General features: G+C 43.8%; 5 protein-coding genes and 1 pseudogene across 8 annotated transcripts; 5 read left to right on the top strand and 1 right to left on the bottom strand.

Annotated features, from left to right (window-relative positions):
• Positions 1-15,819: 15,819 nt before the first annotated feature.
• LOC114196492 (malignant T-cell-amplified sequence 1-like) lies at positions 15,820-16,348 on the top strand (annotated as a pseudogene).
• Positions 16,349-27,735: 11,387 nt separating this feature from the next.
• Positions 27,736-40,566, top strand: ZNF502 (zinc finger protein 502). The gene is made up of 2 exons (XM_028087127.2): positions 27,736-27,794; positions 37,466-40,566. The coding sequence occupies exon 2, from the start codon at positions 37,471-37,473 to the stop codon at positions 39,037-39,039; it is 1,569 nt and encodes a 522-aa protein (XP_027942928.2). The 5' UTR covers positions 27,736-27,794; positions 37,466-37,470; the 3' UTR covers positions 39,040-40,566.
• A 6,264-nt stretch (positions 40,567-46,830) lies between these two features.
• ZNF501 (zinc finger protein 501) lies at positions 46,831-51,610 on the top strand. Its single transcript, XM_088028813.1, has 3 exons — positions 46,831-46,981; positions 49,016-49,126; positions 49,953-51,610. Exon 3 carries the CDS (start codon positions 50,374-50,376, stop codon positions 51,187-51,189), a length of 816 nt encoding a protein of 271 aa, XP_087884939.1. The 5' UTR covers positions 46,831-46,981; positions 49,016-49,126; positions 49,953-50,373; the 3' UTR covers positions 51,190-51,610.
• Positions 51,611-52,473: 863 nt separating this feature from the next.
• KIAA1143 (KIAA1143 ortholog) lies at positions 52,474-59,118 on the bottom strand. The gene is made up of 3 exons (XM_028087129.2): positions 58,955-59,118; positions 54,366-54,510; positions 52,474-53,701 (listed from the first exon to the last, which is right to left on the bottom strand). The coding sequence occupies exons 1-3, from the start codon at positions 59,060-59,062 to the stop codon at positions 53,487-53,489; spliced, it is 468 nt and encodes a 155-aa protein (XP_027942930.1). The 5' UTR covers positions 59,063-59,118; the 3' UTR covers positions 52,474-53,486.
• Positions 59,119-59,252: 134 nt separating this feature from the next.
• KIF15 (kinesin family member 15) lies at positions 59,253-129,546 on the top strand. 2 transcript variants are annotated; one of them, XM_028087222.2, is made up of 36 exons: positions 59,253-59,341; positions 70,460-70,502; positions 71,004-71,187; positions 73,244-73,320; positions 78,437-78,474; positions 81,238-81,335; positions 82,621-82,800; positions 84,663-84,872; positions 86,698-86,823; positions 86,990-87,112; positions 89,918-90,041; positions 93,411-93,487; positions 93,720-93,929; positions 95,017-95,194; positions 97,274-97,415; positions 98,258-98,399; positions 103,612-103,809; positions 104,658-104,765; positions 105,400-105,505; positions 106,645-106,810; positions 109,388-109,538; positions 109,735-109,820; positions 110,804-110,873; positions 111,252-111,338; positions 112,358-112,462; positions 113,556-113,678; positions 117,465-117,611; positions 118,470-118,571; positions 118,676-118,720; positions 118,875-119,039; positions 120,598-120,707; positions 123,348-123,420; positions 123,886-123,923; positions 128,057-128,222; positions 128,473-128,604; positions 128,939-129,546. In XM_028087222.2, exons 1-36 carry the CDS (start codon positions 59,323-59,325, stop codon positions 128,999-129,001), a joined length of 4,212 nt encoding a protein of 1,403 aa, XP_027943023.1. In that variant the 5' UTR covers positions 59,253-59,322; the 3' UTR covers positions 129,002-129,546. The 2 variants fall into 2 exon arrangements, with proteins under 2 accessions (XP_027943023.1, XP_027943024.1); XM_028087223.2 differs by lacking the exon at positions 118,676-118,720.
• Positions 129,547-132,367: 2,821 nt separating this feature from the next.
• TMEM42 (transmembrane protein 42) lies at positions 132,368-141,007 on the top strand. 3 transcript variants are annotated; one of them, XM_028087206.2, is made up of 3 exons: positions 132,368-132,583; positions 135,073-135,219; positions 139,960-141,007. In XM_028087206.2, exons 1-3 carry the CDS (start codon positions 132,392-132,394, stop codon positions 140,215-140,217), a joined length of 597 nt encoding a protein of 198 aa, XP_027943007.1. In that variant the 5' UTR covers positions 132,368-132,391; the 3' UTR covers positions 140,218-141,007. The 3 variants fall into 3 exon arrangements, with proteins under 3 accessions (XP_027943007.1, XP_027943008.1, XP_027943009.1); XM_028087207.1 differs by lacking the exon at positions 139,960-141,007 and adding an exon at positions 136,013-136,553; XM_028087208.2 differs by lacking the exon at positions 139,960-141,007 and adding an exon at positions 135,930-136,154.
• The last annotated feature ends 775 nt before the right edge of the window (positions 141,008-141,782 follow it).

Below are 141,782 nucleotides of genomic sequence, written 5' to 3'. Positions count from 1 at the left end.
AGGAATAGAAAGATTCTAGTTAAACAGACCTGGCAGGATTCTTGCTGAAGGCAGGCCAGGGTGGTCAGATGCTGTACAAAGGAAAAGCCACGGTCGTTCCACCCCTGAGTCTTTCTCCTGTGAGTCTCCCTTACTACTCACACAAAACACTTCACTTCTGGTCACCAAAAGTGTGGGGTGTCCTACAATTCAACACAGTTCTGACACTATCTGTCCAGAGATAGCATCAGGTTCCACAGGTTAAGGTTCAGACCCACAAAGCAGCCCCCCCTCCCCCACTGCAGATGCCAATCCAAGTCCAGGTTATTACCTGTGCTTCTGACTGATCAGCTCTAGAGTGGAAGTTCCAACAACCCCTTCCTTAGGTTCAATTCATTTGCTAGAGTGGCTCACAGGGCTCAGGAAACACTTCCGTTTACCATTTTATTAAAGGATGTGATAAAGGATACGTGACCTGTTAGATGAAGAGATACACTGGGCGAGGTCTGGGAGGGTCCTGAACATAGGAGCTTCTGTCCCTATGGAGTTGGGGTGCATTACCCTCCCAATGTGGATGCGTTCATCCATGTGGAGAGTCTCTGAACCCCGTTAATATTGGGATTTTTATGGAGGCTTCCTCATGTAGATCATTAACTCCATTTCCAGCCCCTTTCCCCTCTCTTGAGGATTGGTGGGGGGCAGTGGTATGGACATGAATATTCCAGCTCTAATCATGGTTTGGCCTTTCTGATGACAGTCTCTGTCCAGGAGTCATCCAGGAGCCCCTCCAGAGTTGCCTCATTAGAACAAGACATTCTTACCACCCAGGAAATTCCAAGGGATTTAGGAGTCCTGTGTCAGGAGCTGGGGTTGAAGATGAAATATTAGAACAAGAGATGCTCCTAGTGCTCTGAACACTTGGGAAATTTAAGGGTTTCAGGAGCCTGTGCCAGGAACCGGGGGCAGACACCAATATATATGTTTTATTTTCTCACAGATACCAAAGGGGGGAGATGAAGAATATTATCAGATGTTGAGGGTGGGGAGTTCTCTCTAAACCGACTTGACAAGATTCTTGCTACAACTGGGTGGTGCAGGATAGCCAAGGACAGACTACAAGGTCCAGGCCTAGAGGAGAATGACTAAAGTTTAGTCAAGGAGAGTCTTTGTCAATGGCTATTGTGGAGCCAGTTAAACTGTGGTATCATGTTGACACAGATCAGCCAGAGTTTTAAGAGAAAGGAACTGAATTATTTGAAGTATAGACATCATGGCTTTCTTTAAACACCAAAAATTATTACAGATTTCCAAACTAGACATGAAAAGGCCACCAAAGCATCCTTAATTTTTAGTAAGGTAAATATCAATCACTATGAGCCACATAAACAAAAAGGCCTTTGGGGGTGTTCCCCTCCCCCTTTATTTAGAGTAAAGGGTTCCTGAGACCCAAGTGAGAAGACCATTGTGAATTATCCCCGGTCTTAACAGGTCCATTTCTTGCACCGACTTCAAGAAGAGCCATCAAGAGAGAATCCTAAGTACCTCTCTGTATAAGCCCTTGGCCAGGCCTACATTTTTTAGTTCTTTTAGGCCAGTGAGCTGGTGTTTGGTGAGCTGAGGGACTTTGGACCACAGTTAGCTTTTTTCCTCTCTGTTCTCTTTCTGTTTCTTTTTTTCTCATCTTTATGCAGTTTGTTAGTACTGTTAGGGGGCACTCCTAGTTAGTATTGCTAGCTGTAAGTTGCTGAGCTGCGGGACCTCACAGCCATGCCTGCGACCAGGAGATCCACATTGACAACCACTGGCTCCTCAAGACCTTTGGCCAGGGCAGCTTTGCCGAAGTGAGGTCGGTCTGGCACAACCTAAGTGCGACAGAAGCGTCCATGAAGGTCATTAACAAGAGCCAGCAGAGCTCCTCCAGCCTCCACAGACTATTCCTTGAAGTCCAGAGCCCGGAGGCCCTGAATCACGACCCTCGAGTCATGAAACCACTCGAGGTGACTGACACCACGGAAACACTCTACCTGGTCACAGAGTACACTATAGGCACTTGATCACCCACTGGACCATGTGGACCATGCCTGCATGAGAAAGGAGCAGCCCCGGAGGCAGATTCTGCCAGATAGTGTTGACTGTGTAGTACCACCACCAGGAGGGTATCGTCCCCAGGGACCTAAAGCCAGAGAACCTACTTTTGGAAGCTGACCTGAACATCAAGGTTGTAGACTTTGGCTTCAGCAATGAGTTCACTGTCGGCCATAAGCTAAACACCTTCTGTGGTAGTTCCCCTTATGCCAAAAGTACAACAGCCTCGCAGTGGCCGTGTGGAGCCTGGGGCCATCCTCTATACAATGACTGTCCAGTGACCAGCAGATGCCTGCCTTTACAGGACTTCGGGAGCTGTGGGAGTGGGTACTGAGCGGAATATACTGCATTCCCCTTTATATGTCTGTGGAGTGTGAAAACCTACTAGAGAAATTCCTGACCCTCAATCCCAGTGAGAGAAGCGCTTTAGAGGAAACCATGAAGGACCCCTGGATGAACATGGTCCATGAAGAGGAACTAAAGCCCTACATCCAGCCACCCCCTGGGCTACAAGGACCCCTGGCAGAACTGGGGTGATATTATCCATGGGCTACGGGTGGCACCAGATCCAGGACCTGCCGATGGGCTGGAGTTATGACGACGTGATGGCCAACTACCTGATCCTAGGCTGCAAGAGCCCCAAGGTGGAGGGGTGGACCACTGCTGTGAAGCCCCTGCCTTCAGCTGATCCTACCAACAGCTGCTGTCCTTCCCCATCCTGCACGCTTCAGCCCAGGGTCTCTGCCAACGCAAAGAAATGCGGTTTTGGTGAGCCCATCATTCCCACCTTTGCTGTATTCTGTAACTCAGAAAGTCGGTGGCCTGGGGCGGCCTGGGAGTCAGTGGAAGGCCAGCAGCCCAGCCAAAGTGTCTGCCAGTCGCCCACCAACCCTGGAGACAAGGACCCCCCCATTCCCCAGCATAGTCCCCAACGTGGCCCTGGGGCCTCCCCTCTACCCACAGCATCTACCATCCATGTGGTAGAGCCCCACATGGAACCATCTGCCCTCGGGGTTTATCCTACAACGGAAACTCCCTCCATCCTGGGTGGCCCGGTGATGGGACCCCAGCCTCTCCCTTTGGCAACAGCCAGGGCTGACAGGGGACTGTCCGGAGCTTCTTCAACTTCCTACTCAGATGGATACCCGTGTTTCAGGCTGCCCAGAAAGAACTGGTGTGGCCCTTCAAACACAGTGAAGCCAGCGAAAGCTCACATGGTGGATAGCTGAGGCAGGGAGAAAACCAAAGACTGCTTTTAAAGAGGGAGCAAGAAGATCCTGAGTTCCACAGAGCCCAGCGACAGGTGTGGGAGCCGAGCCAGGGCTGAGGCGACAGCTGCGGGTACGGCAGTGGTGCAAGGAGCTTACGGCGCGTGCGCAGGGGAGCCGCGGCCTGCGCGCAGGGGAGCCGAGGCCTGCGTGCAGGGGAGGATAGCAGGTGCGGACTGCCAAGGTGCTCTGCATGGGATTCAAATCAAGGGAGTACCTGCACTTCCACAGCATTCAAACGCATTGAATCCAAAATGCTGGTGAGCTTAAAGGCTGGTTGGGAGCCAACGGAGAGATAAGTAGAGAGGCTGGCCCTTTGTCCCAAGCTGGATGAATCTTCAGAGACTGGACTGTTGTCCTGGGGCACTTCTTCCCTCCTGCTCTTCTGTCTCTTCCTCCATGTTTGTCAGGGAGGGGAGATACTGCTGTAGAAATAAACATAATAAAGGAACATTTAATGGGGAGGCATTTAACATCCATTTTCTGAGTTGCTTTTTTTTTTTTTTTTAAGATTTTTATTTATTCATTTGCGAGAGAGACAGAGAGAGAACAAGCAGGGGGAGAGGCAGAGGGAGAGGGAGAAGCAGACTCCCTGCTGAGCAAGGAGCCCGATGCGGGACTCACTCCCAGGACCCTGGGATCAGGACCCGAGCCGAAGGCAGACGCTTAACCGACTGAGCCACCCAGGCGCCCTTCTGAGTTGCTTTTAAAGCTGGATTGTGGGAGGTGATTATTGATTCAACTGGTTGTCACTCATGTTTGTCTTAGAGAACACAGGGTTGTCAGTCCCTTGGGCAGGTTTGATAGTAGTGATACTAACACCAACAAATAACAAGCCCCAGAATTTCTAGACCATTTCAATTCCTTTTAGGTACAAGTGCCCATTGAACACACTAGGAAATGAATGTTGAGTGGGGTTAAGCACTTTGTCCAATCACGGTGCTGGTGAGTGGCAAAGCTTGTATCAGGAGCTTGTGCTTTGAACCCCGGCTCTATGGCCTCCCGTGACTCAGGCCTGGGGCCTCCGCAGTCCTGGTTTTGACATCCTTTCAAGGTTGTTACACTGTGTCTCTGAATTAAAGGATAAGAGATGAGACAACCAACCACTTGTGAAGTAATCTTCAGAGCTCTGGGTGAATTAACCTGTCTGCAGTTCCCCAAATCCTTCTCTGCATTAGTCCTGAGTACAAACTCTACCTCAAAAAATGTTAGGAAAAAAGATGAAGCTGTCCAGAGTGCTGGAAACACTAAGGTTTTCTGGAGCCCTGTTTAGCTGCAGGGATAGTGCCTTGGAGGTCCTTTAGCACACAAGTGGGCCCCCCTGGTGTTAGAGACTGATCCAAATCTAAACAGATCTAGGGTGGTGCCTAGCAGGGTGGCCTTCACTCTCTTCTGCCTCATGTCGAAGAGCCTCGTGTCTTATGAGCTAGAGAGCAAATGTAGGGTGATGGCTTCCAGATGAATTCTTGTATACTTAAAATTCACTTACTAGACTCAAGAGCCCCTTTCCCTATCCCATCCTTTTTATTCAGGTACGAGTTAATTAGAACTTGCCCGAGGACACCCACTCACCCCTGAACGGCTGGGTCATACCTCTGCCCAGGGGATCTGCCACAAGTGTGCTCTGGGCCTCTGTCCTCTCAGGCACTGGGAATAGGCATCTCATTTAGGGTGAGATTTGAGCTTTTTCCAGAGTCACACTGCTTGGTGAGGTCACTGAAGAGTTTTGGAAGGGTTCTTGATTGAAAGCTCTTTTTTGGCATGTCCTCTAGGTTGAGGTGCAAACCTTTGGCATAGGCTTTCTTGATTATCATAGTGCTTGGCACTTGACCGTTCCCCACAAATAGCATTTTCCCTTTTTCCTGCAAGGGAGTTACAAAGAAAGAATTGCAGGGGTATTTTGGAAGAGGGGGAGAGACACTAGGTACAGCTAGGGTGAGGATCAGGAATTTTTTTTGTTTTTTAAAAACTTTATTTATTTATCTGACAGAGAGAGCCAGAGAGCACAAGCGGAGGGAATAGCAGAGGGAGAGGGAGAAGCAGACTTCCCACTCAGCAGGGAGCCTGATGCAGGGCTCAATCCCAGACCCCTGGGATCATGACCTGAGCTGAAGGCAGATGCTCAACCATCTGAGCCACCCAGGTGTCCCAAGGATCAGGAATGTTTTGGGGATGAGGCAGATTTGAAGTTGAGGCCCGACCAGAACTCATGGGACCCTGAGTCCTCATGCGAGGCGGGTCACGTATTCTTCTGAGGGCCATCATTTCTTTTCCATGGCAGCTGCTGGTGCCAGTTTCCAGGCTGCCTGCTGTTGGAGGGCAGTTTTGAGTTTGTACACAACACAGACCCATTGGTGGTCGTTGCCTGGAGCCTTGGCTGGAAAGGATCCTGAAGTCAAGGTCAGGCTCAGCAGGAGGGAGTCCTACTTTTCAGGTACCTGTAATAGTTATAGTTCCTAGTACTGCCTTCACTGTGGCTCCCACTTGTAATGAGATGATGTTAAATGACTCCAGGGCAGAGTTAGGAGGATGAACATAACCTGGTTACTACAGGAGCTTCTGGGTCAGAGAGCTCTCTGATCGCCACTGCATCTATCCAGGCATGCTATATTTGCAAGCGCGTGTATTTATAGGCACTGCAGTTGTGTTTTGGATTTGCACCCTGATCCAGGCATTAATTCATTTAAAAGAATATTTTAACATTTTCAAAGAGTTGAGCATCTTTAAATTCCCTATTTCTGTTATTTCTAATTTTATTGCATTATGGCCCAGAACTGTAAGATGTTAAAATTTTTGTCCTTTTATATTTACTAAATATATCTTTTTGTTTTCAAAATATAATGAAAGGTATTTCTATTTCTTTGTAAGTTGTCTTGGTTTGTTAAAAAAAATTCACTTTGTTATTTGTTACTACATTCTTTTGGGTAGATACAGATCAGTAATACTTTTATTGTTTTGCATATTTTGGGGTTTTTTTGAATCATTTAAACCTTCATTCTCTCTTAAGACTTTTCCTTTCGTGCCTCCCATGCTCTAGATTCTATGATTTAATATTTCTCAGTTAAGACGGCTTTCAGCTCTAGATACCAGAAAATCTGACACACAGTAGTACGAACAAGCAAGGATAGGAGATGAGGCCAAAAAAGTAGGCAGGGGCCAGGTTATCTGGCTATCTAAGCACTTACTTTATTTTATTTTCTCCCCGCCCCTCTAAGCTTTTATTTTGTTGCAACAAGAAGCCAGCGGGAGGGAGTGAAGGGGGAGTTGGGGGGGGTGTGGGGTTAATATATATCATGTCTTTCATGTTTTCTATGGAGCATTCTGGATGCTGACTGGAGAATGGACTGTAGGAGAGTAAGAGGGGAAGCAGGGAGCTGGGTTAGGAGGCAGTCTTTGCAGAAGACCAGTAAGAGAGGAGGGTGACTGAAACTGGTGTAGAAATGGAGACAGTGAGGAGCGGCCGCAATCAGGATGCATGGCAACAGGACTTGCTGGAGGACTGCATGTGGCATGAGAAGGGAAGAAGAGCCAATGATGACTCCTGAGTGCTCCCCTCAGAAAAGAGGACCCAGGCCTGGGGGTGCTCAGCAGGTAGATGGCATTCAAAGCTGGGAGCCTCTGTAGATTCACTCTAAGAAGAGAGGGCCCATAGGAAAAAGAAGGGGGCTGAGGGTCCCGGAGAACTCGTGGAGGAGGAGCAATAAGAGGAAGACAGAGTAAGGCGGGAGTGAATCTGGAGGGAGGCAAATCCAGAGAAAAGTGTTTTAAGATGGAAGAAGTGCTCAATCGTGTTTCAGCTAAAAGACTGAGAAAACAAAAACTTAAACCTGAATTCAGTAAAATGGCCATCATTGGTGACCCCCATGAAAGCCATTTCGGTGAAGTGGTGTGGAGCGAAGCTGGACTGGAATGGGTTTAGGAGAGAAGATGAGGAGAGGTAGCTTGAATGGAGCACAGAAGAATGGGAAATGGAGAGGACCCGGGGGTCAAAGGAGGTCTGTGTTTAATATACAACATTAGGGTACATTTGTATGCCGAGGTTGGCAAGGGATCACTACTGACACAGGACTGCAGAACTCTGGGGTCAGAATCTGAAAGGCCTTCTCAGCCCCAACTTTACTAAATTATAACTTTAATCTTTAAAAGCAATGGGATTTGGGGTGCCTGGGTGGCTCAGTTGGTTAAGTGACTGCCTTCGGCTCAGGTCATGATCCTGGAGTCCTAGGATCGAGTCCCGCATCGGACTCCCCGCTCGGCCGGGGGTCTACTTCTCCCTCTGACCCTCCCCCCTCTCATGCTCTCTCTGTCTCATTCTTTCTCTCTCAAATAAAGAAAGAAAATCTTAAAAAAAAAATCAATGGGATTTTTGCCATCTATTTCATGATACAGGCATGCCCACAGAATATATCCCCAATTAATGTTTTCCTGGAGGAAGATTTTAATTTTTAATACCTGAAATGCATAGCAGTCATTTCTCTCTCTAGTTTAAATTGAGTCTTCAAAAAATATACTTTAAACAAGGAAAAGTTTCATGTTGCTTTCAAATACATTCAGCAGACCATCAATCACACTAGTCACTTTGCAAATCTGTGGAGTGTCGTCAAGATGTACAGTATCTGATGCCGCTGGTCTGTCAACGCGGCACTGCTACTGCACAAAAAGCAACTGTAGGCTAACAACTGTATTTTTTTTTATTTAATTTTTTAAATATGATGTGGAGAACAAAGGCAAAAGAAATAAGGAAAAAAAAATAAATTTCCTTACAACTTACAGCCCACTGGCAAGTCCTTGAGGCAGGCAGAGTGACCTTCTTCTAAGAACTCAACTCAATACTTGCTAGAAGCAAAAGGCAATCTTAGCTTAACATTAGCCCGACGTCCAGGATCTTGTAAGTCTTCTTTAATATATAAAAATTCCTTTGGAAACTGCCTATATCTCTACTACCACCTCCTTCCACCTTGCCAAGATATGTTAGCAATCATCCTCCAAGCATATGGCCCACTGATATACATCTGATGGGTCTCATGACTAAGGTTTTCCTAGACAGTAGTAAATGCCCTTTTCCTAATGACAGCTAACCCCTCAAGGTCCTGAAAACCTGGCTTCCAAATTTCTTAGACTTACACTATCCCTAACTCCCTTCCAACTTGAAGTCTATAACCAGCCACTCCTCACGAACCCAGTGCAGATCTGTCCAAGGGTCCTATCCCCTGTGCTTTAATAAAACCACCCTTTTTGCACTGAAGAAACCTCAAGAATTCTGACTGTTCACTCCAAACCCCAACATTTTCACAGCAAGTAAACTCTCACCCCAACATGGGGCTCGAACTCACGACCCAGAAGTCAAGAATTGCAAGCTCTTGTGACTGAGCCAGCCAGACACCGAAAAATTGGCAGGGGTTTTTGATGGACTTGCTATGCCTTATAATTTTTTGTTTAAAATAATGGGAAATAAGGCCTCCTTAGAATTTGTTCTCAGAGAAAGTCCTGACATTTCAAGCATAGACTATTAACAATCACTTAATGGCATATGACTTTCCAGCTTTGTCTTAGTTTCAAGTTTTTAATTACTTACCTTGGAAATTACTTAACTTCATTTCTTCCAAATCTGGCAGTAGGATTGATGCTCCAGAAAGTTGTACCATGGATATTTTGCTCTTTTTGCATCCTTCTTGCACAGAATTGGAGCTTTGCTTAAGTGAGTTTGAGACGTGGGTAGTGATGGAGTAACTGGAGTTAATCAGAAAAACTAAATGGAAAGACGACTTAAAAAAATTACCACTATAACCCCCAACAGCAACAAATTGTTTAATTATTTTGTGGTTCTGAAGGGATATTTAAAAAGTTATATTTAAAGGGGTTCCAAAGGAGCCGGGCAGTAGGGCAGAATCTGCTGTACTACCTTCCTCCACAAACTTCCCTGATCTTTTGGGAAGGACTAACGGGAGCTTGTGGTCCTGCTGCCCTGTATGAATGAGGCCAAGGGGGCCAGGATAGGTCAGGGGAGTCAGAGAAGTGGCTTGGGCGTGGTCCCCCAAGGGGATTAGGCGCTTACTGACCTGCCCGCCTGACTTTCCCATCTGTACTATGCAGAATTGGGCCTGTCCACTGTCATGTTTCTCCTTTTCCAAAACACCGCATTGGGCAGTCAGTTCCTCTAAGAAGCTGTTCAGCCAGCCCAGGGGTCCAGGGGCACTCTGCGGGGAGCCACACCACCGAGGGTCCATGGGGACGATTATGGCAGCCCCGAGTGGCAGAGGTGACGGCGAGAAAGGTGGCTTTGAAAAGGCAAGTCCCAGGTTTCCAGGTCAGTATTTCCATCGTAGCCGGTGAGTTTACGTTTCAAATACCGGCTTAAGAGCTTCCGCACGGGTTCCAAGAAGCGTCACCAACCGCCAGGTCCGCGCGAGTCCCTAAGCCCCAAACCCACCGAGGACCGCCTCAACGAGCGCGGCCTGGAGGCACCGCGCGTGTCCGAGGGGGCGTGGCTCGGAGGGCGAGGCTAGTAGAGGCGGGGAGTGAGGCGGTGGGAAGGGCGGGGTCTGCTGGGTCGTGGAGGTTGGGCTGTACCGATGGCCAACTCCCCTCAAGCTGTCAGATGGGCCGGCCTGCGAGAAATCCGGCTTCGACCACAACAAGTGGCGCCATCGGCAATTCGTAAGGATGCTCTATCACGATTACAGCGCGAGTCAGGCTGTCCGGGGCCCGCTGGGCCGCGCTGTGTCCCTGTGGGCGGGGCTTGGGGAAGATCCACGCTCCTCCGGGCGTGGCGGGACCGCCCCTGGGAGGCGGAGGGGCGGGGCGAGGTGAAAGGCCTCTCCCTGGGCATGCTGGGAGCTGTAGTCTCTCAGTCGCTCCCAGCCGGCTGCTTTCAGGGCTGCAGGACTACAACTCCCAGAATGTGCTAGGGGCTGGGTGTTCATTGGGGTTTAGCGTCTTCTGCTTAGATTTTGTGGCTCTGACACTTTGCTTACCCCATTCCCATTCCTAGTTGCTGCACTGATTGCTTCGTTGTTATTTCCTAGGAGCCATTTGGTTGTTTCTGTATCTTGCAGTGTTTTTAGGGAGTTCACCCTCACTACATAAAGCCACTGCGCAGTAAGTACGATAGCTACCTATTTGTAGTTCTCATGTTTGTCCTCTCCAATGAAGCTGTGAAGAATCTTAGTTATTTGTAGCTCCCCTCATTCTCATGCGAATGGGGCCACTTACCAGGCTGGGCACCTCATCTTTGGTCTCATTGATATAATCTTTTTCATCTATTTTGAAATATACTCTGCTGGTAACATGGACACTGACAGACATTTTTACATATCTAACATCTCCATGAAGTAGGCCTATGATCCCCATTTTACAGGTGTGGAAACTGAGGCTCAGAGGGTTGAGTAGCTTCCTAAACCTCACACAATTTCTCTGCACCTTTTGAATCTTAACCTGGAACTCTGCCTCCCAGGTATATACACTTTGTGTGAAAGAAGATAAATGTTTACAGAATTTTGGCACAAGGAGCTGAAAGCAACTTAAATGATTTTAATTAGAATACAGCTTTGCACAACTTCTTTCTTGCTTGCTTCAATCTCCCAGATTCCTGTAACTCACAAATATGCATTGGGTAGTTTCAGGGATTCACAAAACTTTTCTTTTTCCCAATATTCAAGTGGCCTTACTTGGTGTGTTTTAAGATGCAGGAGAATCAGCAGTGATGTTATACTTTCCCAATGATCAAATTCAGGAACATCAGCCAACTTAGCACTGAGCAGCTGGACAGATCTGCAGTGCCTGGTGCTGCTGAGCAGTGAGCTCTGGGAAAGGGAGCGCTGGCAGCTCCTACTCTGGCTGGGCGCTGTCTTCGGTAACACTGGCCTGTGAGGATGTGAGCTCCTGGATCTTGTATGGCTCTGGCTGGCTTCTTGATTTTTTGTTTGTTTGTTTTTTATAAGGGAAGTGAAGTTTAGAGATTTATTCATTTATTTATTTATTTGAGAGAGAGAGAAAACACAGAGGGAGAGGAAGAAGCAGACTCCCTTGCTGAGCAGCGAGCCCGATGTGGGACTCAATCCCAGAACCCTGAGGACCGTGATCTGAGCCAAAGGCAGATGCTTAACTGACTGAGCCACTCAGGCACCTCGGCTTCTTGTTTTTAATAACAGTTCAATAGTTTGGGGTGCCTGGGTGGCTCAGTCAGTTAAGCGTCTGCCTTCGGCTCAGGTCATGATCCCAGGGTCCTGGGATCGAGCCCCACATCAGGCTCCCTGCTCAGCGGGAAGCCTGCTTCTCCCTCTCCCACTCCCCCTGCTTGTGTTCCCTCTCTCACTGTGTCTCTCTATCAAATAAATAAATAAAATCTTAAAAAAAAACAAAATTAAGAGGACAAAACTTTCTATAGATTACTGCCAGTTTCAGAACAAAGATTACTTAGAAAGGGGCAAAAATGGGTGGTTTGGAACAAGGATGAAGAGAAGTATTTTCTTTATATTTTTTAGAGTTTTACAAAATATTCAGCTGTATTCTAAGAAAACAAAATTAAAATTGGAAAAAAAATAAAAGCAAAAGTGACTCTTTACTGTCCCTTCAGGCCCAGTCCTGTAGAAGTGTGTCTCTTTCTCCTGTTCCCTCAATCCTGCACAGACTTCATGCCAGCACACGGAACCCTGGGCTGACTGAACTCACCTGCTGACATACCTGCCTCCCCAACTACACCTTGAGTATCTGCTCTGACTCATCCTTCCCACCTGTGTCTAAAACATGGCCTAGCTCACTGCAGTCACATATGTGGTTAAGGAGTCCATCACTTCTATATCAAGGCCATGGTCTCGTTAGAGAAATATAACCTCTCATATTCCCTCTTTGCAAGCATAGCCTTCATGGAGACTGGGACATATTAGTACAAATGTTGGAAAGGAACTGATTTTCCCATCAGTCCCTGACCCAGTGCAATCATCACAGAGACATGCGATGATGACTGTAGCTCCGAGCCTTGGACACCTTCCAGATGCACTTAGAAGATGCACTCGATCCAAGTGGAGACACCTTCCTATTTACTGGAAACAAGCTTTCAATTCAGGAGAAAGAGAAAGCCCCTACTGACCTGTATGTCACAAGATATTTCATGGATAGAAGTAGAACCACAGATGAGTTGACGAGAGAGACATCCCAGGGACAAGGGCTCTATCAGCTCAGTCTGTCACTGCCCTCAGGAAGCTCAGTCTCATCTTTTCTCTCGCTCATTGAGTCCATCTAGTGAAATCTCTGTTACTGTTACTGACCTCTCTTCCCATACACAGCTTTCTCCGGTCCAAGCCCTTCTTGTCCTAAAGGCCACTTGGGCTTCTGAGACTCTCTTGCCTTATTAACCCCAGATTTGTGCCCCAGAAAAGGTGTGTGGGAAAGTATTTTTGAGCAGAGATTTTTCAAATGGCCTCTAGGACAAGCCAGGTTAACCCTGCTTCAGAGGGAGAGCCTCGGAGCAGGTGACAGCAATCCTTTGAGGGCTTTAGGCCTCAGGATAAAGCCCAGAACTTGACAGTGGAGCAGATCTCTGACACTGAATGCGCCCATTTAACTTTATGTATGAGGAAACTGAGCCCAGAGAGGTCAGATGACCTCTCATCTGACCACAGCCTATACATGACCTTGCCTATACATGACCTTGCACCCAGGAGTAAAGTGCCCTTCACACTCCATTGGCCTGTCTTCTTCCACACCTTTACCTGCTAAAATTAGATTGAGTTGAAAACTGGCAAAGGTCTGGCATACAGCAGTGGTCCGTAAACTTTGTTGCATATTAGAATCACTTGGAGAGCTTAAAATAATACTGATGTTTGGCTGCATACAAGATCAACGGAATCACAATTTCTGGGCTGAGTCCCAGGTGGCTGGGGTACCGGAATCAATGCAAACAGCTTGACTTGTCTGTGCCTGGGAGTGGGGAAGGGTGGAAGGGGACAAGTGGCCTGGAGGGTCCAGTCCCCTTCTGACATCCTGTGGGCCTATGATTCCGGTAGGGGGAAGCTGTGGGGCAGGGGGATTGCTTGGGTCTGCTGGGATTTAGGACTGTTTTCAAGTGGGGCCTGCACCTCCCAGAGAATTTTGATGGTCTACAAATTATTTCTACATCCAGAGGAGCTGGACCAGTCCACCAAGCTCTCTCAATGCTGCCATTTAGAAATAAACTCAGTGCTTGGGAACAGGGGAAGGGTTGACTGTGTTCCAGGAAATTTCTACCTCGCCTCTGGGGAATATTCTGACAGTGTCTCTGAAGATGGAGACAAATGTCTTCTTTGGTTAAGAAGTCTTTGGATGATTTGAACCTAGGTTTACAAGTTACTGTTTTGGTAAGGTAGAAAACTATAGTATTAAAAATTAAGAGCCAATTTTACAATTTTAGAGCCAAATATACTTAGATTGACTGATAAATTGTTTAATGCGGACACTGGTAAGAATAAAAGCTAAGGCATAAGGAGCTTTAACATTAATTTCTATTTTCATAAATTTTACATCCATTATAGTCTAAAACTGGGGTCTAACTATGTCTATATATTTCTATGTATCTCTATATAGCTTTGAGATGTGTGTCACTATTTGGTAGGTGCCAGTTCTCCTGCAGCACCCATACTTTCTTCCCTTTGGAGAAGTTGTAACACTTGTTCATACTAGTGTAAGTAAAGAAAAAATGTTTGGGTGGCTAGGGCCTCTGTAATGTGGTCGAAGAAGAGAGGGAGTTGGCTAAGAAGGCTGGTCCCTGGCTCTCTGGGCTTCTGCTTGGACATCTGGGAAACCCTCATTCATTCTTGACCAAGTAACAGGGGGCCTAGAGGAGTGGGGTAAGCAGCCCTAGCCAGATGCCCTCCATGCAATTCTCTCAGCTTATATCATAAGTATGGATTACCCTCAAAGATCTTCAAAGTTCTGGGTTCTTCTGATTTCTTTAGTTTTCCTAGGAGTCTTGCCAGGGATGTCACAAACTAAATCAGTCTACCAAAAGATTTTGTAGAGTGATTATATATTTTTACGTCTGCCATGATCTTCCATCTTCTCAGTCCCTGAGATAGCTATCTGTTTTTGGTGAGAAAATATTTTAAAGAATGGTTATATATTATTTTACAATATACAATTTTATATAGTGATTATTTTATAGTTGCGTTATTAATCTCATAGAGCAGTTATGTACATATATATTTTTGATAGAGCACGAGCACATGAGTGCTTGCTGGGGGCGGGGGAGAAGGGGCAGAGGTGGAGAGGGAGAGAGACAATCTGGGTGGGCCTCGATCCCATGACCCTGGGATCATGATCTGAGTCGAAATCAAGAGTGGGAGGCTTAAACTGACTGAGCCACCCAGGCACCCCAATTATATATTTTAATATTACAGACTTTGCTATAGGCCTCCTGTGAGGTCAGCTTTTACCCACAGGGCAGCTCTACCCATGGATGGGCCTTCCCAGGGGCTGCTGAATCCAATGGCCCAGTGCGGTGCAACAATGGACCAGTTGCAACAACTGTCAACTGTGATGGCCACATATGACTCAGACGGAGCCTTCCATAGGCTGCACCACAGTTCAACTTCAACCTCTGATCAATCCTGCTTCCTCCCTACCCTGCCACAGAGGTTGACAGCTAATCTATATCCTGCTTGCCGAAATCAATCTCAACACCTGCTCCCAGAGAAACTAACTCAAGACAGATGGGAGTGGGAAGGAAGGCACTTTGGAGAGGGATTTTGGAACTAGATTGCTCCCTGGTTGGCTGGCAATGAGATCCCCCTCACGGACTAGATGGAACACCCATGCACCTGTACATGCACCTATATACCCATACAAGATACAGCTGGCAGTCTAAGCATTAACACTCTCACAGGTCATGGGATAGTAGTTGCTGGTTGCCACTGAAGCAAACAGAGATGCTTTGTGTAGCAAGAAAGCTGAGACCCAGACCCAGGACTAATTAGAGTGGCCAAGCTCTTGGTAAGGTTAGTCAGCTACCCACAGTAGATCTGTTAGGCTGTGCGGTGTGTATGTGTTTGTGTGTGTGTGTGTGTGTGTGAGAGAGAGAGAGAGACCCTAAAACTTGGTTTTGGGGGCTTTGGGTGGATGCCCCCAAACTTTCAACCAGACTCCTTGGAGCCTGCAGAAATGGCCCACCCCATCCCTATTAAAAACAAGTGCTGTCTCTCCATTCTCTTTCTACAACTAGAACAATTGTTCTAGCTCTTCTTTCTTCCCAACTCCCGCCTTTTCAGCTACCAGTGGGAGGGAAATTGGTAGCCCCAAATAAGCAGGTAAAATGGGCGCCAGATTCGGAGGAGCAGAAGTAGTCCGTTTTCGTTAGAGCCCTAAAGTGCGGCTGGCTGTCTCCTTTTCCAGATGACGACAAAAGTTCTGACTGTCACTGAGGGCTTTCCGGGGTCAGGGAAGCTGCCGGACTCTTGCTAATTCAATTTTTTCCATTCCAGTCTCTTCCCTATCATCTCCCCCTTCACCCTGGAACATGTTCAAGAAATTTGATGAAAAAGAAAATGTGTCTAACTGCATCCATTTGAAAACCTCAATTATTAAGTGTATTAAGAACCAAGTGATAGAGTAATTTCTAGGTGTGGAACTATGGCTTAATCATATAATGCCTAAGAAAGAGCCTGTCAAAATATGCGGTGCCATGAACATATAGAAATCCTTACAGTGAATGGAAAGTTACTATTTTTTAGACAAAGAGAAGGGCCTTTTTATCCAACCCTAAGTTTACTTCACAAATATCCTTTTATTCTGTTGCACCAGCAGGTTGATAAAGGAGCCATCAAATATGTACTCAGCGGAGTAAATATCATGTGTCCAGGCTTAACTCTTCTCCTGGAGCAGTCGATAGGATCGTTGCAATCATGGCAGAAGGAAAACAGCATGCTCTGTGTGTTGTAGTCATGAAGATGTCTGCAGAAGATATTGAGAAAGTCAACAAAGGAGTTGACATTGAAAATGTCCATTATTTAAATGATGGTCTGTGCCATATGAAAATATATAAATGAGCCTCAAAACAAATACACTTGGGCAAAATATGGATATAGTGCATTATCTGTGTTTTTGTCTGCGTGTGACAGCATGAAGACAATACTTCTGTGGCTATGCTAAATACAGGATGCTAAAAAAGAAAAAAAAATGAAAAGAAAGAAGCACTTGTTATCATCTTGCTTGGAGACAATGCAGACATCTCTCTGCAAGACTGCATCACTTCCCATAAAACCTGTACCTGTCTTCTCTCCTAGTCATCAGGCTATAACTCCCCCAGAAGAGCTGCATGACCCAGCTGGGAGAAGACATGTGGGGCTGAATTCTCAGGGTGTTTGACCCATGGCCAGACCACAAAGATGGGGAGCTCTCCTGAAATACAAGATTTAACACCCTGGCAAATGCTCCAGGAGATAATGTGACCCCAATACTGGGACAGCTCTTAGAAGCATGGAGAAAGTTATGGCCTGGGCTAAGTGAAGTTGAAATGCCAGAATGGCTGACAGCGGAGGGGGTGGGACAAGATGTCATATGGAGCTGTGGCACTTGCCAGAGCAAGGATCATAATGCATGCCCCTGGGGCTCTGGATTGAGGCTGTGCTGTCCACAGTGGAGGGGTATGTACCTTTATAAAGCTTCTGGAATTCTTACTGGGCCCTTGTAGAGACAGAATACTGATCCATGGGAAACCAAATGGCCACATGCTGATATGTTCGTCATGAGCTGAGTTTTATGGGATGCACCAAGGCTTAAGGCCAGGCAGGGCCAGTGCCATGTTTACTGCTGGGATCAGGCACAAATGTCAGAGGGCACAGGTGATCTGCATGAGAAAGTGGCCCAGAACCTGTGTCACCCACCACTGCTGCACCAACACTCTACTTCAGCTCACACCTATGGCTATATGGCGGATTCCCTATGTCCAAGCTTGGTTGTGTGTGGGTGTGCAAACTGAAATGCAGACAGCAACCTCACTGGAACCTCACCCAGCAGTGGCTCAAAAAGACAGTGGTGAGGGAAAATACCTCTAAATGGGGAATATGCCTGGTCATCCACCTGGGGTAGGAGAAGTGGATCAAGGTTAGAATTCATACTGACCTATGGCAGTGGGGAATGACCTGCTGGCTGCTGAGGGGCCTGGAAGATTGGGGATGAGGAGGTGTAAAGTGGAGGCATGTGGGTGGATGACTGGGAAATTGTACACATTTTTGTGTCATGTTAATGCCCATCGGAGAGCATCCAGCACAGAAGAAGAACTAAAGAACTAAGACAGCTGATGTTGGCCAGTCTTGGTCATTGGCCACTCCAGTACTGGCACACCTGACACATGAATTAGAGTGGCCACAGTATGAGAGATGGAGCTCATTAGCATGGAATGAAACTTGTTAAGGCTGATTTAACTGTTGTCATCACTGAATGCCCAGCTTGCCTGCAAGACACCAGCACTGAGCCACCTGCAAGGCATCATTCCCAAGGACACCAGCCAGTTAGCCACTTAGCAGCAAGTTGACGGTTTTCATAGGAATGGACATTCTGGGTCTGAGTTTGCTTTCCTGCTTGTAGGTCCTCAGGCAGCATCACTCTCTGAGGCTCATGGAGCATCTGGCCCATTGGTATGGGGTGCCTCAGAGCACAGCACCAGACCAGAAGACACTCCCCCTCCCCCTTTCCCCCCCCCCACACACTGAAGGAAGTGCAGGAATGGGCCCATGACTGTGGGATCCTCTGGCTGAGTCACAAATGGTACCTCCAGAGGCTGCCTGCTTGATGGACTGTTGGGGCGGTCTGTGGTGTGGGTGAAGTGCCAGTTTGGAGGTACACGCCATGAAGATGGGTACTGTCTTCTGATTCGGTAGTGAATCAGTGCTGAAGATAGCAATCTGGATGCTCTCTACAATTCAGCAATGTAATAGCTAGAGCAATCTGGTCAGTTTTCTCTGAAAATCATAGCAGCATTTAAAGGGTCTCCCTCGGGTACCTGGGTGTCTGAGTCGGTTGGGCGTCTGCCTTCAGCTCAAGTCATGATCCTGGAGTCCTGGGATTGAGTCCCACATCGGGCTCTCTGCTCGGTGGGGAGTCTGCTTCTCCCTCTGGCCCTGCCCCATCTCATGCTCTCTCTCTCTCAAATAAATGAATAAAATCTTTAAAAAAAATAATAAAGGGTCTCCCTCGTCCCAAATACTGATGCAATGGATCATGTATTGTTTTGGAGGGATGCCTGCTGGGGAGGCATGGAGGTGTGTGTATGTGTGAAAAGCAAGGAAGAGGAGGGGTTGTAGGTTTCAGAATTTAGCAGCTAGAAAGTCTAGTTCCAGCTACTGTTCTGAAAGACTGCACAGTTGGTGCTGCTGACCTCAGCACAGGGCCCCCTCAAGTCTCAAGGTTTCGGGGATGAGAGTTAACAGATTTAAATGAATAAATTGCACCAAGACTTTCTAAATAAGAGAGCCTGAGCCTGAGGCACTGTTAGAAATATCACAGTGAGTTTAAATGATACAGAGTCAAACAACTCTTTACAAGACTCTTTAAAAAAAAAAAAAGATTTGGGTGCCTGGGTGACTCAGTCGTTAAGCGTCTGCCTTCGGCTCAGGTCATGATCCCAGGGTCCTGGGATCGAGTCCCACATCGGGCTCCTTGCTCAGCGGGAAGCCTGCTTCTCCCTCTCCCACTCCCCCTGCTTGTGTTCCTGCTCTCACTGTCTCTCTCTGTCAAATAAATAAATAAAATCTTAAAAAAAAGATTTATTTATTTATTAGAGAGCACAGCATGGGGGGAGGGACAGAAGGAGAGGGAGAAGGAGTGGAGCAGACTTCCCACTGAGTGGGGAGCCTGGCACGGGGCTCGATCTCACGACCCTGAGATCATGACCTGAGTTGAAATCAAGAGTCAGGCGCTCAACTAAGGACCGAGGTGGTCAACGGGCTCTTGAAAGAAGTGGAGACAAAATACATGAAGCTACTTCAGTTCTGATACCTTTTGAGGATTTGGGGGCAATGATACATGATGGAAACACACTTTCTATGTTCAGTTACTGACCACTCTTAGGAACATTACTGCTGAATTGTCTTGATAGAGCAGATGTTTTCAAAATATGTCTTCTTGGGTGATCCAGAATAGCTTCACTTTCATCTGCTTCCTATGAAACGGTGGCGGGGTGGGGGAGTAGTAATTGTTCCAGGGCTGACAACATCTAGAGGCCATGGAGGGAGCGATGAATGAACATGAAAGAAATGATCAAATCCAGTGTAATAGTAAAATGATTCTATAGAGAAATGGTAAAAGGAATTAATTGCTCCATGTAGCAATGCTCCCTCTTCCCATGTTATATGTTTATATAAAAGAAAAGAAATCTTCTTGAATAGATATTGTAAATCAAAACTTGGATTTGAACAGGCTGGAGAATTTTTTTGGAAAGGATTTTCTCCCTAAAAAGATTATTATATGTATTTTTAAAGATTTATTTATTAAAAATCTTTATTAAAAAGTTATATTTATTGGGGTGCCTGGGTGGCTCAGTCATTAAGCATCTGCTCAGCAGGAAGCCTGCTTCTCCCTCTCCCACTCCACCTGCTTGTGTTCCCTCTCTCGCTGTCTCTCTCTCTCTGTCAAATAAATTAAAATCTTTTAAAAATGTTATATTTATTTAAATATTCTCTACACCCAACATGGGGCTCAAACTCATCCTCTTCTGACTGAGCCAGCCAGGCACCCCTTTATAGGATAAAGTTCTAAAGGATTTGTAACTTGGAGTATTTCTAACTGAAAGAGTATTTGATGCTACCAGTAAGATAGGGTGTTGCTGAATCCTACTGAGGCTTCTAGCAACAATCCTTTCTGTCTTAAAGGTCAACCTCTCCTCTACCAGATCTTTCCCCAGTCTGTGTTTAGAAACATTGTCTAATCTCCTCTACCCTCAGAAGCCCTCTGTAATCTGCCCTTCTTCTCAGCTACTGCCTTTGTTCTCATGCCCATCACAGACTCACTGGGTCTATGTTTGCTATCTCTACTTTTCCCTCTACCCATCACTCCTCAACCCACTCCATTTAGAGCTAGAGTCAACATGGCCAGATAACTTCTTGAATCTAGAAAAATGGATCATAGATGATTCTGAACAATTGAGCCTGGGTACCCAGGAAAGAGGGGACATCCACAGGGAAGTTTGAAGTAGCTGGTGGAGGAGGAGAGGGAGAGAAGTGTGGTTTTATCCATGATAACCATTCATGTGAAGACGCTACAGAGCCCAGATGTGAGGGCAGGAGAAATCAGGGCTGGAGATGAGTACTTGGGAGTCAGAATAATGGTTGAACTGAGAGGTAGGAGCTCCACAGGTACCAATGCTTCTCTGTCCTCCGGAATATTCTGCTTCTAGGTCAGTCGGAACTCCCACACTCATTCCGTGTGTGACATTGGGCCTGAAGCCTGGCCTCTGTGAGCCTGTTTCTTCATCTGCGAAGTGTGAAAACTCCACCCGTCTTACAAGGTCTCTGAGGACTCAGTGTCATACTACTATCATCATGTTATCGCCCTCACCTCTCCAGGTAGAGCAGAGCAGAAAACTCAGCACATTTCTTTCCTCTCTTCAGCCTCATCTCCATTCTGTGAGGTCTGGTCCATAGACAATTATCCCTCTATTTCCCAGATGAGGAGACAGAGGCCCAAAGAGGTACTGTCTTGCTCAGGAGCCCACAGTGGAAAGGCCACTTTCCCCTCCCTGCCAGAGGCCAGGCCCCAGGTGCCTTTACCCTTACTCTCAGCCCTACCACTGACAAGAGTCCTGTTCATCGAGCTCTTTATGTGTGTCCTGGGCCAAGCTGCGGATGGAGTGGCATGAGGTGTCTTGGCAGCCTGGTTGAGTGGCACCTGCCTACCCCATCCCCACTGGAGTCTCTGGCCCCCAGGCTGGAACTGAGGCCATGTCAAAGGCTTCACCTCCCTGGAGAACCCCTTAGGCCATGCTCTGCCCTGCAGAGTGCCTCAATTCACTGTCTGAAGATGTGAGAGAAAGTTTCCAGGTGAGTAGGTCTCTCTCTGTAGAAGGATCAGGGTGAATGAGGGAGAACATCTTGAGGATTTGGTACTCCTGAGTATGGGAAGAGAATGAGCTGTGCAGTGGGGAGCTGGAGCCTTATTTGCTCTAGCTTCAGTCCCCCTCAATTTAAATCATCTCTCCTGGATGCCCAGGGAGCCCCAGAAGGGCCTATTCAGGACCCAAAGGGTAACAATCCCAGGTAGAAGGGTTTTAGCTCACCCTAAAGAAGGAGCCAGGTAGGAAGTGAGCATCCCACCACCGGGACATGCAAATCAAGGTCAGAATACCCGTGGAAGGAAGAGCCTAGGAATAGTGCAGGGGCTTAGACCAGAGACTTACATCTTGAGAGTTGATAAAGGAGAAGAGGAAGTTCCCAAGGCTCAGGAAAGCAACTCAGCTAGGTCTTCCATAGCACACACTGGCCACCTCTATCCAGTGCTCCATCACCTTGGCTCTGTCCCAGGGCATCATGCTTGGGTTGCCAAGGGAGTTGTCCACACTGTTGAACTGGGTTATGGTGACATATACTATGGGTTCCAGGTGTTCATTGCCAGGCTTATTCTTGTGGGACCAGATGGGGCCCGGCACTGAAGTGGGCACCACCTTGAACAGATCCTGGGAAACAAGGGGAATGTCACTCAGCTCTGCAATACCCCAGCTTAGTGTCCCAGGCAGGGGTCACAGGTCAGAGCTGGAGCTCAGGAAGCTGAGGGTGTGGCCAGAGCCTTGTGGGAGTCCCTGGGTTTAGCTCTCTTTTCATGGTAGGCACCCACTACAGGATGATCCAGGACCCATAACGGGCAGGGAAGGGAGAAAGACATTTGTACCCTGACCATTCTCACTAATGTCAAACTCTAGAAGGTGGCTCAAGTCAGCTCCTCCCAAAGGGGCATCTTCCACCCATCCTGATCACCTCTCTGGTCCTACCCCCATTCAGATTCATATTCCACTGTGGCAGCTACAATTGTGGGTTTGTTTGCTTGTCTTCCTTATAGTTAGGTACACATCAGATGCCTAATAAGTGCTGAGGCTGCTGGGTGGGCAGATGGGTGAGTGACCCTATGGACCTGGCTGCACACAGTGATTTCCCCTCCCCCACCTTTTTCTCTGTTCTGCGTCATTTAATCTGCACAGCCACTCTGTATAGTATGTTCTACTAGTGTCCACCCACAAGTGGACAGTAAAGGCTTCAGGGTTAAAAATGTTGCCCAGGTCACACGGTTGGTAAATAGTGGACCTGAGATTTGGACTCAGATCATAAGAGTCTGAATCAAGGAAAGGCAGGTCTGGGGCAGCTTAGGGCAGAAGGAAATCCTGCCCCAGCCCCTCCCTGAGAGCCCAGCTGTTTGCTGCATCCATCAGAGTCAACTGCTTTGCCACCAGCTTGGGAGGGAAGTCCATGAGGTCAGGCTTCCCCTTTAGCTGGTTCTTCCTGGTCACAAGCCAGGGGCAGGAAGACTCTAAGACTGCAGATGGCTCTGTCTCTATTTTTGGAGCTAGAGATGGAATTCCCACTACAGCTGATATTTGAGCTGATGCCATCTCAGGACCTGACACATATATGCTGAAGAAGATGTTAGCACTTGCTCTGGTTCTGGAGAAGCTGATGGAGGTGACACTAGCTCTCACTTGGGAGTCATTGTAGAAACAGGTCTCGAGCTACGTCTAACTCCATAGTAGACCCCTTTTCTCGCTCTACATCTGGAATGAACCCTGAAGCTGGTGCTGGAGCAGAATAAAGAGAAAGGTTTACTTACATAACTGACTTACCATGTGCCCTTCCACAAACAGGAATGATCCTACGTCCTTGAAAGGAATACCCAGCCCATGAACCCCACCCCAGGTAGTCTCTCCAGATCACAATCCCCTTTGCCCTGTGACTCTGCCTCAGTAGGCTCTAGAGGTTCCATAAGGCAAGTACAGTTCTTCAGGTCTTAGTTATGCAAATTGACATGCACAGGGACCAACTTTAGCTTGAAACATGGATGGTGAGTGACTGCTAGGTATCCTACAAATTCTGGTCAGGTCAGGTACTCAAAATGGGAGGGAGGGCCCTGAGGAGAGTCATGTGTGGGGCAGAGTCAGAGGCCTGGCTTGTCCCTCCTTACTAGGCTCCTACAGCACGTTTTTATCAGTATGGGTCCCAGAGGACAGAGTCAGTGCACTTCCAACTCCTCTCAGCCTGTCCTTGCAGTGGAAGGCTTGGTTATTCATCAGGCCTGACAGAGAACCTGTGGACATCTGGTCTTCCCAGTGACATTCTTCTCCCCACGGTCGTGGCAGAAACTACTCCATCCTCCATGCACACAGACATCAAGACTAAGGTTTAAGGTAGATCTGTGAGCAGACTGCTCACCTTACCTTCTGTTCTGGGCTCCAGTTGCGGAGGTTAGGAGATGGAGGGGGGTGGCCCGAGCAAGATGGGACTATGGAAGGGATGGATCTCTCAGGAACAAACTCAGCCCAGCCTGCACTGTGCTTCCTGGGGTGGGGGGTTGGAACCACATTCATAGTTCCCTTTGATTCATTTCCTCATGCAGGGAAAGGCCCCAGACCTCAGCCCTCCCATGGAAATCAAAAGACCCATGAGATCCAGGGTTCTGCCAGTCCCTCCCCAACTACAGCCCCTATATTCTCCCTCCCTGCTCTGTGGAGACAGGAGGTCTCCTCCTGTTTTAATTGGTCCTGTCGTCCATGATCGTGGTCAGAATATGAGAGGATTCACCCATGTCTAAGGAGGCCTCAAGGGTGTCACATCTAATGTATTGTGGACACGACTACTTATAATGTCTAGAGTAATTGTCTGACTCAGACTGGAACCGAGTCCCAGGGATTGTGTCTCCTTCATTCATTGAATTATCTTAGTGTCTAGAAAAGTGTCTTCATGTATTAGGTGCTGATTGCCCCCTTTGTATGAGAGAAGCAACATGTGATGCTGTAGTGATTATGCTGTGCATTATATCCCTAGTACTGATTTAACTTATAACTGAAAATTTGTACCTTTTGACTATTCCTCCAATGTCCAATTCCTCCTCCTCCAGCCATGGTTATTACTTTTAAAATGTGTGTTGAGATTGGGGGCATCTCACCATATCTTTTAAAACTTAGTGCCTCAGAAGATCTTCTAAAATCTAGCACTGACTGTATATCCTGTGTTGTCCTCTTGGGAAGGAGACTTGAGTTACTAGCAAGGGTATATGTGTATGTGTGTGTGTGTGTGTGTGTGTGTGTGTGTGATTTAAGCTCAAGGAGAGCTTAAATCAAGGAGTCATTGGCTCCTTCTTTAGGGTGAGCTAAAACCCTTCTACCTGGGAGTGTTACCCTTTGGGTCCTGAATAGGCCCTTCTGGGGCTCCCTGGGCATCCAGGAGAGATGATTTAAATTGAGGGGGACTGAAGCTAGAGCAAATAAGGCTCCAGCTCCCCACTGCACAGCTCATTCTCTTCATATATACATATATATATATATATATATATGGTATGGTGGTGTGTGTGTGTGTGTGTGTGTGTGTGTGTGTTCTTCATATTACTTGCTTTGGTGAAAACAAAAAACAAAAACCCCTGAGTTTTCAGTCATTGTATCCCACAGAGAAAGGAAATTCATCTCTGTAGACTACATGTTTCCTGTAACCTGGTTGGATTGAAAAGCTGAATTACTAGCAGTTTTATCTTTCCTAGAGAAAAAACTTTTAGGTGCGTAGACCATACCTTTTCATATAGTCTCCTTGCAGAAGTGAATCAGTTGGGAAAGCATTTGGCTGCATAAAAAGAAAACTCAACTAGGGCAGATGGTCCAGAAGAGGTTAATTTTTTATCACTCAGTAAGGTGTCCAGGAGAGGCAGTCTGTGGCTGGTGTAGTAACTAAAAAGCCATGCTCCTCTTTTCCTTTAGTCATGCCATTCTTACATGTGATTAGCATCTTCATACTTGCACCTTATGGTTATAAGATGGCTGCTGCATCATCAGCCTCAAAACTGTGTTCTAAGAAGGGAGAAGTGCAAAAGAAAAACAAATTTTCCAACCCAGTCCGTTCTTTTTAGTTAGGAAAACAGTGGTGTTCTGAAAGCTCCAGCAATAAGCCCTGTATATTTATCTCTTAGGCCAGAACTGTGTCATATGGCTAGCTCTAGCTGAGAAGAAACTTGAGAAATCTGGGCACAGTGCTACCCTGAATAAAAATTTGGGTTGATTAGTAAGAAACAGTATGAGAATGGATACTTTATGGGCAACATGTAGTGTTTGCCATACTATCCTCACTAAAATGGTGGTCGTTGGATCTACAATTTGGGTATATAGTTCTGGTCCCTTTAGAGATGGTATAAGGAAAAAGGAGAGCTTAAATCATGGAAAGGGAAGGGGAATTGTCTACTGTAACCTGCAAAGGGCACTGGGTTTGGAGTTTGAAGTTCTAACCTTCTGGTCTGATTCTTTAACTTACAATCTGGGTGATATTGGTTGTATCAACCTCTCTTAGCCTTTTTTCCTTGATGGTAAATTGGGACAGAGTGTTAGGGGGAAAGGGAGAAATAGATATTGGGTAAGCAACTGTGAATGGTACTGGTCGTTGCATCTTGCATAGAGAAACAAGACATCTTTATGGCATATTCTTCATGTAATCTCTTTTGAAGGGTGGTTAAATATGATTTACCAGGAGTTTCCATTTCCCAAAGGGAAGTAACATTTATCTATTTAGAGTATGTGCCTTAGGTAATCTGGGGGAAGAAAGAGGGTTTTCCAGCAGTTTTCTCTCTCATATAGAAGAAATATACATCTACTTGGAGTAACAAATTCATGTAACGTGTTGGAACATAAACTGTAACCAGCTATCATATCTCCTATGAATCTGGTAATGATGAATTTGAAACGCTCTTGAATTGGTGTTCCTCAAAAATTTCATGATTTTAGTGATCTATTTATGTTTGGGGATGAAACTCTAGATGGATCAGATCAGTAATGACAGTGTAATTGCTCAGCTCAAGAAAGAATTCTGATTCTGGTGGTTTAGTCAGTCATTCACAAGATATCTCTTGAGTGCCTACTATATGTCAGCCACTGTTCTAGATGTTAGTGTAAGAGAGAGAAGGTCCTCATCTTCATAAAGCTTATATTCTACTGAAGGAGACAGCAGATATATAAACAGGTGAGTAGATGGGAATATGCCAGCTAGAGGTCCTTCCTTCTTGATGTTCAGAGCCTTGTTTACTGGATGTAATTTATGACATTTACATTTTTCAATTCCTCAAGAATGCAAATATCTGAACTTTACTTTTTTATTTGATTAGTGGATTCAATACATATTTATTGAATACCTTCTCTGCCAGACAGTGCTAAACACTGGGATATGATGGTAAGTAATAGCTCCATGTGCCTGCGTAGAGTTGTATAGAGATGAATTGGGTCCTTCATAGTTGCCCTTGGGAGGAATATTACGTGTATATCTCTCTAATAATGTTTGAAAGTGGACAAGTGTGTGTATTTAGGAGGCCAGCTAATGAAGGGTGATAGTGGAGTGTAAACACTGGTGAAGGTCAAGTAAATATTGGCAATGAGTCTTGAAGAACCAGTATGACCTGAACGGCCAGGGTGGCAGATAGTAGGTAGAGGGGAGGAAGAATATTCCAGAAGGGCAAATCCTGGAAAAAAGATCCAGTGTCAAGAACAGACAAGAGGGGCGCCTGGGAGGCTCAGTCGTTAAGCGTCTGCCTTCGGCCCAGGTCATGATCCCAGGGTCCTGGGATCAAGCCCGGCATGGGGCTCCCTTCTCAGCGGAGAGCCTTCTTCTCCCTCTTGTGTTCCCCTCTCTCGCTGTATCTCTCTCTGTCAAATAAATAAATAAAATCTAAAAAAAAAAAAAAAAAAAGACAAGATTTCAGGGGACCAATGGGAATTCACGTATGACAGAGAATGTGAATAATAGCAGAATAACGGATATTGCCGGGTGAGGTCAGTGTGTGGGGGCCTAAAACGGAAATTTGCCCATTATTCCCACTAAATAGTGGATCATTGAAGATTCTTAATCAGGGGCTATTTTTTAGCAGATGGAATACACTAGTGCCTTGCTGGGGCAGCCCATTCCGACTCCTACCCAGCAGTCTCTCCAACCCTAACGACCCCATCTACAGTCTTCCTGAGGGATAAGGCGGTCCCTCTGTTCCGGGCAAAGGTTATGGGACCTCAGGCACTTGGCTGGGTTCGGAGGGAAGCCAGGCCCCCCGGATCGCCTTCTTTGAGGACCCCATCGAGACTCTCCTCCCGCTTCCTAGAGAAGCGGCGGAAGGATGCGCAAGACGAGGGGCGAGGAGCCGCTGGTGACGCACTACCGGCCGCGCCACTGCTTTTCCGGCCTGGGGGTGTGGGTCGGGGGGTAAGCCTGTGCCCTGTGCTCGCGCGCACCTGTGGGACCGTAGCCGCCACCCCGCGGGGCGTCCCCCGACCTTCCGGTGAGCGGGCGGGGCCTCAGGGAGGGGAAAGGGGTGGCTCCGGGCGCCTTCGGCTGGGACGTTGGGCAGGAGGCTTGTATAGGAAGCCTGTCCCGGCCTCGCTCTCCCTCGGACTGCTGTCTGCGCGTGCGGCCCAGAACTCCCAGCGGCCTCAGCACAGGGCCCGGCACAGAGCAGGCGTCTAAGAAGATGGTGGAGTGAATGAACGAATGAGTGATGACTGCGTGATGGATAGATGGATAGATGATCCAGAGCTAGGACCCGTGTTCGGAAACGAAGTCCCGGGGCTGAGAGTTCTCGGTTTGGATACCAGCTGCTCCCCCGCAATTAATCCTGCAGCTCAGAAACTTTTTTAGGGACCGTCGTACGAGGAACCGGCAGTGTGTAAAGCTCACTAGGTGGCGAGTCTCGAGTGTCTGAGTTATAATTCCTGAGGATACAGAGGCTGTTGCTTGATCTCTAAAGTTGGACTGTCTGGTGGTCCCTGCCTTCCTTTCTTTACAAGGTTCAGTTGACAGCATGTATGTGATAGCACGTATAGAAACGTTAATGTCTTGCAACAAAATTTTACTATGCGTAACCTGCCAAATACTACACAGAACTCAGGGGCGGGGCTACAGAATGAGTGACGTTGGAGCCTGCCAAAGGGAGATGCTTCCAGTGTAGTGATGGAAGATAATACATGTGAGCAGATTTTTTGTGATAATTTAAACTATACTTAGTGCTAAATAGCACTGTTAGAAGCAGTTGGGCTAATGTATTTAACCCTCACAACAACGTATTTGTAGTTTTTAATGAGGATATTGAGGTATGGAGAGAATAGATGACTAAGGACACATTGCTACTTAGTGACCCAAGGCTGCAGAAGAGAGAGACCCAGTGTGTCCTCCAGCCTGGATGAGTATGTTACTTTTGGCCAACTGACAAGCCCAAGAAGGGCTTCAGAGAGGAGTACATTTGAGTATGGTCTTATTGAAGGAATTGTGGTTTCAAATTCGTGAAATATACCACCTGGCTTTCCCGTAATCCTTTAGCTAATTATTGAGAGGTAAGGAGGTGGCAGGGAAGAGAAAGCTTACAAGGTAAGAGGAGAGAGCTAGCTCCTTGTTATTCTTAACAGGATTAAGCTGTTAAAAGCTTCTTTCCTTTTTCCTTTTACCCTTCACCATAATGCCTATCTCTCCCGCAAACCTGGATTCATACAACTCCTTTAATCATTTTAAGGTCACTGACAATCAGATTATTCTACACTAGGCATTGGTGGAAAAACCTGTACCTTCCTCTCTGGGGAATTTATAGACTAGGGGTCAGTACACTATGGCCCACAGGCCAAATTTGGTCTAGCACCTGTTTTTGTAAAAAAAGAAAAAAAAAAAGGTCTTACTGAAACACAACCAAGCTCATTTGTTTACATATTGTCTAGTTGTCTTCAAACTACAAAGGCAAAGTTGAATAGTTGTGACAGAGAGAGACCATATAGCCCATGAAACCTAAATTATTGATTTTCTAGCCCATTACAGAAAAAGTTTGCAGTTTGACATTAAACTGCTGACAGCTCAGATGATCCACAGTTGGAGGAGAGGGTTGTCACCAATATGTCCTTTCTTCTCCATAGATTTTAGTATCAAACATAATAATGCCTGACCCCTGTGGAATGCCTGCCATGGGGCAGATACCTTTATAAATACTTTACATAAATTAACTCGTTTAGTTAAGGATTCACAGAATGTTAAAGCTGAAAGGACTCATGGATATTATCTTTTTCTCCCCCCCATGGGTATTATCTAATTTGTCAGCTTTTTCAGATAAATAGCTGGTCATGTAGGCCCATTCACAAAGGCTGTGACAGAGCAATTTCCTGATTCCCATTTCAGTCCACTTTAATCTTACTCGAATGAGAAGCCAATACCATATTTATTGGATCTGGCATTTTTGTTGTTGTTGTTGCTTTTGTTTCTGGTTTTTTGGTTGTTGAAACCAGTGAGCAAGGACTGTCATTTTTTACATGATTATTTCTCTAACTATAAAAGTAATACATGGTTATTGTAGGGAAAGTGAAATATATAGATAAGTATGAAGGACAAAGGAAAGTAACCCATTAAATCACCTAGGGATCAATGTGTTAACATTTTGGTGGATTTCTTCTGTTCTTTGTGTGTGTTTTGTATATATCCATGTATTAATAATAGTTCCTGTTTATTGAATGTTTACTTAGTGCTGGTATATGTATGCATATTTTTTATTTTTGTGTTTTGTATTCTGTTTTAACATATTGTATTTTCTCATGGATATTCTTTGAAAACAAAGGGTAAGGAACTCTTAAGTCCTGAGAAGGAAAAGGTGTAATTCATTCATAAAAAGGACGTTTAAAGAAGCAAATCCTCCCACAAAACTACCTCTTGTATTAAGAATGTGAAAGACCCAAATATATACATTCATCCTGTTGCCTCACGCTGCAAGGCTTAGGGTTAGTTGTGCAGCTCACCAAAATGATCTTTTTAAAGTCTGTTCTTCCAGAGTATAGTTCTTATATTAGAAGCCATTACATCTACATATCAAGCCAGATTGTTCCAATTAGCCAGTGAGATCCAGGATTTTGGGAGCTGTTAATATGTACATGAGCCTTTACTGTAGCAGAGTTAAAAGATGTGCCTTTGGGAATTTTAGATTATTAGTTTCATTCGTGAGCTAAGGCAGGAGCCCTGAGAATTACGTGCTTCATTTCTCTGCAGATTCATTGACTAGAAAGTTCTCCAGTGCCCATACACAAAAGTTTGTGAAGTTGCCAGATTCCTCTCCTCTGCCCCAGGCTCACCCCATCCCAGAGCAGTAATCATCTTCCTCTGTAATCATTGAGAACCAGACATTGTGATAGCATTGGGAATTTTGTGAACAAGACAGATAAGCTCCTTCACTTCATGGTACCTAGGAGACCAGCAGAGTGAATCTTAACCAGAATTTACATCAAAATCGAGCAGGCATTTAAATAATTTTTCCAAAATCAAATTTATGTAATTTTCACTTGTTCCTTTTTTAAAAGCTTTTAATTTTAATTCCAGTATTGTTAACATACAGTGTTATATTAGTTTCAGGTGTACAATATAGTGACAACAATTCTGTACATGACTCAGTGCTCGTCACAAGTGAACACTCTAATCCCCATCACCTATTTCACCCATCCCCCCTCCTCCCTCCCCCCTCCCCTCTGGTAACCATCAGTTTGTTCTCTGTAGTTAAGAGTCTGTTTCTTGCTTTATCTCTTTTTTGTTTTTGCTTGTTTGTTTTGTTTCTTAAATCCCACATATGAGTGAAACCATATGGTGTTTGTCTCTCTCTGACTTACTTCACTTAACATTATACTTTCTAGCTCCATCCATGCTTTTGCAAATGGCAAGATTTCATTCTTTTTTATGGCTGAATAATATTTCATTGTGTATATATACCACATGTACTTTATCCATTTATCTGTTGATGGACACAGGCTGTTTCCATAATTTGATTATTGTAAATAATGCTACAATAAACATAGGGGTGCATGTATCCCTTTGAATTAGTGTTTTTGTATTTTTTGGTAAATACCCAGGAATGTGATTATTGGGTGGTAGGATAGTTCTATTTTTAACAGTTTGAGGAACCTCCATACTGTTTTCACACTGCTTTCCACAGTGACTGCATCAGTTTGCCTTCCCACCAACAGTGCACAAGTGTTCCTTTTCCTCCACATCATCTTCAACACTTGTTGTTTCTTGTGTTTTTGATTTTGTATTCTATTTTAACATTCTGTATTTTCTAATGAATGTCTTTTGAAAATATGATTTTTAATAGTTACAAAATCTATCATACTGATTTGCCATCAATGTTTATTTGCTTGTTTTACAATTATAGTAACAGCGTGATCTTTGTACATACATTTCTGTGCCCATCTCTGATCGTATTTTTTCATTTTTTTCCCTCTGATTACAGAAGCTATTTATTCCTACAGGAAAACTTTGAAGCATTACACAAAGATAGGCCCTAACACAAAAGTTTACCATAATCCTATTCTCCAGAGATGGTCATGGCTAACAACTTGATACATATTCTTAAGATTAGAGTTAGTTTTTAAAAAAGAAAGCATGTTTTAACATACATACACGATGTTATGATGTACTTGAAATTTTAATATCCTCCATTTTTTTTCGTTTACATTGAGTATAAGTATTTTTCCAAATGATTACATATTTTCCTTTTTAATTATCTTAACGTCTTTATAATTTCCACCAAGAGGAAGTACCATAATTTGCTAAGCCTCAGTGTCCATTGGTAGAAAGATTGTGTTTCCCAGCAACATTGCAGGGTATTTTTTTTACAGGTAACAAAAGAGTTCAGCTTTTTTCTTCTTTGGGAAGTTACTTTTTTTTTTTTTTTTTTTTAAGTAGGCTCCACACCCAGCATGGAGCCCAATTCGGGGCTTGTACTCACGACCCTGAGATCAAGATCTGAACTGAGATCAAAAGCCAGGTGCTTAACCGACTGAGCCACCCAGGTGCCCTGAGATGTTATTTATTTATGAGAAAGTTCTAATAGTAGAATTACTAGATCAAAGAATATAGGCATTTTATAGGCATCCTGATGCCTTTGAGAATCTTCTGAGATACATTGTAAGTGTTGTATATACTTAGTATTCTTTTCTGAGTTCCTGTACTTACAAAATGATGACCCCAGTATTCCAATTGCAACTCAACCTACAACTTTAAAACCTGATGTATATTGCCAAATTATCTCTAGAAGGATGATACTAGTTTACATTCCCACTGCTTGTGTGAGAAGCCATCTTTCCCCATACCTTTGCCAGTCTTGACTTTTAACACTTAAAAGAAAATCTCCAGTTTGTTTTTTTGGGTTTTTTTTTTTTAAGATTTTATTTATTTAGGGGCACCTGGATGGCCCAGTCGTTAAGCGAGTGCCTTCGGCTCAGGTCATGATCCCAGCGCCCTGGGATCGAGCCCCACATCGGGCTTTCTGCTCTGGGGGAAGCCTGCTTCCCTCTCTCCCACTCCCCCTGCTTGTGTTCCTGCTTTCACTGTCTCTCTGTCAAATAAATAAATAAAATCTTAAAAAAAAGAAAAAGAGGGGCGCCTGGGTGGCTCAGTTGTTAAGAGTCTGCCTTCGGCTCGGGTCATGATCTCAGGGTCCTGGGATCTAGCCCCCCCTAGGGCTCCCTGCTCGGCGGGAAGCCTGTTTCTCCCTCTTGCACTCCCCCTGCTTGTGTTCCCTCTCTCGCTGTGTCTCTCTGTGCTGAATAAATAATAAATAAAATCTTAAAAACAAAAAGAAAAGAAAAAGACTTTAATTATTTATTTAACTGACCTAGAGAGACAGCTAGAGAAAGAACACAAGCAGGGGGCGTGGGAGAGGGAGAAGAAGGCTTCCGCCAAGCAGGGAGCCCGATGTGGGACTCCATCCCAGGACCCTGGGATCATGACCTGAGCTGAAGGCAGACGCTTAACGACTGAGCCACCCAGGTGCCCCTTTCTCATTTTTTTATGAGTTCATCTTTTTTCCTTACTCTTTAATAAGAAGTCTTTGATCCATTAGGTTCATATACTTACTCCTTGATGTATAAATAAAAAATACTTTATTTTTAAAATTTTTATTTATTTGACAGAGAGAGACACAGCGAGAGAGGGAACACAAGCAGGGGAAGCAGGAGAGGGAGAAGCGGGCTTCCCACTGAGCAGGGAGCCTGATGCGGGGCCCAGTCCCAGGACCCTGGGATCATGACCCAAGCTGAAGGCAGACGTTTAACGACTAAGCCATCCAGGCGTCCCAATAAAAAATACTTTTCTTAGATTGTTTGTCATTTAATTTTATTTGTATTTTGGTTAGAGAGATTGTTGCTTTTCTGTGATCAGAACTTTTATCCAGTTTTCTCCTTTGTGGTTTGTGTTTTTTGCATATTGCTTAGAAAAGCCAATCCTAACCCTAAAGTCAATCATTTCTTAATATTTTATTTTGTGGTTTCATTTTTTAAAAAAACATTTTATTTATCTGACAGAAAGAGACACAGCGAGAGAAGGAACACAAGCAGGGGGAGTGGGAGAGAGAGAAGCAGGCTTCCTGCTGAGCAGGGAGCCCGACGCGGGGCTCGATCCCCGGCCCCTGAGATCATGACCTGAGCCAAAGGCAGACACCCAACGACTGAGCCACCCAGGCGCCCCTGTGGTTTCATTTTTTATATTTAACCCTTTAACCAGTTTAGGTTTATTTTGGTATATGGTGTGAGGTAGGAATCTCACTACGTGTTTTTTCCAGGTAGTTAAGCAACAGTTCCAACGTAATTTATAAATAATTTTTTATGACTTTAGAAATGCCAATTTTATCACATTAAATTCTTTTATTTATTTCTCTCAGGGGATTAGGAATCTCTAAAATCAGAAGCCAGAGTTAAACTTCCTTTTAATATGTAAAGTAGTTGTTGAGGTTTTCCTAGCCACACTCCTTTGATGTTTTTATCTGTTACTCCCAGGATGTTAATTACTCTCTTCATGACACCTCTCTCCTCTCTTCCAGATATGTATGCCTACTTTCTGTTTGGATATTTGAAAACTAAATGTATCTTCTTTCTCCCCAAACCAGTGTTCCCATTCTCTCTAAAGGTCGCTGTCATCACTCAACCCCAAACCAGCAAATTATCTTGATTTCTCCTTCTCCCTCACACCTCTCCCCCAATATTTATCCAATCCTGTGGATTCTGTCTCTTAGTTTGGTCCAGTCTCCTTATTGGACTGCAGAAACAGCCTCCCAGGGGGTCTTCCAGCCTTCACCTTGCCTCCCCACCTTCCACCGTTCATATAGTTTCCCTCTTTGCTACGGGCAGAAGGATTTTTTTTTTTTAAACAGCAGATATACTTATGTCACTACCCCCCCCCAAACCTTTATCGTATTCTTGTTGTGGTTTTCTACTCACTTTAAGGTAAATTCCTTAAAATAGTTCTCAGGGTTGTATTTGATCTGGATTTTGCTTGCCTCCCTTCATGTCTTATTTTTGGTGCTTAATACTTTGTCTTACTGGATCTAATTTTTCCAAAATACTAAGCTTGTTTCCTTTTGTATGTTCTGGTTCATATCTGGTATATTCTTTTCTGTCTTCACCTGTTTCATTCCTATTTACCTCTTTTTCAGGGAGGCTTTCTTCCTCAGACTACATTAGGTTCCCTCTGCTCTACATTCCTGTATCCCATATTTCCTATTTTGTAATTCCCATAATTGTAACTGCACTTTAATGTCTTTGTTCAGCTGTAATGTAAGTTCTAGGCAGGTGGGGGCATGTCTGACTTTTTGTGCACTGTCTAACTCTGACTATACTGAAACCCCACTCTACTTCATGGTTTTCTGTAGGATTGTGTGGTGGATTCTTTGTATGCTTATAGGTGGGGGAGGGGCACAGGAAGAGGGAGAGAGAGAAAATTCTTAAGCAGCCTCCATGCGGGTGGGGCTCCATGCGGGTGGGGCTCGATGCGGGGCTCGATCTCACAACCCTGAGATCATGACTTGAGTTGAAATCAAGTCAGATGCTTAACCCACTGAGTCAACCAGGAGCCTCCCAGATAGGATCCTCCTAAACCTTTAAAACTCAACACAGAGCCGCAGACTTTGATGAGAAGCGCATAGTACCAGCCTTACTGCGTACTTCAGCAGACTCATGCCATTCTTATATGCCTTCTGAGCTCTTGCTATGGTAAAATCATCTTTCCGTCTTCCTTTTTCCTTGAAATAATGCTGCTGATTCTACTTCTCACTTCAGGGTTATGTGGAGAGACATTTTTGGATGAACAGTTGTGATTTAACATTCCAGACACCAGAAACTCTGTACTGTTTTTTGTAACTTTCTTGTAAGTCAAAAATTATTTCACAATATCAGCATTTTTTGTTTTGTTGTGGTTTTTTTTTTTTTTTCAGTAGGTTCCACACCCAGCATGGAGCCCAATGCAGGGCTTGAACTCATGAGATCAAGAGTTGGACGTTTAACCAACTGAGACACCCAGGCGCCCCTTTTCTTTCTTTTTTAAACTGCAGCCTACACTCTTTTTTTTTTTTTTAAAGGTTTTATTTATTTATTTGACAGAGAGAAACATAGCTAGAGAGAGAACACAAGCAGGGGGAGTGGGAGAGGGAGAAGCAGGCTCCCCACGGAGCAGGGAGCCCGATGTGGGGCTTGATCCCAGGACCCTGGGATCATGACCTGAGCCGAGGACAGACGCTTAATGACTGAGCCACCCAGGTGCCCCTGCAGCCTACACTCTTAATGTTGAGCTCTGTCTGAAGAAAAACTGTTTAGTTGATCTGACACCTAGAAGAAAGGGCAATCAGTGTATCTCTAAGTTGTACAAATAGAGTTCCCTAACTACTGTCCAGCTCCTTGGCATATAGTGGAGATGGGTGGATCAAACTTAATGCATTAGCCTTGCTATGAGGCCATTTCCCTATGCAACTTTTTTAAAAAAGATTTTGTTTATTTGAGAGAGAGGGAGTATGTGCATGCAAATAGGGAAGGAGCAGAGGGAGAGGGAGAGGGAGAAGCAGACTCCCCACTGAGCATGGAGCCTGATGCAGTGTTTGATCCCAGGACCCCAGGATCATGACCTGAGCCAAAACCAAGAGTTGGATGCTTAACCAGCTGAGCCACCCAGGCGTCTCTCCCTATGCAACTTTTGATTATGTTAATTGACCTTTCATATAGATTGTTGTATAAAAACATGAATACTTCTGTCCACTTCATAGGTATCTTTATCATTATAAATAACATTCTGGTTTATCCATCCAGCGCTTGAGTGTTTGCTAGTATATCAGTCTGGCTATCACTTTTTACACAGCTGACAAATGGAATTTGTGAAGCTAGAAGGCTGGAAGCCAACCATGATTTTTGCTGATGCAGTCACATTGCTATCCGGACAGATTTTGTTTGAATTATTAGATAGTATCCCTAGGCAACAGTTCTTTCTCATTTTCCTATTTACTGGGACAGTGATATCCCCTTCCCCACCTTTTTCCCCCTATGAGCAGGGTTCCCAGTTTTCCAACTCTGAAGTGTTTTCCAATCAAAACAAAGAAAAGATTTGTGGATGTTGAATATACAAGGAGCTGAAGAGAGAGAGCTTGGAAGAAAGGTTTGTCCAGGTGCGTGAGCAAGGGAAAACCAATGGGAGAAACAGCGGGGCTTTGGAAATTTTACAAGAGAAAATGATTGAAGTTCAGGAAATAAAATTACCCTTTTAGGGATGTTGGGGGCAGATGTGGGTGAACATCTCCTGGGGCCAACTTTCCCCCAGTATTCATTTTGTCTCATTTCCAGCATTTACTTTTACATTCTCCCACTGTCCATGTTTTCTTCTTTTGACCTAATCTTAGCTTGCTCTTGTTTGTTACTTTCCCTTTATTTCTATTGTCTCTGCTTCTCTGGCTTCCTAAGTGTCTGTAGATGCCCATTCCATGGGGTTCCTTATTAATGGTGAACCTTACCCTGATACAGATCTCTTCCACCACTTATAATTGAATTACTTGCTCCACTAGGTTTTATTGGCCCTTGTTTATATGCCATTATTGAGATATGTCAGAATTAGGCCCCTATAGCCTCGGGGACTTCCCCTCTGTCCTGCACAAGAGATACTCATTCTGATGTTTTCTTTCAGATTTGATGGACAGGTCTGTTCCAGAGCAGGATGTCTCTGAAATTAATTCACCAGGGATAGTAGCAAAGAGATTACCAGAGGATGTGAACCAGGATTCTATATTTGAAAAAAAATATGCATGTGAGAGCATGAAGGAAAACCCTTCTGGAGAGGTTCCTGGACCATGCCTTTTTCAAGAACGAGGTTTGGGGGAAATAACTTTTATCCACAAGGAAGCATCTCCTGAAACAATTAGCCAAGAATATAATTTTGAGCAGAGCTTGCTCTTGACCTCCAACTTTGTTACACATCTCAGGGTTTCTACAGAAGAGAGCCGACATCAGTGGGAGACAAGTAGCATACACACTAATGAGATTTCAGACCAAAGTAAATGCCCAACTCTCTCTACACAGAAAAAGTCTTGGGAATGTAATGAATGTGGAAAAACTTTTACTCAGAGCTCATCCCTTACCCAACATCAGAGGACTCATACTGGAGAGAGACCTTATGCATGTGAGGAATGTGGAAAAGCCTTTAGTCGAAGTTCCTTCCTTATTCAGCATCAAAGAATTCACACCGGAGTAAAACCATATGGATGTGAGCAGTGTGGGAAAACATTTCGATGTCGATCATTTCTTACTCAGCATCAGAGAATCCATACTGGAGAGAAACCTTATAAATGTAATGAATGTGGGAATTCCTTCCGCAATCATTCACATCTCACTGAACATCGGAGAATTCACACTGGAGAGAAACCTTACAAATGTAATAGATGTGGGAAGGCATTCAATCAGAACACACACCTCATTCATCATCAGAGGATTCACACTGGTGAGAAACCTTATTTATGCAATGAATGTGGCTCTTCTTTTCGCAAACACTCAAATCTCATACAACATCAGAGAATTCACACTGGGGAAAAACCCCATAAATGCGATGAATGTGGGAAAACTTTCCAAACAAAGGCAAACCTCTCTCAGCATCAGAGAATTCATACTGGAGAGAAACCGTATAAATGTAAGGAATGTGGCAAGGCCTTTTGTCAGAGCCCATCCCTTATTAAACACCAGAGAATTCATACTGGAGAAAAACCCTATAAATGTAAGGAATGTGGCAAAGCTTTTACTCAGAGTACCCCACTTACTAAGCACCAGAGAATTCACACAGGGGAGAGACCCTACAAATGCAGTGAATGTGGTAAAGCCTTCATTCAGAGCATTTGCCTCATTCGGCATCAGAGAAGTCACACTGGAGAAAAACCCTATAAATGCAGTGAATGTGGGAAGGGCTTTAATCAGAATACCTGCCTCACTCAGCATATGAGAATTCATACTGGAGAGAAGCCCTATAAATGTAAAGAATGTGGGAAAGCCTTTGCTCATAGCTCATCTCTTACTGAACATCACAGAACTCACACTGGTGAGAAGCTCTATAAATGTAGTGAATGTGAGAAAACTTTCCGCAAGTATGCACACCTTAGTGAACATTACAGAATTCACACTGGTGAGAAGCCTTATGAATGCTTTGAATGTGGAAAATTCTTCAGACATAGTTCAGTCCTTTTCAGACATCAGAAACTTCACAATGGTGAATAACCCTGGCATTCAGGTTATGGCAGCTTCTCTAGAAACAGTGACTAGGAATCTGGCGGGAGGCGGTGGGGCAGGTAGAGTTCCTGGAGGGAAGGATGAAGGAACACCGAGTATTATACTCAGAAGAGTATTTCCACTTATGGAGGCGGGAGCTTGGAGAATGCAGAGCCTACTCCAGCTGGGCGTCTGGGAAGACAGGGTAGAAAGGAAGTTCTTGCTCTTCGCATAAATCTTCGCTGCCTGCCACTCCTCCTTCCCCTTGTGACTCTCATGCCTTGAGGTGCCATTTGTTAAGTTAGCACTTGCGTTTCCCTTACTGCAGCCCTGCTCCCGCGTTCCACCTTGTGACCTGCGTTCTCTGGCCAGGAGGCTGAGGTGCTTTCCCAGACATTCAGCGTGAAAGTGCTAGCAGTGCTGAGGTGGTGCTAAGTAGCCTCCTGATACCTGAGGCTGCTCTGAACATGCCATCTGTTAGAAGTGGTCTCGTGAAGGGGAGATGGAAACAAGGGAAAACAAAGAATCCTTATTCGTTCATTCATTCAATAAATAAAGGGATAGGTGGCAAGAACTGGGCTGATGTCTACAGATAGAAGAAGGCTTTCTCAGGGTAAGGGAGATCTTTCCTGATCCTTTCAAGCTGGAAGGCAATTTGGGGCCAAAAAGGAAGTAGGAGGTCAAGAGAAATTTATCTTGAATGATGCCAGTTTGTGGGAAGGGAGTCAGATCTGCTCAGAGGGCCAGGAAGAAGAAGGGCCAACCTTTGTCCCAGAGGAACACTGACTCACCCAGGAGGAAAATGGTTTGCGCTAGACTGCTGGTGCTGAGGCCCAGAGCAGGAAGCCTGTGTTTGACTGAGCAGGTCACCTACATATCCCAGCCTGGACTGAGGTGTACACTTAGTCCAGTTTGCTTGGGCCACTGGTTTGTAGGGTCCAGGGGAGAGAGACCCACCAGGATTAACTATGTCCAAACAACGGTTAATTGACGTTTAGGGAGGAGAAACCATTAATGAAGAGAGAAGACAGCCTTTTAGGTTGGCTGGAGTTGGGGCTCTGGACCAGTCCTCAAGAGAGTGTTGGTCATTGTATCAGGGAGGCCTAGGTTTCATGTAATTATGTCATTGGTGGCTTTAAGCAGGTGTGTTAGATTTCAGATACTTCTATTTTTATTGGGACTATCTTATTCTTGGATATTTACCCTTCCCTGCAGGTTAGGAGTAGCTAGGGAGACACTTTCATGGAATAAATTTGGAAAGTGTTCTAGAGAGAACTACCTCTTTTTGAAGTCCCTGAGTATTGAGATAGTACAGTTTGCTACCATGATGGTATTTTATTCTTTTAAGAGAAAGGGCATGGTTTTTCCTTTATTTCTTTACTCCTTTTCATGTTGTTTACTGCTACTCAGAGCTTGAACTCTGAGAGATGAGGTGGGGATTGCCTTTGACTGCTATTTGTAATAGTTTCTATGCCCTGAAGCTTATATAATTTTTAAAATAATGACTGTTAAAAAACAAAGTCCGTTGATTCTGGAATGGTTGGTTACCTAGAACTCAGCATTAATTTTTTTTTCCCAGAACAGCTATCTTGTAAGCATTGGTTTGAACTGTTAATCACCATTAATAGGAATGTGGCAGAAACATCACTGTCTTCCTCTGCAGCTGTGAAGGTTATATTCTCAAAACCTGCCACAGGGCAATTCATAATTGAGTAAGTTAATATCTTTTGGACAAAAATAACCCTTAAAACTTGATGTTCATGAAAAAATTATAGTACTCAAAGGAAATACTGATGTATTTGTACTTTCTAAGTGAAAATAACACTATAGAATTCATTGCTGGCACACAGTAAATGTCCAATAAATATTTGTTGAATTAGTATATTTTAATCAACCTGTGCCCACCAGAAACTTTCACAACTTCCTGATATGTAGGTATTTAGAGTAATATTTGTACACACTACTGTCTTTAGATTTCTTGAGTTGAGATTAGAATTGGGAGGGTTTTCTAAAGGAGCAAATGGGAACTCTAAGGATGAAAGATATTTCCAAGTTCTTGTTAGAAAGATTTTCCAAAAATCCAAAAATGTTTTAATCCTCAGGCTAAGAGTCTGATACCATTTTCACTTCCTGGGAAAACAGGATTAGGCAAGGAATTTGTCATCTTGCTACTCTCCTCATCCCATAGTCTCATACTTGCAAATATTTGCTCCCAGTTGTTGGCCAGCCAAGTGCCCAGTCAGGCCAGCCCCAAATCTTGGAACTGCTTTTGGTCAGTCTTTTACTCAGTCTTCATATCCTAGCAACCACTGTATCCTGCTTACATCTCCGAAATATGGAAGCCATCTTCACTGCTTTTGCTTTAGTCCACTCCCCAGTTTATTTCCTAGACCATTTTCCTATTTTCCCAATCAGTCTTCCAGTTGCTTGCCCCGTGAGGCCGTCTTTCACATTTCTTCTGGATGGTCTTTGCAATACACAACTGGCAGCTCTATTATCTCAGACTATCCGAGCCCCTTAGAAGGCATCTAAAGCTCCTCCACAAAAATTAGATGGATAGATAGATAGATAGAGCTCCTCCACTGGCCCATGCCTCCATCATCACTCTCCGCTGCCTTCCCTGCATTGCACACTGTTCCATAGTGTAAATTCCTGTGATTCCATATCATTGCTGGACTCTGGCACCTTTTGCATAGATTGTTCCTATTGCCTCAATTGCCTGCCTGCCTTCTGCTTGCCTGGAAAGCTCCCATGTGTCACTTAATGAATGTGCTCAGGCAACATCTTTGAAGCTGTCTCTGACCTCACATGTTTTTTATTTCTGTATTTTCTTATCTTCTTATTTATGTTACATTGTAATGGCTAGTTTCCAAATCTTTCTCTTCCCACTGAACTATCAGCTCTGTCAAAGCAGGGGCCATGTGATATTTATTCATCTTTGTATCCACAGTCCCTGGCACTTCGAATGTGCTCAGTAAATATTTACTGAGCTCAACTAAAATACTGAGTCAGACATTTCTCCACGCCTACATGCAGGTTGTGACTTAGGTCCACAGTTGCCAGCAGAAAGGAGGTTTGGAGAGGATATGAGTGTGTCCATGAAGTGTTCGCCAGGTGCCAGGTGCAAGCATTCTGAACGTTTCCTCAAGACACAGATTGTATGGTTGTCTTAAGCAGAGGGCCCCTTAAGGAAAAGTAATATTTTGTAGCAAAATAATCCCTTGTTTTGTTACAAATTAGCCATTTAAAATGTCCCATCACAGTTTAACAAAGTACTTTCAGATATGTTGATGGCAGGGTCGACAGGAAGAGGCAAATGCTTGCCGCTGTAGCAGCACAACTATGTCAGCTGGAATATCCCTGAAGTAAGAAGCAGGAGCTGGATCCTGATGCTGGTCTGTCAGGAGAGAGATTGAGTTTAGCAATCCCAATGTGGAAGCACTTCCTGAGCTCATGGCCCCAGATAATCAAGAACTGGAATGTGTTGCTTATTCTCAGCGTGCTGAAATTTAATTTGTGACTTCACAAGGACATGGGATGAGGCCACATCAGATCCTCAAAACAACAGTAGAGAAAACAGGTGGTTGGACTTGCCCAAGGTCACACAGCTAGTAAGTGTCATGTGAAATTTAAACTCCTGTGTCCTTTCCCGCTTTTCCTTAAGATTTCTCGTTATTGGTCGTATCTCTGTTCCATGATGCCTCTTTAGCTGTTTTTTGTTATAGAGTTGACCACATAGGACTCCAGGCTTGCCCTGCTTGTGAGGATGGGAGGAGCTCATTTTAAGACTTTATTTTTAAGTAATCTCTACACTCAACATGGTGCTCGAACTCACGACCCCGAAATCCAGAGTCACATGCTCTACCAACTGAGCCAGCCAGGTGCCCCTGGGAGCTAATTTTAGGCCAAAAAGCTTTTTTGCCCTCAGACCTTCCTGTGTGTGAGTGTGAGAAATAAATTGGTTTTTGCATTTTGATTTCACCTTTCTTCCTATATAATGCAGAAGTCTAGCTCTGACCCCAGGTGGCTTCAGTTTCACTCCCCTTCAGCTACTGGCCACTGCAGGGCTAAGGTCACCTTAGTTTTGTGGAATGTTTTTGGTGTCCACTGTCACCCTCGTCCCCCATCCTTTTTCTCCCTCATTGAAAGAAGCTCAGCCCAAATTGTGTTAAGCCCCAGCTTCATGTTTCTAGTAAATTGCTCTTCCTAGGGATCCCCACTCTAGAGTTAGTTCCTACACAGCAGAGCCTGCTGATTTAGATTTTTTTTTGAAGCTTAAAAGGGAAAAAACGATTAGGCCTAGGCTCTCTGGCCTGTGGGATGTTAGGGAGTGGGGGTGGGGTAGAACTTGCTCTCCGATTCCAAACAAGTGCTGAGAATATGACACTTGGTAAAAAGCAAGGTGAGCTCAACATTATTGTTCCCTGGCATGTCAGCTGACAGTTCTACAAAGGGTCCCCTTTTAGCTGAACAGGATTAGTGATGGCCTTAGTCTGGGGCATCTCCACTCCTAATTTCAGCCTCCTCAAGGGACTTCATTTTGGTTAAGTTGCCAGTCTGGAAGTTTGAGCAGATAACTTCTCTGCTGCATCTCATTCATTTTTTCAAGTATTTCCTGAGGGTCCCTTATGGATTGTACACTAGGGATACGGTAAGCAGACAACTCTATTTCCCAGAGCTTGCACATCAGTAAGAATGCCTGGAAGTGGATCAGGTACCCTGCTACCCACGCCTTCATCTCGGGAATACACTGTCAAAGAGGAGCCTGTATGTGCAAGTATTCTCTGAGTGAGTCTCAGCAAGATCTGAAGTTTTGCTGCAGTGGAGATGAGGGCCTTGAGGGCTGGCAAGGTCCCTTGAAGCCAATGCAGAACAAAGAGGACTGGAGCTGGAATTTGCGGAGCATGATAGGACAAACATTTACTGAACTTTTTTTAAGTGCTGGAAGGTCTTAGTAATTACATATATTAATCTCATTTAATCTTCATGATAACCTTCTGAAATTCGGTGCCATTATTTATTTCTGTTCTGTAAGTCGGCAAACAGGTACAGAGAAGTAAGTAACTTGCCCAAGTTTACACGCTGATAATCTGGGACTTAAGTTGAAAACAGAGCTCTTTACGTTCTTAGGGCCAGTTGTTGAACAAAGAACCTAAAGCAGAGGGTGTTTGGGGTTCCTGTGAAGAGGCCAATTTTCTGGCAGGTGAGACTGTAAGGAAGGTTGAAGCCAGCTTTGTGAAACCCTTGGGAAGACCTCCAAAAGGCAGTGACGTGGAAGAGTTTTTAGGAAGATAAATGTGGCCAGGTTGCAGAATGAATAGTAAGAGCGCCTTGTGGTCGGCCACCAGTCTCCCTCCAGTTCGGTTTCCTTACTCTGGGAAGGAGCGCGGTGAGGTGGGTTTGCGGGCTGTTTCTGCAGGGGCGGCCCCGGTGTCGGGCTGAACCCCCGGAGCTCTGGGCCGGGGAGGAAGCACAGAGATGAAGCCGCTCACTCCTTCCTAGAGAGGAGACCACAGTGTTCTGACCGTGGCGCGGGCTGCTGACGTCACGCCGGCGCGGCAGGGACTGGCTGCGAGCTGCCCGGGGGCGCTCCGACGCCCGAGTGCCGCCAGGTGCAGCCGGAGGCCCTCGGGAAACGCCGCGTGTGTCGAGCGGGCGTGCTGGACTGCGACGGCCTGTTCTCGGAGCCGGGGCCGGCCGGCCGCAACGCCTCTTCCCGGAGCGCGGGAAACTGGAGCGAGGGGTCGGAGCCAGCTGGCCCTGAAGAGGGAAGGGAGAAGCTTGTTCGAGAGCTCTGTTTTGGGAGTCGGGAGACCTGGGTTCCATTTGTATGTACTTAAGGGAGGAAGTGAACTTCTGATTGCTTCAGTTCTCCGATTTCGAGAAGCACATGCTGTTCCTTGCTTTGCCACTTGACAAAGTTGCGCGGGCGGAATGACTATATGTGAGAGTTATCAACTTCCTTTAAGCTTTTATTCTCCTCTAATAGTAACAGTACTTTTAACAGCTGATACTATTTATTGAAGGCATTTTTCTAAATACTTCCCATGTATTACTCATGCATCATCACAATCCTATGAAGTAGTTATTATCTACGCCATATAACATTTGAAAAACGACCTCAGAAAGGTTAAACAGCTTACCCAAGATCACTTGGCTAATAAATCTAGAACAGGGATTCAGACCCAGGGAGTCCTGGCCCCAGAGCCCATGCCGTAAGACAAAAATGTAATCAGAGCATCAAAACAATGGGAAGTGCTACAGTAGAGCCACGTAAAATTCTTCGAGAATGTTGAGGAGAAAGGGCCTTGCAAGTCAAGAAAAATTAGCCATCTGTAGTGGTTCACATTTGAGCTGAATATTAAAGTTGAGTAAGTTTGAAAATAAGTAGTTTGTTCAGTGTCAAATAGGGGGTGCCAGTGGATTGGGATGGATTATACTGGTTGCCAGCCTTTTAATAATGTTCTTTCCTTTCCGTTCAGAGGGAGTTCTTAAAAGCTTTCCTCCTAAGAGGGGTCCTTAACATCTTCCAAAAGACTCCCCCTGTCCTTTCTTGGAGATTCTGCTTCACATAGATGCGGTTTTATTTTCCTGAAATTCCTCTGCCTCTGTTGTAAGATAACTGGAAAGGAGTTTCCTTGATGTTGACTCAGCCTGTTCTCAGAAGAGCTGACCTCATTTTTGACATAGTACCTGCGCAGTTAGTATTTTCAAATAAATGAATAACCATCCTCAATCAAAGATGGACTGGACTTAAGGCTTTTGCTCTTTTCCCATGTGTTTTTAGAATCAAAGGATCACAGAATGTTGGTACTAGTTTTCCACTTTCATTTCACAGATAGAAAACAAATCACAGAGAAGACTGAGTGACTAGCTTTAGGTCGAACACGTTAATGGCAAAGCCCAAACTCGAATCCAGACTTCTTGACTCAGGCCAGTGTTTGTTCTAATGTCCTCTACTGTAGCCCCAGTTTTTGACTTTTGAAGTCAATGGCTTTTCCAGTCGGTTTGGGGAGGCCTTTGGCTCCAACTTTTTTTTTTTCTTTTAAAGATTTTATTTATCTGACAGAGACAGCGAGAGAGGGAACACAAGCAGGGGGAGTGGGAGAGGGAGAAGCAGGCCCCCCACGGAGCAGGGAGCCTGATGTGGGGCTCAATCTCAGGACCCTGGGATCATGACCTGAGCCGAAGGCAGATGCTCAAGGACTGAGCCACCCAGGCACCCCTCCAACTTATCACTTGTGGAGGAAATTTCACCTCAGGATAGTCCTTAGGAGCACCTGCCCCCTTTGTGCATTGTCAGATCTCTTGGAAGACAAGCCACTTACTGATTTTTGTCATTGGTGATACTTTTTTTTCAGATTTATTTATTTGAGAGAGTGCATGTGGGAGGGGCAGAGGGAGAAGGATTGAGTTTTTTTTTTTAAGATTTTATTTATTTATTTGGCAGAGAGAGAGAGAGAGAGATAGTGAGAGCAGGAATACAAGCAAGGGGAGTGGGAGAAGGAGAGGCAGGCTTCCCGCTGAGCAGGGAGCCCGATGCGGGGCTCAATCCCAGGACCCTGGGATCACAACCTGAGCCGAAGGCAGACGCTTAACGACTGAGCCACCCAGGCGCCCCAGAAGGATTGAGCCTTAAGCAGCCTCTGGGCTGAGCTTGGAGCCCAACGTGGGGCTTGATCTCACCACTCTGAGATCACAACCACCCAGGCGCCCCATGGGTGATACTCTTTTAAGAAAATAATGATATTCTTCATTCAGACTTAAAATAGCTATTTGGTTAGGGATTGGCTATTTCTGAGTTCCTCTGAATTCAGAATAGGAAGTAGGCTGACAATTTATGGGTGCTTTTTTTTCTCCTCCCTCCATGCCTCAGATTCCTGCCCTTCCTCGAGAGAAGCCCCCAGGAGACAAACCAGTGTCGCTTGTGTTCCTCACAGCTTATCTCTGGGTAAGTGTAAATCTAACTAGAGCGCCTAGGATGGGTTCTTACGGGGGTGCTCATTCTGAAGTGGTGGCAGACTTACAGTGGGACCCACCAGTGACCACTACACCTAAACCCTGCAGACTGAAAACACAGAACCACCCAAAAATAGTCCCACCTTATTAAAATCAGAGTGAGTGTGGCCCATTGTGGAAGCAGGCAACAGAATAATTGGCTATAGGACAGATCAGAGAATGTACTAATTTTATATCACAAGTACTTAAACTGTAGCAAGAATAGCTACCCCCTGTGCGGTTACCTGGTAGCTGGTCACTGAACTGCTAACTCTAATGCCTAATGATGTAGCCGTCAGGTGTGGAAAACTGGTAGGAAATTACTGGACAACCCATGGCAAAAGTGATTTCAGTGTTTCCTCAGAGAATATGAATGCACTCCTGGCTCTGTTTGGAACAAGAGCCTAAGTAAGAGCAACTTCACTGTTCCTGGGCATCAGAAGGCAACATGGAGCTTGGGGATCTGTTAAATTCAGTAAGAACAGTACTGTATGAACTGGATTTTTAGGCTATGGAAACTCTATGAATAGATTGTGACCATTTATGGCCTGAAGAATTCAGTCTAGTTTAATATGTATGCATAATACATGTACGTGTGTGTCTGTGTATGTGTATATGCATTGAGAGATGCCTAGAAAAAAAGGTCATCAAAAAACCAACTGTATTTTCACTGGGTGGTAGGATTTCAAGTAATTTCCTTTGTGGACTAACTGACTGTTTTTTAGAATGAGTATGCATTCTTTGTATGGTTAAAAAAAAAACTTTTTGAGACAATAAAAATGAAGGAAATAAAAGCGTGGTTAGAGTTTTGGTTTTATGTTTAGCTATTTAAACCACCTGGCGTTAATTTTTGTTTTTTTTTGTTTTTTAAAGATTGTATTTATTTATTTGGCAGAGAGAGACACAGAGAGAGAAGGAACACAAGCAGGGGGAGTGGGAGAGGGAGAAGCAGGCTCCCCGCAGAGCAGGGAGCCCAATGCAGGGCTCGATCCCAGGACCCCGGGATCATGACCTGAGCCGAAGGTAGACGCTTAACGACTGAGCCACCCAGGCGCTCCTGGCGTTAATTTTTGTAGACATATCTATCCTGGAAGTTTATACATTAGATAGATGCATTCGGGAAAAATATTCAATATATTTAACAACCAGTGCAGTACAGTGCTGTCCAATCAGATCAGTCTCTGACTATACATAATTTGTGCAGAGATACCAGTGTATACCAACTAACTCTTAGCCAGGGTAGATCCATATGTACCAATAAGAAATGATCTTGAAGACACATTCTTTAGTGAAACACAGAACCTATAGAACAATTTTATGTAGAGAGAATCAAATGGTCTATGTATAAAAATATGTGGAAAAAAGACTGAGTGAATATACTCCAAACTTAATGATAATCTCTGGGAAGGAAATGGGCTTGTATGGGTAGGGTGGGATGGTGATAAAAAAATGACTAATTTATCCTATGTCCTTCTGTATTATCTAAATATTATAATGTGAGGATCTATTCATGTGTAATGTGTCAGTGTCTCCAGCACCATCCAGGGAAGATGTTGCTGATGTGTGGCACCTGAATATCTGTTCTCAGATTCTCTGTGCCCTTATTCAGAGCATCAGGGTTTCAAAGTCTGATGCCACCAAGATCATCTAAGTATTTCTCTTTCTCCAGTTCTAAGCAGTGTCCTGATGACAATGATTACGGTTCCCATATAGTTTTTCTGTAGTGGAGAGAATGTGTCAACCCGCCGGACATTGAGCATATAAATTTTTCATTGTAGATCAGGAAAGGTGACTGTTTTGTACATTGTTTTGTGAATTTGATAGTGTACATCAGATTCTGAAGCACTTCATTAGTGTCAAAGGTGAGGGCCAGATTCTGGACCATGGTGCTATAGTCAAGTTACTGTCCAACGGGAATCTCTTCCCCAAGGACCACCCCATCCTATTTTTCCTCTAAACAAAACAATGATATCTTACTTTCTTTCAGTAAGCAGGGCTCTAGTTTTCAAACCTAAAGGTCTTCCAGATGGACGCAGAGGGGAGAGCTACAGATGCTGAATGTTTTGGAGAGAGAAGTCCAAAAAGACACTTAACCAAGGTAAGTGAATAGGAAGGATTGGTGTGATGGACCTAGTAAAAATTACAGCCTGGATAACCTTTTTTTTTAATTATTTATTTTTAGAGACAGGGGGAGGGGCAGAGGGAGAGAGAGAATCTGAAGCAGACTCCCTCTATGGGGTCTGGGAGGGAGCCCAACATGGGGCTTGATCCCAGGACCCTTAGATCATGACCTGAGTTAAAACCAAGAGTCAGGGTGCCTGGGTGGCTCAGTTGGTTGGGTGACTGCCTTTGGCTCGGGTCATGGTTCCGGGGTCCTGGGATCGAGCCCTGCATCAGGCTCCCTGCTCAGCGAGAAGCCTGCTTCTCCCTCTCCCACTCCCCCTGCTTGTGTTCCCTCTCTCGCCGTCTCTTTCTGTCAATTAAATAAATAAAATCTTCAAAAAAATAATAAAAAATAAAACCAAGAGTTGGACACTTAACCTACTGAGCCACCCAGGCGCCCCTCCTTTGAAATCCTAAAGAGAAACTCTAATTTCTAAAGAATGATAGAAGCTTGTACTTTCTCAAGCAGCACGAGCAATATATTGCTTACAGGCAACCTAAGGAAATATACTCTTCACCTAGTTTTTGAGTAGTAGAGACTGTAGGTAAGTAGGTAGTTTTCCCTAACACTAATTTGCCCAAGATTGGTATACTTATCCCTTTCACATTCTACTATTTATCACTCTGGATGATCCTAAATTACCTGGATTCGTTTTTAGTATTTAAGTGTTCCAGAATCAATCACGATAGGGAATTTTATAGATTTCCCAATATGTGTCACTACTTAATCTCTTCTCCCTATTATCTAATCTTTTCTCCAGGTCATTGTGATCTATCTCAATTACTGAGAAGAGGATAAAAATCAAGATTCCACAATGCACGTCCCCTGTTCTGCACAGAGGACATTTTCCCTTTTGATTTTTTTTTCCCCCCAGACAAGATGACCAAGCCTGATGCAACAGTGTTAAATGACTTGTGGAAGATGTGCAGGGTCAGAGAACCTGGTCATCTGGGTTTGCGTTTGGAGAAGGTAAAGACGCATGCTGAAGAAGGAAGAGAAGGGGTATCCTGCAGGAATGCCCAAGGGAACAGTGCATGCACACATATACCCAAAGCTTTCCTAGGACAGAGTTACTGTAACCATAATCATCTTTGAGAACGTTCATTGTTAAGTGTCATGAATTTGAGAGTTTCCTCTAAACCTGAACCTACTGGACAGACATTCCTTGTGTTACAGGCAGCATGAGTTCCAGCCAGATTTCACTGCAAATGAACCCTCAGAGACTTAACATGCAGAAGAAATCTTCAAAGTGTAGTGAATGTGGGAAATTCTTTACTCAGAGATCATCTCTTACCCAGCATCAGAGGATTCACACAGGAGAGAAGCCCTATGTATGTAGTGAATGTGGAACTTGTTTCCGTAAACAGTCAAATCTTACTCAGCATTTGAGGATTCACACAGGAGAGAAACCTTATAAATGTAATGAATGCGAGAAAGCCTTTCAAACGAAAGCAATCCTTGTCCAGCATCTGAGAATTCATACTGGAGAGAAACCCTATAAGTGCACTGAATGTGGCAAAGCCTTTTGTCAGAGTCCATCCCTTATCAAACACCTGCGAATTCATACTGGAGAGAAACCATATAAATGCGCTGAATGTGGCAAAGCCTTTAGTCAAAGCATTTGCCTTACCCGTCACCAGAGAAGTCACTCTGGAGATAAACCTTATAAGTGTAATGAATGTGGGAAAGCCTTTAATCAGAGCGCATGCCTCATGCAGCATCAGAGAATTCATTCAGGAGAGAAGCCTTACACATGTACTGAATGTGGTAAAGCCTTCACTCAGAACTCCTCCCTTGTTGAACATGAGAGAACTCACACTGGAGAGAAACTTTACAAGTGTAGTGAGTGTGAAAAAACTTTCCGCAAACAAGCACACCTTAGTGAACATTACAGAATTCATACCGGAGAAAAACCTTATGAATGTGTTGAATGTGGGAAATCCTTCAGGCACAGCTCAGCACTTGTTCGACATCAGAGGCTTCATGCTGGAGAATAAAACTTGGGATATAACCAGCGTGGAAAGATTTGTATGAAAGTGCCATTTCCCCCCCTCTCCAAAATTCTTAGGAGTTTAAGACTCAGTCTTCAGCTGGGACAAATGTTCTGTATGTTGAGCAAGATGCAATGTGTCCTGAAAGTTAAGAAAATCGACTCAGAACTAGATAGTCTTGAGTTTGGGGACTTCTCTGCCACTTAATGGGAGTAAGACCGGATCCTCTCTCAGCCTGTTTTCCCCATCCTCCTCTGAAGAATAATGAGGATACTTACTAGGGTTGTCTTGAAAATAAAGTAAGTTGTATGTAATAAATAACTGCCATTAATTGGTTTTGAGTTATAGATATTCCAAACGTATATAAATCTAGCTACTGAAAACAAGCTAAGTTCAGCATTAGTTTTTGGTTCTCAATGTGTTTTTTAGGAACTTTTTTTTAAACATTCTTGAAATTGGGCTGATTTCATGCTTAATCTACAGAAAGTAAATGTCTGAAAGACATTACATCAGAAAGTAGATTTAAATAGAACACAATTTAAGACCAGTTTATCCTTGAGAAAATTCAGATTTAATCAGAGAAAAAAGAAATTATTGGGATTTGAGTGGACATTGTGAAGTGTACTTCTGGGTACCCTGAAGAGCTTTTTTAGATTTTGATACCTCCCACTGTTGGATCTTCACTTCAAGCTCTAGACCTCTCTTTTCCATGAAAAGGGAGCCTTGCTGACACTAAATAAAAACTTGTGTTGTAGGACTTTTGTGTGTTTGTGTTGTGGGGAGAAGCGGGGAGGGGGTTGGTGAGGAGAAGTTACATGAGAATAAAGAGGGGTGGAAATAGAAGAGAACATAAGTACGTTGATTAGTATGTGGCTGTACTTGTTTGGAATTTGTAACTAAATAAAGAAAATTTCACTTAAAATAGAGTTGGGAGGCCAGAGGGAGGAGCTCACACATACGACACCTTGCAGCCCTTTGCAGAACCAACAGAAAGAGCCATACCTTGCATTCCTAACAAGAAGCCTACTTTACTAACCTCCAGCAGGAAGAAGGAAGATTGTCTCCTTGCCTGGCAATAGCCCGGCCAATGAGCCCGTCACAACTCAGCCAATGAAAAGCCATTACGTTTCAAACTCTCAGTGTACTCCAATGGACATTTAGTTTATAACAACAACTCCACAAATTCCCCCTTTCCTCTGTAAAAGAGCAGTCCCCTCCTGACTTGTCTACGGTTTTGTAGTAGGTTGTATGTCCTGAATTGCAATTGTCTACTATTCTCAAATATACTCATTATACTGGTAAAATAATTGACTTTTATTTTTAAGGTTGACAAATTCTAGAGCACAACACTAACGGGGGCCTCTGAAGGGAAAAGGAGGGCAGGAGACATTGAATTCTCAAGTGTCAGCAAGTGGTACTACTGACAAACAACTTTTGGTTTATTCTCGTGTAACAAGTCCAGAGGTTGGCAGCCCGTGGCTGGTGCAGCAGCTCCTCGAGGCATGCTATTAGGATCCAAGTGCCTTGAATCTTTCCACTATACCACCCAGAGAAAGGATCTGCCTTCCTTAGGCCAAAAAATGGCTCCAATACTCCTAGGTTTCATGTATGTGCTCCTGGATGTAGCAGGATGTAGCGAGAAGGACAAAGGTTCGTGCTTGCCAGATCTGCTTTCTTGTATCAAACGCCTGGTAGCTTTATTAAGCAGACTTCTACTTGTATCTCTCTTTTTTTATAGTGTTATTAACTACAGTCTCCATGTTATACATTAGATCCTCTCTTCTATTAAGATCCCTTTTATTAGAAGCTCACTTGTACAAGATCCACTTTTATCTCTAAAATTGCCAGAATTGTTATATGGCTACCTTTAGCAGGAGCTGGGGAACTATTCTTAAATAGGCACATTATCAGCTTCCTCCAAAGTGGGCTTCTGCTAATGAAGATCTGTTTAATGACAAAATTCTCTGTAGCAATTATGTTAAATTTTTGAATTTTACTGATCTGGAAAAATGCTCAGAATATAATGTCATGTGAAAAGCAGGACAGAAAACACATGCAATATAATCTCAATTTTGTTTAAAAAATACCCCACACGTGGGAGTTCCAAAATGTTAACAGTAGTTAATATCTACAGAGTTAGCCTCATGTCAAAGGGGTATTGGTAGATACAATTTTTATCATACTAAATTTTTTCTGAATTTTCTATAATGAACTTGTATTATCTTTAAATAGGAAAAAAAAAGTGTCACTGTAAAAAACATCCCACATACTCATAAGCATGACTAAGTCCAAAATATTTACACTTACTCAGTTTCATCTTCATTGTCAAAAGAAAGGAGGCAACTGTTTTTGATTTGCTTTTGTGAGTTCTTTTTAACTGAGTCCTGCTTATTTATTTCATCTTCATTTGCCTTCCTCTTTTTTGAGCTTGCTGTTAAACCGGAATATTTTTCATCCGAGGAACGTTTGACTGGTTTTCGATACATGATTCTTCCATCAACTATAGCTGGTTCTTCATCTGCAGCAAAAACAAAGTTAAAGAACTTTTTCTCATTATTTTGTTTTTATTAGAGACTCAAATGGCAAGAACATCTCAGATGATAATGAACAATGTTCTAAGTCAATTCAGTCTGGTCTTCTCCACTGTTTCTAGCTACACCCACAGGACATGTAGTCCCTTAAAAAACACTCACTTCCTGAAGTACTCCATCATATTGCCAGTCCCCAAATAATTACAGTCACGCTGTATTTTTAAGTATTATGAAAAGTGATTGTTTGGAACTCCAGGATTTTTCCTCAAAGCAATGTAATAAATGTTCAGGAAAAATGAAAACTATACCATGTAGCATGTCACGTTTCAGGTACTGATTAAATACACTCTGTTGACTAATTTGTAAAACTAACCACCTATTTTTTTTTTAACAGGATGTTTTTATTTAAATTTGCACTTAATCCTCATAACAACCAGGTAAGGTAGGTACCATTATAGTCCCCACTGACTGATGAGGTAGCTGAGGCTGGGATGTGAAATGACTTGTTCAAGATCACGTATCTGGTGCGTGTTAAAACCAAAGTTTGAACCTAGGATTGTCTCCTTCAAACATACCATACTATTACATAAGACAATTTCATATTCCAGGCTCCCTACACTGTTAGAAAAACCAGATTACTTTCAGACACACCTGCTTTGGCAGCCTTTATTTCTGCTTTAATTTTCATGACTTCTTCAACTGACAGGTCTCCCTTTTTTAAAACCACCACTTGGGGCTGTTCATCTTCTTTGTCACTGTGATCACCATCTTCATCTGGGAGCTGAGGCTGGATTCTCTGGGAGAAAACACAAACACAATATGGAGGCTGCTGACCTTGAACCAAATACAACTGCTGTCTCTGTGAGACACTGTGATGACTAAGTGACAAGGGTAACTTGATTCACTAAATATATTTGGCAAAGAATTTTCAAGTAACTCTTAAGGGCCTAACCTTGCCACACCCGGTAAGAGGTCTACCTGCCAGTTACCCTGCAGTGCAGACCCAAAAGGATTAATATCCTTCTCAGTAGGACCGCAGTCTGCAGTTCCCAGGGTCAGGGGCCTCTGCTTCATGGACTGCCAGCATGCCCAGCCTCCTCAGGGCGTGCTGAACCGCATCCGTTCTCTCTGCTCTTCATCGACTGTTTTCACTTCCATCGCCTCTCAAAGCCTGACAAAAAAAAATAATCAACCCCAAAGTACAGAAAGCAGCAAGTAAAAGGTAGTCTTTCTCCCACTTCTGATGATCTCTCCTCCCTTCCAACGGCTTCAGTTTTGTGGGCATCCTATCAGCTGTTTTCTAAGTGTATAAAAACATGGAAGTATAGAAACCATTCTGTATACAAACAGGATACTGTACATCGTACTATGTGACTTGCTTTCTTTTCTTTACGAAAGTTCCCAAACATAAAAAAGTACAGAGAACACCAACACAAACCATGTATTCAGCATATACATGTAACAAGTGGTAGCCCTTGGCCAGTTGATTCAGAGTTTCAAAAAATGTTAGATACCATAAAAGTCCCTCTCCAACTTTTTTACTCAAAAAATATCTTTGTATAATACCTTGGAATTATCTATTAATATGGAATTATCTATTTTAAAGATTTTGTTTAAGGATTTTATTTGTCAGAGAGAGAGAGAGAGACAGCACACAAGCAGGGGGAGCGGCAGGCAGAGGGAGAAGCAGACTCCCTCCTGAGCACGGAGCCCGACACAGGACTCGATCCCAGGACCTTGGGATCATGACCTGAGCCGAAGGCAGATGCTTAATCCCGACTGAGCCACACAGTCGTCCCTGGAATTATCTATTTTAAAAATCACTGCCTAGTATTTAAGTATATATGTGGTCATCTCATGGTTTATTTGGCCAATACCCTGTAAAAAATTCTGGTTGTTTCTAGTTTTTTTTTCCACTATGCACATATTTTTGTTTACCTTTTTCTACTACGTACTTGTTTTTGTTCACTTTTGTGAACTCATATGTAAGATAAATTCCTGGAAGTGGAATTGTTGGGTTGAAAGGCAGTATACCCACCACACATTATTCAAATAACTTGTTATTCCACCTCTCACAGAGCCTTCCTTGTCTCCCAAACACGGCAACAGAGCACTCCAGGATCTGGCCCATGAACACAGCTTTATCCTATACCATACTCATGACCTCTGGACTCCACCCAGGTTGGAGGATTGCATATCCATGAACATATTAGCTCCTTCACCTCCCTTGTCTCTGAACAAGTTCCCAGTGCCTAGAAAGCTCCACTGCCCCCCGTCCACACCTACTCTAGCTGCCTTCTAAGACTTAGATTCTTCAGAAGTACTTTCCTAATGTAGCCTCATCTTCTTTCTCACACCGTGCATAGCTCATAGGGAGCATGCGCCATACTGAGTTATCCATATTTTTCTATCTGGTTCCACTAGGTAGCTCCTTTGAGGTACTATGTGTTTCATCTTCTGTATCTAGAGGCACAGAGCTTGGCAAACATCAGGGATTCAAGGAGTATCTGTTGATCCACTCATGAATGACTAATAGGATGAAAAATGAACTACCTAAAGCCCTGGCTGGCAAGTCACTCACAGGCACATTCATTCATTTTGTCTTAATCACTTGACACAAGTGCATGCTCTTTAATAATATCCATGTTAGTTCACTGACTACTCATTAGTTTTGCCTATTTTTTTCCCAGTAAGACAAAGATTCCAGTAAGTGACCACAAACTAGTAGGTAATTATTTTTCACCAAGGATATGGGAAAGTGAAATAAAATAAAATAATTCCTGGGGCGCCTGGCTGGCTCAGTTGGTTGTAGAGCATGTGACTCTTTTTTTTTTTTTAAGATTTTATTTATTTATTTGACACACACAGAGAGATAGCGAGAGAGAGAGAGAGAGAGAGAGAGAGAGAGAGAGAGAGAGAGGGAGAGAACACAAGCAGGGGGAGTGGCAGGCAGAGGGAGAAGCAGGCTTCCTGCATGAGCAGGGAGCCCGATGTGGGGCTCGATCCCAGGACCCTGGGATCATGACCTGAGCTGAAGGTAGCGGTTTAACCAACTGAGCCACCCAGGCACCCCGAGCATGTGACTCTTGATTGTTGAGTTCAAGCCCCACAATGGGTGTAGAGACTACTTAAAAATAAAATCTTAAAAAAAAAAAATTCCTGGTGCTCAATAGCTTGAGAATCATTAATTCTGATTCTTTTTGTTTAGACAACTGCCTGGAAAATAAGAAACAGTCAAAGAAACAGTGGCTGCTCAAAGCCACTCCTGAATTAACTCTCAAGAAGGTGAATAAGGTAATGTAGCTCAATTATATAATGATTTCCCATGAAACACTTCTTTTTGTTAATACATCACTAGAATGATGGTTATACTGCCAACCTGATTAAGAGTGCAGTTGGTTTCTCAAACACAGAAACATGGGGTATCCCTCTGTGGAAGTCTCTTAATTAAGTCAGTCAGTCTAAATCATTGGTATGAACTGGGAAAGCAGCTGTCCCCACCCCAAGTTCTCCTAAAACAGCATTCCATGCTAGAATCCTCAAGGTGTTAATTATGTACACATGATCATCACAAGGACCTCAAGCAAACTATAAAATTGGGTCTCATATTCTCATTACTAAATCCATGTCTCTTTCCTCAAATCTCATCCTCTTTGTCATTATCATTGTTTTTGGTCCTGGGGGAATCCGTCACTCCCTGATCATGTTATCTCTAACCAAAAATGGCTCCTTGTTGCCTACTGAACGGGCCATGTGGCCTCCCCTCCCACAATTCCTCAATCACCTCTACACACAGTCCATGACTCATCATCTTTTTTTTTTTCTTTTTAAGATTTTGTTTTTAAGCAATCTCTAACACCCGATGTGGAGCTCGAACCTACAACCCTGCGATGAAGAGTCACGTGTTCCACTGACTGAGCCAGCCAGGCGCCCCGTTGACTCACCATCTTTACACCTTTATCCACCTTTCTTTCCATCTCTACCTGCTGTCCTACCCATGCTCAAGATTCTAAGTATCCCTTTGTCCATGAAGCCTTGCCTGATAAGCACAGTCAATACAAATGGGTCACCTTACTAGCTGGTGCCAGGCACTGTGCCAGGTGCTGGGAAAATACAGAAAGATTAAGATAATAACTTAGAGAGTTTGATTTAGTGCTGGTGATACACAGGAGAGCAAGTAGTTGCAATGCAAAATGATGAATATCTCAGATATGGACAAAGTGAATAGAAAAACAGAGGAAAAGTCATTGGAGGAGTTTTGAAGAGGTTCACAGAGGTGTAACCTGTGAAGGCAGAGATCAGGTAGGCAGGAAGGTTATAAAAGAATATGGTATTTTGGAGATCCATCTCTTTGTCCTTTAACAGCCTGGCACAATGCCTGGATTTAGCACATACACACTGGATTCAGTAATTTCACCCAAGTCAATCTTGTTTCTTTTCCTAAACTCTAAGTGACTTGAGGAGTGGGTATTAGTGAAAGTACTAGACATAGAGTGCTAAATGAAGTCTTTATTTCTCCACACAATCCCTAAGCATAACAGTCTCTTCCTATTGAAAGAAGTAGGGCAGGTCTCTCTCTTGCATTCCCAGCAGTCCAGCGATCTGGAGCATGAATTGGGGAACTCACTCAGTGCCCCAGTTAGCCCCTGGGAGGGCTTAGACTGATTCCCACTGATTCTCATCCCTAAACTATTCAGGTGTTGTTCCTTCCCGAAGCTCCTCTTCTATTTAGATCCAGGATATTCTTAAACATGCTTTTTTTGCGGGGGGGGGGGGAGCGGTAAACAACAAAGCATAAAAATAGATCTAGGGCATTCTTCCAAAAATGCTCCAGACTCCAGGCCTAGGACATCAGGCCATTTGATCAAGTGGCCTCAGTTTCTTAATCTGGAAAACGGGGCTAAGCTACCACTCATCCTGCTAACTATAGGTTTTGGGATAAGCAAATAAAACGAGAGAGGAAAGTGATCTTTCTTAACCATCTACCAAAGACGAAGCGCTTTATCGGCGTCAAGTCATTTTCAAGAACACAACAGCACTACGAAAAACGACAAATAGCTTCCTGGGCATACGCAGCTGTAGTTGTTTGAAGAGGACCAGCCTGGGGGCTGAGGCCCATCCAGATTCCCGACTGGGCGCAGGTGAGAGAGGGGACCTGTCAGTGCCTGCCCTCCAAGGCAGAAGCCGGAAGTGTTAGGGTAGCCCGCGTTTCTGAGGTAACGCGACTGGCCTGGGCTCACCTTGGTTTCCACGGTAGGCCCTTCCCTGTAGCCGACCTGTTCCTTGAAGCGAGCCAGGAACGCCGGTTCGGCTGGCCGCACGTACGAAACCTGGTTTCGCTTGCTCATAGCTGCTCCGGGGAAAAACAAGTTACCGGGGCCGCCTGGAGATGGTACATTGGCGACGGCGCCTACTCGTGACGTCACGTAGCCCCGCCCCCTAGCCAGAGGCCGGGCAACATGGCGGCCTCCCTGCTGACGTCAACGTCCGACCCGAGCGCCAAATTCAAATTTGCGGCCATCTTGAGCGTCTGGAATCCCGGCGCGTCGCGCGGCTGGAGGTGGGGGTATCCTCTGCGTTGGTTTTGGGATCCAGGGGTGAGGGCGCCATGGCGCCCGGCTGCAAAAGTAAGTAAGGAGCCCCGGCTTCGTGACCCTGTCCCCGCCCCCAAATACAGCAGTGAAGGACGGCCCCCCGCCTAGGGTTCCCGGCTGGGCGTGAAGGGCAGGAGTGGACTGAGCGGCGCCGGGCGTTTGGGACCTCTCTGTCCCTCAAACAGACAATACGCGGCTGGAACAGCTGTCTTCCCTTCTATCTGTGTATTGGGCCTGCGCCACGAGCCAGGCACAGTTCTAGGCGCTTGGGCTGAGCAGTGAACCGGAGAGCCCAATCCTCCAGGAGCTTGGCGCCCAGCCACCTGCTGGTTTCTTCCTTCCGGTTCTCTGTTCTGCGACTGGGGCTGCCTCTACGTACCCTTACCTGAGGTTCTCACCTCCTTCTGACTCTCACCACCTTCTGCATATTTTCACATCACTATCCTGAAGGGGAGAACTTACTCATGTTCCAAGCACGTTTTTCTCTTCTGGAGGGCCTGCTGTAGAATCTCTTTAGATAAGCCCTGGGTTATCACAAATACCTATTTTCGTCTCAAGGGGACCCGTTCGGTTTCTTCCTGTTTTCTTGGAGAGGAGCACTGCCAGTTTTTGCTTTTGTTAAACCCTCCAATTTTCACTAATTTCTTGGTCCTTTGCCGTTCTTGTGTACGTGCCCCATCTCTTAACATTGCCTAATCCTTTAAGGAGTCTTGTTTTTTAAAGCTGATTTTGAGCTAATTCGATAGATCTCGGTGAATGGTATAAATGGCAATGAGGAGAGGCCTATGTTAGAAGACTGGTGAAACTGAAGTTTTGGGCTTTGACGAGACTTCCAACAACGTTAATCCTTCAAGCTGTCAATTGTAATTGTCTTCTGATGTCTTTGTTGTTTCCTGAACTTTCTAGGTCATCACACCCTTCACTGCCTACTCTTTGTGCTCTTTTTCCGTCTAAAATGTTTCTCTTCTCTCGCCATTTTTTCGGGATTCAGGGAATAGTAGCACACAAATTGGTACGTTTTTGGACTGAAATGTTCGTTGGGCTTCCTGCACAACCACAGTATTTGTTCTGTAAATCTGGACTCAAACAAGACAGTTGATACCTGTGATATAATTAGAGCATCTGCTTACATAATGGAAAGTGACGTATGTCTATTAAAGGACTCTGTCCTGTCTATGTACATCACTTTCTAGAAGTGATGGGAACAAGGATATTGACAACTCCCCTGTGTGAAAATGGTGATTTCCATGGGGAACTCTTCTGTTCCTTGTAGTCTGTTAGCAACCTTGAGGTTGATGACATCCCAGGTAAGTAAGTGCTCCTTGCATTCCCAGCAGTCCAGCGATCTGGAGCATGAATTGGGGAACTCACTCAGTGCCGTCCACAACTTTTGTGCCGATGAAGGTTATTTTTTGTGACACCATTAGTAACATGGGTTGCTGACTGAAATCAGAGAAATGAGAATGTGAAGTACAGTCCCAATGAAACTGAGTTCAAGATTCCCTTTCTGAACTTAATCATATTTGGTCAAATGATCCATAGGTATTTATTTGGACTGCAGAATAAAGTATCTTATGGGTTTGTTTGTTTGTTTGTTTTACAGCAGGAAGACCCTTTTAAAAAAGATGTACTGTTTTGTTGAGGATTAATATATACACAGCAAAGGACACAAATCTTAAGACTACTATGCGATAAATTTTTACATAAGAATACACTTGTCGGGCGCCTGGGTGGCTCAGATGGTTAAGCGTCTGCCTTCGGCTCAGGTCATGATCCCAGGGTCCTGGGATCGAGTCCCGCATCAGGCTTCCTGCTCAGCAGGGAGCCTGCTTCTCCCTCTGCTTCTCTCTCTCTCTCTCATGAATAAATAAATAAAATCTTAAAAGAATACACTTGTCACTGCCACCAAGATCAAGAAAGAATGGTTCCTATGCCCCAGAAAGTTCCCTGTGATCCTTCCTAGTTAACAGCTACACTGATTTCTATCACCATTGACTAGTTTTGCCTATCTTTGAACTTCATGTAAATGGTACAATATTTATTCTTTTTGTTCTGGCTGTTTAGTGAACATTATGTCTGAGCACTGTTTATCTGTTGTCTGTGGCAGCAGTTAATTCTTTTACATTGCCATTTAGTGTTCCATCCTGTCAGTATGCCACAATTTGTTTATTCTTTTGATGTACATTTGGGTTTCTAGGTGGGCTATTATGAATAAAGCTGCTGTAAATATTCTTCAACATATTTTAAGATAGATGCCTTGAGGACCTCAGAGCTAAAAGAATTTTAGTGAGTGCCTATGAAGGACCCTTGTTGTGTCAACCTTTGATGGCAGCCATGTGATAAATTTTTATATTCTGTTTATTTATTTATTTTAAAAGATTTTATTTGAGAGAGAGGAGAGACAGAGATCGCCACAGAGATAATGAGAGAGAGAGAGCATGAGCGGGGAGGAAAAGGAGAAGCAGGCTTCCCGCTGATCAGGGAGCCCGGCGTGGGACTTGATCCCAGGACTCTGGGATCATGACCTGAGCCGAAGGCAGATGCTTAACTGACTGAGCCACCCAGACGCCCCCAAATTTTTATATTCTGTTTAAACGTTGCTTAAGATATAGCGCACTGAGGTGGTTAAGAATGTGCGCTCTGGATCCTGAATGCCTGGGTTCACATGGCAGCATTTCTCAGTGACAGCGTTGCCTCAGAACTGAATTAGGCTTAATGCCAGAACTATCTACCTGTGTAATTTTTTGTTTCACTTTATCTCACTATTGGCTTACTAACTTGGCTTTTTTCTTTTTCTTTTTTTTTTAAAGATTTTATTTGACAGAGAGAGACACAGCGAAAGAGGGAACACAAGCAGGGGGAATGGGAGAGGGAGAAGCAGGCCTCCCACCGAGCAGAGAGCCCGGTGCGGGGCTTGATCCCAGGACCCTGGGACCATGACCTGAGCTGAAGGCAGACGCTTAACGACTGAGCCACCCAGGCGCTCCGGCTTTTTTCTTTTCTTTAGTAAACATTTCATTTTGGAGTAATTTTAGGTGTACAGAAAAGTTGTAACAGCTGTTCATCCAGCATCTTCTCTACTCGACTGGGCCACCAGAGGCTATATGGACTCCCCTCCCTACACTTCAGACTTGAAACTCTAGGCAGTTGAGCTGGGGCAATTAAAGGGCTCACTGCCTTTGTTTCCTGCTCTCAGGGTCACTTTACTGTGCTGTCTCTTGTCCAGTGTCTGAAACTTGTTGCGTGTTTTTTCCCAGTTTCCTGGTTACGTAAGATGACAGTAAATCCAGTCTCTGTCTGGGCCTATTTCTGGTTCCATCTTTACACATAGGGAGTGGCCTTTCAGCCTCCCATTTGAAAGCGTGGACATTCAATAGGGCACTGAACCCCAAATTTTGCTCCTCTAATCTGTGAGTCTATTCAAAACTCTGCTCAAAATCTCAGCCTCTTAGCTGCAGCTTGCAGAATCAGTAATCTCCTCCTAGGAAAGAGCAGCCTCAGATGCTGTGCTCACACCTCTGGACTTCCGTCCTCTCTTGGGTTTTGGCTCCGTATTTGCTCACCGCCTTGGCAGGTCTCCAGTGCCTCCAAGTAGATGTTTTTTATACTTTTTCTGCTTTTCTAGTTGCTTTCAGGCAGGAGGGTTGGTCTGAAGTAAATTAGTCCTTTAGTTCTAGACTGTCCTAGTAAGGAAAGCCTTACTGTAATAAATTCAGTTTTATTCCAGGACAGAAAAAAGAAAAAATCTGTATCTGAGGAAGCACAAAAAGAAACAAGTTTAAAATCAGTCTGTTGGCATGAGGAAGGGCCAAAACTACAATTTAGGGTAGGGTCATTTTTTTCCCCACTATGCTCCTGCCTAGCACCTCAAATCCTGATTGTATTACTAACGTTAACATGTATGGTGGCTTGAACCTTTCAATTTTAAGTGGTTAAAAAAAAAACTGATGTAAAAATGTGTCTTCTGCTGTCATCTTGAGGATTCATGGTTGTTGTAGATGATAGTTGTCTTAGTCTGGGCTGCTCTGACAAAAATAACAAACTGGTGACTTTTAAACAGTGGACATTTATTTCTCACAGTTCTGGAATCTGGAAAGTCTAATATCATGGTGTCTGCATATTTGGTGTCTGGTGAGGGCCCACTTCCTCACTGAGGCTCTCTTTTTGCTACAAACTCACATGGTGGAAGGGAAGAGCTGCCTAGGGTGTCTTTTATAAGGACACCAGTGTCAATCACGAGGGCCCTGACTTCAATACCTAATCACTTACCAGGGGCCCCCACCCTGGGGGTTTGGATTTCACCATATGAATTCTGGGGAGACAAAAACATTCATACCATAGTAGTGATAAAGAGATGACTTATTCATCATTTGTATAGAATTAAAGGTTGCCTGCTTTTAGTGTGGTACACTGCCTTTATTTTTTTTTTTAACTTCTAAGGATCTTTTCGTTTATTTCTGAGAGAGAGAGAGAGAGCGAACACGAGCTGGGGGAAGGGGCAGAGGCAGAAGGAGAAGCAGACTCCCCGCTGAGCAGGGAGCCTGACTCAGGGCTCCATCCAGGACCTGAGACCACCTGAGCCAAAAGCAGACGCTTAACCGACCGAGCCACCCAGGCGCCCCATAGCATGGTACACTGCCTTTAGATTTCTGAGGTGCGGCTGCCTGTTTTGAACTGCCTCCCCCTACAACCTCCCAAACTGTCTGAATACTTGCCTGACCTATGCCTTTGTATCTTTTGCTTACCTTTTCTGCTGTCCGGGTATGTGACTCCTGCTCACATCACCTATTCTAGTCTTCGTTTTCCTCTTTCCCCCGTTCTTCATAAGGATCAGACTTCAGCTTTCCTAACGTGAAAGCCTTCCTTTCGTATTATGGCATTCTCATTTTTTTTTTTTTTCTTTTTGATAAAGGTACAGAGGGACTGTTTCTTTGCTGCCAACTCTTGTAGAAACTGTGAAGGGCAGGTGGGGAACTGGGTAGTCTGGTCTATTTTCCACTTCACAGACGTTCATTTGCTTGAGGGTATGGAAAGGGTAGTTTCCAGAACAGTTGTTCTGTGGTGAAAATTTACTTTGAGTTTCTGTGCTATGAAATGAAGAATAGAAATAAACAATAGAAAGAATAGAAATCAAGTTTTTTTTTTTTTTACTGATGTCTTAGTTCATTCAAAGATATTTACTGAGTGTTCACTGTCAGGCACTGCTCTAGACAATGCTTTACAGTTAATTTGGAAGAGAAAGAGAGTAAATTAATATATATTATGATGGCAGTAAGTCTTTTGAGGGAAAGGCCAAGGAAAGGAGTTAGAGTGATAGACAGGTGGGTGGGTGGGGAGATAAGCTGGTGTTTCCCATAATGTGACGTCATGGAATGCCTTATTGAGAAGACAATACTTAAGTGAATGCCCGAAGAAGTGTTCTAGGCAGAAGGTATAGCATGCGTAAAGGTCCCGAAGTGTGACTTGTTCTAGAAATAACAGGGAATCTAGTTTGGTTGTAGTGGAACAAGGAGTGTAATAGGAAATTACTCCACACTCCAAGGAGTTGTGGAGGTGGTCACAGGGGGAGGCAGGGGCACTAGATCCTGTAGTTTCCTGTAGGGTGTTGTAAGAACTTTACCTTTTACTCTGATTGAGATGGACAACCACTGCAGAGTTTTGAAGAGAGAAGTGACTTGCTATGATACACACATATCCTTATTTTAATAGCTTTTAATTTTGCTATAATTTAAAGTGATAGAAAAATTGTGAGAGTAGTACAAAGAATTCTTGCATAATACCCTTTACCCATATTAACCACTCTCCATTTTGCCACATCTGCTTTATCATTCTCTCTCCCTCTTCCCTTATCCTCCCGATTGTGTGTGTGTATACATAGTATTTTTTATGAGCCATTTGAGAGTAAAATGGGTACCTTTACCACGAAATACTTCAGTGAGTAATTTCTATGAATAGGTGTATTCTGTTGGTTAATCACATTGCAGTGATCAAAGTCAAGAAATTTTATATTGAGGGGCGCCTGGGTGGCTCAGTCGTTAAGTGTCTGCCTTCGGCTCAGGTCATGGTCCCAGGGTCCTGGGATCGAGCCCCGCATCGGGCTCCCTGCTCAGCGGGAAGCCTGCTTCTCCCTCTCCCACTCCCCCTGCTTGTGTTCCCTCTCTCACTGTGTCTCTCTCTGTCAAATAAATAAATAAAATCTTTAAAAAAAAAAAGAAATTTTATATTGATATAATACTGTTATCTAATCCACGGTCCATATTTTACTTTTATCCAGTGTCCCAATAATCTATTTTATAGTTGTTCTTCTCTAGAACCAGATCTCTCATTGCATTTAGTACTGATATCTGACATTTTTTTAACAGCTTGATTGAGATGTAAGTCAGATACCGTACAATTCACCTATATAAAGTGTGAAATGGTTTTTAGTATATTCACAGATATGTGCAACTATCAGCATTGTCCATTAGAACATTTTCATCACCTCAAAAGAAATGTCATACCTTCAGCCCTCCTCCTTCCCACCTCTCTATCTCCCACCAGTCCTAAGTAACAACTACAATCTCTTCGTTACTCAAAGTGGCATAGTAAAGTCTCCAGCTGTTATTGTTGAATTGTCTGTTTCTCCCTACTTTTCTGTTTTCGCTTCGTGTATTTTGGTGACCTGGAATTAGGTGAATATATTTTTATATCTGTATTATCATCCTGAAGGATTGACCTTTGTATCATTATAAAATGTCCCTCTTTATCTCATTTATCTCTTTATCAATGTTTTTTGGTCGTTTTTAAAAATCTGTATTGTCTAAGACCAGTGTAGCTACTCCAGCCTTCTTGTGGTTGCTGTTTGAGTAAGATATCTTTTTTTCATCGTTTACTTCCAGTGTATTTTTATCTTTGAATCTAAAGTGTGTTTCCTGTAGGTACTGTATAGTTGGAGCATGTTTTCTCAGGTAGTCTGTCAGTCTCTGCCTTTTAATTGAGTTATTTAATCCATTCACATGTTATTGGTATAGTTGGATTTACATGTGCCATTTTACTTTTTGTTTTCTATGTGTCTCTCATCTTTTGTGTTCCCCTGTTCCTCCTTTTCTGCTTTCTTTTTTGGATTTTTTTTTTTTTTTATTAGTGGTTGCTCTAGGGTTTAACATGCTCATCTTATCAGAATCAGCTTCAGATTTATACTGGTTTAATTCCAGTGATATAAACATTACTCCTATGTAGTTCTATTCCTTCTCATCCCCTTTTTTTGATATATTGTTAAACATATTACATTTAATAATGTTATAAACCCAAAAATACACTGCTATATTACTTTACCAACTTTAGTCACTTCCTCAGGCCAGTACAGCTTTGCTCCTTACCACCTTGTATGTATATTACATTCCTATATATTGTAGACCCAACAATACATTATGTACATTTTATTTTATTTGCTTTTTTTAAGATTTTATTTTTTAAGTAATCTCTGTAACCAATCTGGGGCTCAAACTCAAAACTCTGAGATCATGAGTCACGTGCTGTATCGACTGAGGCAGCCAGCCATCCCCCGTTATGTACATTTTAAAGAAACAATACATTATGTACATTCTAAAGCTTTAAAAATTAAGAGAAGAAAGGAAAACATAAGCATTTCTACTATCTTTTATAATTACATAATCACCTCTCCCTGGTGCTCTTTGATTTCTCATATGGATTCAGATTACCAACTGGGGTCACCTACTTTGAACCAGAAGGACTTCCTTTACCACCTTCTTGAAAGGTGGGTGGGCAAGCAGCAAATTCTCTCTTATTCCTCTGGCCTCCATTGTTTATGCTGAGAAGTCAGCTGTTGATGTAATTGGGTTCTCTTGTAAATAACAAGTTGTTTTTCTCTTGCTGCTTTCATGATTTTCTCCTTCTCTTGGGGCACCGGGGTGGCTCAGTCGGTTAAGTGTCTGCCATTGGCTCAGGTCATGATCGCAGAGTCCTGGAATCGAGCCCCTCGTTGGCTTCCTGCTCAGCAGGGAGTCTGCTTCTCCCTCTCCCTCTGCCCCTCCCCCACTCGTGCTCACTCTCAAATAGATAAAATCTTTAATTAAAAAAAATGTTTTCCTTCTCTTTGATCTTCACCATTTTTACCATGATGTGTCTCTTTGTGGATTTCTATGTTTATCCTCTGTGGAATTCATTGAACTTCCTGGAGTGTACATTATTTTTCAGTGAATTTGGAAAGTTTTTGGCAATTATATCTTTGAAATTTTTTCTGCTGTTTGTCTTTTATCTTCTTCTGGTGCTCCCCATCACATGCATATTGGTGTGTTTGATGGTATCCCACATTTTTCTGAGGCTTGCTTCACTTTCCTTCATCTTTTTTTCTGTCTGTTCTTTGGCTTGTATGGTCTCTGTTGATCTGTCTTTGAGCTTGCTTATTTTTTCTTCTGCCAGTTTACATACACTGTTGAGTCCTTCTAGTGAATTTTTATTTTAGTTATTGTACTTCTTGAACTGCAGAGTTTCAATTTTTCAAAATAATGTCTATCTCTGTTCTCTATTTGGTGGGACATTGTCATTATACCTTTATTTAATGCTTTAATTATCATTTCCTTCAGTTCTGTGAACATGTTTATAATGGTTATATTTGAAGTCTCCCAACATCTGGATGCTATCATAGGCAATTTCTGTTGCCAGCTTTCTTTTTTTCCCTGCTTCATGGCATCTTTGAATGCCTTGCATTTTTTTGTTGGATACTTGACATCTTAGATAATAAATTATAGCAGCTTTGGATACTGGTCTCTACCCTCTGGGAGTTGTTATTTGCTTGTTTGTTTAATTACTGACTGGATCATTTTAGTCACATCTCTTTCCCTTTCACAATGTTAAGCCTCTTGCTCCTCAGAGAAGTCCAGTTTTGGGTTGCCTTAGTTACCCTGATGACAGTGGTTTTGGTGAGGATCTCTTTCTCTCTTTCCCTGACCACACTTAGTTCTTAAACTTTAGGAATACCAGCTGATTGCCCTGTTTTGAACAATGCCTGAACATTGCCCTACAAATTAATCTAATTAGATTCTTCCCCACCCCTCTTTTATGAAGGGGGTTGAGGAAGAAGGAGAGGAAAAGAGAGAATCTTAAGCAGGCTCCACGCTCAGCTAGGGCTTGATCTCACAACTCTGAGATCATGACCTGAGCCAAAACCAAGAGTCAGACACTTAACCAACTGAGCCACCCAGGCACCCCTGATTCTTGCCCACTTGAAGGAAAAGTTTCTGAGGTCTGTGTTTGATACTTGTTTTGACCCCAGTAAAGCTGCTCCCAGCTGTCTGATGCCCCAGTTCTCTCCTGTAATTAATAGGTCTGCGGTTTAGTTTGTACCTCCTAAAGGCCTCTCACCACAACCTTCACTGTTCTTGAGTGTGTGATTAGGCTTGAACTTCTCCATGCTCTGTTGTAAATGAGGTCAGCTCCTTTGGAGCAATCTGCTTTATGGTCTGTTTCTCCCCTGAGGCAAAATCTCTGAGCCTAGACTCGGGAGCTGGGGGTGGGGACAGTGACAGCCTTCCTTCTGAGCGACACCTCTGCTCTAGTTGCTGAGTATTGTTGGGGAGGGGAGAGGGAGAGAGAGAGAGAGAGAGAGCGAGAGCGCGCGCGCGCGTGTGTGTGTGTGTGCGTGTGTGTAGCAGCTGGGGTCCCCTTGACTTCTCCTAGTGGAGAACCACTGCCTTGTGAGCCAGACCGGGGTGATCAGGGTCCCAGTGTTCTAAGTACCCTATATCCAAGGTACAGCCTCATTCCACGAGTGGAGGCTGGGTGGGAGAAGGGAACCCCCACCTCTCAGCCATATTTATTTAGGATTTGGCTTCAACAACAGGCAGCTGGCTGGAGGCAGGATGAGAATGATAACCTGCTCCTGGGAAGAAAGCCCTCCCAATGGAAGCTGAGGGGAGCGGAGGAGGACGCCTGTGTTCCTGGCTGTGCAGGCTGGAGTAGAGTCGCCAGCTTGCTGAGCTGGAAGGGAGGGACCTTGGCTCAACTGCCATAGACTCTCGCCTTTACTGTGGAATTTTCATAGATCTTGACTAGATGTTTTTTCATTTGGCTGTTTGCCTTTATGGCTGTTTCTAGAGACTTTAAGTGTTGTTTTTGTTTTGTTTTCTGTTTTTTATTTCACCAGTTTTACAGGGCAGTGGGTCACTGGAGTTCCTCATGTGGTCATGCTAGAAGCTGGTCTCCGGGTTCTTTTTCGACAGAATCATTCTACCTTCTGGGTTGAGAATAGGTGGGATCCTGGGGATGAGGGAGTGAGAAAGAGAAGCAGGGAGACTGTTGTAATAGTTCAATTGAGGGATGTTGCTGGCTTGATTCCATAGCAGTGGATTTGACCAGAAGTTGTAGGATTCTGGATGTATTTTGAAGGTAGAGCCAAAGATTGGCTAACAGGTTGGATATGAAGTATGAGAAAGAGAGGGGTCAGGGATGGCTCCAAGGTTTTTGGCCTGAGCAACTAGAAAGATGGAGTTGTCAGGGCCCCTGGGTGTCACAGTCAGTTGGGTGTCTAACTCTTGGTTTCCGCTCAGGTCATGATCTCAGGGTCCTCAGATCGAGCCCTGAATCGGGCTCCGTGCTTAGCGAGGAGTCCGTTTAAGACTTTCTCTCCCTCTCCCTCGGTCCCTCCCCCTTGCATGGTCTCTCTCTTTCTCTCTTGCTCTCTCTGAAATAAATAAATAAATCTTAAAAAAAGAAAAGAAAGAAAGATAGAGTTGTCCTTACTTGAGATGGAGAAGCATGTTTGGGGTGGGGGTTGGGTAATCAGGATTTCAGTTTTGGACACGTTAAATTTGAGACATTGCCCACTGGGCATCCCACTGGGTATGTCAAACAGGCAGTTAGATGTGAGAGTCTGGTGCTTAGGAGAGTGAGTGGTCCAGCGAGGTTTAAATTTGGGACTCATCAACATATACTTAGCATCTAAAACCATGAGATTGGGTGTCATCACCAACAGAGTAGATGCAGATAGAATAGAAGGAAGATCAAGCCTGGGCCCTGGAAGTCCTGCTGTCAGGAGGTCAGAGAGCTGAGGAGACTGAGGAGTGTCAGCAACAGAAGACCAGGCTAGATAAGAATGAGATTTTTATAGTACAATTTTAAATGCCTGTAATAATTTCTTGTCTTTTTTTCTAGCTGAGTTACGCAATGTGACAAATTGTCAGTCTAACCAACCAAGGTAAGGAAAAAAATCTCGTTGATGAGACCAAAAGAATTAGGGATGTGGTATTCCTAAAACAACCATTTAACGTAGTAAGGGGTACTTATTTTAGAATTAAGCTTGGTCCTCAGCTACCTGGAAATCTGGAAACATCACACTTACTCCCCAACCCTCCCCCCATCCTCTCACCTTTTAGGCTAAAAAATGGAATCAGTAACATCATTCTTCTTTGGGGTGACTTATTACTGCTACTAAGAGGGAAATCAGACAAGCAGACATGCTTGGAGCTCCATGGAATCAACTCTCTTTGAGTTGATTTCAGATAAAAGCTTATGAAGATGAGTATCGTGAAGTAAATCAGTAAAGTCATGTGAGACTCTTTGAGAAGAGGTAAATGTAAGTGGGTAGATTTGGGGCTTTGTTGGGGAAACTCAGTATGGAAACATTAGAGGCAATATGAGACTCATCCTTTTTTAGTTTTCTCCAGTAAACTTAGGCTGGTACATTTCTTGTCTTTAGTAATGAAGGTGATGCCATCAAAGTTTTTGTGCGAATTCGTCCACCTACAGAAGGTTCTGGATCAGCTGATGGAGAGCAAAACTTATGCTTATCTGTGCTCTCCTCTACCACTCTCCGGCTTCACTCCAACCCTGAGCCCAAGACCTTCACATTTGATCATGTCGCAGACATGCACACCACTCAGGTAATGATAGTTTTGGAAACTTAACTTTCCATTTGGATAAGATTCTGTTATTTGTGAGGATTTCATTTTTGGTCTCTTTAGTTTGACAGATTTCAGATAAGGACACTCAAACATTATGTAAATATTTTAGATTTAATATATTTTAAAATATTTTAGATTTAATTTTATTATTTTTCTTCCTTCATCACACTTTGTACCAGAATGACAAGCCTGCTTTACTTTCGCTCACCATCCAATGATGGAGATTAGTGGAGGTGTATTTTTCAGAGCCACTTGGATGATTGATAAGTACAGTTGAACTTCCTAGTTTAAGGAGAGGATCTTAATTGTGACTGCTATAACAAAAATATCACAAACTGAGTGGCTTAAACAGCAAACATTTATTTCTCACTGTTCTGGAGGTTGGGAATTCTAAGATCCAGGCCGGAAGATCCAGTGTCTGGTAAGGACCTGCTTCCTGGCTTGTAGACAGCTACCTTCTCATTGTGGAGAAAGAGAGAAAGCAAATTCTCTCCTGTCTTTTAGAAGGGCACTACTCCCATCACAAGGGCTCTACCTTCATGACCTCTAATTATCTTCCAAAAGCCCCATCTCCAAATACCATCACACTGGGGATTAGGGTTTCAACATAAGAATGTTGGGGAGGACACTGGAAACATTCAGTCCATAGTAGAGAGTAGCAGGTTTATGATTGCTATGATATCAGTAACTGCTTTTCTAATTAAGGACAATTTAGTTCAGATCTAGTCAGCACTATCCATTAGAACTTTCTGTAATGAGGGAACTATTCTATTATCTGTGCTGTCCATTACAGTAGCCTCTAGCCACATGTGGCTATTTAAGTTTGAATTTATTAAGATTAAATAAAATCTAAAATTTAGTTTCTCAGATACACTAACTGCATGTGGCTATGGAGCACTTGAAATGTGGCTAGTGCATCTAAGGACCTGACTTTATGTTTTATTTAATTTTAATTAATTTGAATTTAAATACCTACATATGACTAATGGCTACTGGATATCACAGATCTTGATTATTCCCTTACACACATGGATGTTTTTGGTGAGACATTTAGATCTTTTCATCTAGGACATGGCTGGTCAATGGAAATATAAAGTTAGTCACATATATAATTTAAAATTTTCTAGTAGCCATGTTGAAAAAAAAGGAAAAAAAAACAGGTAGACTTAATTTTAATCCTATATTTTATTTAACCCAATATATCCAAAATATCATTTCCATGTGTAGTCAATATAAAGCAAATTATTAATGAGATATTTTCCATTCTTTTTATTCATGCTCAGTCTTCCAAACCTGGTGTTTATTTTATACATAACAATACATCTCAAGTTGGACTAGCCATATTTCAGGTGCTCAGTAGCCACATGTGGCTCATGGCTATGGTATTAGACAGTAGGTTTAGGAATTCTTGCACTGTTGATAAGATTGCATCTACTTACATGTAAATATGAAAATGAAAATCAGGTATTGATTCTTTACTATAAGCTGGTAAGAAAAGCACTGAAGAACATATAGGGCCACATATTTGATGCTAATGCCAGTATACTATTTGCATGCAACATGCTGAACAAAATTCTGTATAAATTGTAGATGTAAGCTTTAAATCTATAATTGTATACGAGATTAATGGACATAACTGTCTAATGTTTTATCCCATCTTAAATGTTTTAGCTTTTTTCTTTTTTTTTTTTTAAAAAGGTTTTATTTATTTATTTATTAGAGAGCGAGAGAGAGAGAGAGACAGCATGAGAGGGGAGAGGGTCAGAGGGAGAAGCAGGCTCCCTGCCGAGCCGGGAGCCCGATGCGGGACTCTATCCTAGGACTCTGGGATCATGACCTGAGCTGAAGGCAGTCGCTTAACCAACTGAGCCGCCCAGGCGCCCCTAGCTTTTTTTCTATAGTGATTGCAATGTTCATGTTATCGCAGGGGTTGAAAAATCTAAGCATGTTATTTTTATTCTGTTTTAGAATCTGGTTTAGGAAAAATGTTTTCGTTTCTATGAAATGTTAAAATGCTTGGTGCTTACATTTGTAGGAGTCCGTGTTCTCAGCTGTGGCCAAGGGCATTGTGGAATCTTGCATGAGCGGTTATAATGGTACCATCTTTGCATAGTAAGTTCCTGACTGTCCCTATACAAGGGTACAATTAGTAAGTGCTTCTTCCTGTAGCTGCTGTAATCAATTACCCCAAACTCAGTGGCTTGAAACAATATGAGTTTATTATTTTTCAGTTCTGTAAATCCAAAGTCTGACACGAGTCTCACTGAGCTACAATAAAAGTGTTGGCAGGGCTGTGTTCCTTTCTGGAAGCTTTAGGGGAGAATTCCATTTCCTTGCCTTTTCCAGCTTTTAGAGCCACTCAAATTGCATGGCTACACCCCCTTTCTCTGTCTTTGAAGCCAACAACATGCAACCCTCTGACTCTTCTTCCTCAGTCACATCTCCGTCTGACTATGGCTGGGACAGTTCCCTAATTTTAAAGATTCATGTGATTGGATTGGCCCCACCGGGATAATCAAGGTGGAGGGGATTAAACTCCCACCTCCTGGAGAGGAGAACATCTACTTATATTATTTGGAATTCTGTGAGGAAGATTTGTCTCTTCTCCCCCATTTATTCTCCTTGGAGTTATAATCCATTATATTATTTATTTTATTTTATTTTTTTAAATTTTTTATTGTTATGTTAATCACCATACATTACATCATTAGTTCTTGATGTAGTGTTCCATGATTCATTGTTTGTGCATAACACCCAGTGCTGCACGCAGACTGTGCCCTCTTTAATACCCATCACCAGGCTAACCCATCCCCCATTATATTATTATTATTATTTTTTAAATTTTATTTATTTAATTGACAGAGAGAGAGACAGAGAGAGAGGGAACACAAGCAGGGGGAGCAGGGGAGGGAGAAGCAGGCTCCCCGCCGAGCAGGGAGCCCGATGCGGGGCTCGATCCCAGGACCCTGGGATCATGACCTGAGCCGAAGGCAGTCGCTCAACCAACTGAGCCACCCAGGCGCCCCTATATTATTTTTATCTTTTTTTTTTTTTTAAAGATTTTATTTATTTATTTGACAGAGACACAGCAAGAGAGGGAACACAAGCAGGGGGAGTGGGAGAGGGAGAAGCAGGCTTCCTGCCGAGTGGGGAGCCTGATGCGGGGCTTGATCCCAGGACCCTGGGATCATGACCTGAGCCAAAGGCAGATGCTTAACGACTGAGCCACCCAGGCGCCCCTATATTATTTTTATCTTATTGCTCATATTGTCCTAGCTTGGCCATTGGGAGCTATTTGAGGTTGGTTTCTGTGTCCCTTTGACATGTCACAGTCTTTTGCTTGAGCACTTCCTTATTTTATGATGCTCCAGGCTGCTCCTGGTTCATCTGTATTTTCCCTGTCCTAGACCTAGACTCAGCCAAGGAGCCCTGGTTCCTTTTATTGGAGAATGGTTTTTAGAAACCAAGATGTGGGCACTAGGTGTGTTTCTTGCTACTGGAGTGTCATTGCTTCTAGGTCTTCTCAGCAGACAGCTAGGTAATAAATGTATATATACGAAGTCATGTATATAGGCGTGTCTGTAATTGTTTCTGTATATATCTGTTTGTACACGCGTTAAGCTAAACACAAGTTCATGCCTATGTATCTGACTCTAATCCAAGGGTTTAGAATCCACATGGGTTCATTCTAACCTTTCTTTCTTGTTTATCTGTAACTTCCCTTGCTGGCGGTGAGAACCCTGGCTCCCACCTTCTGTCATCCCTTCACTTATTTGTCCAACCCCCATATACAACTTTCAGAAGTGTTATCATGTATCCCTGTGAGAAATTTACTGAGGACAGTATTGATGTACAGTTCTTTTTATTTTATAGCCTTACAATTTCCAGTCAAAACCTCCTTTTCTAAAGTTACTTAGGTCCGCGCTTTTGCTGCCCACCCACTTGAGTGCACTTATGTCACGCACTTGTAATGTACTTACCTGCATTCCATCCTGGGACCGCTGACACCCTGGTTGATGTGTTTTGCTTGTTTTTTTTAGTTTGCATACCTTAAAGTTCACCCTTTGTGATGTACGGTTATATAGTGTTTGGACAGATGCAGAGGGTCATGTACTTACCACCCCAGCACTGAAGAGGACAGTTCCTTCACCTTAAAAGTTTCCCCTGTTTGTCCCCCTTGTAGTCAGCCACTCCCCCTTCCCCCAACCCCTCACATCCAGGGTACCCTAATATATTTTCCATCCCTATAGTTCTACCTTTTCCAGAGTGCCATATAAATGAAATCATACAATATGTAGCCTTTTGGATCTGCCTTCTCTCTCTTAGTAAAAAATACATTTAGGATTCGCCTGTGTTGTTGCATGCATCAATAACTTAAACTTTTTTTTTCCTCTATAGTATTTTATTATATGGATGTATCATGATTTGTTTATCCATTTCCTTGTAAAAGGATATCTTAGTTGCTTCCAGTTTTTAGTGATTATGAATAAATTGCTACAAATGTTTGAATATTGGTTTTTGTATGAACATAAGTTTTTCAAATCATTTGAGTCAATCCCTAAGAAAGCAATTGCCGGACCATATGGTAAGTCTATGATTAACCTTGTGATAAACTGCCAAATTGTTTTCCAAATGTATGTTTAAAGTGAGTCATGTTCCTGAATTTCTAAATGTTGGCAGCCTTGGAGCGCCTGGGTGGCTCAGTCGTTAAGCGTCTGCCTTCGGCTCAGGTCATGATCCCGGCGTCCTGGGATCGAGCCCCGCATCGGGCTCCCTGCTCCGCAGGAAGCCTGCTTCTCCCTCTCCCACTCCCCCTGCTTGTGTTCCCTCTCTTGCTGTGTTTCTCTCTGTCAAATAAATAGATAAAATCTTTAAAAAAATAAATAAATAAATGTTGGCAGCCTTAAAATATTGCTATAGATTTAATGTTGGAATGTAAGATGGAGGTTTAGAAAACATTGTGACCTTGGCAATTATACAAGGTGAATTTTGGTATCGTTTAAGATTTATTTCATAAATAGTATAATTTGTAGTGTAATTTTTTTTCCTTAGCAGTAGACTTTTAAATTTTATTTAGAACTAGAGCTTTTTAACAATGTAGTGAATTATATAAGACATTTGAGCAGCTGATGCTTTGTGTGCGTGTGCCCTTGGTTCATCTATAATTGGTTCAAGGCACAAGAAAATAGAAAACACATTAAAAAGTGTAAGCTTGGGGCACCTGGGTGGCTCAGTCGTTAAGCGTCTGCCTTTGGCTCAGGTCATGATCCCAGGGTCCTGGGATCGAGCCCTGCATCAGGCTCCCCACTCCGCAGGAAGCCTGCTTCTCCCTCTCCCACTCCCTCTGCTTCTGTTCCCTCTCTCGCTGTGTCTCTCTCTGTCAAATAAATAAATAAAATCTTAAAAAAAAAAAGTGTAAACTTTAGGCTCATATTGCACATACATCCTTGAAAATTTGCCTTTGCTTTTCATGCTTACTTTTTAGTTGTGTTCAGGAAAACTAAATGTTCTCTCTTTAGCAGTGAGACAGGTACCTATTTTCTCATCTGTCTTCTCAAGAGAAAAAAGGTATTTTTTTTCACAGAATATTTTGAGTGGTAAAGTTCAAAAATGAATTTGAAATAAGAGCCACAGTTGGCAGAGATTATATTATCTTTAGAACTGTTATCTTTGAAGACCTTGTAAGCATACTAATTATGTTTAATTTGTGGCATATTCATTAATAACTTAATGAAAATTGCTTTTGCTAGAAGAAGGTGGAAATGAGAAACACTTGATGAGAAATGAGTGTTTGATTTATTGGTTGGGGAACATACTTTCTGGTTTACCTAAAACAGCCCCAATTCTAGGGCAATTATTAATAGTGTTCCCATCACTCTCAAGTAGGAGACTCAATAATAACCGTTTTTCTTTCTGAGTTACTAAATAACTTTTTTTCCTACTTCTAAAAGGAAGAGGTAAACAACTAGATAATACTCGGGTTCTTTTTGTTTATTTTATCTTTTGGGGCATTTAAACAAAAAATGAATTCAAAAACTTTTTTTTTAAGATTTTTATTTATTCATTTGACAGAGTGTGTGTGTACAAGCAGGGGTAGGGGTAGAGGGAGAGGGAGAAGCAGGGAGCTGAGCAGGGAGCCCGATGTGGGGTTCAATCCCAGGACCCTGGGATCATGACCTGAGCTGAAGGCAGACCTTAGCCGACTCAGCCACCCAGGTGCACCTCAAAATTTTTTTTATATTTGTGCTGTGAATCCAAGCTAAAGACATTTGACACCCTGACTGACATCTATCTTTAACATAAGCATTTTTATTTTTAGTTTTTCTTACTCTTGTTTCTTGGGGTAATGAAGAAGATATGACACTACATACAGAATCAGGCCTATAGCATAAGGAATTTTAAAATTGCTTTATTTTTAAATGACATTTTTAATGTCTTTCTGCCTTTAAAGGCAGAATTTAGGAAAGGAATTGCTAACTTATTTAGAATAGAAAAAGTTGGAAACAAAAATTTGTTTCTGGTTAAATCAATTATACATGCATGGAATATACAATGTAGCTATTAAAAATAATGAGGTAGATCTCTATTTACTGACTTAGAAAAATATCGAGATAAAATTAAAGGACAAAACAGATTGCAGAGCAGTATGAAGAGCATCATTTCAGTTTTGTAAATAAAAATTAAATGAAAAATCTGATGGCTGTGTTTGTATAATCCTGATGCATTATCAGACAATTGACAGTGTAGTTCTTGGTGGTAGAATAGGAGAGAGAGAGATAATGAATCATTCACTTCTCACCTAATATAATTTTTTTTATTACAGATTTTATTTATTTATTTGAGAGAGACAGAAAGCATGAGGTGAGGGGTGGGGACAGAGAGGAGAGGTAGAGGCAGACTCCTCATTGAGCCCAGAACCCTAAGACCATGACCTGAGCCACAGTCTGATGCTTAACCGACTGAGCCACCCAGGTGGCCCCATTTTTTTTTTTTTTTTTTAAAGTAAGCTCTACGCCCAACGTGGGCCTTGAACTCATGACCCTGAGATCGAGAGTTGCACACTCTACTGACAGCCAGGCAGGCGTTCCTACCTAATATAATTTTTAAAAAGAAAGAAAATAAGATCTTTGTGGGAAAAATTTATACACTACTAGGCCATATTAAAGTAAGAGGGTAGTCTTTTAAGTTTCATATGTCAAAATAATGTATGAAACATTTATTTTTACAGTGGACAGACGGGCTCAGGGAAAACATTTACGATGATGGGTAAGTGAATTAAAGATGATCATATCCTGGCTTAATCTACTCTTTCTGCAATGACAGCACCTAGGCACCTAGTACATTTTGGGGGAAGGCATACTTTCTATATATGATGTTGACCTCATAAAAGTAGGGCTTTTCCCAAGGCTTCTGTCAGATTATGAGTTCCATGATAGCAAAGTCCGTGTTTGCAGCTACGTTCCCAGTCAACACTCAGCACGGAGTAGGTGCTCCATAGACAGTTTTTGAATTGGGTTTATTATTTTTTTTTTAAGATTTTATTTATTATTTGAGAGAGAGAGAGAGAGAGAGAGAGAGCGAGCATGAGGGGGGGAGGGGCAGAGGGCGAAGTAGACTTCCCACTGAGCAGGAAGCCGGATTCGGACTCGATCCTGGGACTCCAGGATCATGACCTGAGACAAAGGCAGTCGTTTAACCAACTGAGCCACCCAGGTGTCCTGAATTGGGTTTAATGACTTTTTATATATTTATAAATCTGCACAATCACCATCCAGATCAAGATTCCCAGTTAGTAACTACCTCACCCCCTTCTCCTGAAGTATGTATTACTCTGACTTCTCTGTCATCATTAGTTTTGTTTGTTTTTAAGCTTCTACAAATGAAATTTTACTTTATGTACTCTTTTATATCTGGCTTCTTCCTCTCAGCATTAAGTTTCTAAGATTCACCTGTATTGTTGCATGTTGTAGTAGTTTATTCCATTGCTATATAATGTGTTATTGTACAGATATGCCACGTTTTCCATTCTAGTGCTGATAGACATTTGGATTATCCCCAGTTTTAGACCATATGAATAATGCAGCCATGACCACCTTGTTTTTTTAGTTCATTTCCAGGAGTGGAACTGCTGGATCACAGTTACATGTGTATCAGCTTTAGTAGATATGGTCATGATAGATATGGAAGTTCTAGGAATCCTTGTCTATACGTGGTATTGTTGGTTTTTAAAATTTTAGCCATTCTGGAGTATGTGTAGTATCATCTCATTGTGTTTTTGTTTGCAGTTCCCTGATGTCTGTTGACAACTGAGCACCTTTCATATGTTTTTTGGACATTTGAACAGCCTCTCTGTAAAATGCCCATTCAAGCTTTTTTCCCATTTAAAAAATTAGCTTGTCTTTTTCCTACTCATTTGTGGGGATTTTGTAAAATAGGGAGGTTAGCCCTTTGTCTACGATATAGATAATAGATTTTTCTCTAGGTTTTTCATTTCTCTTTTCAGTTAAGGTTTTTCCCTTTACTCAAGTTTTTTATTTTCTTGTTGAATTTCAGTTGTGGGTTTTTTGTTTTTTGTTGTTGTTGTTTTTTAATTTTTTATTGTTATGTTAATCACCATATATTACATTATTAGTTTTTGATGTAGTGTTCCATGATTCATTGTTTGTTCATAACACCCAGTGCTCCATGCAGAAAGTGCCCTCTTTAATACCCATCACCAGGCTAACCCATCCCCCTACCCTCCCCTCTAGAACCCTCAGTTTGTTTTTCAGAGTCTATCATCTCTCCTGGTTCCTCTCCCCCTCTGACTTACTCCCCTTCATTCTTCCTCTCCTGTTATTTTCTTCTTTTTCTTTTTTCTTAAAATATGTTGCGTTATTTGTTTCAGAAGTACAGATCTGTGATTCAACAGTCTTGCACAATTCACAGTGCTCACCGTAGCACATACCCTCCTAAATGTCTATCACCCAGTCACCCCATCCCTCCCACCCCCAACCACTCCAGTAACACTTCTGAATCGTGAGTTGCAGTCAGAAAGAGTGTTACTGAGTGAAATGAGAAGGAACCATGAGACTCTCTGGGAGAAGCATCTTCCAGGCAGTAGGCTCTGAGTTGGGAGTGTTCAAAGAATAGCAAGAAGACCCATGGGCCTAGCGGGCAGTTTCCCAGAATAAGGGGCTAGTAGTGAGGGAAATTAGAGTTGTATCCTGAGGCCAGGTCATGTAGGACATGGCAAGGATTTGGGATTTTGTGCGTGGGATGTGAAGATTTAAAAAAGGTCCTTTTAAAAAACCTTCATTGGAAGGTTTTTTTAAAAAGAAGAACTACATGATCTGATGTATAATTAAAAGGATTACTCAGGCAGATGAATGGACTAGACTGGGAGGGGCTAGAGTGGAAGCAGGATGAGGAGCTAAGGCATAGAGGAGGCAGGAGATGATGAAGGTAACTAAAGAATATGTTGAATCTTTATATATATTATTTAACAGGAAAATGTTATAAAATTATCTGCATACTTATTTGTCCTCTTTATTTACTTGTATTTTTCTACATCCATTATATATATATTTTTAGGTACAATTTACAAGGGCCATTTTTTTTTAATATTTATTTATTTTAGAGCGTGCTTGGGGGGAGGGGCAGAGGGAGAGAATCTCGAACAGCCTCCCCACTGAGCAGCGGGGCTCCATCTCAAGACCCTGAGATTATGACCTGAGCTGAAACCAAGAGTTGGATGCTCACCCGAATGCGCCACCCAGGCGCCCCTACAAGGGCCGTTTAAAATATTCCAGGTTATAGTACACCAAGACAGCATTAGTGGCTATTATGGGCCCTTCCTTCAGTCCTATTGATAGGCAAGTTCTGTTCGATCTTTCAGACTAAAATTTAACTTATTTGGGGCACAAAGAAGGAACTGATTATACAATGTGTCATCTGATTTCTGTATAAATTTCCAGTATTGCCATTTTGAAGGACTGTTCTAGAATAAAGATGAATAGCTACATATGTATGTTTTTTACATTTCTTTAGGACCATCTGAATCAGATCATTTTTCTCATAACCTGAGAGGAGTAATCCCACGAAGTTTTGAATATTTGTTTTCCTTAATTGATCGTGAAAAAGAGAAGGTAAAACTTGTAAAAATAAAGTCATTGTATGAAATTCTAATTTCGAGTAGTTAGCTACTAATAATTAGCTCATAACACATAGAGGGTCGTGGGTGGTACTCTACAATGTGGATAGGCTTGTGTGGCATAGAAGAACCTCTCAGTTCTTAAGAAAAAATGAAAGATTCATTTTAAAATTTAATTTTCTTAAAATTTTTAGTTTCTAAACCATGCATCCTCTGTGAACTCAGAAAAAATAAAGAATGTAGTGCTTCTTAGTGCTCAGATTTTGCAAGAAAGTGTAAAGAAAATCTTAACTGAGGAAAACAGATTTGTTAAGGCCCATCACCTACCTGCACGTAGGCACAGTTGACAGGTGTCTCTAGATCCTCAGGGTGCCCTGGAGTGATGGGCCCATCCTTGCCTCCTTTGCAGCACCTTCTACCACCTGACCATAATTTGCTTTTTCATACGTGGTGGTGTGACTCCATCATCCTGGAGATGTGGGCTTCCCTCCTCTTTGGCTCTTAGGTTGGGCCTTTCTCATGATTGTGCTTTTTTAGCTTGGTGAATGTTTAGGAGCCCTTAGTGTTACTGTTCCATTCCATGCGTACCAAGGAAATGGATACATAACATTGGCTTACCATTTGCTCTCTTGCAGAAACAATCCCTAACCTTTACAGTTAGACATGCATCTTGGGTGCCAGTGAAAGTTTAGTGCCCCGTATTCCTGTGGTTAAAAATCCTAGAGAGAGGCTTTTGAGATAAATTATTTTCAGTCTTTTCAAGAATATAACCCTTGTTGCAAGTAAAACTTTCTGAGGAAGTCCAGTATATAATAGATAAAAATGGAATTGCTCTTCTCATCACAAGGAAAAAAATTTGTAACTGTGTATGGTGATGGATGTTAACTAGACTCACTGTGGCGATTATTTCTCCACATATATAAATATTGAATTAGTATGTTGTACACCTGAAACTAATATGATGTATGTCAGTGATCCCTCAGTTTAAGAAGGTGGAATTGCCCATCTGGACTGCTCCAGTCCCATCTCCCTGTCTTGCTTCTGAGTCACCTCTGGAGACCTAGGCCTCCTGGGATCACAGTTTGATGCTGCCTTAAGATGTAACAGTGTGTTAAAACTAGTCACCTGGATTTGTAACTGGCTTTTAGGTACCTTGTATTGTGTAAAGGAGAACATGGTAGGAAATGTACCCCTTGTGAAACACGTGAGAGGGTGATGCTCATGAAAGATACGGATGAACTCATGAAAAGAATATATCTAAATGAGGCTTCTCTTTCCAGGCTGGAGCTGGAAAGAGTTTCCTTTGTAAGTGCTCCTTTATTGAAATCTACAATGAACAGATCTATGACCTACTGGACTCTGCATCAGCTGGACTATACTTAAGGGAGCACATCAAGAAGGGAGTCTTTGTTGTTGGTGCAGTGGAACAGGTGGTGACCTCAGCTGCTGAAGCCTATCAGGTACCCTACCTTGAGCACTTTGATCCTTAGGCGATGTCGCATGCTGTGAAAAAAAGCACCTTGATCTCAAAAAAGGCAAGAATTGAGCTACTAAAAATAATTCTGTAAAGGCGTGACGCAGAATGTTCATGAGAAGCAAAAAAGAACATGACTATTTTATAGATCTTCCCTTAGTTAAAATAGAACTTTGAGCCTCTTGATTTTGCATGACTTTGGTGCTGTTCACTCCAGTCAGGTACCCTGCAAGTCATGGGGACAGTTCATTAGTGTCATATTTCTTCAGTAATTCTTCCTGGGAGCTGCCCCTTTGAGTAGCTTCTGGGATTGCTGCTTTTTAAACCAGCTGTCTGTTCTCTTCCCTTTATTTTCTACCCATGTTTACTTGTTAGGTGTCAAAAGCCAACCTCTTTTGAGGACTCTGCTAGGGCAAATAAACCTCTTGTCAGGTATTTACAAAATAGCCCATTTTTATGGGATCTGATCTGGCCAGTTGATTTTAAACAGTTTTTTATCATGTAATATTTGATACATACAAAATACTGCCGTGTGCTTAGAAGTTGCTGAGCTTAATGTTAAAATGAACTTAGAGGACCTTAAGAATTCAAGACCCAGGTATCACCAGTACTATCCTGTCTACCTGTGTGTCTCTCCCTATCTCATGTCCCTGGCTCCTCATATGCTGAATGCTCATGATCATTTCCTTCTGCTTTTAAATCACATACATAGGTATTTCTGAAAATGTTGGTTTTGCCTGTTTTTGAGTTTTAATAAATTGTGTCTATTTAGCCTTCTATAACTTTTTTAAACTCAACAATGTTTATGAAATTTATCCATGTTGCATTTCACTTATCTTCACTGCTATATAATTCATTGTATGAACATTAGTGTGTGCATGTATTATGTGCATATATATATATACGTATATATATCACAGTTCGTTATTCTTTTATCTTCAAGCAAGTCTCCTGATTCAAACCTTTTAAACTGTGATTCTCATAGTAAGCAATAGGTTTTACATGTGATCCAGTGTGTTTGTGTGTGTCTTCGTGTGTACATATATATACATACTAAAAAAAAGATTATGTTGAGATTTTGGTTGGAATTGCATTGCAGTTTTGGGTTAGATCAAGTGTGAAAATTCTGTATTAGAGCCGTGCAGGCATTTTACCTCTTCTTGGGTCAGAAGTTTCTGGAAGTTTTCTATTTCTAGAAAATTTCAGTTTCCTCTCAGTTTTCAAGTATATTGGCATAAAGCTGTTCCCAATATTCTTATTTTTAAAATACTTTGCTGTAACTGTGATTTTGTTTTCTTTTTTTGCATAGTTGATATTTTTTACATGGCTTTGCTCTTTTAATATTTTCTTTGGGTTCATCCTGCTGTCCTTGTTCCAACTTCTTAAGCTGGATGCTTAGCTTATTATTCCCTTTCTTTTGTGACATAAGTGTTTAATGCTATAAGTTACTACTTAACTATTGCTTAAACTTCACACAAGTTTTAATATCTTAATTGTCCTATGGATCTAAGTATTTCTCTATTATAATTTTATTTTTTGACCCGTGAATCACTTAGAAATGTGATTTGAAATTCCAGATTTATGGTAATTTAAAATTTATTTATCATGTTGATTCTTAATTGCCATGGTATCAGAGAATATGGTCTTGTGAGATGCTTTGAAATTCATTGAGAAATGATTTATGAATTAATACAGTGGGCCAGTTTTGTAAACTTGTACATTGAGAAGAATGTATATCCTTGGATACAGGGTTTTACATTTTTACTAATTTTTTTGTCTGTATAATCTGTCAGTATGAAAATGGCTGTTGTGTCACTTGAAAGTTGTGGAAATTTTCCCTTTGCATAGGTGCTGTCTGGAGGATGGAGAAACAGACGTGTGGCATCTACGTCAATGAATAGAGAATCTTCTCGGTCTCATGCAGTTTTTACAATTACAATAGAGTCAATGGAGAAAAGCAATGAGACTGTGAATATACGGACTTCCCTACTCAATCTGGTGGACTTAGCAGGATCTGAAAGGCAAAAAGACACCCATGCAGAAGGGATGAGGTTAAAGGTAAGAATGGAATTATGATCTTCAACTCAACTTGTGTGTGAATTAATTACTAGAAGTCAGTACCAAGGTGAGTGTGTGGAGGTTACAAAGGAATGAGAACATGCTCCCATTCTAAAGATGTGGAAATTTTTGTTGTGGGGTAGGGACATTAAACATACGTAGATTAGAACAAGTCTCTCGGGAGCCAGAGTATTTGAATTCATGACAGAAGGGTGATAGTATAAATACCAGCCAGAGTCAGAGGAAGAAGGGACTGGACTGCTTGGGGGAAGCATGGAAAAGAAGTAGTTCTTGAGTTGGGTTCTCCAAGGGGGCAGGATTTGGATTGGGAGAGAGGAACAAGGAATACATGCTTGGTGGGGGAACATCTCAAGGGTCATTATGGATGCAGGGGAGTATGGCATTTGGCATTTCAGCGTGGATCAATGAATGGGCTGGACTCGAGGTGCAAGCAGGCCTGGGTCACTGAGGACCAGGAGTGCCAGGCCAGGTTTGCACTCAGTTCTCCACACGCTGGGAAACACTGAAAAGTTTTGAGTGATTGCACGCAAAAGCCTCTTTTATAGAAGCTTAGCCATCTGGCCCACCGCTGCCAGATTTACGAGGGGAGAGTCTAGAGAGAAAGGAGGGCAGCTGTGCTGGTTAATATTTCAAGGGGAGGGCAAGGACCTAGTCCTAGGCTGAGGGATTGGCATTGGGACCTGAGGTTCTCTGAGTATGTTTTGCCAGTATGAATATGTGTATTGTGATCTGCGTTGTCAGTAAAATGTGTGGATGCTGTAGGTGAGGGTATATGAGGACTAGGGGCGGAGAGTCGGAAATGGTGGAGGACTGTCTACTTTTTGCATTGAAAGGGAGGATTTGAGCCTCCTGAGCTCTCAGGCAGTTTAAGGTGAACTTAGGCTTATGTTTCTATTGAGACATGAAGCAAAGAGAAATAGCCAGTGTTTATTTTAGGACATATGCTGGGCCTGTTTCAAGTGCTTCATGTGTATTAACTCATTTAATCTTCCCAGCGTCTCTAGGAAGTAGGTACTGTGATCCTTTCCTTTTTGGAGAAATGGAAATGAAATTGTCCAGGGGCACACAGCTAGGAGTAGATCTGGAATTCAAGCAGAAGTAGCCCAGTTCCACAGACAGTGCTGTCAACACCTTTCTTATTTACTGACTGCTAAAACAGACAACTGCACTTGAACTTAGTGCATCTTGCTTAAGAATATGCACTTTCTCTCTTTTTTCTGTACTTCCACCACTGCAGACCCAGTTATTGAAGTATGATAACTACAATAAAAATCCAGCGTAACATATTCAACCCCAACATTTTTCCCTCCCCAAACCACTTTTTAAAAGGGTCTTATTATACTTCACAGAATTAGACTGAAAAATCTCTTGTAATAAGTTCATTAGTCACTTTGTGGGACGTGGTGTAGGTTATTAGTTATCACACTATTTTAATGTAGCAAACATTTTAACATAAAAGGATTGAAAAATAAGCCCATTAATGCACTACTCCAACCTTTTTTTCTCTGTTCTTTTCTAGCTTTTATCCCTACCTATAGGTCAATTTAAAACTCTTAGAATCATGAGGTGGCTTTTTTTTTTCCTTCGCATAATTTCTGCATTTGTCTCTAAATACTAAAATTGCAGTGTGTGTCGAATAGGAAAAGGTTAGGGACAGTTGAGGACATCTGCTGAAAAGTCAGTTATCCTTAGTAATATTGTCCATGACTCGACTTTCCATTCAAAATTAACTGCTAGGCATATTTTAATTCAGAATACTAAAATGAAACCAGTGCATCTCAGTTTTTGTTCTTTCTCCCCTTAGGAGGCAGGTAACATAAACCGGTCGTTGAGCTGCCTGGGCCAAGTGATTACTGCGCTTGTCGACGTGGGTAATGGAAAACAGAGGCACGTTTGCTACAGAGACTCCAAACTTACCTTTTTACTTCGGGTAAAGTAGACCATTGGCTTCCTGGGCCCTTTTTTGGGTTATGCTCACTATGGTTGACAGTCATGTAATCTCTCAGCTTTAGTGGTAAGAATATCCATTTTCTTGGCTTAACAAAGATCTTGTGGTTTCTCCCCTGAAAATGCATACCATTCATATCATTAAACAGGATTCCCTTGGAGGCAATGCCAAAACAGCCATTATTGCAAACGTTCATCCTGGATCCAGGTGTTTTGGGGAAACCCTATCAACACTTAATTTTGCTCAGAGAGCCAAGCTGATTAAAAATAAGGTAAAATACTGAGTACAACTAAGTAAATTAGAAAAATACTTAAGCTTGTGATTGCCCTAATATTAATACTCTGTGAAAGCTTAATTCTAAGCAAGATTTCTATTTCATCTTTCCTAACCTTCTGTATTGTTCAAGTAATTTGAGATCTAGATTAGGTCTTATGGTTGGTATTGTTTGGCTCGATTTTTTTTTTTTAAGATTTTATTTATTTATTTGACAGAGAGAGTGAGAGAGCACAAGCAGGGGGAACAGTTGAGGGAGAGGGAGAAGCAGGGTCCCCGCCAAGCAGGGAGCCCGATGCGGGGCTCTATCCCAGGATCGAGGATCATGACCTGAGCCGAAGGCAGACACTTAACCATCTGAGCCACCCAGGCGCCCCTGGCTCAATTTTTCTTAAAGGAAAGCAGAGTTTTTCCTTTCTAACTCAATTAGAGACTAAATTTATTTACCTAAACCATTGCTAACAGAGCTCTGTGTGTGTGTGTGTGTGTGTGTGTGTGTATGTGTGGTGGGGCTTCACTGTGAAGATAGTTTGATATTAACAAGCTTTGTCTTTTAAGTTGTCTATACCTCCAAGGATTCCCCATTTTTCTTATATATAAGAAGCTTCTTTGATATTGGTGTACACCAGTGGTCAGAAAAGTTTTTCTGTAAAGGTAAATATTTGAGGCTTCTTGGACTGTGTACTGTCTATCCCAGCTGCTGAGCTCTGCCTTGGTGGTGAGAAAGGAGCCATCGGCAGTCCGCAGACGTAAGGGCGTGGCTGTGTTCCAGCGCAGATCTCCTTACAAAAACAGATGGCAGGCTGTATTTGGTCCGTGAGCAGGCAGCTCTTTCCCAGCCCCTGGAGCAAGGGGTCCCCCACTTCTTTTGGAAAGGTTGGAGGCCACTTTGGTTCTGGACAAAAGAATCACAGTGCCATGAATTGGCAGATTACTTTCCTCTTTCTTTCAAAGGAGAAGTTGGTCATTTCTACCCCCCAAGTAGACTCCCTGATCATCTTAGCATGTAAGAGTAAAGAGGTCCATGTTGCCTCTTCTCGTGGGTAAGTCAGACGAGTATAGGTCTAGTTGTTGATTCATTTTAATTGGATTATGACCCTGTGGTGGGGTAATCGTAATATATGGAAGAAAAATCACTAGCGCTTCCTGACCCTGTCTCTTGGACTTATTAGAAGTTTTTGGGTAGTGGAGGACTGCAGGGATAATTAGGATTGTGATGTCACTGATGTGGCAGTGATGTCGGAATCTACAGGAGTGCCTTGAAATGAGACTGGCCATAAGCATCAGAAGCAACTAGAAATGGCTTCTGAATACATCAAACGATAAAACCAGGAGGAGCCTTAATACTAGTTATTAACAATGGTAAGTCCAGTACTGCAGCCTACTGGTGGAAAGTGACTGGGATGTCTGGGACTCATTTAAGGATGTGCTATTTAGATCTTTCCCAATGGGCAGACCCGGCTTAAGACAAGAACACGGGGACCTTGGGACTGTGTCAGAGAGTTTTTCTCCCTCTTTAGGATATTGGGTATTTCACAACTGGGTCCCTTTGATCTGATTGGTAGTCAACTGTTGGCTCTTATTATCACCCTATAGGTTTTATGGGCCTTTTGAACCTCTTAGAAGTTGTCTTAAGGAGGAGTGCCTGGGTGGCTCAGTCAGTTAAGCATCTGCCTTTGGCTCAGGTCATGATCCCAGGGTCCTGGGGTGGAGTCCCTCATTGGGCTCCATGCTCAGCAGGGAGTCTGCTTCTCACTCTGCCTGCAGCTCCCCCTGCTTGTACACTCGCTCGTGCTCTCTCTCTCAAATAAATGAATAAAATCTTTAATAAAAAAAAAAGTTGTCTTAAAGAAGTCATTTCTTTAAGATAATTTCTTCAAGAGACATTTCTTTAAAATAACATTGAGGGAGGGTATGTGCTATGGTGAGTGCTGTGAATTGTGCAAGACTGTTGAATCACAGATCTGTACTTCTGAAACAAATAATGCAATATATGTTAAGAAAAAAAAAAAAGAAGATAGCAAGAGGGGAGTAAGTCGGAGGGGGAGACGAACCAGGAGAGACGATGGACTCTGAAAAACAAACTGAGGGTTCTAGAGGGGAGGGGGGGTGGGGGGATGGGTTAGCCTGGTGATGGGTATTAAAGAGGGCACATTCTGCGTGGAGCACTGGGTGTTATGCACAAACAATGAATCATGGAACACTACATCAAAAACTAATGATGTAATATATGGTGATTAACATAACAATAAAAAAATTAAAAAAAATAAAATAACATTGAGTGTGGTAATAAAACAGAAATAGAGCTATCCAATCAACTCTTCTCTCCAGGAGGGCTGTTAGGAAATATAGGGTTGGATTCCTTTGGAGAAAGTGGTTTCTGCTAAGCTGATGGAGCTCAGGCCAACTCTGCAGCTAAGTGGGCCAAGACAGAGGGGAGGGGATACTCCTTCCAGAGGGGAGCTCTTCTCCATGGGGGTGGGGCTGTCCCAAGAAGAAGGCAATGTTAGATGAACATTCAGATCCCTGGGTGACCCAGCCCAATAGGGTGGGGCCCTAAGTGGGAGCATACAGGAGGGGTGGTGAGTGGGCAGAGTCCCTGGCTGTAGCTATGAGACACAGGGAAGGGAGGCTTCCTCCCCACTCCAGCACACTGTGATTCTAGGGGCCTTGTGACTGTGTGTGGGATGGAGGTACAGTTTTGTTTGGTGTTTGTCATTCCAAATCCTATAAACAAATAGAAACACAAGATTGTGTGACTCAAGAATATTCTTTTAATGCTTTTTAAAAAATTTTTGAACAGGCAGTGGTAAATGAAGACACCCAAGGAAATGTAAGCCAGCTCCAAGCTGAAGTGAAGAGGCTCAAAGAACAGCTGGCCCAGTTTACTTCAGGGCAGTTACTACCGGAAAGCTTTCTGACCGAAGGTAAGACGAACACAGTGTCCTTTATCCTGAGGAAGACCACATGCGGATATTAGTTTGAGAACCCTCTGAGGACAGGTGCAGTACAGTAAAGCTACCCACATTTTTGAACAAGTGTATTTGTGTTACCCACATAGGAACCTGGTGCAGGCATGTCACAGAGATACTGCAGGTTCAGTTCCAGACCATTGCGATAAAGCCAATACTGTAGTACAGCCAGTCAGATAAATTTTGTGGTTTCCCAGTGCATATAAAAGTTACGTTTACACTATACTCTGGTATATTGTGTGCAGTAGCATTATGTCTAAAAACACAACGTACATTTTTAAGTAAAAAACACTTAATTGCTAAAAAATGGTAACCATCATTTGAGCTTTCAGCAAATTGTAATCTTTTTGCTGGTGGAGGGTCTTGCTTCCATGTCGATGGCTGCTGACTGATCAGGGTTGTGGTCGCTGAGGGCTGAAGTTTGAAGTTTGCTGCATTGATTGGCTCTTCCTTTCATGAATGATTTCTCTGTAGCATGAGATGCTATTTGATAGCACTTTACCCACAGTAGAACTTCTTTCAAAATTAGAGCCAATCCTCTCAAACCCTGCTGCTGCTTTATCAACTAAGTTTATGTGATATACTAGGTCCTTTGTGGTCATCTCAGCAGTCTTCACAGCATCTTCACCAGGAGTAGATTCTAGCTCAAGAAACCCATGTTCTTTGTTCATCCATTAGAAGCAACTCCTCATCTGTTTAAGTTTTATCATGAAATTGGAGCAATTAAGTCCCATCCTCAGGTTCCACTTCTGATTCTAGTTCTTGTGCTGTTTTCACCACATCTGCGGTTACTCCCTCCACTGAAATCTTGACTCCCTCAGAGTCCTCCATCAGGGCTGGAATCCATGTCTTCCAAACTCCAGTTCATGTTGACATTTTATTTATTTTTTATTTTTTAAAATTTTTTTTATTTATTTATTGAGAGAGAGAGAGAATGGTAGAGAGAGAGCATGAGAAGGAGGAAGGTCAGAGGGAGAAGCAGAATCCCTGCTGAGCAGGGAGCCTGATGTGGGACTCGATGCCGGGACCCCAGGATCGTGACCTGAGCCGAAGGCAGTCGCTTAACCAACTGAGCCACCCAGGCACCCTCATGTTGACATTTTAACCTCTTCCCGTAATCACTGTTCTTAATGGCATCTAGAACGGTGAATCGTTTCCAGAAGGTTTTCAATTGACTTGGCCCATATCCATCAGAGGAATCACCGTCTATGCAGCTATAGCCTTATGAAATGCTTTTCTTAAATAATAAGACTTGAAAGTCAAAATGACTTCTTTTTTTTTTTAAAGATTTTATTTATTTATTTGAGAGAGAAAGTGAGAGAGAGAGCACATAAGAGGGGGGAGGGTCAGAGGGAGAAGCAGACTCCCTGCTGAGCAGGGAGCCCGATGCGGGACTCGATCCTGGGACTCCAGGATCATGACCTGAGCCAAAGGCAGTTGCTCAACCAACTGAGCCACCCAGGTGCCCCCAAAATGACTTCTTGATCCATAGACTGCAGAATGGATGTTGTGTTAGCAGGCATGAAAACATGTATCTCATACATTTCCATCAGAGCTCTCGGGTGACCAGTTGCATTGCCAATGAGCAGTCATATTTTGAAAGGAATCTTTTTCCTGAGCAGTACATGTCAACAGTAGCCTTAAAATATTCAGTAAGCCATGTTCAATAGATGTGCTGTCATCCGGGCTTTGTTGTTCCATTTCTAGGGCATAGGCATAGTCGATTTAGCATAATTCTTTTTTTTTTTCATTCAGTAGAATTAAAGTTGATTTTTTTTTTTCATTTAGCCTAATTCTTAAGGGCCTAGTATTTCCAGAATGGTAAATTCTGAAACTGGCTTCAGCTTGTAGTCACCAGCTGCTTTAGCCCTCAACAAGAGAGTCAGCCTGTCTTTTGAAGCTTTGAAGCCAGGCATTACTTCTCTCTAGCTATGAAAGTCCTGGATGGCACCTTCCTCTGGTAAAAGGTGGTTTCATCCACATTGAAAACCTGTTGTTAAGTGTGGCCACCCTCATGAATTATTTTCTAGATCCCTTGTTGTAGCTTCTCCATTAGCACTTGCTGCTTCACCTTGTACTTTGATGTTAGGGAGACGGCTTCTTTCCTTAAACCTCGTGAACCAACCTCTGCTGGCTTCAGACTTTCCTTCTGCAGCTTCCTCACCTCTCTGAGCCTTCACAGAATTGAAGAGAGTCAGGGCTTTGTTCTGGACTAGGCTTTGGCTTACGGGAATGTTGTGGCTGGTTTGATCTTCTATCCAGACCCTCAAAAGTTTCTCCCTATCAGCAATAAGGCTTTTTTGCTTTCTTATCATTCATGTGTTCACTGGAGTAGCACTTTTCATTTCCTTCAAGAACTTTTCCTTCACATTCACAACCTGGCTAATGGGTGCAAGAGGCCTAACTTTCAACCTGTCTCGGCTTTCTGCGTGCCTTCCTCACTAAGCTTAATCATTTCTAGCTTTTGGTTTAAAGGGAGATATGTGCAACTTTTTTTTCACTTGAACACTTAGAAGCTATTGTAGGCTTATTAAAGGGCCTAATTTCCATACTTTTGTGTCTCGGCACAGGGAGGCCTAGAAGAGGGAGAGAGAGGAGAAGAGCCAGGCAGGCAAGCAGTCAGAATACACGTTTATTGGTTAATTTCACCGTCGTACATGGGCACGGTTTGTGGTGCCCGAAATAATAACAATGGTAAAGTCGAAGATCACTGATCACAGACAGATCACCATAACAAATATAATAATAATACTGAAAAATGTGGAAATGTTGCAAGAATTACCAGAATGTGACAGAGAGACAGACACAAAGTGAGCAAATACTATTGTAACAATTGTACCAATAGACTTGCTCGATGCAGGGTTGCCACAAACTCTCAATTGGTAAAGAAAGCAGTGCAAAGCATGATAAAGCAAAGCCCAGTAAAAGGAGGGATGCCCATACTTTGTAATCAGATACAGATACCATATGTATCATATCTGCGGGTCTGATGGGAAGGAGGAGGAGAAATAATTTAGAATAATTCATTCCTCACAAATGCTAAAAAGAGGTAACTGAATTCATTTAGATCCACTTCCAAGATTCAGTCATATGTAACATGTATGTTTATTAAACAGGATAAAAGAACTTATTTTTCTTCAAAGAATTGCTAATATATAGATTTGATTGATTTGATATCTGTGATCTGGGGATGACAGTCTGATTCTTTTAGATTGATTGAGAGCAGTCAGTCAGAGGCTGTTTTAGCTCAATTCTTGGTCTAAAAATTTGAGAGAGAAACATTTTTTTTCCATTTCCTTTTCTTTCTTACTGGATCAATTATAGACAAAGATGAAACTAATTACATGAAGTATTTCCAAGAGGCGATGTTGTTCTTTAAGAAATCCGAACAGGAAAAGAAGGTAGGAAACCGAGTCGGTATAAAGGGGATTCCAGATATTTTAGGCTTTTGCTCCGTGGTATCTTTCTGAGTGAAATAAAGGGCACAAGTAAATAAAGAAAACAAAGAAAAACTGTGGAAAATCTAATTTTGCCCTTGAGATAAAGTGTCAAGTTAGTGTTTATTGCTTGGTTTGTGGAAATTCAGGGAGGCTGAATTTTTTTCATGTTTAACCAAATTATGAATTTCTTAAGTCTCTGGTAGAAAAAGTTACCCAATTAGAAGACCTCACCCTCAAAAAAGAAAAATTTATTCAATCTAATAAAATGATTGTGAAATTCCGAGAGGATCAAATAATGCGCCTGGAGAAGCTCCACAAGGAATCCCGGGGAAGTTTTCTGCCTGCAGAGCAGGATCGCTTGTTGTCGGAATTAAGGGATGAGATCCAAACTCTGCGGGAACAGGTGAGTGTATGACATTTGCAGTATTTCTAAAAAAGAAGAGAGGTTCAAGGCAAATATAAATTTGTCACCAAATTCATGTGAGTTAATACAGTGGAAAGTGTTTTCAATGCATTCAGTTGACGTGTATGATTGCACAACTCCTTTCCCCCCATTTTCCAAGATGGTAAAATGAAGGGGGATGGGAGGAGCTGTGAGATGCTGCATTAGCGCCCCACCCAGCAGGCAAGTGTCCCTTGTCCCTTGTCCCGATGGGCAGCTGCGGTTGTCTGAATCAGCAGTCTCTTTACACTGGGGCCCTTCCAATTTCTTGTTGCTGGTTTTCCTTTTCCCTGTGGAGGATGGGTAGTTAATACAGGCACATCATTAAAAACAAAACAAAACAAAACAAAGAAAATCTGTTTATGGCTTTTGTATCTTTCTGAGGCTTTTTTTTTTTTTAAAGATTACTTATTATTAGAGAGCACGAGTAGGGGGAGCAGCAGAGGGAGAGGGAGAAGCAGGCTTCCCGCCGAGCAGGGAGCCCGATGTGGGGCTCGATCCCAGGACCCTGGGATCATGACCTGAGCCGAAGGCAGACGCTTAACAACTGAGCCACCCAGGCGCCCCTTTCTGAGGCTTTTTAATGCATATTCAAACTAGTATGGATATTTTTACTTTTATTCCTTTTCAACACAAAAGGCAACTTACCATACATACTTTTCTGCTGTCCTTTTCCCTTAATATCTCTTGGAGGGTGTTCCATCCTGGTCAATAGAGCGGTTCCTTATTCTTTACAGCATGTTAATGTCAACAGCCCCCACTGCGTGAAGAGTTGGCCACAGCATACACCCTTGCACTTCTCTCCTTACAAGCCCATGCCCGGGTAAAAATGTCAAGGCACAGACCTAGATGTGGAATAATGGCGTCGTAGGCTACGCACATAGTCAGTGTGGTCACAAAATGCCAGGGTGCTTTCCCCAGCCCTTGCAGCCGGCCACTGCCAGCAGTGCGTGCAGCGTTCCTAATGTTTCCCAATGGCTCGGCAGCAAGACTGGTTATCGAGGAAATGTCTGTCTGTCTGTAAGTCTGTAATTCTTCTGTGTCACAGATAGAGCACCACCCCAGAGTTGCAAAGTATGCTATGGAAAACCATTCCCTCCGGGAGGAGAACAGAAGGTTGAGATTATTAGAGCCTGTGAAAAGAGCCCAAGAAATGGATGCCCAGACCATTGCCGTACTAGAAAAAGCTTTCTCTGAACTCTCTGGCACAGAGAAAAAGGACAAGGGTAAGAAATGATTATTGTCTGCATGCCTTCTCGGGGGGCGGGGAGTTTGAAAGGGCATTTTTATTGCCTTGCTGGTAGGGTCTTCATTTTATTGCCTGTAGACCTGGTGTGGTAATTTTTTTGGTAATTTATTTTTTTATTTTTTTTATTTTTTTAAGATTTTATTTATTTATTTGACAGAGAAAGAGAGAGCACAAGCAGGGGGAGCGGCGGAGGGAGAGGGAGAAGCAGGCTTCCCTCTGAGCAGGGAGCCAGATGCAGAGCTAGATCCCAGGACTCTGGGATCATGATCTGAGCTGAAGGTGGATGCTTAATCGACTGAGCCACTCAGGCGCCCCCTGGTGTGCTAATTTCTTATATACATACTTATGCTTTTATGTTTCCAAAAGGCATTTTCTAAACTTTTTTCTCATAAATCTCATAGTAGTGAGTTATGTAGGCTAAGAGACATATCAATGAAACATCTAGTATGGGGCGCCTGGGTGGCTCAGTCAGTTAAGCATCTGCCTTCGGCCCAGGTCATGATCCCAGGGTCCTGGGATTGAGCACCACGTTGGGCTCCCTGCTCAGCGGGAAGCCTGCTTCTCCCTCTCCCACTCCTTCTGCTTGTGTTCCCTTTCTTGCTGTCTCTCTCTCAAATAATTAAATAAAATCTTTAAAAAAAAAGAAAAAAGAAAAAAAGAAACACCTGTTATGGTTCTGTTTTGTTGCTAAAAGATTGATTCAGATATTTCTTTTAATTTTTATTAAATGAAATTTTCCTGTTTTAACTGTTTGAAATGAAAATTGCTTAACTAATCAACATGGATGAATGTCAAGTGGAGATGTTTACCTGCCTGGCTAAGGTCTGTACAGTGTGAGAGGCGTCTGTAGGTGAGACTCCTGATGCCAGCTCGGTGCTTGCGTCCTAAAGTTGTGGGTGCTGGTTATACCCTGTTAGTTATACACTGGCCAGCATACACTGTTAGTTCTACATTATTTCTGTCTGCTTTTGCTCTGTGAAAAGTGGTTTAGTTGGTACCGAATCTCACACACTGGGCAGCTACAGGTGTTAATGCCTTGGGATTTGGAAACAAAGTCTGTGTTTGCCCCACTCTGAACATTTTCACGGGCTTTTATCAGATTCTGTCTCAGCCTTTGTCATTTCCAACAGAAATTGAGAACACTCTAATCTCATTCTGCAATTATAACGAAGCCTGTTTGTGTCCATTTAAAATTTTCATGTTGCAAGCCTTCTTCCATTCTGTTATGACTGAATAAAAATAAAATTTGGTTGTGGAGAGACTGATTTTAGATGCAAAGTTAAGATTGGGTTTTGTGTATTATTTCAGCTATTTTTCCCTGCAGTGCTCTGTATTTTATTGGCCATTTTGACCTCAAATAATTCCTTGACTTACTACCTTGGAAAGATACTAAGTCATTTCTTGATCCCATCATCTTTTTTTAAATTAATTTTTTAAGTCTCATTTTATTTAAATTCAACTAACATATAGTGTATTATTAGTTTCAGAGGTGGAGTTCAGCGATTCATCAGTTGCATATAACCCACCATCTTCTAAACAAAGATCATTCTCTATAAACAACTTTTACATGATGTTTTCCCACAGCGGAACTCATCAGAACTCTCTTCAACATATACGGTCCTCTAAGCAATCCCTGAAAATATTTCCCACCAGTTAGATGATCCCATGCTCTTTCAACTTGCTGCTTTTGCTTTGGTTCCTTTCCTGAATAATTTATTGAGTGTTCACTTTAGCTGTTAGCATGGATTTCTGCAGTATTGGCCTGTTGACGTTTCACCAGCCTGACGTGTGTTGTACTTCATGGTTTGCTCTTTCTCCTGATAGAAAAGGTGTTGCCTTCAATGTGCCCCTACATCCTGGGGCTTCTCAGCTTCTCAGAAACAGCTTCCAGCACTCGTTGACGCACTGTATTGTGTCTTTGTCTCCGCTGAGCTACAGGCTCTTGTTTCTTAGGGTCCACTTTCCAATCTTTGCTTCAAAATTGATACGTGACCAAGAACTTAGAAAACGTGTTCTGTTATTTCTTTCAAAGACCATGTTGTTTCCTTATTACCAGGTCAACAGGGATTTTCTCCTAAAGCTCCAAAGGAGCCATGTTCATTAGTGAACACTGAGAAGTTGAAAGCACAACTCTTGCAAATTCAGACAGAGCTGAATAATTCAAAGCAAGAATATGAAGAATTCAAAGAACTAACGAGGTGAAGTGTAAATACACATTCATGCTTACCTATTTCAGCATCTTGTTTTAGCATATAACATTGACAATTTAATTGAGCATTTTACGTTAAATATTAATTCTCATATAGCAATTACCTTGTTTTGACATGAAGAAAAAGCTCCTTAATATATTTAATGAACTCTATGATACAGATGTTTTCACGGATACACCTGTATCTGTTCAGCAAATTTAAATCAACGTTGTTATGAATCAAATCAGGATTTTTGGAAATTACAGGTTTGTTCTTTATGTTCCTTGTGTAACAAACAAAACAAAGATAAGCCACATTCATAGTATAACTAAGATTAATGCTATCCTAAAATATAAAGAAGTGTTTATTTTATTTTTTAAATTTTTTAAAAGATTTATTTATTTTAGAGAGAAAGAGACAGAGCGCACACGGGGGTAAGGGGCACAAGGAGAGAGAGAATCCCAAGTACTCCCCACTGAGCATGGAGCCTGATCTGGGGCTCGATCTCACGACTGAGATCGTGATCTGAGCTGAAACCAAGAGTCGTGCACTCAATTGACTGAGCCAACCAGGCACCCCAGAAAGTGTTTATTTTAAAAATAACATACCACGTGTGGTATCGTCACGGACTATTAGGGCTTTTGAATTGGAGCTCTACCATTTATTAGTCAAATACTTTAAACTGTAGTTCATTCTCATAGCTGTATATTACCCAACTGTAAATTGAGGGTAATAATCTGAGAATATCTCAGATTTAGAGAGATAAATATCAAGTTATGTGAGAGTATAAACTGTATAAGTGTATGACATTACTTATTGCCTGAAATACTCAATTTTTAAATATCCCTTAGGAAAAAGCAGCTAGAATTGGAATCAGAGCTTCAGTCTTTGCAAAAAGCAAACCTTAATCTTGAAAACCTTTTGGAAGCAACAAAAGCCTACAAGCGGCAAGAAGTTTCTCAGCTGAATAAAATTCATGCTGAAACGCTTAAGGTAGGTGGTCTGAAGCAATTCTTCAATCCTAAGTCAGTTTGATCTCATTTTGTTAATCATGGAGAGACTCTGCACAGATGATACCCAGATATGCTAGAATCCCTGGCAGGCAGTGACCCCCAGGGTGACTCTGGTCCTAGTGTTCTGATGTCTGCCTCCAGTGGCGGGGGTGGGGTGGGAAAGAATGCAGTATTTGGAATCAGACCTGGGTGCAGATTTTAATCTGTCCCTGGCCTTAGGCAGGGTTTCCTAACTTCTGAGCCTCCTATTTATGGTCTCCGAATTGGGGATGAGGAGAATGTGATTGTAGGTTTTCTAGAGCATTTAGTGAGATAGTAGAGTGCCTGACACCTGGTGGAGCTCGGCAGCTGTTGCTGTAAAGTACCATGTGCTCCCAGCTTGTGGTGGAGGAATAGAAATCCTAAAGACAAGGACCGTGGAAGGATCCAGGGTAACACTAGTGATAACGGGAGGGCTTTTTTCCATAAACAACCATTGCCCTCATAAAAGAAAAAATATGTATGAACATCTGAGAATGAGGAGAGGAGGAGAGCCCAAGGAAAGCCAAAGATTAAGAAGGTGGTGATGTTGATGCTGGTGATTGAGCTTTTTTGTACCAGATTCTCTGGAGGCTAAAAAAATCTTTCCTTTAGACAGCTTAAACTTAAAAACAGATGTTTATCTCTAATGCTTATTTTTAGAAGTGATATTTTTGGTGTCACTTTTTAGGAAACTGCTTTTAAAAGAAATTTTATTCATTCATTTGAATAGGCAATTCACGCGACTGGAATTTTTAAAGGTACAAAGAGTATACAGTGACGAATCTCTCTCTGCTGTCCTTCTTGCTAACCAGCCACACCCCTTTTTGGAGGCAGTCACTATCAGCAAGTCTTTTAGGGTTTTATTTTCCATCTTTTAACTTTTTTTTAATCCTAATTGAAATATAGTTGGTATACAATATTATTTTAGTTTCAGGTGTACAACATAGTGATTCGACAATTCTATACATTATGTAGTACTTACGCAGTAGGTGTAGTCACCATCTGTCACCATACAGAGTCATTGTGGGATTATTCACTATAATCCCTATGCTGTACTTTACATCCCTGTGGCTTATTTATTTTCTAATTTGGGAGTTTGTACAACTTAGTCCCCTTCACCCATCTCGCCCATCCCCTGCAGCCCCTTCCCTCTGGCAACCACCAGTTTGTTCTCTGTATTTATGAGTGTTTTTCTGTTTTTTTTTTTCCCCAGATTGTATATATAAGTGAAATCAGGTAGTATTTGTCTTTTTCTGTCTGACTTAGGTAGCATGCTGCCATCTGGGTCCATCCATGTTGTCACCAATGGCAAGATCTCATTCCTTTTTATGGCTGAGTAATATTTCAGTGTGTGTGTGTGTCGGGGTATGCCTGTGGATATCCATATATATACACATACACACGTACGTATATAAATATATCACATCTTTATGCATTCATCTATTGATGGATACTTGAATTGCTTATATATCTTGGCTATTGTAAAAAATGCTGCAAAAAACATAGGGGTGCATGTATCTTTTCAAATTAGTGTGTCCATTTTCTTTGGGTAAATACCCAGTAGTAGAATTTTGCTGGGCCATATTATAGTTCTATTTTAATTTTTTGAAGAACCTCCGTACTGTTTTTCACAGTGGCTGTGCCATTTACATTCCCGCCAGCATTGCGCGAGGGTTTCCATTTCTCCACATCCTTGACCACATTTACTATCTCTTGTCTTTTTGATACTGGCCATTCCGACAGGTACAAAGTGATATCTCGTCATGGTTTTGATTTGCATTTCCCTGATGATGAGTGATGTTGAACATTTTTTCATGTGTCTGTTGGCCATCTGGATGTTTTCTTTGGAAAAAATGTGTATTCGGGTCCTCTGCCCATTTTTAATTGGATTATTTGGGGGTTTTTTTGGTGTTGAATTGTATGAATTCTTTATATATTTTAGATACTAAACTCTTATTGGATATATCATTTGCAGATATCTTCTCCCATTCAGTAGGTTGCCTTTTTATTTTGTTGATGGTTTCCTTTGCTGTGCAGAAGCCTTTTACTTTGATGTAGTCGCACTTGTTTATACTTTTTTTTTTTAATTTTACACAATGCCTATTCCATACATCATTCTATACCTGGGGTTTTTGCTTTTTGTCTTTAGAGTTTGTCCCATGACTAAAGGGAAAAAAAAAGAATTTTCCCTCCATTTTTTTTTCAAGATTTTATTTACTTGTTTGTCAGAGAGAGTACGAGCGCACAAGCAGAGGGAGAGGCACAGAGGGAGAGGGAGAAGTAGGCTCCCCGCTGAGCAGGGAGCCTGACAGGGGGCTCTATCCCAGGACCCTGGGATCATCACCTGAGCCGAAGGTAGACGCTTAACCAACTGAGCCACCCAGGTGCCCCTACGTAGCAGTTTTGTACAGTAAATATGCAGGGACTGGGAAAATACAGAGAGTTACTTCATAGATTATTTTTTGTTGTGATTTGGTTTTTTTGTTTTGTTTTGTTTTTGTAAAGATTTTATTAATTTATTTGACAGACAGCAAGAGAGGGAACACAAATAGGGGGAATGGGAGAGGGAGAAGCAGGCTTCCCACTGAGCAGGGAGCCCTATGCAGGGCTCAATCCCAGGACTCTGAGATCATGACCCGAGCCGAAGGCAGTTGCCTAACTGACTGAGCCACTCAGGTGCCCCAGTTGTGCTTTATTTTTTAAAAGTAAATGGAATCATCCTACATATGTTATCTGCAGTGGGTTTTTGTTAACTCTGGGATATGCCTTGGGTCTTCCCACATTAACTAGTACGAAGAGCTCTACCTGATTTTAAATCTAGGCTTCCATATTTTGGACAACCCATGGCTTGCTGAGGTGGTTGCCAGTGTAGGTGTTCTTTGGGGAAAGTCTGTGAAGGAGTGGTCTCTTTTTATATCTCAGCATTGGGGTCATGCCTGCCAGGTGTCTGCGCCGTGTGCTTTCGCAGGAGGTGTGGGAGCACTCACTGCCCAGTGCCAGCCCCCAGAACTGCCTCTTTAATGTTTGACAGTCTGATGGGTGAGAAATGGTATCTTTTGAAGATTTTAATTCTCATTTCCTTCATTTCTGATGAGGTCACACATGTATGATCACTGTCCATTTGTGCATATCCTTTTCTATGAAAAAAAAAAGAGTCCATTTTCCTACTAGTTGTTTGTCTTCTGATTTGTAGTTTTTACATGTTACTCTTTTATGTGTCATATATTACTGCTAGTGTATTCTGCAATCATGTTGCTTGTCTTTTATGTTTGTATGTGATACTTTTGTTATACAGAAGTTTTAAAATTTTGATATAGCCAGGTTTATTCATCTTTCACCTTTGTGACTTCTTTTATGTATTTTCTTTTTCTGGGTACAATATATTTCATTGATGGTACATGACAAGGTAGGGCTCCCCCAAGACCTTCCCCTTCTTAGGGAGTCTGGGGTGGAAATTGGGTAGAGGTTGGGAGATTCTCAGTGTGTTGGGGGATGAGTTGGGGCAAGGACTCCCCAGCAGCTGAAGGCCCCTCTTCCTTTTGCTCTCTCTGGGTCTATCCAAATTCATTGTCATACCAGGAAATGAGCTTGACAAAGTGGTTATTGAGGGCAATGCCAGCCCCAGCATTAAAGATGGAAGAGTGGGTGTCACTGTTAAAGTCGCGGGGCATACCTGATCCTCAGTGGAGCCCAGGATGCCCTTGAGGGGCCCTCTGATGCTGTATCACAGCCTTCTTGATGCCATTGTATTTGGCAGCTTTCTCCAGGCAGCAGGTCAGATCCATGACTGGTACGTTGGGAGTGGGACACAGAAGGCCATGCCAGTGAGCTTCCCATTCAGCTCAGGGATGACCTTGCCTACAGCCTTGGCAGTGCCAGTAGAAGCAGGGATGATGTTCTGGGCAGCCCCTTGGGCATCACACCACAGCTTCCTGGAGGGGCTGTCCACAGTCGTCTTGGTGGCAGTAATGGCATGGACTGTGGTCATGAGTTCCTCCATCATGCCGCAGTTGTCATGGATGACCTTGGCCAGAGGGGCCAAGCAGTTGGTGGTACAGGAGGCATTGCTGACAATCTTGGGGGAGCTGTCATACTTCTCATAGTTCATGCCCATCACAAACATGGGGGCATCAGCAGAAGGGGCAGAGATGATGACCCCCCATCCCCACCCTTCAAGTGAGCCCCAGGCTTCTCCATGGTGGCGAAGACCCCGGTGGACTCCACAGCATACTCAGCACGAGCATCACCCCATTTGATGTTGGCAGGATCTCACTCCTGGACGATAGAGATGGGCTTTCCACTGGTGACAGGTTTCCTGTTCTCAGCCTTGACTGTGCTGTGGAATTTGCCGTGGGTGGAATCATACTGGAACTTGTAGACCATGTAGTTGAGGTCAATGAAGAGATCATTAATGGCGACAATATCCACTTTGCCGGAGTTTAAAAGCAGCCCTGGTGACCAGGTGCCCCATACACCTTCACCATCATGTCATTGTGTCTTAGGGGGACACAGCTGGAACTGCATCAGAGATGTGGACTGTCTGTCGAATGGGGAGGAGCAGAGAGCCTCTTTTATGTATTTTTAAAGGCCCAGACAATCTGAAGATCATCAGTATGTTCTACTTCTTTCACTAGTTTTATAATTTTCTTTTTACATTGAGATGTTTAATTCATCTGCCATTTTATTTTTGAATGGTATTACACAGGGATTTAACCTTGAATAGTCCTTTTTTTCCTCACAATTTGAACTTTCCACATATAGATCACTCTTCTGTGTATTTTCTTCCAGTAGTTCTATTTGACTATTCATATGCTAATCACTGTTTTAATGACTATACCCTTAAAATGTATTTTTATGTGGGCCAGGGAAGTTTTCCTGATTTGTTCTCTTTTTAATTGTCTTTCCTTGAACTTTTATTCTTTGTATGAAGTTTGGAATCAGCTTATCAAGTTTCACTTTTAAAAATCTTACCAGAATTTTGCTTGGGACCTCATTGAATTGCTAGATTTGTTTCTACTTGGGCATTTCTCGGCTCCCTCTTAAGGATACTCTTTCTTTTCTTTTGATGATTAGAATTTCAATTTTATCCTTTCTGTTCACACAATTACTGAATACTTCTGCTGTTTTGTTCACGTGTGCCAATGCTGTTTCATCATCACTTTTTGTTGCAGATTATCACGACGCCAACCAAGGCTTACCAACTTTGGTCTCGACCAGTACCAAAATTAAGCCCGGAAGTGGGGAGCTTTGGCCCTGTGGGCACTCAGAATTCCAGTGAGTTAGATGATAATATCGTGAATGAGCCAGTTCCACCTGAGATGAATGAACAAGCTTTTGAGGCCATTTCTGAAGAGCTTAGAATGGTGCAGGTAATGTTTGGTTTTAGAAAACATAAATAATTAGACATTCATTGAAAACAAACTTCCCTTACCATTTTAACTCTGTAATTTGTAGTGTTTAAACCTGTGTAATATTAAATTTGTATCTCTAAATAGGGGTGTGTGAAAGCCCCTGGCTTCAAAACCAGCCTGCTTTTGCTCTTACAGTTTGCTCTGCAGTATTTAGCAAGTCTCTTCGGGCTTTGGTTCTCTCATATGTGAAGAGACCAGTCTGCCACCAGCTTCAGGTTCCAGAACTGGTTGGTATGGCACAGTACTGTATCTGCTAAATAAAATTAAAATAATTGAAAGAATCTTATCAAATTTCAGACAGTTTTTGGTATATTTGAAAGAACACGTGAAATGTGCTTATCTCAGAATTCTGGTGACTTATTTATTTTGGTGATTTATTTTTTTAAAGCATTTTTCTGTTGTCTAGTAAAACTTAGAGTGAGCCAGACCACCCTCAAATTCCAAAACTTTGCCCTTTCCAAGGCCTGGAGGCCATTCTGGTGAAGTCACTCACATGCAGCCCTGGGAAAGCTTCTTAGAAGTCTCAAGATGGCTCCATGATTGAACCCATTTAATTTTAATCACCTTTTCCCTTAGTGTTTCAAATTTTCCACTTTGATGGACCACAAGTATAATTCTAAGACGTGGGAAGTCATTAGTGTAGTCTTTTGAAATTGTTTTCTGGCTCCAAACTGGCCTTTGATATCTTTGTCCATGTGAGGTTTTGAATTTTATTTTTTGTTTTTCTAATGCAGAAGAAACAGTGGAATGTTTGAGAGTTCCATTAAAAAGAATTTTTGACAACTGAAGTTTTTTTGTTGCTGTAGGAACAAATGAGTGCCCTTCAAGTGAAGTTGGATGAGGAAGAACGTAAAAACCTAAAGCTTCAGCAGCACGTTGACAAACTGGAACATCATTCCATACAAACACAGGAGGTGAGACCAAGAGCATGGCCCCAGAAAAATGTATGAAACAGATCCTCAAAGCGAGAGTATTATAAGAAGAAAATGACTTCACAAAGCCTTTGTCAAGGCTAATTTGAGTTGTATTCTTTTTTTTTTTTGAAAGATTTTATTTTTTTGACAGAGAGAGACACAGTGAGAGAGGGAACACAAGCAGGGGGAGTGGGAGAGGGAGAAGCAGGCTTCCCGCGGAGCAGGGAGCCTGATACGGGGCTCGATCCCAGGACCCCGGGATCACGACCTGAGCCGAAGGCAGACGCTTAACGACTGAGCCACCCAGGCGCCCCTTGAGTTGTATTCTTTGTTGTGTTATTACTTCACATACTGCTCTGATAATGACACACGCACCCCCAGCCTGAATTCTAGCTCATGTCGTCAATAGTGCAGATAGGTCCCTTGCTGTTAGTTCGGAACAAGACGGACGGCCTAGGTGCCTACAGTGATCCTTCCCTTTGTTGGTCATCCTCACTGTAATTCATGGGAACGGCCAGTTTTCTTCTGTCAGAGACCTTAAACTAGATTTTTAAAACAGACGCAAGGTAGTGATTTGGAGTGTATCTTAGCACACCAGTATTCCTTTTCCGGTAAATTTATCTCTTTCTCAAAGCTTTTCTCATCAGAAAGAACTGATTGGACCAGACAGCAGCAAGAGCATCTCTCACAATTGAATGTCCTTGAAATGCAGCTTCGGGACACTCAGACTAAGAATGACTGTAAGTTTGAACAGCTGGGAGCTTTGTGACCTGAATACCGTTAACTCAGTATCTTTTGACTCCTATGAATAAATCTTGCCCCTGTGTTTTTGGTGGGTTGTTTTTTGTTTGTTTTTAATTAGATGACCAGATTTGAGTCTGCATGACAGTGGTTAAGTAGTAGTCATATCTCCTAAAGAGGAATTTGCAGCAGGACAGCTCACAAACAAGTGATTGAACTGTTGTCTGAAAGTTTGTTTTTGTTTTTTTTTTTAAGATTTTATTTATTTATTTGACAGAGAGAGACATGGCGAGAGAGGGAACACAAGCGGGGGAGTGGGAGAGGGAGAAGCAGGCTTTCCGCAGAGCAGGAGCCCGATGCGGGGCTTGATCCCAGGACCCCGGGATCATGACCTGAGCCGAAGGCAGATGCTTAACGACTGAGCCCCTCAGGTGCCCCTGGCTGAAAGTTTTAATACTGCTTTGAAAATGAAGTGTCTTGAAATCATAAGATGAATAATGTTTTGATAGTGACAAAACAGAGCATAAATTAGATATTTGTATATATCCGCTGAGGTGGGAGTTATCACTTGATTCCCAGTTTTTTCAGTGTATTTCTCCTTTCATCGAAGTGTTTGCAGCAGTTTATAATAAAGCTAAAACAGAAGACAGCCATTGTGTTTTCTTTGATCTAAAGAGTTACCTAATTTTCCCTCCAGTTGGAGTTTCCTTAAAAGATCAGAAATGGTTAACCCATTTCAGAAAGTTCTGGTACATTACCAAGGAGTTTTCAATAAGTAAGATTAGGTCACTTAAAATATGCTAAGTCTCTTGATTTCTTTCCCTTATATTAAGTTTTCATACACGTGCTACAGGAGAAACGTAGAACAGTCAAGTGACCTGCAAATCAGGGACAGATGTTAACTCTTCTGTTTTTCGTAGAAATGTATCAAAAATCCTAAGGGGGAGGAAGAAAATAATCCCCGTGCTCCTAGGAACCAACCACTTGGTTGTTTAATGTCTTAACTTAAAATTGGTCTCTTCAACTTGTTTTGCTGTTTGTGTGAAGATACCCATCAAACTTATTTGCCTACTTTGTTAAAAAAAAAAAAAATCGATGTAAAGAAACCTGTTGAGGATTTGTTTTGTTTGTTTTTTAGTTTTGAAAAGTGAGGTGCATGACCTGCGAGTCGTTCTTCATTCCGCAGACAAGGAGCTATCTTCCGTGAAACTGGAGTATAGTTCATTCAGAGAGAGTCAGGAGAAAGAACTGAGTAGCCTTTCTGATCGACACGCGCACGCACAGCTTCAGCTGGATAGTGTCAGGTAGAGTTGTTCTGTGATGGTGTCCCGTTGCCTGGTTGGCCTGCAGCCCAGGCCTGCTTGCCATGCAGGTGCTATAAACCCAACCCAAACTAGTTAAACAAAAAGGTAAATTACTGGCTCACAACACTGGGGAGGCCTAGAGGTGATTTTGGTTTTAGGAACAAACTAGATTGAGTCTCAAAAGATACTGTCAATGCACGTTCTCTCTGTCTCTGTCTGTCTCTATCTCTCCCTCTCCCTCTCTCAGTCCCTGCTCTGCTTCCCTCAGTATGTTGCCCTTACTCTGTCCTACTATTGAGGGCCTGCCTTTATGTGACAGGGAAAAGATTGCCTCAGACAACTCCATATTTTGTCTCTTAGCATAACGACCCCTGCAATGAAATCCTTTGTCCCAGAAGCCATGTATCAATTCTAGGGAAAATCTGAATTGGTCTTGCTGGAGTCAATCTGCTTACCTCTGGACCAGTCACTCATCAAAGGTTTGAGGTGGTGTAGGCTCAACGTACGTGATGCGCCTTTTCCAGAGGGAAAGGTATGCTTTTACATAAGGGCAGTACAAGGCAGACCAAAATCAGTAGCTATCATTGTTGTCCACAGTGACTCGCCAGAGGCTGGTGGGAGTCAGTGCTGGTAACCTTGAAACAAAGGGATGACAGATGTTAAGTTGTTTTTACTGTTCTTTTTCTTGCTCGTTTCAACCTTTTGTAAAACCATTTTGTGTTTTTGATGCCATCTCATGGGTCCGTGGGAATAATTTAATAATGGACATCTGGCATGTGATACTGTGAGCGTGAGAGATGTGGCAAAGGTTTAAATCTACAGTTTGTATGTGTTTTCTACATATATGAGGAATTAAAATAGAGGAAGAAAACTTGAGATCTGCAGACCAAATCCATCCATAGATATGTTTTTGCTGGGCTTGCCCAGTGTGGTTGGTTTAAAAAAGTTTAGCATAGCAGTCTCAAAATTGAGAGCTTTCTTATAACAATCTGTCTTTTGGCATCCTCTGAAAATCCCATCCCTGCCATGTGAATGATCTCCTTTCCCGTAAGACAGGGGTGTGTGCATGCCCTCCACTGCCCTCGCTCTTTTCCCAACACCAAGCCTCCGGCCAGTGGCCATTTGTCATCCCTCGTGCACTGTCCTTTTTTCTGACACGTGGCATTTGTTTTTAACATCTGAATCCCTGACTCTCATCTTGGCTGTGTCGTAAAATAATTTTGTGTGATTTTTTTTTTAAAGGTCACTCCACTAATCTCACTGGATTTTCATTTCCTTGTGTTTATATGTCAGTTGAACTAGATCTAAAATGTTAAGAATCCACTGTATTTGTGTACTTAAATTCTGTCTTAAAAATCAAGCGCATTGCCACGTTGTTTTTAATTAGATATAACTTAATTTTTCTCGATGTCTCAGATTTAACGTTTGAGTGCATCGCTCTGTGGGTTGCTTGTACTCCGTGGCTCTCCAGGAGTTGAGAAGGCCCCTGCATGAAATAGCACAATACCACTGTGTGTTTCTTGAATCATTTGGCTGCTTTATATATACAGTTTGTATCCTAAATGCACACATCCCCCCTCCCTTCCATCTATTGTCTGTATGTCTGTCTTTTTTTTTTTTTTTTAAAGATTTTATTTATTTATCTGACAGAGAGAGATAGCGAGAGCAGGAACACAAGCAGCAGGAGTGGGAGAGGGAGACGCAGGCTTCCCACCGAGGAGGGAGCCCGATGTGGGACTCGATCCCAGGACTCTGGGATCATGACCTGAGCCGAAGGCAGACGCCTAACGACTGAGCCACCCAGGCGCCCTGTATGTCTGTCTTTAGCAACTGATTTATACCACTTTGTAATATGCTGCTTCTGCCCTCCTTTCAGTTAGTAAAGCAGATAGATCCCCGTCTAATGACCTGTGTGTAAGCTGGGACATCTGTTTTTGGATGGTGCAGAGTCACGTTCATTGTTTACATGAATTCTTGGCTGAGCTCTGGATGTTTGAGTGCGTAACAGCATGTGCGGAGAGGAACGAGGGAATGAGAACTTAGAAAGCAGGAAATAATAATCATATTAATTAAGAGATAGTTCTGAGGGAGTTTACTCTCTTGCTCAAATCAAAGCCACATTTGCCATCTTAAAACCTTCCTAGAGTTGAGAGACTATGTGGTGAATGGATAGAAGTGAGCTATCAACAAAACTGACTTAATGGCCAGTCCGCAGCTTACATGAGGGAGGGTTAGGTCCGGAACCCCCTAAAATGAATCCATGACCCTAAACTGCCCATCAGTTACACATGTCCGCTTGAGACCACGGGAGGAGGAATGAGGAGGTAGACGGCTACAGGCTAACATGCCCACCCTGTCTCTTGCATCCCCATCACACTGCTCTGTGGTCCAGTGTGTCTTACATGTTTGTGTACTGTGCACATTCCACACAAGTTCATGAGGAGCTTTACATCCGTCAAGGCTTCTGTAAGTTGGGAGTGGTCTGTAGATGGGAGAACTGGAACTGCCGATAATCTGACGAGCAGAACTACATTTAATGTTTATATTTACCATTGTAAAAATGTTTTCCTGATAAAGATTAGAAAAGGAAAAGCTTCTTGAGAGCAAAGCCTGCCTACAGGATTCCTATGACAACTTACAAGAAGTAATGAAGTTTGAAATTGACCAACTTTCAAAAAACCTCCAAAACTGCAAAAAAGAAAATGAAACTCTGAAATCTGATCTGAATGTAAGTTAAGAAGGGTATTGGTAATCGGTGCTTTTGTCCTGGATGTGTGATTATTCCCTGGGGCACAGGGCAAGGCCTGTTCTAACTTCCTGTTCTGGCCCATCGTGCCTGCCAGCGTAGAAGGTACTTGATGTGTTTGTTGACTACACATTGCTAGTAACAATTACTTAAAATCTGATATGACGTTGTCTTTTAGAATTTGGTGGAGCTTTTTGAGGCAGAAAAAGAACGCAATAACAAATTATTATTACAATTTGAAGAAGATAAAGAGAACAGTTCTAAGTGAGTGTTATTTATCTTTTCTGTTAGTTGACTAGAATATCATTTATTACTACATTAACTTGAGTTATTTTTTTTTATTGCTGATACCCTGTGAAGTTATTTTTTTAAGCATTCTAAAATGAATATCAGATTCTTTTGTGTAAGAGGGTATATAGAGAAATTTATTTGATAAGCTGTGGTACTTATGAAACGCATAGCAGTTGGCAGTGATCAGAACTTAGGGCCTTCTCTAAATAAATCAGAGTAATTTTATAACGGAATGGAGGGCGAATGGGGGGACTGAGTTTTATTTCTGTCTCTGCTCTTCTTTTTCTAGCTGTTCTATTTCTCTCTTGGTCTCTTAATATGAATGCCATTGTCTTTCTTCCCACTCTCTCCGAGTTCTTTCCCTTGGTGATCTCGGTCAGTCTGTTGGCCTCAGCCAACAGGATGATCATTACTCGAGTGAGAAGAAATTGCATTTGCTTATTCAGCAGATACTTGTAGAGTTTTTAGTATGACTCAGATTCTCCTCTAGGCCTCGGGATACAGGGGTTTATACATCTAGTGGGCATACATCCTAGCTGGGAAAAAGTTAACATGTAGTCATTTGTTCATATACTAGGTGATATCCAACAAGCCAGGCACTATTCTGGTAAATGCCAGAACATTTATTTAATAAGAGGTGAGACAGTGAACAAAATATCCCTGACCCATGAGTTTCACATTCTAGCAGAGAGATAGGTAGTAAACGAGTCCTTATGTCAGCAAGTCCTAAGTGCTGTAAAGAAAAAAAGACTCATAGCACAAAGATGGGATCTCCTTTAATAGTTGTTGAAGAAACAGGTAGACCCCTGACTCCTGCTGGAACGCCACGCCTACCACCAAGTGTGCGCTGCACAGAGTTCCCTAGTAGTTCATTGAGTCTCTTCTCTACAGACACACTCAGTCCCTGTTTCCCTTGGAGGAAGTCATGAGTAAAAAACATCATTCTTTTCTTCCAGAGAAATCTTAGAAGTTCTTGAGGTCGTACGTCAGGAGAAACAGACAGAGGTGGCCAAGTGTGAGCAGCAGGTGAGTGACGTGTGCTCTAATTCCAGCATTTGAGGTCTGTAACTTCTGTTCCTGGTGTCAGAGGAGGTGTATTAGGAACATAGTTTCAGCTCTCAGGTGTCAAAAATTGGTAATAAAAAGAAGGACTTGTTGGTTGGTTGTATTATTTTTGAAGTCTTGTTTTTCTAACTCTTAGATAGCTATAATCATACTTTGTTGGCGGTCCCCTGGAGGAAACCCACAAAATCATCGCCTTTTAACCCAGCTTCTCCTTTTCAAGTGTTATCCTAGTGAGCACTATATAATGTGAAAAGCAGATTTCATCTCCTTTTTTTTTCTATGTGTGTGTGGTTAACGTTGTGATTTAATTTTTTTTTCTAAAAATACTTTTTTCCATAGATGGCAAAAGTACAGAAACTGGAAGAGAGTTTATGTGCTACAGAAAAACTAATACGTTCTCTGGAGAAGTCTAGAGATGCTGACAAGGTTGGTGGAGGCCAAAGCTGCATCCCTCTGCGTTGTCTTTATAAGTGACGCTTTAACGTTCCAGTCTCCTTCCCCCAGGGTGACTGGTAGCTGGCATTTTCATAGACACTTAGGCCTTGTTCATCTTCCAAGGTTGCCAGAGAAGAAGGTCTTCTATTTAAGCTAATTCTCCATGTAACTGCAAGAGCAAACCATTCTATCACTTCTCATGGCACTGTGTCTGAAACACATCCTGCCCCTTTTAACTAGGATGCTGTTAGTAGGACCTTTTCTTGTTGGCTCTGAGTCCCGTAATACAAACTGTCAAATCCCTGCTGTTGAATTTCACCAGAATAGTAAATGAAATATGTATGTCCAAGTATAAAATTAGGTATAAATTCCTTATATGCCTGCCTCTAATTCATTCAGAAAAACCAAAGCAAATGACTCAGGAAAATAGTATAAAGCCGCGGGGCGCCTGGGTGGCTCAGTTGGTGAAGCAACTGCCTTCAGCTCAGGTCATGATCCTGGAGTCCCGGGATCAAGTCCCACATCGGGCTCCCTGCTCAGTGGGGGGTCTGCTTCTTCCTCTGACCCTCTTCCCTCTCATGCTCTCTGTCTCTCATTCTCTCTCTCTCTCAAATAAATAAATAAAATCTTTAAAAAAAAAAAAAAGTATAAAGCCGGGCGCCTGGGTGGCTCAGTTGTTGAGCGTCTGTCTTCAGCTCAGGTCATGATCCCAGGGTCCTGGGATCGAGCCCCGCATCGGGCTCCCTGCTCAGCGGGAAGCCTGTTTCTCCCTCTCCCACTCCCCCTGCTTGTGTTCCCTCTCTTGCTGTCTCTCTCTGTCAAATAAACAAAATCTTTAAAAAAAATAGTATAAAGCCGTTAAAATATAAATTGATAATAATGTAAGGTGACATTTTGCTAAAATAAAATTGGCTTCTCTTATTGTCTTTAGGAAAGACTATTTGTTGTTTTAAAAATGACCTCCTCCTTAATGTCACTGCGTATGAAGATACTGTTTCTGTCCTTGTCAGGAAGTTGTAGCTGACCTCATGAGCCAGGTCCAGGAGCTGAGAACAGCGGTCTGTGAGAAAACAGAAACCATAGACACCCTGAACCAAGAACTGAAGGACATAAGTGTAAGTTCTGTCACCGACGAGATACCACACTTCACAGATTCCTCAAGAGTTTAACAAATGCTCCACCAGAAAACAGATTTCTGTGGTCACCTCGGTTCAGAAATACTAGGTAAAGTTCCACAGGTTTCTGGCTTTGCAGCACATACAGAGCCTTTACTCTGTCCCCGTGCAGCGTGCGCCCCTGGGGGTGGCGTAGGCTGCGGCCTTGGGCCAGGAGCAGTGTTCTTTGTGCACCGGGCGGGATCGCTGATCAGAAACAGACTGGCCGTGGTCTGTGATAGTTAAGGGTATGTGGTGTTCCTTAATTGCTTCAAGAAAAAACAATGACACATTTTGGTTAAGTTCAGAAACATTCATATATAGTGAATTTTTTCCACTGTTCGACTTTCTTATCTCCTCAAGTAACTGCTTTCCTCAAGTAACTGCTTTCCCTTGCACATATCTAAGTGGAGTGTTGGTGCTTCCTCCTCACCTCGGGTCAAGGTGAAAGTTTTTGTCCACGTTCCTCATTCCTCTGCTACAAAGGGAGCTTGCTGTTCTCCACATTTATCTGCTAACGGCAGTCTCCTGATAAAGGTGTGATAATAAGATGGGGCGCCGGGCTGGCTCAGTCAGTGGAGCATGTGACTTGATCTCGGGGTCGTGGATTCGAGCCCCACCTTGGGTGTAGAGATTACCAAAAACCTGGATGTGTTTTCACTGGTATCTATGGGACTTTCTGATATCTCACCTTTCGGGCACTTACCTGTTCCTTCCTCCAACGAGTACTTAATTGATTTGTGGTAATTTCATCATCACCTTGGAGCTCTGACACTTTCTTGTTACTTTAATCTAAAAATAAGCACAGTAGGGGTGCCTGGGTGGCTCAGTTAGTTAAGCGTCTGCCTTCAGCTCAGGTGTTGATCTCAGGGTTCTGGGATCGAGCCCCGAGTCAGGCTCCCTGCTCGGCGGGGAGTCTGTTTGTCCCCTCCCTCAGCTCCTCCCCCTGATTTGCTCCTTCTGTCTCTCAAATAAATAAATAAAATCTTAAAAATATATATATATAAACACAGTAAAACAGATAGCTCTTGTAGCATAACTTTCTTTTTTGCAGTGCAAATACAACTCTGCTTTGGTTGACAAGGAGGAGTGCAAAGTGTTGATTAAGAAACAGGAAGTGGAGATTCTGGATCTGAAAGAAGCCCTTAGACTGAGAATACTCTCTGAGGACATAGAGGTATATGTTAACACATTCTGACTCTTTTTTTGCTTTTTTCCCTTGTCAACGTCTATATGTGCATATGTGTGGGGGGGGTTATTAATAAAGAAATAGAGGGCTTCTTAAAGGAATAAGTCATAATTAGAGCCATTTTCCCTAGGGTTAGGCCGTTAATAGGTAACATTAAAATTGTTTTATCCAGTTGGTTGATTTTCATTCATTTGTGCTAACACCTGGTAAGTTCCTGGAACTGACCCTCTTCCTGAAGGGGAGCAGAGTGGAAGCTGTTTACTCGGTAGGGTGGCAGCAACAGGGATCAGAGAGAGAGCTGGGCAACAGGTTAACCTCAGACTTGCCTCTTGTGTTTTAGCTAAAGTGAGTTTTAATTTTTGTTGTTGGTATAAATTTATCTTTTTTAATACTAAGCCATACCATCTCATGGTTCAAAATTCAAATTATATAAAGCAGTATCCTTCCAGAGATATCTTAGGCAAGTCTCATATACATTTAGTTTTCCTTTTTTTCCACACAGATGGTAACCCACTGAGTATACTGCTCTGTGGTTGCTTTAGAAATAAAGTTTTCTTGGGGCACCTGGGTGCTCAGTCGGTTAAGCTTCTGCCTTTGGCTCAGGTCATGATCCCAGGGTCCTGGGTTCAAGCCCCACATCGGGCTCCTTGCTCAGCGGGGAGTCTGCTTCTCCCTGTATGCCTCTCCCTGCTTGTGCTCTCTCTGACAAATAAATAAAATCTTTTTTTTTTTTAAAGATTTTATTTATTTATTTGAGAGAGAGAATGAGAGATAGAAAGCACGAGAAGGAAGAGGGTCAGAGGGAGAAGCAGACTCCCTGCCGAGCAGGGAGCCCGATGCGGGACTCGATCCCGGGACTCCAGGATCATGACCTGAGCCGAAGGCAGTCGCTTAACCAACTGAGCCACCCAGGTGCCCACAAATAAATAAAATCTTAAAAAAAAGAGAAAGTTTTCTTGCTAATCTATGCTACCCGTGAAACAAACTCAACAAATGTCTCTTGAGCCCACCTACCATACATCCTTGCCTGGCTTGGCATTTGGGAACGGAGGAATGATTAAAACACTGTTACTTACCTCAAAATATGCCATCTAGTTTAAGAGTTAGATGTATTTAGATGTAATCCATGACCTGGGAGCAGAGGAAGGGGAGGAGGGGAGTGATTATGCTTGGAGAATTCCAGAGCTCTTCCCAGAGGAGATCAGATTTGTACAAGACTTCTCTGGGGGAGGGAAGCTTGGCAGCTGTGGGTGTTTGTGGAACGGAGCGTCCCTAGCAAGGGGGGCGGTGGGGTACATCCAGCTGGAGGTCGGGGAGTCTGTGTCATGGAGGGTCTCGAGGAGCATCAGCTGTATCTTTTAGGAAACCAGGGCGGTGTAGACTTTAGCCCAGGCCAAAGGTGATAAGGCCCCGGGCCCAGAAGTGCTGGTGGGGATATAGGGCGAGCTAGAACTGGGCGGTGCCTCATAGGGACCGCTGACAGTTGCTGGTGTCCGTAGGATGGGTGCTGTGGCGGCAGGAGCATTCAGAGTGGGTACCGAGGGCTCCAGCCACGGTGACCGAGGAGGGTTCTGTGTACCCCTGAGATGGACGAAAAGAGGCCTGAGGCAAGTTAGTGAAATACATTTTGTACACACTAGTTTGGAGCTGTGAGAACCTGTGGGGGTAGGTATCCAAGGCCGATATCCCGGGTGATTTGTCCTTATATCCTCCTGTAACCCAGAAAAGACTTGAAGCTGCTAACATATATACAATACAAGGAGATTAAAACAGGCAGGTAAAATCCAGGTCAAAGGAAGATGAGACGAGTGATAAGCTCTTAAGGGCACGGGCTGTGGGGTTGGACTGCTTGGGAGTCTGAGTCTTGGCTCTGTGACCCTGTGAAAGTTACATTTCCCTGTGTGCCTCATTTATCACATCCCTGGAGCAGGGAGAACAAACTACTGCTTCGTGCGTGAGAAGCTGAAATGAGGTGATACGTGGAAAGTGCTGCAGACGCTGCCAGGCACCCTGTAAGGGCTCAGCCCCCGGGACCGGGCAGCAGTTCTGGGAGGCTAGCTGAAAAGGGCATACACAGGGTCAACTCTACTGCACTTAAAAAAAAAAAAAGAAAAGAAAGAAATTTAAAAGAAAAGGAAAAGTTGGCACATAAAAGGCACACCCTAAGGTCTTGTACCGAGTATAAGATGGGGACTAAAACTTCAGTTGGCCACGGCCTGTCGCCAGAGCGCAGACGGAAGCCTCGCTGTGTGAGTGGGAGGAGCTGAGTGATGCGCGCTCAGTACGATTCACCAAAAAGTCCTTCCTTCCTCCCTTTGTCTCCTTGGGTCTCTCTTTCTCTTCCCTCCTTAAAAAAAAAGGGTGACTCTGCATATTGAAGTATCTTAGATTCGAGTGGAACTCACCGCACAGTTAGTTCACATTCCCTTTTTACTAATCTCCCGGCTTCATTAGCTAAAGTATTTACAACTGGGGACAAAGGAGTCCTTGTCTTAATCCATACAAGAGCTCTTAGGAATCCGAAGACTCATGAAAGGACAGACACACCCTTGGGGGAAAGGGACACGGGGAGGTATAAACCTTGCTGAAGTCAAAGAAACGCGAATTAAAAACAGAGCTACTTCCTGATCTTGCAGCTGGTAGATATTAAGACCCAAGGAAGATAGCAGAGAAGGGTGATGACTCACACTTCTGGTGAAGCTTAAGTTCAGCCTTTGGGGAGGTGGTCTGGTAAAACCCAGCTTTCATCTTTTTTTTGCATATGCTTCGAGTTTGCACTTTTAGAAATCAGCCTAAAGAAATAATCTAGATGTGATAATATAAGGCATATAATAGTGAAAAATTCAAATCAGCCAAACTATTCAGTGATGGGTTGAATTGTGGTGCATTCATAAAATGAAATCGAGCCCACCCCCTGAAAAATGATAGGATGAAAGAGTGAATACATGGAAAAATGTTTGTGGTACATCAGGTATCTGGGTGTGTGCCCCTGGGATGTATCACATTTTTCCCGCATTCTTTTATCATATCATTTACATACACATACATTATTATTGTATGTGACGTGTACATAACATATTCTATATATACGTATTCTCTGTATTCTAATATTGTACATGTTAATTTATATGTAGTTACATAAGTTATATATATGTACATATACACGTGCACATTTGGAAAGTTAGAGTAAGCAGATTCTGCTCTAACTTGGAAAGGATTGCATGCTGTGTACATAGGAATTATGTATGCAACCTACAGTATTCCCAGTTCTCTCTGCCACTTTTCATCAAGCTGCTCCCCTGAAACTCTGACAGCCTGTGACTACGTATCACACTGTCTGGTGACTGCCCAGGCCCTCCCCCAACTGGCTGCGGGGCATTCATCTTTACAGCTCTTTACCTTCCAGTGTATAAACGTCTAGAGTCAGTTGGTCAGACAGCTGTGTCTGGAGTCCTCCTAAGAGAAGAGCGATCAACTTTGAGATCCTGGGGGTGAGGGGAAAGGTTCGATGTTAGGGGAAAGGGGTAGAATGAAATCAAACGCCAATAGGGATACCTGTATGAATTTCCTGTAGTTTCTCTTTAGACCCACTCACTTAAATATTAACTGTTTGGTTTGCTTTGGAAAGGATTCACACATAAGCAAAAAAAAAAAGTAAAAGTTTTTAAGACTTTCTTAACCTTTTAAAATTGCGTATAGTGGTGATTTGCTAATCCTTAGTGGAGTACCCAGTTAAGAGAGGATTCTTCCTTTGCGGGGATTGTCTCCTGACAGAGGGATATGCTCTGCGAGGACCTGGCCCATGCCACTGAGCAGCTGAACATGCTCACAGAAGCCTCGAAGAAGCACTCGGAGCTGCTGCAGTCTGCGCAGGAGGAGATGACCAGGAAGGAGGCCCTGATCCAAGAACTTCGGCACGAGGTGAGGTCCAGGGCCTCGGCTCCTTCTCTCGGTATACAGAAAGGGGGGCCCGTCGGGCGCTTAGGTGGGCCGGCTGCACGGCGGGCTCTGAACGACTCGGCTGCTTACTTACGTGGGTTCCGACTTGCTTGGCTGCCTCTCTGCCCACCCCCGGCCCCCCGACACGCACCACCAAGTTCTGATCTCTGGGGCAAGGTTATGGCTGACTTTTGTCCTCTTGTTGGCTGTTGTTTTATATTTTATTTTCCTGAGATGACCCTTTGATTACCTGTGAGGCTTAACGTTTTTTTAAACACTGTGAGAAAGCGGGAGAGGAGAGGGTCAGAGTAGCAACCAAGGTCCACAGACATGAGCGGCAGGCGCAATGTTTATAGCTGTCAACATTGCTGAGGTCTGGGCTGCTTTTATTTTTTTATTTTTTTATTTTTAAAGATTTTATTTATTTATTAGAGAGAGAGCACAGAGGGAGTGTGGGAGGGAGTGAAATTTTCATTTTTTTTTAAAGATTTTATGTATTTATTTGAGAGAGAGAGAGAGAATGAGAGACAGAGAGCACGAGAGGGAAGAGGGTCAGAGGGAGAAGCAGACTCCCCGCTGAGCAGGAAGCCCGATGCGGGACTCGATCCCGGGACTCCAGGATCATGACCTGAGCCGAAGGCAGTCGCTTAGCCAGCTGAGCCACCCAGGCGCCCTGGGCTGCTTTTAATACCTTACTGCTTTCCAGATTATTACTGAAGTCCTGACAAAATAACGTGAAGTCTGTATCCTCCTCCCTTGGGCAGCTTGTCTGTTCTAACAGGACCATGGGCCCCCTACGATTTTCTAACGCATCACCTCACCTCTGTTCAATTTTCCCAGCTGAACCAGAAGAAGGAGGAAGTAGAACAGAAAAAGAATGAATATAACTTCAAAATGAGACAGCTTGAACACGTAATGGATTCTGCTACTGAGTATCCCCAGGTACTTGTCAGAAAAAGAGTGTGTTGCGGGAAGAATGAAGTTTCGTGAGTGATAAAAGTTTGGAAATTACGAAGACCGTAGCTTCATTTTTTTTTTTTTTATAGAAAGATTTTCACCAACACCTTTTCTGCTTTTTACTTGATAAAAAGGTACCGGTGTTTTATTTGTTTTAATTGGACAGGAATTAGAATAACAAGCTAAACAGCTGAGTGTTTTCTGTGTGCTTGGCATATACATTTACAGTGAAATCTTTATCAAACCTCACTTAATCAAGTATTCGGACAAAATTTAATTTTATCATAGAGCCCTAAAACACCACCTCATTTTCAAACACATTTGGCAAAACTCCTGGAAACACAAGAACAAGAGATAGAAGATGGAAGAGCCTCTAAGATTTCTCTGCAACACCTTGTGACAAAGCTAAACGAAGACAGAGAAGTCAAAAATGCTGAAATCCTCAGGATAAAGGTAACTGCATGATTTTTCCGCATAAACCTAATCTTTTACAACAAACAGTATCCAAAATAAATAAGTAAAATAGTATCTCTTGTGATTACCGATGGTAACAAAGTTCAAAAGGCACAGAACTAAAGGGTACATGGAAAAGCCTCCCCCTGCTGACTCCACACTCCCTAGGTGACCGTCCCTGGCAGCTCCCACTGTGGCCAGGTTCCCACATGTAACCACATCTGGAAGCGTTTGTGTTTTATGATAGTATCATACCCGGGCCGTACCAGCTGCTCTGATCACAGTGCTGCCTGACTTAGATCCTTGCCAGTTTCGTAGCTAAGGCACACGCTCTCGGTAGTTTTGAAATTTGTATTTTTCTTATTAGGAATAAGACGGAACGTCTTTGGTTTTTCTGTTTCTCTGACCTATATCCTTTGCCCGTCTTTCTATTGTTGGGCTTTTCCTGAATGATTTGTAGGCATTCTTTATATATTAGAGAGATTTGCTTTTGTCTATGATAGTTAAAAATACTCTTGTTGGCCCTTCTTTTAAACTTCCTTCTGGTTTGGTTTTGGTTTTGGTTTTACCCAGGGACTTGGGGGTACGGTGATTATATGTCGGGGAGTGTGTTTAGAGGAGTATTGAGGGGCGGGAGGTATGTGGAGGAGCGCCTGGGTGTGTGGTGTGTGGGTGTGGAGGGGTGTGGGTAGAACAGAGAGGGTGCTTCGTAGAAGATCGCAGTTGGCTTGTGAGGCCCTTGCTCTATAGTGAGTTTTTGTTTAGGAACAAAATTAGCTTACTGTAACCAAGTGACAGAAAGGACATGAAAACAGCACTCTCTTAAGCTTTGTTCCTCATGCAGGGGATCATTCCTTGCTTTTTTATTTAGGGCAGCTCTCCGTATGCTGCTATCCCAGGAATGTCGCTGCTACCCAGATTGGCATGATTTTAGGACTCAGAAGAAATTGGGTCAGTTTAAAAGAAATCAAACAATGGGCAAGTAGAAGTAAAGGAGAAAGGACACTCCTTGCAGACAAGTATTTATTTCTTCTGGATGGTTATGCTCATGATTTTCAAATTAAAGTTCACGTAAGGATTTTGAGTGATGGGCTGTGGCACTCAGTTGGACACTACATTACAACATAGTGATTTGACAGTTCCATCCATTACGGTGTGCTCACCATGGGTATAGCTACCGTCTGTCACCAGACAATGTCATTACCGTATTGTTGACTATATTCCCTACATCGGTTTTTTAAATTAGAATTTATTAAATAGAATCAAATAGAACATTTACCAAAGTAGAGACTTTTGAACATCTTTTTTCATAAAGAGATTTTAATGAATTTTGTGATATTGATAAGAGACTGTTTAACATACATGGGTATGAAGATGAGTCACAGTTCCAGGCCCCCAAGAGCTTGTCATAGTCTCCTTTTTATCCAGCGATATGCATGCAGTGTTCTATGCATCGAGGAGCTTAAAATAGGAATATGTGTCTCACGTGTGGCCTTGGGGAGCAAAATCATGCCTCCTACAACATGTTTTCTGAAGACATGATTTGATGTCTTATTAGGAGCAGTTGTGTGAAATGGAAAGCCTCCGCACGGAAGCTGAGCAGTTGCGAGAAAGAAACTGGCTCCTGCAAAGTCAGCTGGATGATCTTGAGAGGGAAAAGAACAACAGGTGAGAAAGAGCCACCAGAACTCTGTGGGCTAACTCTTGGCCTGCCTGGGTGTAGTTTGGTGAGAGCAGTTGGAATTGGTTTCCTGGCGTGCACGGTGTTCACCACTAGTCCAGGGGATGCCCCATCGGTTGCTTTTAAGTCAGGGCTGATGAGCGGGCTGCTTTCTCCAGAATGGGAGAATAAGGCCTTCATGATCTTGCCTACTCTGTTAACCTTTGCATTGTTGTAGAGCTATTGAAATTAATTTCAGGCACGTGAAACATTTGAACCAAACTGTCTACTGCTATTTGGCAGAAAAGGGGCACGGGGTGAGGAAGCTATGATCTCTACAAGATAAGGTTCCAGAGATCCAGCAGAAAAAGGGAGGATTTCCTCCCAGATGATTTTGCTTCATGACCCATGGTCCAGGGAATGATCCTGCGCGGGAAGGAGCTTTCCAGAGGAGCGCTCCCTTGGGTTTGGGTATCTGTGCATGTGGTTTGCCTTTAGCTACGGCAGTTTTCTAGTTGTATTTGCTAATGGCACAGCCTGGTGTCACGGGCAGTCACACCCGGGCTCTGTCCTGTCTCTGACACTTGAAAGTCCTGTGACTTTGGACACAGTTTTTAACTTCTAGTGCCTCCATTTCCTGAGCCATAAAATGAGGAAAATGATGGCTCTCTCTCACACAGTGTTTTAAAGACCGAAAATAACGTGGATAAAGTGCGGGTTACAGTGCTTGGCCGAGGGGTGTCACTCAATAAGTGGCAGATACTAGGTATACAGGGTAGAGTTACGATCCCGCCCTTCTGTGAACTTTCTGGAGGGATTCGAGATGAGGATGGCCTGGAAAAGTATGCAGCAAGTTGAAGTGAATCAGAGGGGATCTCCATGTAGGATGGAGGTCCTGACTGAATTCAGCTTCCCAGATTCGGGGTGCCTACTATTCCTACCCCTGCCGGCAGGTCTTGGGCAGATGCGCTCCCCTTCCCCGTCCAGAAGCAGCGCTGAGATGCACTGTCCAAAACCCAACTGAGACAGCAGATGCTTGCGCATGGTAACGGTGGCTGAGCTAACAGTCTCCTCCCGAATGCTTCTCTTCACGTGTCAGGGAGCACTGGAGATGCTCAATTTAGTAGCACTACCCCTTCCAGATGATTCTGATGCGGGTAGTCTGCAGTCTGCGCACCTGCTCTCTACATGCTCCACCCCCATGTAAAGAAAAGCACGGTACTTGGTACACTGTCTTTTATCAAGAGCTAGTATGAGCATGGAACATAGAACGTTTTTAGCCCATTTATAAAATCACAGTTAAAAACACTCTATTTCATAGCCACATGTCCCTTATAAGGAGGCATACAGAACCTCCTTCCTGAAAGATCAGAGGGGGAGAAAACTGTGGCTCAGGGGTCGGATCAAGCCCACAGAGTGTCTGGTTAAGAAAGTTTTGTTGGGGGGGGTGGGGGGATGGGTCAGCCCGGTGGTGGGTATTAAGGAGGGCACGTGCTGCGTGGAGCACTGGGTGTTATGCACAATGAACCGTGGAACACTACAGCAAGAACTAATGACGTCATGTATGGTGATTAACATAACAATAAAAATTATTTTTAAAAAAGGAAAGTTTTGTTGGAGCACAGTCGTGTCCTTTCATTTAAATATTGCATTGATATTACAGTAGCCCAAGTAGAATAGCTATGGCAGGGACCCCCGCGGCTCCCCAAGCCTAGAATACTTTCTGTCTGGTTCTTGACAGAAGAAGTTTACCCACTTTTGGATTAGAGCATAGAAAACACTTCTCTAATGGTTTCAGGCGTTTTCCTCACTGAGGTCTCATTACCATTTCTGTCTAGACTGCCAGATTCATTAAGTGAAAGAAACTACTGGACCTTCTGTTTTCCTTCAAGAAATGATTTTTTGCTCATCAGTGAGAGCTATTTCTAGAGGAGTCTGTGGCATTCAGGCAGGTTCTCCTGGGGGATGTCCCCCTGGTGCAGGGGTGGCCCACAGAAACTCAATTTATGATCCTGCCCTCATCAGGCTCACAGAGATGGACTCCCATTAATCAGATTCACATGATACTGATGCATCGTCCAAAATGTAATTTCCTTTATATAGAGGAGCATTCCTTTTCCATGAAAAGATTTATGTCTGGTGCTCAGGGAATCCCCTCCCTGGTGTCAACATACATCGGATCCCAGAGTGCCATCAGAAAATTGCCAGCTGACCATGGAATCCAAGTAAAGGGGCGTTGGGGCTCCATATAGTAGGCTGGCCTGAGGAACCCTCCCCACACCCAGTGATGCCCCCTCCCAGCTGATCACCAGGCTTCTGGACTGCCTGTCTCGGCCCCCTTTGGCTCACATTTGATCTTCATTTGGTACGACTCCTGGCTCCATTTCTACTTTTCTTTTCCCCGGGCCTTGATTGGATTTCCCAGCTCTGTTCATCTCAGTTTTGTATGGGAGGCATCCTGAATTCTGGGGAGGTGCCTTATTTCATCCCCATATATCAATCACATTTGTGAACTGTGCTAACTTGACTTAATCACCAGAGTTAGCTTTTCGTTGCATAACTTGGCATTGCTGCATATAGCAGATAGGAAAGTGATACTTGAATATGCGTAACCACGTTTCCCTATCCTCCCTTTCTCATCTCTGCAGTGAACAGAATCAACTAGATCATCAACAGCTGAAGAATGAACAAGAAGAAATGATCAAAGAAAGACTTGCTAAAGTACAACTTTTTTTTTTTTTACGTTTCTTGTCTGAGAAATGCTTTTCTACGTAGCATTTGTGGTTATAGATTTTAGAAACCATTTTACTCTTGAAATTTCTGTCTCTTCTGTATTCCCACTGTTAAGTTTGATATTTACCATCAATATTTAGACATCGTTGATGAAATAAGAGTGAATTTGTCTTCGTGTTTCAGCGGTTAGTCTCCTGCCAGCATCCCCACACAGAGTTTTCCATTTAGAATAGAAGCAGGTATAGGGTCCCTGTGGGAGGCCTCATAGGGCGTAGTGTGTGAAGTCTTAAGAGACAGGCACCCCCTTTAGGGGTGCACCGTTGGGGTGTGGAAGAGACAGATGTTGGTTTAACTGATCCCATTACCATGAGGGAGAATGGACTGCTCACTATCAATTTTTTTCTTAGCAGTGGTAAAAACTTAAGCCATCTTTTTCTTTTTGTCTTATTACAGAATAAATTAGTTGAAGAGATGCTGAAAATGAAAGCAGAGTAAGTGCACTGTTTCGTAATTCAAGTTCTTGTAGGTCTTTTCTTTCTTCTCCTCTAAGGGAAGAAATACTTACTATATCCACAGGTAAGTAACTCCTTTCCTTCTGGTTTCCTCTGATTTAAAACCTTGGGTCTCTTTGCATATGTTCTATAAACAGGATTTTAATTTTTCATCTAGTTTTCAGATTAATTTATGTAATCTTATAAACTGCCTCATTCTTAGATGAACAAGATATACTGCATTTTCTGTCAAATTCAAAATATGTAAGCTGGTTGGTATTAACAAATAAAATGGTAAAACATTAGAAAAATAGTGCACTCTGAATAGATACTCAGCCAAAGAAGAGGGCCTCAAACATTTTTTTTTAAGATTTTATTTATTTATTTGAGAGAGAAAGCATGGAGGGGGGAGGGTCAGAGGGAGAAGCAGACTCCCTGCTGAGCAGGGAGCCTGATGCAGGACTCGATCCTGGGACTGCAGGATCATGACCTGAGCTGAAGGCAGTCGCCTAACCAACTGAGCCACCTAGGCGCCCTAAACATTTTCACTTATTAAACCTAAAAGAATTTTGAAACACCATATACCCTCGTGCACATTTTTGGAGTTGACTTAATGTCTAAAATTTCTCACTGAAAGTTTACATTGAAGCAAAGGGTGGAAGTTCTCACTGAAAATAGTGCCACGTAGGAATAAAGTTCTTGGCGTCAGGACGGCCGAATGGTCTTAGGCACAGACTCCAGCACCTGCTTCTCATGGTCCAGACTTCTGGTCTCTGCACGGAGGCGTGGATTCGGATCCCACTTATGACACATCTCCAGTTTTGTTCCGGCCATTGTCCTATCAAAAGTCTCACCTTGAACTGGCCATAGAAATAAAGCTCTGGTGGTGTTCTGTTAAAAGTATCCCACTGACCTGCTACTTTCTATCCATTTAACAATACAGGAACAAATTCCTAAATCTAAAATTGTACATTGTTCCTTTTTCCTTTCAAATTGAGTTTCTGTTCCATACCTACACAGAATTATATCCTAATTTAATACATGGTTTGGGAATTTTTTTTTTATTACCCTATCATATAACTGGGGCAACAAAAATATATATACAAATGGGAAGTAATTTGTAAAAGTTTTCTTGTGTCGTAAAAGTAATTTGTATTTGTATGGCTGGCTCTAGTGCTATATTTCTTCTGGATTGAGTTTTCATTACAATTATTATTAATCATGGTGTCCTTAATTATTATAAGTTTTTATAAATTATTATACGTAGTAAAATTTAAGTGGAAATGTATCTCCCAGTGCATTTTATCTTCGTGCTTTTGCTTCAGTTACTCATTATTCTGTTATACTTAATTCTGGAATGAGACATTATTCAGTATCACCTCCGTTCCTGCTTTGTTTTTATAACTGTTAGTGCTGAGAAATCTTATTCACATAGTGAGTAAATGGCAACAGAAGGAATTTTGTCATGCACTTATTTGAACTCCATCCAAGTTAGTATATCAAAAATTACATGATCTGTCATCAAAAATTCTCCTCTTTTTTTTTTTATTTTATTTATTTGACAGAGAGCAAGAGAGCACAAGCAGGGTGGGCAGCAGAGGGAGAGGGAGAAGCAGACTCCCTGCTGAGCAAGGAGCCCGACGCGGGGCTCCATCCCAGGTTCCTAGGATCACGACCTGAGCCAAAGGCAGACGTTCAACCGACTGACCCCCCATTAAAAAGAATTTTTTTTTTAAAGATTTATTTATTCACTTGACAGAGAGAGAGAGAGAGAGAGAGAGAGACAGTGAGAAAGGGAACACAAGCAGGGGGAGTGGGAGAGGGAGAAGCAGGCCCCCCGCGGAGCAGGGAGCCCGACACGGGGCTTGATCCCAGGACCCCGGGACCACGACCCGAGCCGAAGGCAGACGCTCAACGACTGAGCCACCCAGGCGCCCCAAGAATAATTCTTTTTAATGATCAGCTGACAAAGACCACCCATTTTGTAAAAAGATTTGTTACCGAGTCATTTGCTTTATAGCATCAGAGAGTATAGATGGGGAACAGAGCTTGTTCCATACTTTGCTCTACCTATGAGCAGTTTAGGGACTGGCTCCCAGTTAGTCACTGTAGAGCTAGGACAGAAATGTGGATCACTTACAGGATCTATGAGAATCCAGCTGTACAGTTCGTAGAATTGCAGCTATTTTAGAAGTAATAGCCATTTTAGATTTTCCAGCAAAAAGAATGAAAGCTCTCCAAGTTGGCATGTAATTTATTTCATAATCTAGGAACCAAGAGTCTCCAGTGATACACTGTTCCTAGAAGTTACAGGACCTCACTCTGTGGGCAAGGGAAGCACACACTAGAAAGTGGCACACCCAGTTTTATCGGTCCCAACCTACAGCAGTGATTCTCACCATGATGTTATCTATTTGTGTATGTGAGGATGCTTTAAAAAGCTACCAGGAGGGGCGCCTGGGTGGCTCAGTCGTTAAGCGTCTGCCTTCTGCTCAGGTCGTGATCCCAGACTCCTGGGATCGAGCCCCGCATCGGGCTCCCTGCTCTGCGGGAAGCCTGCTTCTCCCTCCCCCACTCCCCCTGCTTGTGTTCCCTCTCTCGCTGTCTCTCTCTCTGTCAAATAAATAAATAAAATCTTAAAAAAAAAAAGCTAGCAGGAACTGAATTCTATGCTAACTGGTGTAGGCAGGAGATGCTTAATTTCATGTCACAAGAGGCCTGGAGGTGCATTGACTCAGTGTTGCAATCAAGGACCCATACCCTTCCCATTCTTTGACTTTCGGCACTCTTGCTTGTGGCCTCTTGACCCCAAGATGGCTGCCATAGCCCCAAATGTCATAAACAAGAGGATCACAGCTTGTAATGAGGTGGGTTCAAAAGGGCTTTCTTTTGTCAGGGGAGGAAAAAAACTCCTACTAGCCCGCAAGAATCAGCCTGTGCATCATGGTCAGAATTAATACACCTCCAGGCAAGCAGAAGAAACCAGTATCTGGCAGTAGGGTAGAGAAACCAGGCTTAGCCTAGACCAGTTTAGTTTTTACCAACACTTGGGAACTGGGTGTGCTTCTCCTTTTTTTTCCTTTATCCCCCCAAAGAAAATGAGTTTTTATATAAGCAGAGAAACAGCAAGGGAATGGCTGTTGGGTAAGCAGCAGCAGGGTCTGCCGTGCCACAGAAATTTCATCAAACTAGGGGCGCCTGGGTGGCTCAGTCGTTAGGCGTCTGCCTTTGGCACATGGTCCGGGGATCGAGCCCCACCTCGGGCTCCCTGCTCCGCGGGAAGCCTGCTTCTCCCTCTCCCACTCCCCCTGCTTGTGTTCCCTCTCTCGCTGTGTCTCTCTCTGTCAAATAAATAAAATCTTTAAAAAAAAAAATTTCATCAAACTAAAGCAAAGTACACAAGACAAATGCAGAACAGCTCCAAGTGAATCAGGGAGAATATCAGTGCCTACTCCCCATGCTGTTCTTCTGAGGTTCCACGGAATGTAGTCTGAAAACACTGCTCCTGAAATGAGCTTGCCTTAAATGGCATATTAAATTTTGAGTATGATGTCATAAAGAATAATCATTCTATTCCATATGCATAAAAATGCAGTAAAAAGTACTTGTTTCTTTTGGACAGCTTATAGGATTCACACAATTTTATTAAAACTGCATTTCTACGTAATTCCATGATAACTTTGTTCCTCGTTTTTCTTTTCAATTGATAGTTGTATAGTGTATGGATTCTCAATAGCACATCCTTGAAGAAATGACTGGTGTCCTATGGTCTGAGAACCAGTTTTTGAAATCCAAAAGAATTAAGATATGGGGCATTGAATAAACCATGCAGACTATAATACTACTTAAGTTACATTTGCTCCAAAGGAGCCAGATCCAGAAGTTTCCATTCTAAATTTTTATTATTTAAAAGATGGTTTGAGGAGTTTTCCAAAATGAAAGTCTTGGATAAAATAACAAAAGAAGCCTATCTGCATCCCTTGCTGTATCTCCCTATGCTGTCTCTAGGGGAGGGCTGAATATTTGTGACGCTTTCAAATCAAAATTCTGGGCTTGGGTGAAAAATGTCTCATTTGAATACAGTTGTAATTATGTTCCTTTGGAATCCCACAAAACGCTATTTGTTGTTACAGCCTAGAAGAAGTCCAGAGTGCCCTTCAGAACAAAGAGATGGACTGCCTTAGAATGGCCGAGGAAGTCGAGCGAACCAGAACTTTGGAATCTAAAGCGTTTCAAGAAAAGGAACAACTGAGATCAAAGCTGGAAGAACTGTATGAGGAAAAGGAGAGAATATTCCAGGTGCATTTGTGTGTTGGTTGTTTTCATGTGCTTAGGACATGTCTGGGAGGGGGTACCCGTGGTTTAGAGTTGCTCTGGCATGCGCAGGGATGAATGGCCATGAGAGCCGGGAAGCTGGGCTCTCTGGCACCCAGGTAGTTGGCCAAGTAGTTGACCTACTTCGTGCTCTTGGGAGGCACGAAATAATGTGATTGTAAAAGCAAAATTAAGAGCAGCTCATTTTTACCTCCCTGGATTGATTTGCCTGCAGGAGATGGAAATGTTAAGGAAGCAGGTGGAGTGTCTTGCTGAGGAAAATGGGAAGTTGGTCGGTCACCAAAACCTGCATCAGAAGATTCAGTACGTCGTGCGGCTGAAGAAGGAGAATGTCAGGCTCGCTGAGGTAAGCCCTGAAAAGTACTTTACATAAACTCAGCCTGGTCTTAGAATGATTGTTTAAAGTTTAATTCAATCATCAAATCACTTAAATGCCTTCTTTGGGGGAACTTAATGAATTAAAAAAATATATATCAGTCCTTATTGTTCCAAGGATAATTCAGTCCGTTGTCAGGCTCTAACATAATCAGATTCTTGTTTAATGTTATAAATCATTTACAAATTGAAGGTTGTAGTCTTAATTTGAAATATAAACTTCATGAATGCAAAGAATAACTTCCTGTAAGCATTTGAGCCCTAATTTTTTTTTTCTTTTCCTTTTTTTTAAATTTACTTCTCAGGAGACAGAAAAGTTGCGTGCTGAAAATGTATTTTTAAAAGAAAAGAAAAGGAATGAATCGTAAGGATCTTGGTCAACTACCTACCTAGGCATCACCTTTCTGGAGAATTTCTTTCCTCTTGCAAAAGTAAGCCCTACCCTTGCGCATCTGACAAAGCTGAATCAAGGAGCATTATTACTAACTGTGTATGTGGCATTGGGGGCCGAACTTCAAGTTTCTGATGAATGTTCTGCATCCATACTCACCCTGTGACAGTCGGCAGTATACTATTTTGAAGTTACCATCCCATTTCAATGCTTTCAATCAGCTCTAAATACTGGGAAAACCTTTTGCCTTTTTAAAATAAAAAACTGTAGCTAAGGTTTACAGTGGATGTTGGCCAGGTTATTTTTTCCTTAGATACTATCTTCCATAATCTCCTTTGAGTCTTACAGCAGCAGCTCTAACAATACGTAGTGGTTTCAAAACTTGCCATGATGTTAATCCTATTGAGCAGCATGTACAAAAGGCAAACTTGTTAATATAGATTATTTTTGTATCCTTACTTTCAGTATTCTCCTGAGCATTTTTTTATGACTGTAAATATGGCCATCTTTCAAAATGTAATAAAATCCTTTAAAAATTAACAGTTTAATAAAGTGATTTACATTGTTCACTCGGGAGAGCCACATTAAAGACATGTCCATTCACCATATACTTAATGAGCACCTATTATATGCCCTGGTCATCCGTGAACAAAGCAAACAAAACCTCCTGCCCTCAAGGAACTTGTGTGTGTCACCACTTCATTCCTTTTCGTTGCGAATCATATTCCATTGTGCGGAGACACCACATTTGATTTACTTAACGTTTGATGGACATTTGAGCTATTGGCAGTTTGGGGGCTATTACGAATAAGGCTGCTGTAAACATTTGTGTACCAGTCTTGCTGGGGACCTGTGTTTCCTATGACTTGAGAAGATACCTAGGAGTAGAGTTGCTGGTAAGCTTGTGTTTAACTTTCTAAGATCTGCCTCCCCTTTCTGGACGCACCGTTTGGTTGTACCCTCCATGTCCCCACCAGCAGGGGGTTCAGCTCCTCCACATCCTCCTCAGCTCCTGTTGCCGCCAGATGTTTTAGTGTAGCCATCCCAGAGCTTGCGGTACAGCTCATCACTGACATTCTCCTAAGGCCTAACGGTACCGGGCGTTTTTTACACATAATAGAACACTATACGCAGCAATAAAAAGAGGCAACATGGATGAACCTCAACAACAACAAAAAAAAGTGGAAGAAGCCAGGCCCAAAAACCCACATACCTGTATGATCCCATTTATGTGAAATGTCCAGAAAGGGCAAATTATAGAGATAGAAAGCAAATTCTCGGTGGCTTGTGGCTGGGGATGGGAGCAAGTGACCATAAGGGCATGATGGGAACTTTTTTGATGGGGTGGAAATGTGTTGGTTTGTGGTGATAATTGCACACAGTTAGCTCTATAAATCTTCTAAAAATTAAACTCTCTTCAAAATGGCTTCATTTTATGGGTTGTAAGTTATACCTCAATAAAGCTGAGGAAAAACAATTTAAAGAATTAATGCACAGGGGCGCCTGGGTGGCTCAGTTGGTTGGGCGACGGCCTTCGGCTCAGGTCATGATCCTGGAGTCCCGGGATCGAGTCCCGCATCGGGCTCCCTGCTCAGCGGGGAGTCTGCTTCTCCCTCTGACCCTCCTCCCTCTCGTGCTCTCTATCTCATTCTCTCTCTCTCAAGTAAATAAATAAAACCTTTAAAGAAAAAAATTAATGCACAGTTGAATTCCCAAAGAGTAATCAATCCCTAAGAGCCAGAAACAAAAAAGGGAACTAAAAATCAGTGTAGGAGGCACCAGGCAGGCTTGATGGTAGAGCGTGGGACTCTTGGTCTTGGGGTTGTGAGTTCAAGCCCCATGTTGGGTGTAGATCTTAAAAAAAAAAATAAAATAAAATGAAATTCAGCATATAGAGTGTAGAAACTGAGATTGCCCTGGAGGTGGGAGAAGGGTTGGAACACTGAAGCTGGTACTAAAGAGGCTTGGTTGGGTCTTACCCACCTATGGGAGTGTCTGGGGGCTGCCAGAACAAATGACCACAAACTGGAGGGCTAAAAACAAATGTATTCTCCCACAGTTTCTGGAAGCTAGAAGTCCAGATTCAAGGTGTCAGCAAGGGCATTCTGAGGGCTTCAGGGAGCATCTGTCCCATGCCTTTCTCTTAGCTTGCGGTACCGACCGCAGTCCTTGGCGGTCCTGGGCGCGTAGATGCATCACTCCAGTCGGCCTCCGTTGTCACATGGCCTTCTCCCTGTGTCTCTGTCTCCTGGAAGAACACTAGTCAGATTAAGGCTCACGCTAATGACTTCTTAATTTGGTTACATCTGCAGTAAGGTCATATTCACAGGTGTGGAGGATTAGAACTTAAACATATCTTTTTTTTGGGGGGGGGGGGGACACAATTCAACCCATAAATAGCAGTTAGCAGGGCTATCCATGCTTTAATTTGAGCCACAAAACCACCCTGTGAGAGTGGCAAGGAAGGACTTCCACGAAAACTTCCTGAATGGAAAAAAAAAATGCTGCTCAACAGTTCAGTGTGAAATCATACTAAAAACGTCCAATACAGATCATGTAAACTATTTTTTAACGTGTGCTATATATACAACTGTGCCTAGACAGAAAGTACGCTAATAATGATTTTCCTGGAGAGAAGTAGTCCAACACTTCTCTTGGAAAGACATGTACTACTTTTTACACACAAACACTTTAAACATTTAAGTGCATAGGAAATGGGAAGTCATGTTAGTCCTGGGAATCTGAGCAGAGTGATTATGGGTGACTTACATTTTCTAAATCCTACAGTGAGCGCGTATCCATCTGGGCCTTTTGATTTGTCAGAGGCCCTCACGGGAGCCCGCCTCCGGGCCGAGTGTGGAGGTCTCTAGCGCCCTCTGCTGAGGCGTCTTTCCACTTCGCGCCTCCGGAACTGGAAGGTGCCCGTGAATCCCCAGCGGGTCTCGTCGGAATGCACATTCTGATCAATGGGTGTCGGGCGGGCCCGGGATTCGGCATTTTTAACAAGTTCCTGGGGAACGCGGATGCTGGGCCGCACTCAGCGGCAAAGGCTGAAACGGCCGGGTCACGGATAGTTATTCTACAGCAGCAACCACAGCGGCACGGCCGCGGCTTCCGACGCCAGCCCCGGACGGCTCGCGGGTACACCTAAGCCCAACGCCGCAGGCTGCCGGCACCCCCCGCAGGCCCCCCACCGGGGCGCGGCTGCGCCCCCGGCCCCGCCCCCCGGAGGCCCTCGCCGCGCCCGAATTGGCCTCCCCGCTCACGTGGGCGCCGCGTCACGTGGGGCCGCCGCCCAATCGCGGCACGCGCTCGGTCCCGCTGGTGGCGGGTGCGCCGGGCGCCGGGAGAGGTGGCGGCGGGCACCATGGCCGAGAGGCCGCAGTCCCCTGGCGGCGCGGTGTGCCCGGCCGCCTACCCCGACGCCCCCGCGGACTTCCCCCCGCACCTGCAGGCCGGCGCGATGCGGCGCCGCTTCTGGGGTGTATTCAACTGCCTGTGCGCCGGCGCGTTCGGGGCTCTGGCCGCCGCCTCCGCCAAGCTGGCCTTCGGCAGCGAGGTCGAGCCCGGGGCGCCGCCGCGGCCGGCGGGCGGGTGGGCCCGGGCGGAGGAGGGGCGCTGCGGGGCCCGCGAGGCTCCGGGAGGGTTGGGGTTGGGGGCGCAGGGCGAAGCCTCACGCCCGCGGGTCAGTTGGCCCGGTCCGCAGCCGGGCGCTGCAGTCAGCTGGGGCGGGAGAGCATCCCTGCATTCTAAATCCCGGCAAATCCTCGTCCAGTGTAGGCGGTAAGAGACCTGAGCGTCTTCCCTACCAGGGACCTACAGTCTGTCCTCCGATTGGGCTAGTTCGCTTTCCTGCATCCACTCTCTACCTTTCATTTTAAGCCCCTTATACCTGAACATGTCTCTCCACGTGACTCTTAAGGTGAGAAGCCTTTTGCCCATCTCTTTTGCTCCGTAATTAACGAGTGTTTCGACCCATATACCCTGCTGCCAGGAAAATTGGGAGTTTGGGACACGTAGGCGTAAGAGAGGACGGAGAAGCATGCTGGATACCCCGCTCCCATCCCCTTGCTGAGAACTCCTAAACGGCCTCCACACGTCTGCTGAAGTGGACCTCTGCCCCTCCCATCCCGAGTGGTAGGCCAGTGTCTGCTGCCCGAGGGGTTTCACTGCCCCAGTACCCCAGGGTTAGTTCCTGACCTGGACAGTGGACAGACTGGTCCATGCGGGTAAGCCTGTTTAGGGCTAATCCAGTGGGAACCACCATGCTTGAGGTTAGTGCCCTATTGGGTGTAATTCTTGAAGTGCCCCAAAGGAAGATGAGTAACTCTGAACCATGAGGTTTCCTAGTCTGTGTAGTTGTGCACCAGGCCTTCATAACTACATAAGCAGGTTGCCACTGGTTCATACAGTGCTTTTGTGAAAATTCTGCAAAGACACCGTTTCCTTTTTTTTAAAAAAAAAGATTTTATTTATTTATTTGACAGAGAAAGAGAGATCACGAATAGGCAGAGGGACAGGCAGAGGGAGAGGGAGAGGCAGGCTCCCCGCTGAGCAGAGAGCCCGATGCGATGTGGAACCTGATCCCGGGACCCCAGGATCACAACCTGAGCCAAAGGCAGATGCTTAACAGACTAAGCCACTCAGGTGCCCCAAGACACCCTTTCCTTACGACACTGGAAAGAAAGAGTATGAGGGGCGCTTGGCTGGCTCAGTCAGGAGAGCATGCACCTCTGGGTCTCAGGGTTGTGAGTCTGAGCCCCACAATGGGCGTAGAGATTACTTAAAATCTTTTTAAAAAAGAAGAGTGTGCTATGTAGATGGTCACCGCAGAGGAGGCATCTCTGTCTGCAAGCAGGTTTCTAACTCAAAACCAAGCAAGGGATCTGCATGTTGAGTAGGAGGCTTAAGATCCTCTCCTTTCCAGGGCGCCTGGGTGGCTCAGTTGGTTGGGCAACTGCCTTCGGCTCAGGTCATGATCCTGGAGTCCCGGGATCAAGTCCCACATCGGGCTCCCTGCTCAGCGGGGAGTCTGCTTCTCCCTCTGACCCTCTTCCCTCTTGTGCTCTCTATCTCTCATTCTCTCTCTCAAATAAATAAATAAATAAAAATCTTAAAAAAAAAAAAGAAAAGGGGCGCCTGGGTGGCTCAGTCGTTAAGCATCTGCCTTCAACTCAGGTCATGATTCCCAGGTCCCGGGATCGAGCCCCACGTCGGGCTCCCTGCTCCACGGAGAGTCTGCTTCTCCGTCTCCCTCTGCTGCTCCCCCCCCACTCGTGCTTTCTCTCTCTCTCTCTCAAATAAATAAATAAAATCTTAAAAAAAGAAAGGAAAAGGCTGCAAGTACTCCAAGTGATGCCTGGGATCACTAGTCAAGTGGGGTGGGGGGGTTCCCTGAGCAGGGCTGCGTCCTGGTTAAGAGCATGGAGCCACTGCCTGGGTTTGAATCCTGGTGGCTCCCACGGGTTATAGGCACTTTAATAAGCGAGTTACTAATTTAGGCTCCTTATCTGTAAAGTGAAGTTAAGGAATAAATGAGAGTGCACTTAAAACACCTGGGCACAGGGCCTGGCACAGAGTAAAAACTCCAGAATGCCCAGCAGGACTGGCCTGCGTGTCCTATAGCCTGCACAGGATGGGAGGAAGCTTGGCAAATGAACGCTTTATCTGATCCCTGGAGGTGAGGACTCTGCCCCTGATTTGCTCACACTACATACTGACTAATAACTGCTTGCCCTCCGGCACTGATCTTCAACACCAGTAAGGGACTGGTGTTCTAAACAAAGTACTGGTTACGGATTAGCATTTTGCTCTGCCCCAGGGCACATGGCCAGCAAGACGGTCAAATAAGTCTCAGTTTATTTCAGCTGTAAAATGGGTGCGCTGAGCATAGGGTTAGGTGAGGTCCTGTGCAGGAAAGCTCTGAGGAGCTGTGGTGGGGTCTCAGTAGGGGCCCGGCTGCTGGTGATCAGGCCCCTGGGTGTGCTGTGAGGGGGGCCACAGGTCCGCCCTGGCTGAGCGTGGCCGCAGTGACACTTTCTCCCGCAGGTGAACATGGGATTCTGCATCTTGGGAGTCATTGTGATGGCGACCACCAATTCTCTGATGTGGACATTCTTTAGCCGGGGCCTCAGTTTCTCCATGTCTTCAGCCATTGCATCAGTCACAGTGACGTTTTCAAACATCCTCAGCTCGGTGAGTGGCCCGAGGGTACAGTCCCCCTGTCCCAAAGCTGGGTTCTGGGTGAGTTGGGGGAACTCCCGCCCTTGCAGACAGGAGCTGACGCAGAGTGGGCTGTGGCTTGACCCCTGGGGGCTGCTCCTCTCATCTCAAACTTGGCCGAACTCTGAAGCTAGCTGGGAATGAAGTCCAACTGTGAGAAAGCCTACCTGCATGCTGCCCTTCCAGGCTGCAGCCCTCATTCTGAAGTCTCGGCCACCTCTGTGCTAGCTGGACGCCTAGGGCTCTGTGAACTTGAGCGTGAGATGTGGAGGGGGGCCACTCTTTCCTCTGATAGCCTGATGTCAGCCAGGCAGGGCTGAGCCCAGTTGGTCCTGCCGTCGAGGGAGGGAGGGCTTGGCCGGCCGGTTTGGATCAGCAAACACCAGGCGCCCGCTGTGTGCTGGGCCTTAGCGGCTGGCCTCTGCTGGGCTTTCTTGTGCACTTCGCTCGGGGCCAGGGCTGTGAGGAAGGTACCCTCCTCCCCTCTCCAGGTGAGCCAGACGTGAATAGTGACTTGTGGAAGGTGACAGCTGGGTTTCGGGCCCCCAACTTCCAGCTCCAGACCTTTCCTCCTGCCCCAGGACGGCCGTCAGCCCCTGGGGGAGTGAGGTGGTGCCTCCTTGCTGCGCTCGAGTCCTGCGGGCACGTGTGGACATGGCCTCACCGTGGTCTCTGTCCCACAGGCCTTCCTGGGCTTTGTGTTGTATGGAGAGTGCCAGGAGGTTTTGTGGTGGGGAGGCGTGTTCCTCATCCTCTGCGGCCTCAGCCTGATCCACAGGGAGCTGCCGCCCAGCGGGAAGGCCCCCGAATACAAGCAGAAGTAGCGGAAGGTGGAGAGACAGCACGGCGGCCCAGGCGCGGGATGGCGTGTGGGGACCACCTCCCAGGGCCTTCTGACCATCAGCCAGAGGGGGATGCTGCCGCGGGAGATGGGCCTCCGACCCGGCAGCCTTGAGGCTGGCCAGCCGCCCCTTCTGGAAGGGGAGGGACAGGTGCACTTGTGTTCAGCCTGAAGCCTTCTCGAGACGCCCGCGTGGTGCTTCTCACGCCCCCTGGGCCCACCCGGTGCCCCTTGGCAGACGCTGGAGACCCAAGGGTCAGTCTGCTGGGCGCACGGCCTTGAGGCCACGCTGCGGTTGCAGTCCTGTGGCCGAACAGAGGCCCATCCCGTGACGCCGGGGTGGGTTCCGGTGGAGCTTTCCGACACCTCCACGCGGCTGTACTGGGGCATCTGCGTCCTGCTTCTGCAGTCTGGCCAGGGAAGGGAAACTGGATTAATAAATCCTTCGGTTTGTAAGTTAAAAGTAGCAGGTGTGCAATCTTGACACTGTCCTTTTTTTTTTTTTTCCCCCTTTCCAAATCTTCTGGAGTAAGAGGGAGCAGCCCAGGTGAGCCGCGGCCCTTGGACTGGAATTGAGAGCCGCCCTCGTCCCCCGGGGCCTGGGGCTCAGCTGTCCTCCTGCCTGCCAAGCTCATAGAGCCCACGGTTCCTTCCCTGATGCCACCCAGGCTGGCGCTCTTCAGTTTCAGCAGCGTCTGTCCATTTTCGTGGTACGCAAGAAGGAAGGCTTGCCCTCACCACTTTGGGGACCTAGTTTTGTTTTACTTGGTGGGAAAGGAAACCGGCCCAGAGGCTGCTCTCGCCCCCTCATTCCCCCCGTAGGCCTCTCTGCCCTTTGATTTCCTTTATCGGATCCCTGTGCCATTTTTGTATCTTACGCAGTGTGAATGTTCCAAGTGGTCTGTGTACGTAGCCTGCACGTTCCCTCCCTCGTGTGGGGCTTCAGGTTCTCGGGGCAGGGGGTGCTCCCCTGGATGTCCCGGCGCCCTCTCAGCTCTCCCTGAGGCTGACCGCCTCCATGTCTTCTTCAGACACTCCCTGCAGTAGAGAGGAACTTGGTGGCCAGTAGGCAGTGGGGGGGGGAGGCGGGGGGACAAGGGCGGTGTCCAGGCTGCCCCTCCTCCCTGCCCATGTAGCACCTCCACTGCCTTCCTCTATTACTCATTGCACAGCTGACGGATGAGCTTCCGAAAACTGTTCGTGGCTCCTACCGAGTGGGATCGGGCCTTAGCCCACCTCTCCAACTTCTCTCCCGCTGCCTCCTTAATACCCCCGCAACCCACCACGCTTGAGTTACCCCCCACACTTGCATCTCAACAGTTCTCGAGTCTCGTATGTCCAGTCCTGCCCCCGTGCTTGGTGTTTTTTTGCAGGAATAGGTAAGCCCGTCCTAAGATTCATAGGAACCCTCAAGGGGCCCCTGAGTAGGCAAAACAGTCTTGAGAAAGAGCAATGTCGGAGGACTTACGCATCCTGATTCCAAAACTTCCTGCAAAGCTACGTAACGAAAACAGTATATATAGTCCTGGCTTACAGACATGAACTGATGGTACAGAATAGAGAACCCAAGCCCTTCGAGAAGGGTATTGAGACCATTCAGTGGGAAAGGGCATCTTTTCAACAGCCTGTGCTGGAGAAACTGGATATCTATATGCAGATAAAAGAATGAAGTTGGACCCTTACCTTTCACCATATAGAAAACGAACTCAAATGAAAGACCTAAAATTGTAAGAACTAAAACTACACACTCTTAGAAGAAAACCAAAGAAAATCTTCATGACATTGGATTTGGCAATGATTTTTTGACACCTAAAGTACAGGCAGCAAGAGAGAAATAAATTGGGCCTCATCAAAATTAAGAACTTTTGTGCATCACAGGACGCCATCGAGAGAGTGAATATATAACCTGCAGAATGGGAGCTATTTTGCAAACCATAGATCTGAAAAGGGATTAATATCCAGAATATATAAAGAACCACAATTCACCAACGAAAAATTCAACTTGAACGCAGGCAAAGGACATGAACAGACATTTCTCCAAAGAAGATACACAGATGGCCAAGAAGCAAGTGCAAGATGCTCAGCATCGCTGGTCATTAGGGAAATGCAAATCTAAACCACAATGAGACAGCACCTCATGCCTATTAGGATGGCTATTGCCAAAACAAACCACAGAAAATGGCAAGTATTGGTGAGAGTGGAGAAACTGGAGCCCTTGTGCATTGCTGGTGGCAATGTGAAATGGCACAGCCACGGGGGAAGACAGTTTGGCAGATGCACAAAAAGCTAAACCATCATATGATGGCGGCGGTTCCAGTTCTAGGTGTATAGCCCAAAGAATTGAAAGCAGAGACTCAAAACAGATGCTCATATGCCCGTGTTCATAGCAACGTTATTGACAATGACCAGAAGGTGGAGACATTCTGGATAAACAACGTGGTAATAGACATACAATAGGTTATACAGCCTTATAAAGGAATGAAGATCTAACACCCAGGCTACAAAGGTGAACCTTGAAAACGTTTTGCTAAGTTAAGCCAGACACAAAATGACAAACACTGTATGATCCCACTTATCTGAGATACCAAGGAGGCAAATTCATAGAGACAGAAAGTAGGAGGGTGGTTGCTCAGGGACCTGGAGGAGGGGAATGGGTGGGGGAGTTGGTGTTTAATGGGGACAGAGTACAGAGTTCCGGTTTGGGGCAGTAAGGTTCTGGAGATGGGTAAGTAGTGATCGTTGCACAACATGGTGAATGTATTTAATGCCATTGAATTGTCACTTAAAACTGGTAAATTTTATGTCATAATTGTATTTATCCATATAAAAACCAAACCGAGAGGGCGCCTGGGTGGCTCAGTCGTTAGGCATCTGCCTTCGGCTCGGGTCGTGATCCCGGGGTCCTGGGATCGAGTACCGCATCGGGCTCCCTGCTCGGCGGGAAGCCTGCTTCTCCCTCTCCCTCTCCCCCTGCTTGTGTTCCTGCTCTCGTGCTCTCTCTCTCTCTGTCAAATAAATAAATAAAAAATCTATTAAAAAAAAAAAAACCAAACCGAGAAAAGAGGGAATGGCAGGAAGAGGGATTGGAGACAGCTAGTGGTGAAGACTCTTTGAACGAGTTTTTGGGCAGTAGGTGGCAGAAAAGGGACGGGGCGGGGGTGGTTATTTTTTTTCTGGTTGTGAGAGGAGAAATAGCGTGTTTACGTAGGCTAATGTCAGTGAACTATCAGTGGGGAGACTGAAGGTGCAGGAAAAGGAGCTGTTCAGAGCCCTGAACTGGGGCCGGTGCACACGTGAGGGTTGGCTTTTGCAAAGGCCGCAGACATCTCACTCTCCAAGAGCTCAGGACTTTGGTCTGTGGGCAGAGCGCCAGGTAAGGTGGCTGGATGTTGTTGGAAGGGCTCGTAGAAGTTCTTTTCTCGAAGTTCCTCAAACTTCAAATCATGAAGAAAAGACAGTACACCTTAAAAGAAAATTGGGCAAAGCACATGAGTTGATCATTCATAGAAGAGGAAGCTTAAGGGACTCCTGGGTGGCTCGAGCGGTGAAGCGTCTGCCTTCAGCTCAGGTCATGATCCCGGGGTCCTGGGATCGAGCCCCGCGCATCGGGCTCCCTGCTCCGCGGGGAGCCTGCTCCTCCTCCTTCCTCTACCCCTACCCCCTGCTTGTGCTCTCTCTCTCAAATAAATAAGATCTTAAAAAAAAAAAAAAAAAAGGAATTGCGAAGGATGAAATTCTGAAATTTCACATATTTCCGATGTGGTTTACATCTCACTCCGTTTGTCCTGACCATTTATCCACTGGGCAGCCTAGAAAAGATCTAGCCCTTTCTGGGGGACAGCTGCATGTCGTAATCAAACCGTCTTCCTAAGGTGTGCGGACCAGGAAGGAGGAAGAGGAGGGACAGAGAGGCGTTGTTGCAAACTGCAAAGGCCCTAGAACGCCGATCGTACCCCGACACCCCTCGGGGGTCCCGAGTCGTCCGAGCTGGCAGGGGCACGCGGGGTCCCTGGGATGTGCCCTCCGCAACGGGCAGGAACACAGCGTTGGCCTACAGAGCCTCTCAGCAGCTGGATTTCCGGTGGCCCCATCAGAGGACAGGCTCTCTCCCGCGGGCACCCGTTCCATGACCCAGAGGGTCCAGCCCAGCATCTGGGATGTTTTCGTAGCTCAGGGGCTGCGCGGAGCGGTGTCCGAAATCTGCATGAGGCCTGAGCCCAAGTCCCGTTTGCCGCGCCTGAGCTGTGCGGCTGGCCGGTCTGAAGATGCTCGTCACTGACTTCCTGAAAAAGGAGCACGCCATTCCTCACCTCACTTTGGCGCTCCAGACCATCAAACGTGTGGTCCGGCATGGGCCGGTGTTTCACTGGTGGCCGGGCCCGGTCCAGCCGGGTGCTCCGGGACAGCCTGACCCTGCCCAGGGCGCGGGTGCTGCTCGGAGCCCTGCTTGTGGGGCCTGGGGGGCCGGAGCACTGGATCCTGTCTCCCAGTCTGTCGTGGGGGAATGATGTGGACACATAAGGACGGAATGGGGGACCTCCATCCTCAGACGCCCCGGGGTCTTAGCCAGGAGCAGGGTGTGTCTGGGTGGGGCTGGAGCAGGGAGAGGAGACAGCGGGGCAGCCGGAGAGCCGTCTGGATGAATCATGGGGCTGAGGCCGGCTGACACCATAGCTGGCTGGAGGCAAGCCAGTAGGGGTGATTAAAAATACCCCACTTCGCGGGGCGCCTGGGTGGCTCAGTCGTTAAGCGTCTGCCTTCGGCTCGGGTCATGATCCCAGGGTCCTGGGATCGAGCCCCGCATCGAGCCCCGCATCGAGCCCCGCATCGAGCCCAGCATCGGGCTCCTTGCTCAGCGGGAAGCCTGCTTCTCCCTCTCCCACTCCCCCTGCTTGTGTTCCCTTTCTCGCTGTCTCTCTCTCTCTCTGTCAAATAAATAAAAATCTTTAAAAAAAAAAATACCCCACTTCAGATGCAAAGATAATAGGAAATGGCCCATCCACGGCTCACGGTTAGGTAAATACATGTGTGCAAGTACCATCAGCGAAAGAGACAGAAAAATCGATTGTGTGACAGGCAGCGGGATAATGGGGATGCTCTTGCTGCTTTAATGTTGTGTTTGAGTTTTAAAAATAGATCTTTACAAGAGGCTATATTTTGCCCCTGCCTGGCAGAGAGCTCCTTTCACTCCTTCCCCGAGGGAGGTGTAGAGTCTCCTCAAATGTGCGGGTGGAGACTACAGTCGGGAGAGTCTCCGTTCCCTTCGGCCATGATGAAATAAGCACCTACTGTGTGCCGTGCTGGGGGCCCCCTGCTCAGCCCAGAGGACCAGGACCTCAGTGCCCCTGATTTGAGGGACTGTATAGTGTCCCTGGGTGCGGGCGCATTCCTCCCATAAATATTTACTGAGCACCTAATACGTAACCTTGTATCACTCACTCAGCAAATACCTGCTGTCTGCCTACTGCCTCGGCGCACCCCCCCCCCCCCCCCGCCCCGGGCTCTGGGAACGCGGATGTAAGGCTGTCCCCCGCTCTCCTACACCTGCCTCTTCTAAGGGAGGGAGCGGGACAGTGAGCCAACAAGCGTACAGGATAATGTCAGACAAGGACTCGTGCGCTGAAGAGACCGAAGCCCGAGGGTCGCCCGGCGGGAGAGACAGCAGCAGGTCAGGTGGTGCTGAATCAGCTAGGGC

This window comes from Eumetopias jubatus, unplaced genomic scaffold, assembly GCF_037043125.1.
Source record: "Eumetopias jubatus isolate StellerSeaLion01/CBP00866 unplaced genomic scaffold, mEumJub1_p1.0 scaffold_1, whole genome shotgun sequence".
Lineage (NCBI taxonomy): Eukaryota > Metazoa > Chordata > Mammalia > Carnivora > Otariidae > Eumetopias > Eumetopias jubatus.
Note: the sequence above shows the minus strand (reverse complement) of the source record. Positions and strands in the feature narration are given on the sequence as shown.

What these genes read in the sequence shown, in the direction of transcription:
- ZNF502 (XM_028087127.2), top strand. Translation starts at nt 37,471, where the DNA reads ATGGACAGGTCTGTTCCAGAGCAGGATGTCTCTGAAATTAATTCACCA.
- ZNF501 (XM_088028813.1), top strand. Translation starts at nt 50,374, where the DNA reads ATGAGTTCCAGCCAGATTTCACTGCAAATGAACCCTCAGAGACTTAAC.
- KIAA1143 (XM_028087129.2), bottom strand. Translation starts at nt 59,062, where the DNA reads ATGAGCAAGCGAAACCAGGTTTCGTACGTGCGGCCAGCCGAACCGGCG. An exon ending in GGCCTACCGTGGAAACCAAG is followed by an intron (nt 54,511 to 58,954) that starts GTGAGCCCAGGC and finishes GTTTTCTCCCAG; the next exon opens with AGAATCCAGCCTCAGCTCCC. An exon ending in AATAAAGGCTGCCAAAGCAG is followed by an intron (nt 53,702 to 54,365) that starts GTGTGTCTGAAA and finishes TTTTTGCTGCAG; the next exon opens with ATGAAGAACCAGCTATAGTT.
- KIF15 (XM_028087222.2), top strand. An exon ending in AACTTACCTTTTTACTTCGG is followed by an intron (nt 86,824 to 86,989) that starts GTAAAGTAGACC and finishes ATCATTAAACAG; the next exon opens with GATTCCCTTGGAGGCAATGC. An exon ending in AGTCTAGAGATGCTGACAAG is followed by an intron (nt 111,339 to 112,357) that starts GTTGGTGGAGGC and finishes TGTCCTTGTCAG; the next exon opens with GAAGTTGTAGCTGACCTCAT.
- TMEM42 (XM_028087206.2), top strand. Translation starts at nt 132,392, where the DNA reads ATGGCCGAGAGGCCGCAGTCCCCTGGCGGCGCGGTGTGCCCGGCCGCC. An exon ending in AGCTGGCCTTCGGCAGCGAG is followed by an intron (nt 132,584 to 135,072) that starts GTCGAGCCCGGG and finishes TTTCTCCCGCAG; the next exon opens with GTGAACATGGGATTCTGCAT. An exon ending in TTTCAAACATCCTCAGCTCG is followed by an intron (nt 135,220 to 139,959) that starts GTGAGTGGCCCG and finishes CGTCTTCCTAAG; the next exon opens with GTGTGCGGACCAGGAAGGAG.